This window comes from Metopolophium dirhodum, chromosome 2 (assembly GCF_019925205.1).
Source record: "Metopolophium dirhodum isolate CAU chromosome 2, ASM1992520v1, whole genome shotgun sequence".
Classification (NCBI taxonomy): domain Eukaryota; kingdom Metazoa; phylum Arthropoda; class Insecta; order Hemiptera; family Aphididae; genus Metopolophium; species Metopolophium dirhodum.
The window spans coordinates 28,273,686-28,393,092 of NC_083561.1; the positions used below are offsets into that span (position 1 = coordinate 28,273,686).

The 119,407-nt window shown below is 29.2% G+C and overlaps 2 protein-coding genes, 1 long non-coding RNA gene and 1 other non-coding gene across 4 annotated transcripts; 3 read left to right on the forward strand and 1 right to left on the reverse strand.

The window, feature by feature from the left end:
• Positions 1-17,870: 17,870 nt before the first annotated feature.
• LOC132939984 (5S ribosomal RNA) lies at positions 17,871-17,993 on the reverse strand. Its single transcript, XR_009664038.1, has one exon. It is a non-coding gene; the product is annotated as a 5S ribosomal RNA (ribosomal RNA).
• A 3,558-nt stretch (positions 17,994-21,551) lies between these two features.
• Positions 21,552-26,026, forward strand: LOC132938389 (uncharacterized). Its single transcript, XR_009663908.1, has 3 exons — positions 21,552-21,696; positions 24,134-24,261; positions 25,904-26,026. It is a non-coding gene; the product is annotated as an uncharacterized LOC132938389 (long non-coding RNA).
• An 8,981-nt stretch (positions 26,027-35,007) lies between these two features.
• Positions 35,008-38,699, forward strand: LOC132938862 (uncharacterized). Its single transcript, XM_061005861.1, has 3 exons — positions 35,008-35,404; positions 37,457-37,630; positions 38,428-38,699. Exons 1-3 carry the CDS (start codon positions 35,008-35,010, stop codon positions 38,697-38,699), a joined length of 843 nt encoding a protein of 280 aa, XP_060861844.1.
• Positions 38,700-47,290: 8,591 nt separating this feature from the next.
• On the forward strand, positions 47,291-114,827 carry LOC132939237 (thrombospondin type-1 domain-containing protein 4). Its single transcript, XM_061006311.1, has 19 exons — positions 47,291-47,568; positions 56,870-56,960; positions 64,598-64,776; positions 66,812-66,914; positions 69,823-69,922; positions 70,465-70,604; positions 103,821-104,028; positions 105,956-106,122; positions 106,228-106,357; positions 106,942-107,014; positions 107,145-107,296; positions 109,286-109,421; positions 109,542-109,776; positions 110,787-110,963; positions 112,120-112,284; positions 112,526-112,705; positions 112,795-112,942; positions 113,561-113,641; positions 113,731-114,827. Exons 1-19 carry the CDS (start codon positions 47,531-47,533, stop codon positions 113,847-113,849), a joined length of 2,622 nt encoding a protein of 873 aa, XP_060862294.1. The 5' UTR covers positions 47,291-47,530; the 3' UTR covers positions 113,850-114,827.
• Positions 114,828-119,407: the final 4,580 nt, after the last annotated feature.

Consider the following 119,407-nt stretch of genomic DNA (forward strand, 5'->3'; position numbering starts at 1 on the left):
ATATATGCCGGTCCATATGAGTTTAATGGATGGAATATGAATATGTGTTTAATATATTATAATAATATGCCTTCTACCATTAAAATATAATTATTAATTTTTGTTTTTATAATTATTATTGTTATTTGTTTTATTGTCCAGATGCTGTTAAATCAATTAAACGATTGAATAATGAATCATCGACCGATGAAATTGAAAAATACATTAAGTATTATCTCATTCAAGCACCCATTCAACATAAAAAAGAAAAAAGAAATGTTTCATTGAATATGAATATCATTTAATTTTGTAATTATTATGTACAATATAATATAGCTAGGCTAGGTTTGCCTTTTAGTTATATCATATTTCAACTATATATACTATTATATTATATTCTAAATAAATGTATAGGTACATTATGTTTTACTATTATTATATTGTTATAGGGCCTAACAATATATGTTGAATATGTAATACATTAAATATTTTGAATATTTTTGAAATAATAAAGATAAATTTTATGCAATTATTAAGTTTACATTTTAATTATTAAATATTCTATTAATTAATTGTATAAAAATTGCTGTAAATATACCTATATAATTATTTTTTAGAATATTTTAGTTAAAAACCGACAATCTGCTCAATATTCGACAAACATTTATCGGAGGTGAAAAAAGTTATATGTACGGTTGATTGGTGTTAAAAGAATATCTATTCAATATTAAACAATATTAAGGAATGTTTAAAGAGTACTTAACGAACCTTGACGATTAAAGGTTTTTTAAACCTTTAAGTATATATACTTATTTCATATTGAGTTCCATGTCATTTCATATTTATAGTGTGTTAAATAAACATTAATTTAGTTGATATCCAATTGGTTGGCAATACTTATTCAGGGTTAAACATTGACTTGCCTACTTTGATTTTATGTTTATTTAATATTTGCATGCTATGTGGGTAGCTATCTACGATCATTTGACTTAAAGTTACACCAAAAACTAAAATCGATTTTGATAAAACGTGATATTATTGGTAGGTTAAATTTCTATTTTATAATAGATCAATAGCCAATAGATTACCTATAAATCACATTTTTTTATTTAAATCCCGGTAGTCGAGTTTTGGACAAGTACCTACATAGGTAACTTATAATAATTCATATTGTAATTTAATAAGCTACCAAAAAAATATAACTTCTCAAACACTGTGTCTAGAGGAACTGGTGGGATAATGCATTTGAATAATAAATTGTCTATAAACTTGCGGACCAGTTTCGCATAGTTAAATTTGGCATGCGAACTATAACTGAAATAGATAACCAGAATAGGTACATTGCTGATCACAAAGTACTTTCTGTAAAAGTACATACGATTTAATATTTATCAATAGACTGTATAGATACTTAGTATAATATAAAGTTCTATGGATTTATCATAGTAAATAATATATTTTATAATATCTATGGCAATCGTCAATTGTCGACATTCGTCGGCGACGGTAAACAATTTTAATAATTTCAGTGAACAAATAAGTAATAAGCCATCGATATAGACCGACAGTTATGAGCCGTATACATTATAATGTAAGTTTTAACACAAACTCACACATTTCGTTATGATCAGGTATTCGGGTTATTTTCATAATATATTTTGATACTTTCAAGTTTCAGTTCAGAGTGAGATGAAGATGGATAAAGATAGTTTCTTCGGCGACGGCGGCATTCTAGCTAGGTTCCACCGGAAGAGTCGCTGCTTACGCGTAAGTTTGTTTTCATATTATTACTATTTTACATTTACTTTTTAGGCTTAAATTAAATATTTATTGCCACGGACAATCTGTTAACTGGGTTACGTAGCAGCATTTATAAGTTTAATCCCAGAAGCGCAATGTATAAAATGTATAAAACCTAATCCGTGTGGCCGCGTGACATAAAATAGGAATTATTCTTGTTTTTTTAAATAATTTTTTCGAAAAATATATGTACCATGTATAGCTCATACAATTATGAATTTACAGTTGATAGAAATGCGGATGTTTTACTTCATAAATATTTTTTTATTGAAATCGTGTAAATAATTTGAACAAAACAATCAGGTAGGTAACATAACCTACTCATCACTAGTATACATTTTTTTATATTACGTGTAAAATCACCAACACAAGGTGCAGACTGAATTTAAAAAATTAATAACATAAAATTAAATATAAAATAATGTTGCAGTAGAAGCTGGAAACTGTAGTTTATTCTAATTTATAATCCAATTAATGTAACCGAGAATGCAACTATTAAATTCATCATTGAATTCAGAGATCACTTTGGGATAAATGCCAAACGTATAAATGTAAATGTAAATTAAAAATAATTAAAAAACATTTTGTGAAAGAAACAAGATTACTGCTAATATTTAAGTTTTAATTATTATTAACAAATAAATACAAATAATAGATATTTTAATAGCTTTTTACTATTAACATATTCAGTGTAAATATAGTTTCTGATCAACTTACCAATAAATAAGTACCTTCTATAAAATAATTATTCATATCAAATAATCCTAACAAATAATGCAAGGATTCTCATAAATTGATCTGACAGCAGCCTTAAAACACCAAAAATATATTTACTCAGACCACAAGAAAAAATAATTGAAAATATTAAAAAAATAAAGAACACATCATTATAAAATTAATACAGTCATAGATCCGCTCAGAATCTAAAATTATAGACTTAGAGTTTTAGAAATCTAGTTGGTATTATGGTATTTGATGAATTTACTGTATACGTTTATGGCTTTATGTTAACTCTAAAATCCAGTAATCACATTTTTATTTAATATTTCATAAAATACAATATACTCTTATAAAAAAATTCTTGTGCTTCTGATATCTATTCACCACCTTAATCAATAATTAAATTGATAAACTAAAATAATAATTTAAATAATACCTATATCATATTATTATAATTCAAATTCAAAATTATAAATTATTTTGGTTTTATTGTCATATCAAATTTAAATAAACAAATTGGTCCTTAACACGGAAGTCTTTGATATAAAAAGTTGCATTATATTATATCCGTGGATTCATCATATTGACGTACCTAGTATAATATCTATATCATTTATTTATTTATCTGTGGCAAATCTCAAAGTCGTTGCAGAAGATACAGTCGATTAAAAATTCTAAAATTTCAATAAGCAAAGAAAATATGAGCAAAAAACTTACTGCGTTTCGTATAATTTTATTTTTCATAAATTACAATATTCTAAGTTCTGTAATCTGGAGCGTTTCCTCATGGGCGCAGTTCACACACGTCACGGATTCCGCCGAAAGAGTCGATAATTAAAGTAAGTTTGTTTTTATATTCTTTTGGGGCTTAAATTTACTTTTAAGACTTAAAATAAATATTTAATGTCACGAAAAATGTGCTATCCAAGTGTTGTATGCGCATATTTTAGTTCCGAACCAGAAATGTATAAAATACGCGAGATATAAACGTCGTCGTCGTTTTTCCAGTCCCTGTTCGTAGAATAATTATAATTAATAGGAGCTTACCTATATAAGGTACTTAATATATATATGTTCTGGTTTAATTTATAGAAATATATGTTATAGCTTATAACTGATAATAGTCATAAGATACAATTTTAATTAATAACTGGTAATTTTTTTTCCAAATACAACGTTATAACTTTGTAAGTTATAGGTAACTATTAATTTAGTGTCACATACTTAACTTCTATTGTTCACCTAATATCTATATTCTATATCATAGGGATTAGGGCCGTATAACCATGCACACATAAAAGTAATATTCACGGAATGGTCAACTGCAGCCTATCCTGCCGTGTGCGCACTTATGAATAATGTATCTACTCATATACTTGTATAGGTATATAAATATACCTATATATAAATAGTGTAATACTACATACACGAATGTGTTACCTTTTATGTCCCTAAAAGTTCAACAGTTATTATTAAATTAATTTATTTTTTACATATAGGTAGGTTACATTACAAAAAAAACACGAATTTTGTTTTTTAGGTTAGTGTTTTTTTGTTATTTTGTTATTTAGGTAATACATATTAATTAATAGGTATCTCTTAAATTCTTTTTATTATTTTATTTGAAACATTATTTTTAAGTATTGGGATCAATAAAACTATTTTTATATAATTACTATTTTATATCAATTAGAATTTGTTAATAAACCAAGTAATAAATAAATGGTTACCAAGTAAAAAAACCGTTATCTATATTGTAAATTTGAATTCAATTTACCGCATAGAAAAAAATAAATGTTTTTTTGAAGATAATGTAAAAATATCCATCATCCATCGGTTAGGACCATATATATATATTTTCTATGATTAGGACGGTTAGGTTATAATTATAAATAATCTATGGCAAATGACAATCGTCTGAGACGAATAGCGATTCCAATACGTACTCACATATTTCGTTCCATTCTGGTTATTAAACTAGGTGCCTATTTTTATAAATGTCATTAATCTCAATACTTCCAGACTGAACTTTTGGATCGGAGATATGAAGACGCGCGCGGCATTTTCCTTGGCGGAGATGCACAGCTCTGACACTAGACAATATTATACACTCGAAGGGAACGCGTTTCGCCGGAAGAATAAATAATTACGTAAGTTTTGTCCTTCTACTCTGTTGACGCGGTAGACTTAATGTAAATATTTATTGTCAGGCAAACTTATATACTCGCTAGCCGTAGAGTAGTTTTTAAAATCCAGTTGTTAAAGGTGTACAAAAATAAGGATATTATGAAAAATACCTTAAATTATAATACTTTGCCTACAACTGTTAATTTATTGTTATAGTAGAATAATTTTTAAAATTTGAAATCAATGATTAGGCAATGCTTTTATAAGTAGGAATAAGGCAGGTTTTTATACCTACCTAATAAAATAAGAAAATAGGTACATAATGATTAATGTTATTTAATATGATTTGTAAGTACATAGCAGATTATACCTATCACTTGGTGACGATTATTTTTGTCTTATACGTTCTTCGTAATTCCGTTCCGTCACGATAGTTTTAGTTTTCATTAAATGTGAAACATACATTTTCTACGCATACGGGATACGGGTATTAAACATTTGGGTTTTAAGAGAACACCTCAAACGTACGTTTTATTTTGGGGGTTTGACGGGATATACTTATAGGAAATTTTCTTAAATTTTCACATTTCACTATTTGATATTATGATATTATTTGTACCTAGGTTAAGTTTCTGTTTTAGAATCGAGCGATAGGTTACCTAGGTATATCACATTCTTTAATTTAAATTCTGGTAGTCGAGTATTGGACAAGTGAAAATTTTCAAACTGGGAATAATATTAAATCATAAGCAGATTGAAATGTGTTAACGTTTCAGTGCTTCGAAGACTAAGTTTCGTAGCAGATTTCGATTCCGTCACGGGGTATGTATTTTCTTATTTCTCAGTAGGTTTTTTTTATTATAGTTAATTGATCAGGGGATGTATTGCCCGAAATTTTTCAATATTTGTATTGTAACTATACCGGTATAACACTATTCGGGCTATCAATAAAGTCGTGTTCAAAATTAGAAAATTGGTGAGGTATGATATTTTTTTAAGCAATTCTTTCGAGTAGGGAATTCGCTCAATGATATTTAAATATTTTCACCGATAATCAAGTACGATGACTTGTAGGTAACTAGAGACTGGGTGAATAGGAATTAGGTAGTGTGTAATATGGCGAAGATAAGGAAATGGGTCAACAGGATTTCAGAATGTTTGGTGTATGAAAGGGAAAGATGAAAAAGAAATGTAAGGTTAGGGTAGGTAAGTGGAGTGAGGGTAGCAGATACGAGAATAATAAGTAAGGTGTTAAGGTACAAAAGAGGATAGAATAAGAAATTAATTAATTAAGGGTAGTGTAGGGAGTGTACATATTGTGGTGAAAACAAGAGAGAATCGGTTTAGGTGGTTCGGTCACAGTTTGATAAGAGATAGTGAGAGTGGCTATAGAAGTTAGTTAATTTAGGTGGGAAATGAGGGGCGAGAAGACTGAAGAAGAGATGGATAGACAGAATACCTATCATATGGAGGTGTGGAATGAGAGTGGCTGAACCTGTATATAGCTGTGAGAGACGGGGGAAGAAAAAGTGTAAAGGTAGAATATAACTATAGTTATGTTAACAATGCCGAATACGTAGGATAAGATCTTGAATTGCAAAGACCACTAGCTTGCAACTAACCATAGGTTTACCTAACTAACCTTCTTATGACTCATTAGTACACTTTGAATAAAAAGATCCTGAGGTTGCCGAACTTAAGTGTTTGATTATCAAGTTGATCCTCTAATTGTTGACACCATGGATAGTCCACGCCTATGTTAAATACATTTGAGGCCGCGTTCCCGGAGGGGAAGGCAATTGAGGCTCCTTTATATTGATAGTCGATACTCGATATGAGTATACTTTATTTGGCCTCAATTGTTCCCCTCGAAGGACGAAGACCGCTGATATTATGTCCTATCCATATCTCTATTATCTATGATGGAGCCATACCCAGCTCACTCGTGTTGCTGGTGGGGATGTCAGCGCACTATTTGTTTTCCATCTTTGACCCACGCGTAGCATACCAAATGTACGATTAAGAAAACACTAAAATGATTGTGCGTGGGTCGGAGAGAGAAATAAATGGTGCGCTAAAAATCTGACATCCTCTTAAGTGTTAAATATTTGCCTGCATGTATGCACTAAAAACAGGCAAATATATGCACTGAAATATTCAAAAATATTAAAAATAATAAAATATTCAAAAAAATACTGAATGAAAACGTTTTTATTAAAATTTTTTTAAATTAATAAATAATAATTCAAATTGGTTTACAAAAAAAATTCTTTATTTACACACTTGGTAGGTAGGTAACGGATGAACCGAAAATATAAAAACATTTTAAGAAAATAAGCATAAATACGAAGAAATCATGAAAACATGCAATTATATTAACTAACCAGAAAAAAACGCATATTGGTAACGGTGTTGTAATAATAGGGATCTCCCCAAAAAAATACGTACTAAGAGTTCAAACAAATCATAAAAGCCAACTGTAATAAAATAAATTGTAGTAAGTAGGTAACTATCAAAAAAAAAAACTAAAAAAAATCATACTTGAAATATATGTATAATATACGTATATTGTAATAAACGTTCAAATGTTTACTATATAGTACATTATAAAAAATTAACTTAAGTTCAATATAATACATTATAACAGGTGTTCAAATAAACATTTCATACCACAAATTTTGTTAATTCACACAGTCTCTCTTCAATTTTAAATTTTTCTTCAAATTATCTACAAAACATAGTTTAGTAAATTGGAAGACTTGATTAAGTATTTAATCATTTATCTAAAAGAGATGTGCCGGGTCGCCACATTACTATATCGAGGGGCCATGGTGCAAGTGTCGTCCATAAATATCATAACATATATTATATTAGTTACAAACTCTTGAATTAAGAGTTATGTTTGAGAATTTAATTAATTTCCTAAAAGGAAATGCCTCAAGGTTGCCTTAGTAGATCGAGGGACCGTTGTTAAAGTGCCGTCCACCAATAAAGTACCGGGAAAAAAACGAAGAATTCAAATATAGAAGGTACTTATATCATATACTTTTATCAAAGTATGATTGTGTTAGTCACAGTCTTGTAAATGATATTGTCTTATGTTTTCCCAATCTAATTATACAAAATACTGAAAATTAATGAAATCACAAATATTAGTACAATAGAGAGACTGTGCATTGATTTACAAATTTGTCTTAAATTTACTTTTTGCATAGAGAATATGAAGGTGGGCTGGGCTCTTAATATCAGAGTATGGGGGACAGGTCTGGGATTTCATATTATCATTAATAGAGACGCGTTAATCGCTTTTATGTGCTTCAAATTGTTTACACGAGTGAGCTGGGTATGGCTCCATCATAGATAATATAGATATAACATAATGGATAGGACATAATAGTCTTACCAGCGGTCTTCGAGGGGAACTAAGGTGTCAACAATCTAAGGATCGACTTGATAGTCAATCACTTATAAGTTCGGCAACCTGCAACTCAGGAACTTTTTATTCAAAGAGTCCTAATGTAATTAGTCATAAGAAGGTAGATTGGTAAACCTAAGATTAGTTGAAGCTATGGTGATGATAGACGACTACAATCACTAGTCGAGAGCTTTGCGATGATCTTTTCCTACTAACTATAAAGGTATTCGATATTGTAAACATAACAATGAAAGAAAATATTTAAATATTATTAATTTGGTTATGTTAGGTTAGGTTAGGATAGGACAGTAAATTAGACGTTAACTAATTATTATAGTTTTTAACACGGTCTTAAAGACTGTCAGCTAGAGTTGTACCAGTATAGTTATTAAAAACTTAAATACAGCCAACATTAAATAATGATATTTTTAACACAACAAATTATAAAATGTATTTTAAAATATAACAAAATATAATTTTTTTAGGATTTTATAAGGTTTTCAATACTTATGAGTTTGTTATTTAATATTGACTGTAGACCCAGCCAAACACAATATTATTTTAAATTAAACATTATTTTATGTCCTTCATAAATTACAATCACATAATAGAGTCCGTGCAGGACCTTTTTCTGAATTAATTTTTTTGTATCCTTTATAAATTACATTCGTTTTTATACATTTTCTAATACATATATTACGGTGATACACCTCTGATCATAATAACTGTTCGTATTATTATAATGTAAACAATAACTAGTTTTTGGATTGTAGTTAATATGTATTGCAGTATTTAGCTTCCAGTGTATTCTTTTGTTTAAGTGTTATTTCACACAGATTTCTCAAACAATTTTTTTTCCAATTCATTGAACTCTAGTAGATTTTTTTTGTATAAAAATTTTTCAAGATTAATTTGAATTTGAATTGAATTTTTTTTTTAGTACTGTAACTCTAGTTGAATATTTTGTATTGACTTGAAAATTGATAACTTGGTGCCCCATGAATAATAATTCTTTAATGAACTAAATATTTTGAATAGTTTTATCTAATTTTTTTTCCAAATTTAATTTTGTTTTCTAAAATCGATTTGCTTGCGGGCGCCAACACCTCCCTTCAATTTTTTTTTTAGTACTGTAACTCTAGTTGAATATTTTGTGTTGACTTGAAAATTGATAACTTGGTGCCCCATGAATAATCATTCTTTAATGAACTAAATATTTTGAATAGTTTTTTCTAAAGTTTTTTCAAATTTATTTTTTGTTTTCCAAAATCGATTTGCCTGCGGGCGCCAACACCTCCTCTCAATTTTTTTTTTATGATTTTAACTCTAGCCAAATTGTTTAAACATTGAAAATCTGGTACCATTTGAGTAATTCTTTAATGAACTTAATATTTTGAATAGTTTTTTTTAAATTTTTTTCAAAATTTTTTTTTGTTTTCTAAAATGCTTTTGCCTGCGGGCGCCCACACCCACCTTCAATTTTTTTTTTTGTTATGTGACCAGTTGAATTTTTTGTATAGTCTGTAATATGTATTCCTACAATAATATTTTTTTTTGTTTTCTAAAACGCTTTTGCCTGCGGGCGCCAACACCCTCCTTCAATTTTTTTTTAGTTATGTGACTAGTTGAATTTTTTGTATAGACTTTGTAATGTGTATTCCTACAATAATATTTTTAAAAAAATTTTTTTTTGTTTTCTAAAATGCATTTGCCTGCGGGCGCCAACACCTCCTCTCAATTTTTTTTTTATGATTTTAACTCTAGCCAAATTGTTTAAACATTGAAAATCTGGTACCATTTGAGTAATTCTTTAATGAACTTAATATTTTGAATAGTTTTTTTTAAATTTTTTTCAAAATTTTTTTTTGTTTTCTAAAATGCTTTTGCCTGCGGGCGCCCACACCCACCTTCAATTTTTTTTTTTGTTATGTGACCAGTTGAATTTTTTGTATAGTCTGTAATATGTATTCCTACAATAATATTTTTTTTTGTTTTCTAAAACGCTTTTGCCTGCGGGCGCCAACACCCTCTTTCAATTTTTATTTTTGTTATGTAACTCTAGTTGAATTTTTTGTATATACTTTTTGAACATTGATAACCTGGTGCACTTTGAATAATAATCCATCATCAATGAACTAAATATTTTGAATGGTTTTTTTCTGTTTATGATTCTGGACATTTCAGTTTGAAGTTTTTAATTTCAATTTTTTTTCGTTTTCTAAAATGCTTTTGCCTGCGGGCACCAACACCCTCCTTCAATTTTTTTTTTTAGTCATGTGACTAGTTGAATTTTTTGTATAGACTTTGTAATGTGTATTCCTACAATAATATTTTTTAAAAAATTTTTTTTTGTTTTCTAAAATGCATTTGCCTGCGGGCGCCAACACCCTCTTTCAATTTTTATTTTTGTTATGTAACTCTAGTTGAATTTTTTGTATATACTTTTTGAACATTGATAACCTGGTGCACTTTGAATAATAATCCATCATCAATGAACTAAATATTTTGAATGGTTTTTTTCTGTTTATGATTCTGGACATTTTAGTTTGAATTTTTTAATTTCAATTTTTTTTCGTTTTCTAAAATGCTTTTGCCTGCGGGCACCAACACCCTCCTTCAATTTTTTTTTTTAGTCATGTGACTAGTTGAATTTTTTGTATAGACTTTGTAATGTGTATTCCTACAATAATATTTTTTTTAAATTTTTTTTTGCTTTCTAAAATGCATTTGTCTACTGGCAACCACATCTTCTTTTCAATTTTTTTTTATGAGTTTATCTTTAAGTAATGAAATTGTATACATTTTTTAAACATTGGCAACCTGGCGCTCTATGAAAAATCCTTCTTTATTGAACTAAATATTTTGAATAGTTTTTTCTAAATTTTTTTGAAAATATTTTTTGTTTTCTAAAATTGATTTGCCCGCGGGCGCCAACACCTTCTTTCAATTTTTTTTTTGTTATGTAACTCTAGTTGAATTTCTTGTATTTACTTTTTGAACATTGATAACCTGGTGCAATTTGAATAATAATCCATCATTAATGAACTAAATATTTTGAATAGTTTTTTCTAAATTTTTTTGAAAATATTTTTTGTTTTCTAAAATCGATTTGTCCGCGGGCGCCAACACCTCCCTTCATTTTTTTTTTTATGATTTTAACTCTAGCCAAATTTTTTAAACATTGACAGTCTGTTACCTTTTGAATAATTCTTTAATGAACTAAATATTTTGAATAGTTTTTTCTGTTTAAGATTCTGGGCATTTTAGTTTGTACTATGTAATGTGTATTCATACGTTAAATTTTTTGTATTGACTTGAAATTGATAACTTGGTGCCCCATGAATAATCATTCTTTAATGAACTTAATATTTTGAATAGTTTTTTCTAAATTTTTTTCCAAATTTCTTTTTGTTTTCTAAAATGCTTTTGCCTGCGGGCGCCAACACCCTCCTTCAATTTTTTTTTAGTTATGTGACTAGTTGAATTTTTTGTATAGACTTTGTAATGTGTATTCCTACAATAATATTTTTTTAAAAATTTTTTTTTGTTTTCTAAAATGCATTTGCCTGCGGGCGCCAACACCCTCTTTCAATTTTTATTTTTGTTATGTAACTCTAGTTGAATTTTTTGTATATACTTTTTGAACATTGATAACCTGGTGCACTTTGAATAATAATCCATCATCAATGAACTAAATATTTTGAATAGTTTTTTTTAAATTTTTTTCCAAATTTTTTTTTGTTTTCTAAAATGCTTTTGCCTGCGGGCGCCCACACCCACCTTCAATTTTTTTTTTTGTTATGTGACCAGTTGAATTTTTTGTATAGTTTTTGTAATATGTATTCCTACAATAATATTTTTTTTTGTTTTCTAAAACGCTTTTGCCTGCGGGCGCCAACACCCTTCTTCAATTTTTTTTTAGTTATGTGACTAGTTGAATTTTTTGTATAGACTTTGTAATGTGTATTCCTACAATAATATTTTTAAAAAAATTTTTTTTTGTTTTCTAAAATGCATTTGCCTGCGGGCGCCAACACCCTCTTTCAATTTTTATTTTTGTTATGTAACTCTAGTTGAATTTTTTGTATATACTTTTTGAACATTGATAACCTGGTGCACTTTGAATAATAATCCATCATCAATGAACTAAATATTTTGAATGGTTTTTTTCTGTTTATGATTCTGGACATTTCAGTTTGAAGTTTTTAATTTCAATTTTTTTTCGTTTTCTAAAATGCTTTTGCCTGCGGGCACCAACACCCTCCTTCAATTTTTTTTTTTAGTCATGTGACTAGTTGAATTTTTTGTATAGACTTTGTAATGTGTATTCCTACAATAATATTTTTTAAAAAATTTTTTTTTGTTTTCTAAAATGCATTTGCCTGCGGGCGCCAACACCCTCTTTCAATTTTTATTTTTGTTATGTAACTCTAGTTGAATTTTTTGTATATACTTTTTGAACATTGATAACCTGGTGCACTTTGAATAATAATCCATCATCAATGAACTAAATATTTTGAATGGTTTTTTTCTGTTTATGATTCTGGACATTTTAGTTTGAATTTTTTAATTTCAATTTTTTTTCGTTTTCTAAAATGCTTTTGCCTGCGGGCACCAACACCCTCCTTCAATTTTTTTTTTTAGTCATGTGACTAGTTGAATTTTTTGTATAGACTTTGTAATGTGTATTCCTACAATAATATTTTTTTTAAATTTTTTTTTGCTTTCTAAAATGCATTTGTCTACTGGCAACCACATCTTCTTTTCAATTTTTTTTTATGAGTTTATCTTTAAGTAATGAAATTGTATACATTTTTTAAACATTGGCAACCTGGCGCTCTATGAAAAATCCTTCTTTATTGAACTAAATATTTTGAATAGTTTTTTCTAAATTTTTTTGAAAATATTTTTTGTTTTCTAAAATTGATTTGCCCGCGGGCGCCAACACCTTCTTTCAATTTTTTTTTTGTTATGTAACTCTAGTTGAATTTCTTGTATTTACTTTTTGAACATTGATAACCTGGTGCAATTTGAATAATAATCCATCATTAATGAACTAAATATTTTGAATAGTTTTTTCTAAATTTTTTTGAAAATATTTTTTGTTTTCTAAAATCGATTTGTCCGCGGGCGCCAACACCTCCCTTCATTTTTTTTTTTATGATTTTAACTCTAGCCAAATTTTTTAAACATTGACAGTCTGTTACCTTTTGAATAATTCTTTAATGAACTAAATATTTTGAATAGTTTTTTCTGTTTAAGATTCTGGGCATTTTAGTTTGTACTATGTAATGTGTATTCATACGTTAAATTTTTTGTATTGACTTGAAATTGATAACTTGGTGCCCCATGAATAATCATTCTTTAATGAACTTAATATTTTGAATAGTTTTTTCTAAATTTTTTTCCAAATTTCTTTTTGTTTTCTAAAATGCTTTTGCCTGCGGGCGCCAACACCCTCCTTCAATTTTTTTTTAGTTATGTGACTAGTTGAATTTTTTGTATAGACTTTGTAATGTGTATTCCTACAATAATATTTTTTTAAAAATTTTTTTTTGTTTTCTAAAATGCATTTGCCTGCGGGCGCCAACACCCTCTTTCAATTTTTATTTTTGTTATGTAACTCTAGTTGAATTTTTTGTATATACTTTTTGAACATTGATAACCTGGTGCACTTTGAATAATAATCCATCATCAATGAACTAAATATTTTGAATAGTTTTTTTTAAATTTTTTTCCAAATTTTTTTTTGTTTTCTAAAATGCTTTTGCCTGCGGGCGCCCACACCCACCTTCAATTTTTTTTTTTGTTATGTGACCAGTTGAATTTTTTGTATAGTTTTTGTAATATGTATTCCTACAATAATATTTTTTTTTGTTTTCTAAAACGCTTTTGCCTGCGGGCGCCAACACCCTTCTTCAATTTTTTTTTAGTTATGTGACTAGTTGAATTTTTTGTATAGACTTTGTAATGTGTATTCCTACAATAATATTTTTAAAAAAATTTTTTTTTGTTTTCTAAAATGCATTTGCCTGCGGGCGCCAACACCCTCTTTCAATTTTTATTTTTGTTATGTAACTCTAGTTGAATTTTTTGTATATACTTTTTGAACATTGATAACCTGGTGCACTTTGAATAATAATCCATCATCAATGAACTAAATATTTTGAATGGTTTTTTTCTGTTTATGATTCTGGACATTTCAGTTTGAAGTTTTTAATTTCAATTTTTTTTCGTTTTCTAAAATGCTTTTGCCTGCGGGCACCAACACCCTCCTTCAATTTTTTTTTTTAGTCATGTGACTAGTTGAATTTTTTGTATAGACTTTGTAATGTGTATTCCTACAATAATATTTTTTAAAAAATTTTTTTTTGTTTTCTAAAATGCATTTGCCTGCGGGCGCCAACACCCTCTTTCAATTTTTATTTTTGTTATGTAACTCTAGTTGAATTTTTTGTATATACTTTTTGAACATTGATAACCTGGTGCACTTTGAATAATAATCCATCATCAATGAACTAAATATTTTGAATAGTTTTTTCTAAATTTTTTTGAAAATATTTTTTTTTTTCTAAAATCGATTTGCCCGCGGGCGCCAACACCTCCCTTCATTTTTTTTTTTATGATTTTAACTCTAGCCAAATTTTTTAAACATTGACAGTCTGTTACCTTTTGAATAATTCTTTAATGAACTAAATATTTTGAATAGTTTTTTCTGTTTAAGATTCTGGGCATTTTAGTTTGTACTATGTAATGTGTATTCATACGTTTAATTTTTTGTTTTGACTTGAAATTGATAACTTGGTGCCCCATGAATAATTATTCTTTAATGAACTTAATATTTTGAATAGTTTTTTCTAAATTTTTTTCCAAATTTTTTTTTTGTTTTCTAAAATGCTTTTGCCTGCGGGCGCCCACACCCACCTTCAATTTTTTTTTTGTTATGTGACTACTTGAATTTTTTGTATAGACTTTGTAATATGTATTCCTACAATAAAAGTTTTTTCTAAATTTTTTTCCAAATTTTTTTTTGTTTTCTAAACTGCATTTGCCTGCGGGCGCCAACACCCTCCTTCAATTTTTTTTTTATTTATGTGATTTTATTTAGTACAGTATGTCTGATCCTAGTTCGAATTTTGTGATTTTATTTATATTATGTAATTTTAAGGATTTTTTTTTATCTTAAAATTAATTATGCATAGATATTTTTTTTTATAGAAACACAATTTTGTGTGTTAATTTATAATATGAAGTCGAATATGAAGTATTAGTTGGTGTTTTGGTAATTTGGCTGAAGCCAATAGTGTCAATTAATTTTTATGTTCTCATATACTTTTGTAGTTTTGTACATTAATACTCAATATATTTATTCTATATTTTTATAAATCTTTATTAAATCTAATAGACAAACGTATAAATGTATAATATATACTTCAACATTTTACACTTAGTATCTAACCAAATAAAATATTATTATTTTTCCAAATATGTTGTGTTTATGAATGTTTCCAATACTATTATTATGTATTATGCATACAGCAGTATTATTATTATTATTATGAACCTTTTACATAAAAAATAAATAATACACAAATACTGCCAAATATGTTTAGGTAGTTATTTATTATTTTGTAAGATATCATTAAGATTAAAGATCATTTAGATAGTCTTTACATTTGTAATTGGTAATTACCGAATAAACCTTGAACAAATTACCTAACAAAAAAAATTATTTATACAAGCATTTTTTTTGTCATTTAGTACAACATTGAAGTATTTATAATAAAAAAGGTATGCTAGTGGATGTCGCTCTGCTGTACAGTAGGTTACAAGTGGATCACTGTATAATGGATGGGATTAAATTTGAATTCAATGATATAATATCATTGTGTAAGGAAAACAATTCTGAGTGGAGCTGGTATGTCAGTCTAGGTTTAAGACATATTATATAGGTACTTATCTATAGTATTAAAAAAAATAATTGACCTGTAATAAATTCCAAATTAATCATATCACAATATCCATTAGGTACTTATAACGCGTTATACATCAAGAAAAAACCGTGATACTATCATAGATTTAATATATTAGTATACTTTAGAAGTTTCAAGTACCCACGAATAATATTATACAATCTCAACAAAATAACCGAAAAAATATTCTAAGTTTTTTCTTAACTCAAAATAATTTGCTAATTTTCGTGATTTTTCATTATTTTGTCAATTTTTGAACTTTAAATGCTTAACCACCAACAATATTCACTTTCTAATCGAACAAGATACTGAAGTTGAAAATCGAAGCATTATTTTGACTACTTATTGTGTACATAGACAAAAAAAAATTTAAAAAAAACACATCATTTTAAAATCAATAAGTACATTCATTGTTCCACTCAGAATCTAAAAACTAAATTATCAGTTTGTTTTATCTTATTTTTCTATTTTACAAAAATAATAGCTTTAATAAATTCAAAACATGACATGGTGTCTGTAATAGTCAGTGTCAATGTTTGTTTTATTGTAATGACCAATTAATTAAATAATACCATTGAATATGAATTATGAACTTAATTTTAAAAAATATGAACAATAATTGTAAAAAACTTAAAACACTCACAAAAAACATATGAGGGACCCTCAACTTTTTTTTCTTCCAGTAATAAGAACTAATGTTACACTTTGTATTAAATGTTCAATGTTTTTGACAAAGCAAAAGTTTTTATCAACAATTATTAAAAAACAACAAAAAAATTCGAAAATTTAAAATTTCTAAAGTTCTCAAAAAGAGTTAAAATATTTTGAAAATTATTCCATGCATAGAAATTGCTAATATAAACATATTTTGGTGAACAGTTCAAGATATACGGTTATTGGTTTTTTAATTTAAAAAAAATAAGAGAATAGATTTTGTCGAAAACTTGGTTACTTATTAATTAAAACTATTAAAACTAGTACGGAGAATATGTTACTTTTTGACACTACAAACTACCAACTAGAAAAGATATTAAAGTTGAAAATCTTAGTATTTTTACTGCTCCGAAATATGACGACAGACCACAAAATAAAGTCCAATCAGTCTAAAATTAATTTTTATGCCTCATAAAAATTATCAGTGTTTAAACTTATTTAAATATTGGTGTTAAATTAAAATAATAATATTCAAAAGTAAGCGTTTAATTTAACTTGTGGTTAAATTATTTTTGTCTATATATTTAAAATAGATTCTATTTTAGATTCTGAGCGAAGCGATGAATGTATTGATTTTACAATGTGTGTTTTTTAATTTTTTAAATTTTTTTTTGTGCCTGTCATCGATTCGAGTTATCGAGATTTCACTGCATATGCAAAGAGCAAAGGCAAACGACGACTAAATTGAGTATTGATACATAAAATCGAATGGCATTTATTTTGACATACAAAACGTTCATAGCGATAACAAAAAAATAATATAATGACTTGTAAAGGTGCGTAAGGTATACAATTAATACATAATACATTAATCAATAATAACAGGCATATTATATTCTATATGATTACGTTTCAGTACAGAATAAGACAAGTAGGTATAATTAGTGAAAGTAGGTATATTAATTGGCTAGAATGCTTTGGCGAACTAAACAAAATTAAATGAAGAAAGTTATGAATTGTTAATGATTGTAAACGCGATGGACATTATTTATATTGACAAAACAAGGATGTAGGGACTAAGGGAATTTGGAGTGAATGGCACGTAAGTTTAAATCATTTGTATGAACTGAAATCGACAAATTTTACTTAAATTTTTTTCTTTTAATAAATAAAGAAATAAAGTTTATAAAAAAAGCAAAAAAAGTCAACGGCACGTAGTGTTCCCAAGCGGTCACCCATCCAAGTACTAACTAACTACGCCCGACGTTGCTTAACTTCAGTGATCGGACGAGAACTGGTGTATTCAACGTGGTATGGTCGTTGGCGAATGTAAGTTGAAAAATTATAATATTTAAATAAACTATCTAACAAAATGTTATTCATGTTTTTATATTATATTACAATAATATAAGTTAATTATAAGTAAATAATGGATTATTAGGTTTAAAATATGATTCTAATATGTTCTATAAAATCCAAAAATATTCTCTTAATAATCCTTAAACTATAGTAATATATAATATATTGCTTTACTGCTCTAGTTATATGCTCTTTTTCTTCAAATAGTATAAATATATATTATAATATCAATAACTGAATTACCAGTCATAACAGTGCCGCAACAACCGCAGGGGCAGCCGGGGCAATGCCCCTGTAGAGGGCTGCTCATCGTTGGCTCAAGGGGCCCCGACGGCGCACAGCATCTACTTTAAATTTTTAAATAATTGCATTGTAATCTAATGTTTAAATCAAATAAAATATATTAAATAAAAATATCTATTTTTATAATTTATCATGCTATCTAATTTGTTGTCGAAGAACAAGGGGCCCCTATTTATCCATAATAATACCTATATTTATCTTTAAAATTATATTTTTATAGTGTTTTATTGTTTTATTGTTATTGAGTTACTTATATGTGTAGAAAGCTTTAATTAATATTTATAATAAAAAAAAGAACACTAAAAGTGTAGTTATATTTTAATAACAATACACTGGTCAGTGGGCCTTCACATACAATTTTTTAGGTTTTTAAAAAAAAAATCACCATCATTATTTATTTTTGTATAGGTAACCTATAAACAAATATTGTATACATATACCTCAGGGTCCAATACATTGACTTTGTCCGTGTCCCGAGAATCCTAATTGTTTTACTGGCCGTAGACAGGGCCGTATATACTTAACCAAAACTCGTTTGTCAGAATTTAAATAAGAAGGGAGGTCAATTAAAAAAAAAAAAATTTGGAAGTGACTCTGCTGAACAGTAGGGTACAAGTGGGTGACTGTTATGGATAGTGTTACATTTGAATTCAATGATATAATATCATTGTATACGAAAAACGATTCCAAGTGGGGACGATTTGACAGCCTAGGATATTGTATACTATACTTATATTGATATTATTAAATATTATTAATACCGTAGCCGGTTAAGTTGAGTTATTATTATTTGTTTATTATCATATTTGTATATAATATAATACATTTTAGACGTTTCAATTACCCACGAATAATATTTTTAAAATAGGTATATAAATTACAAGTTACAACGAATTATGAACGATATTTCAAAAATTAATTGCCGAAAATCATTAGTTCTTAACTGAAAACGACAGAGAGTCTGAATTTGGCGGTCAATCTTATTTTTAAGTTATATTATAGCTAATTGAACTTTTTGGTATTTTCATATAATATCCGGTGTTGTCACTCGCACACTGCGCTTGCTCGAACAATTAAAATCAAAAACATCCCTCGACTTGTTATGTAAATCCACCATGGGTGGGTGTCAGAATTATTTTTGCATCATCAATTTTAAAACGTTGATTTACCTAGATTAAAAAAAAAATTAATTTGTTATACTTAAGCTCGGTAAACTTTAAGCGTTGTACGGGTGCGTAAAACACCGAAAATCGTGAACTTCGTAAGGCTGTACCATAAATACCAATAGCTTCCCGGTAGTAGAGTTTTGGACAAGTACCTACATAGGTAACTTATAATAATTCTGAATTCATATTGTAAATTAATTAGGTACCAAAAAAATATAACTTCTCAAACACTGTGTCTATTGACACTGCGGGGAGAATGTATTAGAATGTCTATAAACTTACGGACCAGTTCAGGCGCGGACTGGTAAAATAGGGCACGGGATACTACACAATTTAAAGGACAAATAACATAAATTGTTGGGGCGAATTTAATACATGTAGATTATTTATAAAATATTAATATATTTTATTTTGTTTTGAAAAAATATTGAATATACGTTAAACACGTAAATAAGTACCAAGTTACAAAAAACTTTCAATCAAAGTTGTACAATATTATAGATTACTAGTAATCGTAAGTTGGTAACAATCTGTTGTTCATTAGGTGTCTAGAGTCTTTAAATATATAATAAATAATATTAGGCAAATATATTTTAGGGCAAGGGATGCTGTAGCATCCCAGCATCCCAGCCAGTCCGCGCCTGGACCAGTTTGTATAGTTAAATTTGGCATGCGAACTATAATTGAAATAGAAAACCAGAATAGGTGCATTGCAGATGACAAAGATTTCTGTAAAAGAACATACGATTTATAAATATACCGTATAGGTACTGATAATACTGATAGTATTAGATAATACTATAATATATAAGTTCTATGGATTTATCATAATAAACAATATATTTTATAATATCTATGGCAATCGTCAATTGTCGAAATTCGTCGGCGACGGTTAACAATTCTAATAATTTAAGCAAATACTATTGTATTATAAATATAATATATTGTATATTTTGATTTCAGTGAACAAAAAAACAATAAGCCACTAATATAAACAGACAGTTCGTTAAACCGTACATATTATAATGTAAGTTTTAATAAAAACTCGCAAATTTCATTATGATCAGGTTATTTTCATAAAGTATTTCGATACTCTCAAGTTTCGGTTCATCGGAGTGAGATGATTAGATGGAGATGGATGAAGATGGCTGTTTCTTCGGCGATGGCGGCACTCTAGCTACGTTTCACCGGAAGAGTAGATGTTTACGAGTAAGTTTGTTTTCATATTATTACCTACTATTTTACATTTACTTTTTAGACTTAAATTAGGCGTAAAATAGGAATTATTCTTGTTTTTTTAAATAATTTTTTCGAAAAATATATGTAACATGTATAGCTCATACAATTATGAATTTATAGTTAATAGAAATGCGGATGTTTATACTTCATAGATATTTTTTTATTGAAATCGTGTAAATAATTTGATTAAACAATCAGGTACCTACTCATCACTAGTATCAATTTTATTATATTACGTGTAAAATCACCGACACAAGGTGCAGACTGAATTTAAAAAATTAAAAACATAAAACAATGTTGTAGTAGAAGCTGGAAACTGTAGTTTTTATAATCCATATAATGTAACTATTAAATTGAATCATTGAATTATTATTCAGAGATAACTTTGGGATAAATGCCAAACGTATAAAATAAATGTAAATTAAATTAAAAATAATTAAAAAACATTTTGTGAAAGGAACAAGATTACTGCTAATATTTAAGTCTTAATTATTATTAACAAATAAATACAAATAATAGATATTTTAATAGCTTTTTACTATTAACATTCAGTGTAAATATGGTTTCTGATCGACTTACCTATATGTAATAAAATAATTATTCATATCAAATAATATCAAATAATCCTAACAATTTAATGCAAGGGTTCTCATAAATTGATCTTACAGCAGCCTTAAAACACCAAAAATACATTTGTACATCATTTACAAAATTTTAGTTCCCTATTATGGTGTAGGTACTAATACAAACAATAAATTGCTACCTAGTATAATATCTATCATTTATTTATTTATCTATGGCAAATCTCAGAGTCGTTGCAGAAGACACATTCGACTAAAAATTCTAAAATTTCAATAAGCAAAGAAGATATTCTAAGTTCTGGCTGTATTCTGGAGCGTTTCCTCATGGGCGTCGCAATTCACACACGTCACGGATTCCGCCGAAGGAGTCGATAATTAAAGTAAGTTTGTTTTTATATTCTTTTGGGGCTTAAATTTACTTTTAAGACTTAAAACAAATATTTAATGTTACGAAAAATGTGCTATCCAAGTGTTGTAGGCGCATATTTTAGTTCCGGACTAGAAATGTATAAAATACGCGAGATATAAACGTCGTCGTCGTTTTTCCAGTCCCTGTTCGTAGAATAATTATAATTAATAGGTGCATACCTTTATAGGGTACTCAATATATATAAATATATATATATGTTCTGGTTTAATTTATAGAAATATATGTTATAGCTTATAACTGATAATAGTCATAAGATACAATTTTAATTAATAACTGGTAATTTTTTTTTCCAAATAAACGTTATTATAAGTTATAGGTAACTATTAATTTAGTGTCACATACTTAACTTCTATTGTTCACCTAATATCTATATTCTATATCATAGGGATTAGGGCCGTATAACCATGCACACATAAAAGTAATATTCACGGAATGGTCAACTGCAGCCTATCCTGCCGTGTGCGCACTTATGAATAATGTATCTACTATTCTACTCATATACTTGTATAGGTATATAAATATACCTATATAAATAGTGTAATACTACATACACGAATGTGTTACCTATTATGTCCCTAAAAGTTCAATAGTTATTATTATATTTATTTATTTTTTACATATAGGTAGGTACATTACAAGACTAATTAAAATCACATTTATTTTTATTTTTTCGAACACAATGTTTCAAAAATTATTAATTAATATATAATTTATTGGTATAGTATTAAATTAATTAATGAAATAAAACAAACACACCTACTATAATTATTAGTAATAATAATATATCTATGTATAAATTATTAAAATACAAAACGACAAACGAAAAACGATTTTGAGCAAAGACATCGTTAACTAATAAATAATATTGAGATTAAAGTAATTTATTTTACTATTAGACATTAGCACCTACAATAGTAGGTTAAAGTCATTTTTGCCCAAATAATAACATTTGAAAGTGTCATCGTGTCTATAAATTGTAATAATATACTCTAAAAGTTTCATAAATCCGCGAATACTTACTATTTTTAAATTACAACAAAATAACTAAAATCGTTATTTTTGGTTTTAATATGTAATTTCGTCCAAATTTTAACTTATAATATCTGTAAAAAGTAACTGTGTTTATAATAGATTATTTAGATTTTTCGGTTACAATATGAACCAGGAGCGGACTGGGCCGGCGGAATACTGGGAACTTTCCCGGTTGGCCGCTACTCAAAAATGATTTGTTATTGCTATATATTTATAATTATTATTAATATAGAAGATCGGTATAAATCGGTAGAAAATCGGTATAAATATTAATTATAAATATTTTTTATTTTCATACCATGACGCGTGTGTGAAAAATTGTTTATATTAAGTGTTTAAGATGTTAGATTTCGGTTCGGCTGATAGTGCACCTCTCTCACTCTTCAGCATCAATGCATCAGAAATTATTATTTATAATTAGGCCACGGATTTAAATATAAACTGCATTTTCTGAATTTTCTAAACATTGCTTTCCAAGCAAAGAATTCGTTTCATATATTATCAACGAATTGAAAAATGAAATTAGAACATTTATATGGGTTGAAGTCAATATTATAAAAACTTATTAAAAAAAAATTAAATACAATTAAATAAAGGTAATTTTTTTAAATTATATTTATATTTTTTTACGTACCGATTATGCTCGATACTATAACTTCGGTCTTCAGTTATAGAAAACAACACTTGCCAATATGGAATTACTGTCGAAGTTTTTTATTTTAAAATATTAAATAGCATCTGATTGACTGATGTCCTATAATGAAACTCAAAATATAACTTATTCACTACCTATACACCTATCTAAATTATATTTTATATTCGTTTAAATTGGACTTTTAATTTTTCTGGACATTTTATTAAGCTACGAATTTATTTAGTTATTTTGTTATTTAGGTAATACATATTAATTAATAGGTATTTCTTAAATTTTTTTTATTATTTTATTCGAAACATTATTTTTAAATATTGGGATCAATAAAACTATTTTTATTCAATTACTATTTTATATCAATTAGAATTTTTTAATAAACCAAGTAATAAATGAATGGTTACCAAGTAAAAAAAACCGTTATCTATATTATAAAGTTGAATTCAATTTACCGCATTTGCGTCTAGTAGAAACAAATAAATGTTTTTTTGAAGATAATGTAAAAATATCCATCATCCATCGGTTAGGACCATATATATATTTTCTATGATTAGAACGGTGAGGTTATAATTATAAATAATCTATGGCAAATGACAATCGTCTGAGACGAACAGCGATTCCAATACGTACTCACATATTTCGTTCCATTCTGGTTATTAAACTAGGTGCCTATTTTTATAAATGTCATTAATCTCAATACTTCCAGACTGAACTTTTGGATCGGAGATATGAAGACGCGCGCTGCATTTTCCTTGGCGGAGATGCACAGCTCTGACACTAGACATTATTATACACTCGAAGGGAACGCGTTTCGCCGGAAGAATAAATAATTACGTAAGTTTTGTCCTCCTACTCTGTTGAAGCGGTAGACTTAATGTAAATATTGATTGTCAGACAAACTTATATACCAGCTAGACGTAGAGTAGTCTTTAAAATCCAGTTGTTATAGGTGTACAAAAATTAGGATATTATGAAAAATACCTTAAATTATAATACTTTGCCTACAACTGTTAATTTATTGTTATAGTAGAATAATTTTTAAAATTTTAAATCAATGATTAGGTAATGCTTTTATAAGTAGGAAGGTAGGTTTTTATGCCTACCTAACAAAATAAGAAAATACATAATGATTAATGTTATTTAATATGATTTGTAAGTACATAGCACTATAGCAGATTATACCTATCACTTGGTGACGATTATTTTTGTCTTATACGTTCTTCGTAATTCAGTTCCGTCACGATAGTTTTAGTTTTCGTTAAATGTGAAACATACATTTTCTATGGATACGGGATACGGGCATTAAATATTTGGGGTTTAAGATAACACCTCAAACGTACGTTTTTTTGGGGGGGTTTTACGGGATATACCTAAGGGAAATTTTCTTCAAATTTTCACATTTCACTATTTGATATTGTGATATTATTTGTGCCTAGGTTAAGTATCTGTTTTAGAATCTATCGATAGGTTACCTAGGTATATCACATTCTTTAATTTTAATTCTGGTAGTCGAGTATTGGACAAGTACCTACGTAATTTATAATTCGTATCGTAATTTAATTACTAAAAAAATATATTTTCCCCAACAGTGTCACCGGCAGGAGAATACATTATAGAATGTCTATAAACTTGTGGTCTAGTATATGGTTAAAATTGGCATGCGACCAACAACTGGGGGCTTGTTCTGGAATGATCTAATAAGGTTCATCTCATTATTTGAATTAAATTAATTTTTAACCGATTGTTGTGTTAATCAATTTTTTAATTTATTTCATTCAACACACTCGTCTCAGTTTTCTAGTACCTCTAGAATTCTCACAAAATTCATATCGATCATCTCACAGCTTTCATATTCAAAACCAAAAAAATATGTATTTTTATCTTATTTCAATCTTTTTCATCGAACACCACGTCACTGTATACTAGATAAGTTTCAATTAGCGAGATTTAGAGAGAGATGGAGATGGAGCGAGATGTAGACGGATGAAGATAGCTGTTTCTTCGACGACAGCGTGTGCTGCAGTACAGCTAGGTTTCACTGGAAGAGTCGATGTTTATGCATAAGTTTGTTTTTATATTATTTTGGTCTTACATTTACTTTTTAGACTTGAATTAAATATTTATTGTCGCGGAAATTCTGTTAACTAAGTAACGTAGAAGCATATACGTTTACTACTGCCTACCAAAGGCGCAATGTATAATAATAATAAATTATACGCCAGTCTGAACAATCCAAACGCTGTCTTACTCGTAGTCGAGTTCTAGTTGATAACTGACCTGTGAATAAATGTAATTTTTGTTAGGTATAAAAATAAAACTAATAAATCTTTGAATACAACATTTAAACATACAAACTCTGTGTAATACAAATTAATATTAGGTATTTATTGGTAGGTTTATATAATACCTGTAGACTGTAACTAGGTCATTAGAATATTGTAGAACATTTTACTGCATAAGATGCGTGTTATTTCAGAAATGGTATTCGTCAGTGAACATTTTCAAACTGGGAATAATATATCATAAGCAGATTGAAATGTGTGAACGTTTCAGTGTTTTGAAGACTAAGTTTCGTAGCAGATTTCGATTCCGTCACGGGGTATGTATTTTCTTATTTCTCAGTAGGTTTTTTTTATTATAGTTAATTGATCAGGGGATGTATTGCCCGAAATTTTTCAATATTTGTATTGTAACTATACCGGTATAACACTATTCGGGCTATCAATAAAGTCGTGTTCAAAATTAGAAAATTGGTGAGGTATGATATTTTTTTAAGCAATTCTTTCGAGTAGGGAATTCGCTCAATGATATTTAAATATTTTCACCGATAATCAAGTACGATGACTTGTAGGTAACTAGAGACTGGGTGAATAGGAATTAGGTAGTGTGTAATATGGCGAAGATAAGGAAATGGGTCAACAGGATTTCAGAATGTTTGGTGTATGAAAGGGAAAGATGAAAAAGAAATGTAAGGTTAGGGTAGGTAAGTGGAGTGAGGGTAGCAGATACGAGAATAATAAGTAAGGTGTTAAGGTACAAAAGAGGATAGAATAAGAAATTAATTAATTAAGGGTAGTGTAGGGAGTGTACATATTGTGGTGAAAACAAGAGAGAATCGGTTTAGGTGGTTCGGTCACAGTTTGATAAGAGATAGTGAGAGTGGCTATAGAAGTTAGTTAATTTAGGTGGGAAATGAGGGGCGAGAAGACTGAAGAAGAGATGGATAGACAGAATACCTATCATATGGAGGTGTGGAATGAGAGTGGCTGAACCTGTATATAGCTGTGAGAGACGGGGGAAGAAAAAGTGTAAAGGTAGAATATAACTATAGTTATGTTAACAATGCCGAATACGTAGGATAAGATCTTGAATTGCAAAGACCACTAGCTTGCAACTAACCATAGGTTTACCTAACTAACCTTCTTATGACTCATTAGTACACTTTGAATAAAAAGATCCTGAGGTTGCCGAACTTAAGTGTTTGATTATCAAGTTGATCCTCTAATTGTTGACACCATGGATAGTCCACGCCTATGTTAAATACATTTGAGGCCGCGTTCCCGGAGGGGAAGGCAATTGAGGCTCCTTTATATTGATAGTCGATACTCGATATGAGTATACTTTATTTGGCCTCAATTGTTCCCCTCGAAGGACGAAGACCGCTGATATTATGTCCTATCCATATCTCTATTATCTATGATGGAGCCATACCCAGCTCACTCGTGTTGCTGGTGGGGATGTCAGCGCACTATTTGTTTTCCATCTTTGACCCACGCGTAGCATACCAAATGTACGATTAAGAAAACACTAAAATGATTGTGCGTGGGTCGGAGAGAGAAATAAATGGTGCGCTAAAAATCTGACATCCTCTTAAGTGTTAAATATTTGCCTGCATGTATGCACTAAAAACAGGCAAATATATGCACTGAAATATTCAAAAATATTAAAAATAATAAAATATTCAAAAAAATACTGAATGAAAACGTTTTTATTAAAATTTTTTTAAATTAATAAATAATAATTCAAATTGGTTTACAAAAAAAATTCTTTATTTACACACTTGGTAGGTAGGTAACGGATGAACCGAAAATATAAAAACATTTTAAGAAAATAAGCATAAATACGAAGAAATCATGAAAACATGCAATTATATTAACTAACCAGAAAAAAACGCATATTGGTAACGGTGTTGTAATAATAGGGATCTCCCCAAAAAAATACGTACTAAGAGTTCAAACAAATCATAAAAGCCATCTGTAATAAAATAAATTGTAGTAAGTAGGTAACTATCAAAAAAAAAAACTAAAAAAAATCATACTTGAAATATATGTATAATATACGTATATTGTAATAAACGTTCAAATGTTTACTATAGTACATTATAAAAAATTAACTTAAGTTCAATATAATACATTATAACAGGTGTTCAAATAAACATTTCATACCACAAATTTTGTTAATTCACACAGTCTCTCTTCAATTTTAAATTTTTCTTCAAATTATCTACAAAACATAGTTTAGTAAATTGGAAGACTTGATTAAGTATTTAATCATTTATCTAAAAGAGATGTGCCGGGTCGCCACATTACTATATCGAGGGGCCATGGTGCAAGTGTCGTCCATAAATATCATAACATATATTATATTAGTTACAAACTCTTGAATTAAGAGTTATGTTTGAGAATTTAATTAATTTCCTAAAAGGAAATGCCTCAAGGTTGCCTTAGTAGATCGAGGGACCGTTGTTAAAGTGCCGTCCACCAATAAAGTACCGGGAAAAAAACGAAGAATTCAAATATAGAAGGTACTTATATCATATACTTTTATCAAAGTATGATTGTGTTAGTCACAGTCTTGTAAATGATATTGTCTTATGTTTTCCCAATCTAATTATACAAAATACTGAAAATTAATGAAATCACAAATATTAGTACAATAGAGAGACTGTGCATTGATTTACAAATTTGTCTTAAATTTACTTTTTGCATAGAGAATATGAAGGTGGGCTGGGCTCTTAATATCAGAGTATGGGGGACAGGTCTGGGATTTCATATTATCATTAATAGAGACGCGTTAATCGCTTTTATGTGCTTCAAATTGTTTACACGAGTGAGCTGGGTATGGCTCCATCATAGATAATATAGATATAACATAATGGATAGGACATAATAGTCTTACAAGCGGTCTTCGAGGGGAACTAAGGTGTCAACAATCTAAGGATCGACTTGATAGTCAATCACTTATAAGTTCGGCAACCTGCAACTCAGGAACTTTTTATTCAAAGTGTCCTAATGTAATTAGTCATAAGAAGGTAGATTGGTAAACCTAAGATTAGTTGAAGCTATGGTGATGATAGACGACTACAATCACTAGTCGAGAGCTTTGCGATGATCTTTTTCTACTAACTATAAAGGTATTCGATATTGTAAACATAACAATGAAAGAAAATATTTAAATATTATTAATTTGGTTATGTTAGGTTAGGTTAGGATAGGACAGTAAAGTAGACGTTAACTAATTATTATAGTTTTTAACACGGTCTTAAAGACTGTCAGCTAGAGTCGTACCAGTATAGTTATTAAAAACTTAAATACAGCCAACATTAAATAATGATTTTTTTAACACAACAAATTATAAAATGTATTTAAAAATATAACAAAATATAATTTTTTTAGGATTTTATAAGGTTTTCAATACTTATGAGCTTTTGTAAATAGAAAATGTATAAAATCAATAGTTTTAATTTAATATATAGTTTTGTGTTTTATTATCCTACTGTCAAAGAATTCTCAGGGTTTTCTTTCCACATTTTTTTACATTGTACTATATCAAATTTTTTTCCGCACATATTTACAAAGACTAAAACAGATATCCAGGCCAGCCAAACACAATATTATTTTAAATTAAACATTATTTTGTGTCCTTCATAAATTACAATCACATAATAGAGTCCGTGCAGGACCTTTTTCTGAATTAATTTTTTTGTATCCTTTATAAATTACATTCGTTTTTATACATTTTCTAATACATATATTATGGTGTTACACCTCTGATCATAATAACTGTTCGTATTATTATAATGTAAACAATACCTAGTTTTTGGATTGTAGTTAATACGTATTGCAGTATTTAGCTTCCAGCGTATTCTTTTGTTTAGTGTTATTTCACACAGATTTCTCAAACAATTTTTTTTTCAATTCATTGAACTCTAGTAGATTTTTTTGTATAAATATTTTTCAAGATTAACCGGCTATACCTGGGAGTACGCTGAGTACCCGTGTACTCCTAATGCGTGTTCCTACAGTCAAATTTTTTCCAAATTTTTTTTCTGTTTTCTAGAATTGATTTGCCTGCGGGCGCCAACACCTCCCTTCAATTTTTTTTTTATGATTTTAACTCTAGCCAAATTTTTTAAACATTGACAATCTGGTACCCTTTGAATAATTCTTTAATGAACTAAATATTTTGAATAGTTTTTTCTGTTTAAGTTTCTGGGCATTTTAGTTTGTACTATGTAATGTGTATTCATACGTTAAATTTTTTGTAGTGACTTGTAAATTGATAACTTGGTGCCCCATGAATAATAATTCTTTAATGAACTAAATATTTTGAATAGTTTTATCTAATTTTTTTTCCAAATTTAATTTTGTTTTCTAAAATCTATTTGCCTGCGGGCGCCAACCCCTCCCTTCAATTTTTTTTTTTAGTACTGTAACTCTAGTTAAATATTTTGTATTGACTTGAGAATTGATAACTTGGTGCCCCATGAATAATCATTCTTTAATGAACCTAATATTTTGAATAGTTTTTTCTAAATTTTTTTGCAAATTTTTTTTTTGTTTTCTAAAATCGATTTGCCTGCGGGCGCCAACACCTCCCTTCAATTTTTTTTTTATGATTTTAACTCTAGCCAAATTTTTTAAACATTGACAATCTGGTCTGGTACCCTTTGAATAATTCTTTAATGAACTCAATATTTTGAATAGTTTTTTCTGTTTAAGATTTGGTTAGGACAATTTAGTTTGAACTTCGTAATGTGTGTTTCTACTGTAAATTTTTTTCAAAATTTTTTTTTTGTTTTTTAAAATCTATTTGCCTGCGGGCGCCAACCCCTCCCTTCAATTTTTTTTTTTAGTACTGTAACTCTAGTTAAATATTTTGTATTGACTTGAAAATTGATAACTTGGTGCCCTATGAATAATCATTCTTTAATGAACTAAATATTTTGAATAGTTTTTTCTAAATATTTTTGAAAATTTTTTTTTTGTTTTCTAAAATCGATTTGCCTGCGGGCGCCAACACCTCCCTTCATTTTTTTTTTATGATTTCAACTCTAGCCAAATTTTTTAAACATTGACAGTCTGTTACCCTTTGAATAATTCTTTAATGAACTAAATATTTTGAATAGTTTTTTCTGTTTAAGTTTCTGGGCATTTTAGTTTGTACTATGTAATGTGTATTCAAACGTTAAATTTTTTGTAGTGACTTGTAAATTGATAACTTGGTGCCCCATGAATAATCAGTCTTCAATGAACTAAATATTTTGAATAGTTTTTTCTAAATTTCTTTCTAAATTTTTTTTTGTTTATTAAAATCGATTTGCCTGCGGGCGCCAACACCTCTCTTCAATTTTTTTTTTTTGATTTTAACTCTAGCCAAATTTTTTAAACATTGAAAATCTGGTACCCTTTGAGTAATTCTTTAATGAACTAAATATTTTGAATAGTTTTTTCTGTTTAAGATTCCGGTTATTTTAGTTTGTACTTTGTAATGAGTATTCATACAGTAAAATCTATTTGCCTGCGGGTGCCAACCCCTCGATTCAATTTTTTTTTTTTTATTACTGTAACTCTAGTTGAATCTTTTGTATTGACTTTAAAATTGATAACTTGGTGCCCTATGAATAATCATTCTTTTATGAACTTAATATTTTGAATAGTTTTTTCTAAATTTTTTTCCAAATTTTTTTTTTGTTTTCTAAAATCGATTTGCCTGCGGGCGCCAACACCTCCCTTCATTTTTTTTTTATGATTTCAACTCTAGCCAAATTTTTTAAACATTGACAGTCTGTTACCCTTTGAATAATTCTTTAATGAACTAAATATTTTGAATAGTTTTTTCTGTTTAAGTTTCTGGGCATTTTAGTTTGTACTATGTAATGTGTATTCAAACGTTAAATTTTTTGTAGTGACTTGTAAATTGATAACTTGGTGCCCCATGAATAATCAGTCTTCAATGAACTAAATATTTTGAATAGTTTTTTCTGTTTAAGTTTCTGGGCATTTTAGTTTGTACTATGTAATGTGTATTCAAACGTTAAATTTTTTGTAGTGACTTGTAAATTGATAACTTGGTGCCCCATGAATAATCAGTCTTCAATGAACTAAATATTTTGAATAGTTTTTTCTAAATTTCTTTCTAAATTTTTTTTTGTTTATTAAAATCGATTTGCCTGCGGGCGCCAACACCTCTCTTCAATTTTTTTTTTTTGATTTTAACTCTAGCCAAATTTTTTAAACATTGAAAATCTGGTACCCTTTGAGTAATTCTTTAATGAACTAAATATTTTGAATAGTTTTTTCTGTTTAAGATTCCGGGCATTTTAGTTTGTACTTTGTAATGAGTATTCATACAGTAAAATCTATTTGCCTGCGGGCGCCAACCCCTCGATTCAATTTTTTTTTTTTTATTACTGTAACTCTAGTTGAATCTTTTGTATTGACTTTAAAATTGATAACTTGGTGCCCTATGAATAATCATTCTTTTATGAACTTAATATTTTGAATAGTTTTTTTAAATTTTTTTCCAAATTTTTTTTTTGTTTTCTAAAATCGATTTGCCTGCGGGCGCCAACACCTCCCTTCATTTTTTTTTTATGATTTCAACTCTAGCCAAATTTTTTAAACATTGACAGTCTGTTACCCTTTGAATAATTCTTTAATGAACTAAATATTTTGAATAGTTTTTTCTGTTTAAGTTTCTGGGCATTTTAGTTTGTACTATGTAATGTGTATTCAAACGTTAAATTTTTTGTAGTGACTTGTAAATTGATAACTTGGTGCCCCATGAATAATCAGTCTTCAATGAACTAAATATTTTGAATAGTTTTTTCTAAATTTCTTTCTAAATTTTTTTTTGTTTATTAAAATCGATTTGCCTGCGGGCGCCAACACCTCTCTTCAATTTTTTTTTTTTGATTTTAACTCTAGCCAAATTTTTTAAACATTGAAAATCTGGTACCCTTTGAGTAATTCTTTAATGAACTAAATATTTTGAATAGTTTTTTCTGTTTAAGATTCCGGGCATTTTAGTTTGTACTTTGTAATGAGTATTCATACAGTAAAATCTATTTGCCTGCGGGCGCCAACCCCTCGATTCAATTTTTTTTTTTTTATTACTGTAACTCTAGTTGAATCTTTTGTATTGACTTTAAAATTGATAACTTGGTGCCCTATGAATAATCATTCTTTTATGAACTTAATATTTTGAATAGTTTTTTCTAAATTTTTTTCCAAATTTTTTTTTTGTTTTCTAAAATCGATTTGCCTGCGGGCGCCACTTCCTCCCTTCAATTTTTTTTTTAGTACTGTAACTCTAGCCAAATTTTTTAAACATTGACAGTCTGTTACCCTTTGAATAATTCTTTAATGAACTAAATATTTTGAATAGTTTTTTCTGTTTAAGTTTCTGGGCATTTTAGTTTGTACTTTGTAATGAGTATTCTTTGTAAAATGCTTTTGCCTGCGGGTGCCAACACCCTCCTTCGATTTAGGTTAGGTTAGGTTTTGAATTTTAGTTTGAAGTTTTTAATTTCAATTTTTTTTCGTTTTCTAAAATGCTTTTGCCTGCGGGCGCCCACACCCACCTTAGGTTAGGTTTTTTTTTGGTATGTGACTAGTTGAATTTTTTGTATAGACTTTGTAATGTGTATTCCTACAATAATATTTTTTTTTTAAATTTTTTTTTGTTTTCTAAAATGCTTTTGCCTGCGGGCGCCAACACCCTCTTTCAATTTTTTTTTGTTATGTGACTAGTTGAATTTTTTGTATAGACTTTGTAATGTGTATTCCTACAATAATATTTTTTTCCAAATTTTTTTTTTGTTTTCTTAAATCGATTTGCCTGCGGGTGCCAACACCTTCATTTTTTTTTTTTATTTTAACTCTAGCCAAATTTTTTAAACATTGACAATCTGTTACCCTTTGAATAATTCTTTAATGAACTTAATATTTTGAATAGTTTTTTTTAAATTTGTTTCCAAATTTTTTTTTTGTTTTCTAAAATCTATTTGCCTGCGGGCGCCAACCCCTCCCTTCAATTTTTTTTTTTTAGTACTGTAACTCTAGTTGATTATTTTGTATTGACTTGAAAATTTATAACTTGGTGCCCCATGAATAATCATTCTTTAATGAACTAAATATTTTGAATAGTTTTTTCTGGTTAAGATTCTGGGCATTTTAGTATGTACTTTGTAATGAGTATTCATACAGTAAAATCTTTTTGCCTGCGGGCGCCAAAACCTCCCTTCAATTTTTTTTTTATGTTTTCAACTCTAGCCAAATTATTTAAACATTGTCAATCTGGTACCCTTTGAAGAATTCTTTAATGAACTAAATATTTTGAATAGTTTTTTCTGTTTAAGATTTGGTTAGGACATTTTAGTTTGAACTTCGTAATGTGTGTTTCTACTGTAAATTTTTTTCCAATTTTTTTTTTTTGTTTTCTAAAATCGATTTGCCTGCGGGCGCCAACACCTCCCTTCAATTTTTTTTTTATGTTTTTAACTCTAGCCAAATTATTTAAACATTGTTAATCTGGTACCCTTTGAAGAATTCTTCAATGAACTTGTTGGAATTATAAACAAAACACCCTATATAATGTAGTGTATAAGTAATATATTCACACTGTAGTTCATCAGACGCTGACTATACATTTTTATATACTACAGCATATTATATGTCCTGCGTAGTGTAGCCGGGTATACATAGTTAGTCGTTGATTTATATTACGCCTCGTAACACTATTGTACATCGTATCATTATACTTATTATTATATTATATATATCTGATTATATTATTATTTACCTTTTAACTTCTGTATATCTGTGTACTTCAACAGGTTATGGGCCCAGAGTAAGGTCTTTATAATAAAGTCGTGAATAATTAGTAAAATAATAATTGATTAACGAATTGCGTGTTTTTTGTGTACAGACAGTGTACAGCAATAATAATTCGCGAAGTAAGTGCAGTGTAGTGTGCGTGCGTTTCTTAGTGTGCAGATAGTGTACATCTCCGTTTTGTTTAAATATGGAAAACGAACAATATAAAATCAACAAACTCAAAGATGCATCAAATTGGGACATGTGGAAATTTCAAATTAAGGTTATCATGAATGCAGCTGAAATATTTGATGTAGTAACAGGAAAATCAAAGAAACCAATTTTAGCAGAAATCGGTAATGAAACTGAAGATGAAGCGAGAAAAAGGCATAGTGTTGATTTTTCAATATGGAAAAGGGCAGATAATAAGGCTCAAAAATGTATCGTCACTTCGCTAGATGAACAACCTCTACAATACATTATGAACTGTGACACAGCAAATGGTATGTGGAACAAATTACTTAGTGTGTACGAACAGATGTCGGACACAAGCATAACAATAGTACAACAAAAATTCTATCGTTATACAATGGATCCTAAGGACAATATAGCCGGTCATATTTCGAAACTAGAAAATCTAAGTAGACAACTAAAACAATTGGGAGAACCTATCTCAGAATCAATGTTGATTACAAAAATTTTGATGACATTACCTGATAGCTATAGGCACTTCTACAGTGCATGGGACTCAATGAATAGTACAAATAGAACGCTAGAACAGTTAACCACTCGATTGATGGTGGAAGAAACACGACAAGTGCAAGGACAGGAGGTCCGTAATGATGGTGCTGAAAGTATTGCTTTGACTGCAAACAAAGGCAAGTATATTAAAAGTCAAAAATACGGGAACAAAAATGATAATACAAAACCAGGAAAATGCAACCACTGTAAAAAACCAGGACACTGGAAAAGGGACTGCAGGATATTCAAAAGGGAACAAGAAGAAAAGAAATCAACTTCCGGTTTGGCGCTTATTGGTGTACAAAGAAAAATTGAAGAAATCGACGACTCAGACAAATGGTATGTGGACTCAGGTGCGAGCGACCACATGACAAATCGGAAAGAGTGGTTCGTCGATTATAAAAATTTTGATGTGCATTCGCCTGTACGTATTGGAGATGGTAAGCACATTATGGCAGTCAGAAAAGGTAACATAAATATTCATACTTATGTTAACAATAAGTGGATAAAAGGCTACTTAAAAAATGTTTTATATGTACCTGATATAAAAGTAAATTTATTTTCTTGTGGGGCATGCCTTGATAAAGGAATTACAATGGTGACAGACAGTAAAGGTTGTACATTTAAAATGGATAATCGTGTAATTGCAGTCGGTGTTCGTGAGAATAAATTGTTTTCAATGCTAATCAAAACAGATATTTCACAGGAAATTGGACACTGTGCTAACGTTGCAGTTAAGAAATTAACATTAGAACACTGGCACAAAATACTATGTCATCAGAATGTCAAACATGTCCGTGAGTATTTAAAACACAATCAAATACAATTTACAGATATACAAGGACAGTTATTCTGTGAACCATGCATCTATGGCAAACAGCATAAGGAGACGTTCACTCAGAGCGAAACAATAACTATTGAACCAGGGCAAATAATACACAGCGACGTATGTGGACCCATGGAAGAGAATTCATTAGGAGGTAAAAGATATTTCATTATTTTTAAAGATGATTATTCTAAATATACTTATGTTTATTTTATGAAACATAAATCTGAGGTTAAAGATAAACTTAATTGTTTTCTGAGTATGGTTAAAACTCAAACTAAAAATATTATTAAAACTATTAGAAGTGACTGTGGATTAGAATATAAGAATTCTGAAGTTCAATCAATTCTAAATATTTTTGGAATAAAGCATGAAACAAGTGTACCTTATACTCCTGAACAAAATGGAAGAGCTGAACGTTCAATGAGGACTATTTGTGAGGCAGCCAGAACAATGATCTATGCCAAGAATTTTCCAAAATCACTGTGGGCAGAAGCAGTCAATACAGTAGTGTTCTCATTCAATTATACTGGTAATTCAGGGAAAGTATGTAAAACTCCATATGAGTTATGGTTTGATAAACTTCCTAAAATAGAAAAGTTCGTAGAATTTGGAATAAATGCATATAGTTTAGTTCCAAAACAACGACGAAAGAAGTGGGATGCAAAAAGTCGAAAAGGATACTTTGTTGGATATTCAGAAACTTCAAAAGGGTATCGTATTTGGTATAAAGAAAATAACGAGGTGTCACTTAGTAGAGACGTTATTTTCAAGGATAAAAGTGTTGTAAATGACCAACGTGTAGAATGTTCTAATAATTTAAATGATAGTAATAACATTGATGTTCTTAGGTTACACAAAGATGGCTCTTTAGAACACAGCAATACATCAGAAGGAGATGAAGTCATGGAAAATAAATTTGGGTCAATAAGTGTAGATGACAATGAAAAACAAGAACATGAACAAGAAAATGGATCAAATGTCAACGTGTACAACTTGCGAGACAGAAGTAATATTAAGAAACCATTACGTTATGATAATTCAGCCTTTTTCGTAGTCGAATCCGATCCAGTGAATTTCAAGGAAGCGGTGGAGTCACAAAATTCAGAAAAATGGATAGAAGCCATGAACAATGAAATGGAATCTCTTGAACAAAACGGAACATGGTCGCTCGTAAGTTTACCTAAGGACAGAACTATTGTAAATTGTGGTTGGGTGTATAAAACAAAATATAATGTTCATGGACGTGTTGATCGATACAAGGCTAGGCTAGTAGCAAAAGGGTATAGTCAAATGTTCGGTATTGATTTTAATGAAACCTTTAGTCCTGTAGTAAAGTTCGATTCAATTCGGTCTATATTAGCTATATCAGCAGCAGAACAATTACAACTTCGACAATTTGACGTTCAAACAGCCTTTCTATATGGAGATTTGGACGAAGAAATTTACATGAGACAACCAGAAGGGTTCAACGATGGTACCGAAATGGTGTGCAGACTTCAACGCAGTTTATATGGCCTAAAGCAGTCACCACGATGTTGGAACATAAAGTTCAAAGCATTTCTTCTTAACTTTAATCTATTAGAAACAAAAGCAGATCCCTGTGTTTTTGTTAATAGAGAAAATAACAAAGTATTAATCGTCGCTATATTTGTTGATGATGGTCTAGTTGCAGCTACATTGAGTCAGGATGTATATGCATTAATTGAATATTTGAGACAACATTTCAATATTACCGAAGGAGAATTGAATCAATTTTTAGGTACAGAAATTGAGCGAAAATCTGATGGATCAATTGTAATGCACCAAGGGTTGTATTGTAAAAGAGTATTGGAGAAGTTCAATATGACTGAAGCAAAATCAGTTCAAATACCAGCAGACCCTCAACATTCATTAGATGACAAGCAACAAAATACTAATTTACTAGTAAAGTCCCATATCGTGAAGCAGTCGGAAGCTTATTATATCTCAGTCAGATTACAAGACCGGACATAACTTTTTCAGTAAATCTAGTTAGTAGATACATCGAGGATCCAAAGGAACAACACTGGACAGCAGTGAAACGAATTTTAAAATATTTAAAGGGAACTATTAATTTTGGATTGGTATTTAGTTCTAGACAAAAACTCATGTTAAAAGGATACAGTGATGCTGACTATGCAGGTGACTTGGATACAAGAAGATCAACATCAGGGTCAGTATTTACATTAGGATCTGGAAGTATAGCATGGAGTTCACGTCGTCAACAGTGTGTTAGCCTTAGCACAACTGAATCAGAGTACATAGCTTTAAGTCAAGCAGTACAAGAATTAACTTGGTTAAAATTGTTTTTAGGTAAATTGCTGGACCAGCCAAAAACGGTGCCAACAATGTATGGAGACAATCAAAGTGCGATTAAACTCGTAAAAAATCCAGAGTTTCATAGAAGAACGAAGCACATAGATGTTCGCTACCACTATATAAGAGAAAAGTTCAATGAGGGATTGTTTTCATTGGAGTACATATCCAGCAAGGAGCAGATTGCGGACATTATGACAAAACCAACTCCACGAACGCGGTTCAATGAGCTAAGGGAGATGTTAGGAGTTATAAATATTGATGTATAAGGGTATATTGTTTAAGGGAAAGTGTTGGAATTATAAACAAAACACCCTATATAATGTAGTGTATAAGTAATATATTCACACTGTAGTTCATCAGACGCTGACTATACATTTTTATATACTACAGCATATTATATGTCCTGCGTAGTGTAGCCGGGTATACATAGTTAGTCGTTGATTTATATTACGCCTCGTAACACTATTGTACATCGTATCATTATACTTATTATTATATTATATATATCCGATTATATTATTATTTACCTTTTAACTTCTGTATATCTGTGTACTTCAACAGAACTAAATATTTTGAATAGTTTTTTCCGTTTAAGATTTGGTGAGGACATTTTAGTTTGAACTTCGTAATGTGTGTTTCTACTGTAAATTTTTTTCCAAATTTTTTTTTTGTTTTCTTAAATCTATTTGCCTGTTGGCGGCTCCAACACCTCTCTTCAATTTTTTTTTTATGATTTTAACTCCAGCCAAATTTTTTAAACATTGACAATCTGGTGTCCCATGAATAATCATTCTTTAATGAACTAAATATTTTGAATAGTTTTTTCTGTTTAAGATCTAGCCATTTTAGTTTGTACTTTGTAATGTGGATTCCTACAGTTAAATTTTTTCAAAATTTTTTTTTGGTTTCCTAAAATGCATTTGCCTGCAGGGGCCAACACCCTCCTTTAATTTTTTTTTTATGATTTTACCTCTAGCTTAATTTTTTAAACATTGACAACCGGGCACCCTTGAATAATCCTTATATTTAATGAACTAAATATTTTAAATGGTTTTTTTCTTTAAGATTCTAGGCATTTTAGTTTGTACTTTTTAATGCGTATTTCTGCAGTTGCCTTTATAAATATTGAATATTAAATATTGATTTTGAAGTTTTTTTGAATTATTCAATAATATTTGAATATGGAAATAGATATTTTTCATAGAATACCTACATAAAATAATTTTTATATTGGTATCGCCATTCGTATAATTAGTAGGGAATGTTGGTACAGTTGGTTGGGTTTTTTAGTTTTTTAATACATGATAAATTCAAAAATGTGTTTAAAATTTAAATTATTCAAAAATTAATTTGGCGGGAAATTTTCGTTTGTCAATCTTAATGTCGATACTTTTTTGAGAATATAAATTTGATTTCAAGGCTTGGCTGCGTTGAATCTTAAAGACTTCAAGTCGATAAGACTAATATTGATGAAGTTAGCATTTCAAGTATTTTTAAAAAAACTATAAATCTAAAGTTCAATTTTTGGAACTCAGATCAGCTATGATAAATTCTCATTAAGTACCTACTTGAGCAAAAGTATTCAAATACTTTTTAATCACTTGAATACGCGTATTTTACATACTTTTCAAAACAGGTATCCGTATTCGAATACTCTAAAAAATTATTTTTTCTAGTAAGTATTATATTAATTGTTAAACTAACATTCTAATAGATTATAGATTTAAATAATAATTTAACAACTGTATTCCAGAATACAGAATATAATATAAAAGTACAAAATTCCTAATAGTTTTCGAAAGAGCAGGGAAAAAGAAAAGAAAAATTAAGAAAAAACGGGAATTTTTATGCAATTTTCACTGGTTGTTTATATTAGCATCTTTATATACACGATAACATTTTCAAAAAATGTTGATTTATTTTAAATTGTTTACGGACATTTTCAGTTTTTTTTTCCTATGAATGTCAATAAAATTTTATTTGTTGGGTAAAAAAAGCTTGAAATCTTAATACAAGGATCTTAATATTATATTGTTATAATGACATTTGAAAAATATTAAAAATCCATAGCTACATTTTTTTTTTTTATATGCATTTAAAGTTCGAATTTTAACAAAAGGTGTACAAATCTAAGATTTTAAAATGTAATACAAGCTTTCTTATAAGGTTATCTACCTTTATCAAAAAAAAAAAAATGTGTATAAGAAAGTCTCATTAAATTTTTATGATCGTTTAAAGTTTAAATTTGTACAACATTGGATATTTTCTCCGTCTCTCGATTTCTGAAGTAGTGATTTTCTTATTTTGTTGTTATTCAAAAACGAATAACTGTATAGATACTTCAATTTATATCATATATTTATTTTATCAATTCCTATACTATTGATACAATTTTCAAAATATTTTGACTTGTTTACGGACAGTAAATTAGAATTTCAATTTTAGATTCTGAGCGAAGCGATGAATGTATTGATTCTACAATGATGTGTGTTTTTTTTTTTATTTTTTTTTTTATTTTTGTGTCTGTCATCACCTTTTAGGACAGTAAAAGTGCTTGGATTTTCTTCAATAGTAACTTTTCTGATAGAAAAGTGAATCTAGTTGGTACTTTGGGGGGTCAAAAGTAAAAATTTCCCAGTAGTTTTCACAAGCGACGTGAAAAACAAAAGAAAAATTAAGGAAAAACGGGAATTTTTACGCAAAATCTGTTTTCGAGAAAATCGATTTTGGTTTTTGGTGTAACTCTAAAACAAATGACCGTAGGGACATGAAATTTTGACTGAATGTTTATATTAGCATTTTCTATACACCATAAAATTTTGAAAATATTTTGACTCTTTTTGAGCTGTTTACGGCCATTGTCAGTTTTCAATTTTTTTAGTTTTTTTTTCTATAAATATCAATAAAATTTTATCTGTTGAGTAAAAAAGCTTGAAAATTTAATAGAAGGCTCCTAGTTTATTGTTTCAAAGGCAGATGAAAAAAATTAAAAATCCTTAGTCACAGTTTTTAATTATAAGCATTTAAAGTTCAAATTTTGACAAAATACGGGAAAATCACGAAAAATAGCAAATTATTTTGATGAGAATTCATAAAAATTTTTCTTTTTAAATCTAAGATTTGAAAATGTAATATAAGATTACTCATAAGTTTGTCTACCTTTATCAAAAAAAAAATGTCTAGAAGAAACTTAAATTAAATTTTTATGAGCGTCTGAAATTTATATTTTTACAACATTTGATATTTACTCGATTTCTCATGTAACAATTTTCTTATTTTATTGTAATTAAAAAATGAATGACTCTAGATACTTGAAAATTTCACTGAATGTTTATATTAGCATTTTATATACACCATAAAATGTTGAAAATATTTTGACTCTTTTTGAGCTGTTTACGGACATTGTCAGTTTTCAATTTTTTTAGTTTTTTTTTCTATAAATATCAATAAATTTTTATTTATTGGGTAAAAAAGCGTGAAAATTTAATATTAGACTCCTGATATATCGTTTTAATAGCAGTTGAAAAATATTAAAAATACATATGCACAATTTTTTTTTATAAGCATTTAAAGTTCAAATTTTGACAACATTTATCAAATTTATAATTTATTAATTATTTTGTGGTTAAAAATTTATAAAATGTTTAACTTTTATGGCTAAGGATTGAAAATGTAAAACAAGGCTCCACGTTAATAGGTTATATATAAATTACTTTATTCACAATAATATCATCAAATATACTTGGTAATATCATAGGGTGACTGACCGTTTTCGCTCAGAATCGTTTTTCTTATACAATGATATTATATCATTGAATTCAAATTTAACACCATCCATTACAGTGACCCACTTGTAACCTACTGTACAGCAGAGCGACATCCACTTATCCACCTTTTTTTTTTAGTTTTTTTTTCTATAAATATCAATACAATTTTATTTGTTAGGCCAAAAAGCGTCAAAATGTAATACGAGGCTTAATATATTGCTTAAACAGCAGATGAAAAATATGAAAAATACATAGGCACAGTTTTTTTTTATAAGCACTTAAAGTTCAATTTTCGGCAACATTTATCAAATTTAAAGAATAAAAATTAATTTGTACTTCAAAATTTATAAAATGTTCAACTTTTATATAGCTAATAGGATTGAAAATTTACAATAAGTTTCCACGTATATAGGAACCAAAAAATCTAAATAATATAAAAACGCAGTTTTTTTATAGTTATTTTATGTTCAAATTCGGAAGAAATTACATATTAAATAACCCAGAATAACAGTTTTAGTTATTTTGTTGTAATTTTTAGATTCCGAGCGGAGCGAGGAAGCTATAATATAGTTTTACAATGGTGTTTATTATTTTTTTTTTTTACTTGTATACAAAATTTCTACCAGAAGGAGTGCTTCGATTTCAACATACATACAGTACGCATCACGAAAACGTGCGGATGACCGCCGCGCGCCCAGTGGCAATTTCTCGTTGGTGGTGGCCAAACTGTTTCGCGCCAAATATACAATTTAAAACTCGTATTTTTATATTAATAAATTATGTGTATGTATTTAATGATATTAAAGTCAACAAAAGACAGGGACATTTTTAAAGGTGCAGGTTAGTTGTTTTTTTCAAAACGTATAGTACCCGTCGCGCCAGTGGCGCGCACCTGTGATGGATCAAATATTGAGGCCCACTGGTTTACTGAAAAACAGACACACGGCGCGCTGCGGTCATCCGCACGTTTTCGTGATGCGTACTGTAGTATCTTATCTTTTAGCAAATTGGATCAAGATGGTACTTTAGAGAGGTAATTTTTCGATTTTCTCAATGGTTATTTAATGCCACGGGAAAACCCACCGACAAATTATGAAAAACCGCTAAAAACTTTTAGTTAGATTTTAATTTCTAACGCTTTGTCTATCACCATAGAAACGAATAAAAAATAATAATCTATACTTCTATACTAATATTATAAAGAGGAAAGATTTGATTGTTTGTTGGGGATAAACTCCGAAACTACTGAACCGATTTCGAAAATTCTTTCACCAATACAAAGCCACATTCTTTGTGAGTGTCATAGGCTAATTTAAAAAGAGAAGTGATCACCCTCGGTAGGTGCTCAAACAGGAATTTTGAGATTTACGATAGACATTTTTGTTTTTTAATGGTTGCTATGGGTTATTTATATAGATAAAAATAATTGTATAGACGTTATTGTTGTTTTTGGCCATGCCACCAGGTGTGTACTTAAGAGGCCATAACTCCGGAACCACTTATCCCACAGCGTACAAACTTCACAGAAACCATCTACATATCAATCTTAATATGCACTGAAATTTTTATCGAAATCGGTTTGGTGCATCTTGAGTTATAAAATTTATTCAAAACACTTATTTTTATATATATAGATTATAATATCAATAGTATTATACTATTATTTAGTATAATTATTACTATTAATTAATAAATAAATATATTCAATGATAATCTATTTATACAAAAATGGAGCGTGAAAAATGTACGTTACCTCATCAATCGAGAACGGCTGGTCCGATTTGGCTCAAATTTTTTTTTAAATTATTCTTCTATAAACCAATAGCGACCTTTATATAAACAAACACTTCCACCGTAAATCTCAAAATTCCTGTTTGAGCACTTCCCCAGGCTTCTATAAATTTGTAGTAGCGTGGTGTTATGATATAGCCTATAGCCTTCCTCGATGAATGGACAGCAAAAAAATAATTTTTCATTTCAAACCAGTAGTTCCTGAGATTAGCACGTTCAAACAAACAAACTCTACAGCTTTATATATTAAAGTATAGATATATAAATTAATGTTTTTTTGTAGATTAGACCTCTGGGAAGAAGACAGGCTAATTTAAAAATGGTTAAATTTGGTTTTCTTTTATTCATCTGATATTAGTACGGTTAGGTTAGGTTAAGATTTTGTATTAATTGATTATATTAATCCACCATAGGTGGAATACGACAAACTTGGTATAACTTTGATACTTTAGAGTTGAATCATATACACTTACGTACAAACAGCACGGGGTCCACGATCTACCGCAGATAGATTGCCTACCTGATAATATACTGCTGCGAATCAGAATTTTTATTCCGGGTAACGGAGAAGTTAAGATAAATTTTGAACACCATACACCGAATATTACAAACGAATTGAACAAAGTTTGAGTCATATAGAGCTGGTACATTTAACGGGCAACGAAGTGCACGGGATCAGCTAGTATTATAATATAGCTGTCCTCCTGGCAATGCTTATTGCTATTGCTAGATTTTATTATTATTATTAATTATTTATTATTTATTATTTATTTATCTGAAATTAAATATATCTTCAAAATTTGAGGGATCTGTCCTGATGGTGATTGGTGGTAGAAGGCTACCTTATATAATATAATATTACCTTATATATATATTATTATTATCTACCTTATTTAATATTGAAAATTTGAAACTACTGAGCTAAACAAACTTATAGTGGGCAACGGGTGAAAAATTAGCGAAAAATAAATTATATACTATACCAAGGGCGGCGAGCGCCCATCAATTAGAACCTAGGATATGACAATAATATCATAAAAATAAATCTCAGAACCACCTTATACAGAATATTCTGTGTAAGAACCTACGAAATTGCTTTTATTAAATAATAGAAAATATACATACAATTTAGACAAACGATGTACCTATGTAATAGCTAGGTCATGTAGGTAGTATAATATCATTAGTAAAAATAGTTTATTATTTACAATTAAAAACATTTCTATCAGGTCACATTTGTAATTTCAACCCCTTGATAATGGGCGCCCTTGTACTATACCGATCAAAAAATAGACACCTTAAGTTTTTTTTGAAATCTGTTTGTTCATATATGTACCTATTATTATGCAAATTAAATTTAAATGTTAATTTTATTTGAAATCGATTTAAATATTAATTTTATTTGAAATTGATTTAAATTATTACGTAAGTACCTACCTACTGTAATAATTTAAATAATCGATTTTTTTTATTGCAATTCAAATGTATGTATATTTCGTATTGAATTCGTATTATTATAGAGATTAAATTATAATGTATAAACAAAGTTATTGACTCGGGAAAATTTACATAATATACCCTTCAGGTAGAGAACTAAAGTAGAACCGGGAGAGTTTACAAGTAACCGTCAGGTAGATTTGAAGTAGATTCGAGAGAATTTACCATCGGGACTTCGGGAGAGCTTACAGGTCATTAAAATCGGGAGAGTTTATACAATCGCCCGCACTACAAATACCAATACAGCACAGGCTAACTTTACTTTATTACTTAGTAATAATATTTATTTAAAGTTGGTATTTTAACTTTGCTTCTCAAAATAATTTATATTTTGAAATCTCTTTAACTTTATGCTCGGTTTAATTTTTATAGGATAACTTCCCTAACATATTTGAAGGTTGAAAACTTTTAAATAGGTATTGAAAATACGTTTTGAGAACTTATAATTACGTATTTTCAATACCTATTTAAAAGTTCCTTACTCAAATACTCTACAATACACTGTAGCTGGTAGGTTGTAGGTAGAATTATTATGGGTAAGTACCCTTTATGGGTACCTATGATTACGCGTATGTGCTTTGTCTGATACAACGTTTTTGGTATTCTATCGTAAAAATTCGACAATAACTGTGCTTAGGTTAACTGCTATACCTAGGCAATATACCGTGTGTCAAAATTATTATTATTAAACTAATTAACTATTTACTATTGACTCTGATAATGAGTTCCATAATACCTAATATAAAAATAGCTAATGACATTTTAATAGTTATAGGTAGATAACAAAACTAGAAACATCAATGCTCATTATTATTTTAATAGATGGGTACTTAATTATAATTCTGATGGAAACAAAAATACACTTCTTCTTTTTTGGTTTCAGCCAATTAAGACCATATGCATTTTCATAATGTGTAATAATAAAATAAGATAAATAGTAAATAGTTAATTAGTTTAATAATAATAATTTTGATTGTTTGTTTTATGGTGTTTAGAATAAAAAAATAAGTACATACAGTTAGAAAAAAAAATTAATTAAATTACATTTTTAATTTTTTTTAATTCTACTTAGCTCTAGTTTAGTCAATTTTGGGTTTAAGACACAAGTTGATACATCAAAATGGCTTGAAAAAAATCGATGAACCCGAATATGGTATTTAAATTACAGGTTGCCATTTAAAAAAATGTAAGTTTTATTGCGCATGCGCAAGATACACGAGTTAAAAACATTGTAAGTCATAGAAATTTACGATCCATTAGTCTAGTTTAATGTCCCGCAAACAGAATTGAAAAATTTTTACATGGTAATGAGTGGTAAAGTGGCCCCTGTTTTTTGGGACACACGGTATATTATATTATACACCGCGGTTGTGCTCTTATACAGTGAACTATCGTTTCATATTGTTTTTTTTTTCGCAGCTATCGAATCCGTCGGGGCACAAAAAATTTAAATTTCGATTAGGCATACTCTCGTCGATTCTCAGCTAAATAGTCATAAACTATTTTAAATGATGTAATGATATAATATTATATAAGTACCTGCCTATAAATTGCAGTCAGTTTTTTTCGTCGTGTCCGAGAGACCGAAACGCATACAAACTTGCACACGTACAAACGCGGGCACACCGCACACACACACACTGCCTATATACATATTATTATACGATAAACCCAAACACACACACACACACACACCCAAACGCACACCAAGACACACACACCCAAACATACACGCACGCACACAGTCGAAAAAAGATGAGCGGCCGCCTATGTACACATTTTGTAGAGCGGTCGGTTTCAGTTTTGGTCTTGGCGTTGCACGTGCCGGGCCTTATCACCGCCGTCATGTCGGCGAATGGACACGTGCCTTCATCCGATCGTGGTTTTCTCCGACGACATTAATCATCGTTATATTTCGCGGGGAGTTCGGTTACTTTTTTTTTTTTTTTTTAATTTTTGGTTTTTATTTTTCGTATTTGTTCGGAAATTCTCTGTTGACGGAACGATATTCATTATAATTACAGTTGCGTCGAAACGAAAACATGGCTTATTTACTGTCGACATGCTGCGGGTGCTTTTGGTAAGTTGTATCATCACCTAAATGCAATAAAAATATTGTGAGAGTTTAAATTATGGTTTGTTTATTATTTTCTGTTCCGATATCACGGATGGATGGGAAAATCGTTAATAAATAATAATTATTAACGGCAAAAGTACAAAACGTATTTTTACGCACGATACGTATAAAATATACAATACGAGATAGTAATATATACATATAGGAATGCCTATACTTACTAGAGAATAAGTACCTATAATAATATATTCTTGAAGGTTTTCAATTGTTTAAAGTGTTATAATTATAAAAACAAATACTGTTTTTTTCCGTTTTCTGCCTATCTATCTAGTCTCTACTAATTCATTAGTTTTATCGTATATGTTTAACCATCATAATTTATAATCTATCCTAGTATATCCTACAATATTATATAATATTATGATACATTTTTTTATAATGGAGTGGTTTTAACATTCCAAGTATTACATTTCAATTTATTTTTTATATATATATTGAACAATTTAACAATTCTTTTGTGATATAAAATCTTTCATTCAAATAGAAGTTATAATATAATAACATATGATATAATATCTTAATATTTTCATATTTATTTTTTAATATTATTTTTACCGTTCTTAAAGTTCTTTTCGGTTTTTAAATTTTTTAAATTAGAAAATAGATAGTTAGTAAGATAGTTGACATTTTATATTTTTCCATTCATTACCTACCTAATATTTGGTACCTTCTAAATATGAACAAAAATATTTCAATTGTCAATATCAACTTCTTAGATTGGTGACTTTAATTTTATACATTCTTCAATTATTATAAACAACAAATTAAAATTTTTTTTTTTGTGTTTAAGTAAATTAATTTTAATTAATTAATTTATAAAACAGTTCTTGATTAAGGTTGAGATGTTTTTTTTAACTATACACATATACTATTGTTAATTTAATATTATTTTGATTTACACCTTTAAATTTAAGTTTGATCGTTTAATAAATATGATATTATAATATTGTAAATATTTGATAACATTATAATACTTAAATGAATTTGTTAGTAAATTTTAAGAAGATTAACACAATGGGTATCATTTATAATAATAGTTTGTTCATGAATATAGGTAATGATTTAAAAACCAAAATATTCAAACATTTCTGTTACCTATAGTAAATTTTGTTATTTAACATTTTTCTTTTTAATGTTAATATTATAATCACCACTCATCTGTGTATTTATTACACCGTTATACTTTTTTTTGCAATAATTTTGAGAATTTAAATTTTTTAAATAAACCATTATCATTGGTCGTAAACGATCATCGTAATTTGTTACAACTAATTTTGTATTACCTATAATATTTGATGTAGCCTAACGACTAAAGATAATATTTAGGTATACTCTGATTTTTTGGCTCCTGTTTAAACGTTTAAAACAGACATGAATAATAACCGTTGCCACCGCATCGAAAAATTTCTTTTGTGAACGGTGCGGAGTTATTAAATCGTCCTAAAATAACGGGAACTAAATCTATTTGCGTGTTTCTGGTGAATTATTTTTAACATAATTACAATGATTAAACTTTGCAAATTTGGTCGAAATACCTCGCTAATAATAATTATTATAATACTGGTTGTGTAAATGAGCGAATAAAAACATAAAGGATAACGGTTGTTTTAAAATTATTTTTTATATTTTTTTATACTAATTGATATGTCGGTCAGAATCAATTAAAAACAAAATTAATAACAAATCGAATAAACTAATTTAAAATAGCTACGTTTTACCGTTCAAAGGGTCGTATCGTCAGCAATGTTTGTACCTATGTACACGATATGAACATTTGTTGGCGCTGCGCCATAGTTAAATGTTCAATCTATATCGGCATATATAGTTATATAGTTAATGTAGTGAATTCGGCTGAAACATGCTGTGAAAGTATATAGTAATATGTACCTAGCGCAATTTCACGGTCAACTGGAATTCGGTAAAAATATTGAACAATATCGTTTTAATCGGTGTCCCTTGTCCTGTATGTTAATTAGAATTAAAAAAAAAATATAAAACGGTTATTTATGTGTAGCGGTGATGTAGGTAAACAGTGACCCAAATGCACGTCATATGTATAGGTACATCGTATACTCGTGCACACAAATGTATACACATTTAGTGCGTCTGCTTAGCACCCAAACGGATTTCCGCAAAACACGCCCAGCGGTTTATGTTGGTGGAAATTAAATTCGAATTTATTGCACACCCATTTTCATTATTTAAACAAACAGAACGTCGTCAGTGTATTGTTGGGTTCTTTGTCTTATTGTGTAATAATAAGAAACAATATGAAAAAAAAAAAAAACATACCCTCGCGAACACTTATTATTTGGTCGTAAGCATTTATAGTTATGTTTATGTTTAGCGTTATTGTATAATAGGGAAAATGAATAAATCCCTGCTGCAATGCGCACTCTCGAATATATTCGGGGACATACCGATTTTCATCGTTTAGTGTTACCGGAAGCCATTTTTTTTTTTCAATTTCATAAATTCGACAACTGTACCTATAATGTTGTATTATAATATATGTATATTACACGCACGTATAATAAATAATGATCCTACTTGAGCATATATAATTAATGATTTGTCGGAGGGAACGCGGATTAGTGTAGGTTAAATCTTTTTTTCGTTTGTTCGATGAAAACCCGAACACAGATTTTGTCCAATTGAATATTATTATTAACGTTTCTATTGTTCGGAACGGAATAAATTTGTGTATGATTATTTTCGTTTACGCAGGGACTGAAGGGTTCGTAGAACAGAATAAGGGTCTTTCAGAATTCATAAACCTAAAAACAAAATTACATTTACATTTACATTTCCATTTCCCTTTATAGTACTATATACATACAGTAAACTAATAACACTATTTCGAGTTTTCTATAATTTGTGTGTTGGCGAAAAACGATAATGACAGGCGTTTAAGACTTATATTACACTGTATAGTATAGTATAATAATAATTAGAGTCTATATTAGGTAGAAAATCGCAATCAATATGAAACAAAAGACTTACAAAAAGAAATGGGAATAAAAATATATATATTTAGTATATTTCCTTTTACTAATCATTTCGTAGCGCATTCCGATGTCCATATATTACACTTGTAACGAGATTTAATCATGTCTGACGGACTGACGGCTAACGAAGGAAGATTTCGGTCTGTTCGCTATAATTTATTGTATTGTAGAAAACATTGTTGGACACTGTAAATATACAGTAGACACGCTAACACCATCAAACGCGTTATATATTGGTTTATATGATATAATAGAATTATTATTTTAACAAGGGGAAACTACGCACTATTGCAAAAAAAGCTTTACACCGAAGAGGGAATATGAACGTTCAGAATGACCATAAGACGCTTGTCACTGTTAGTTTAAGTCCACGTCCTTCAATTTATCCTTTAATGTCGAAACGATTGGCTAACCCGTAGATATGCCCATTCATTCTATAGTTGTATAAAAATAATATAATTGAGGTTAAATCGTAAATTATGAATTTATTGTTTTTCAAATGTTTGTGTTCAAAAAACCATTAGATACGGTACCAGCTATACCAGACCTAATATAAGGTGTCATATCGTGATAATTTATAAAGTTAAATGCCTATACGTATATAGCCTATTCATCACATCGATTCAAGGTTAATCTATTTAATTCCTATTTAAAATATCCTTTATTAAAAGAACTATAGTGAATACCTACGAGGATTTAAAGTTAGAATGAAATATGGGACAATAACAAATACGAACATGTTAGCAATATCAGCTATTCATGTTATCTTCTGTATAGAGTTTATATTTTGTTTTATTCGTCTAAAATAAAATAATTTGCAATTACATGTTACATAGTATATCATTACTTACTTCATAGTTTTCATAAATAATTTATTCACATAGGCATAACATTTTTTTTTTAGTATTTTTATGGATTTAATTTGATATCCATTGGACAACGTCAATTATTATAATAAATTATACCTTATGTTCTTTATATTCCATTAATTTATTATAATCTACATAGTATATTATAATAACTTTTATTTTCACGTAAACATATATCATATTATATTACAATAATTTATGGTAATAATATTGGATGACTCCAAAAGTGAAATTCTCGTAAACGAAAAAAATTGGATATAGGTTCATTAGGAAATCGTTTGTTCAACTTAAACACTTGTGTCCACAGTTTTATCTTATAATAATTTGTCCATCATTAGATAGGTATCAAATAATAATAATAGCCAATTACCTATCTAACACAATATAAACACTGCATACTAGTGCATAGTGTTTGTTATATGTTTCTGACCCGTAGCCGTGAACGAGATGTAATTTTTATTGAACCATTTATTTTATTGAACTACGGTTCAATAATGGATGTATTTTTACTGTTCATACTTTATACTTATACAACAGTTTTCAAAATGTTGGTACCAGAGTGGGCCCGTCTGGATTCTTAATTGCATTAAATTTCAGTGTTAATCAAATAAAACCACCTGTGCCCTGTGGTATAATATAATAGGTAATATATCAGACCGTTGGGTTTTAGGATTTTTATAAAATCCCGTGTTCAGGTGATCAATAAAATTAAAGAACGTATAAAGTTTTGTTTTTTTTTTTTTTTTTTAAACAAAAATTTGTAAGATACACTAGGTAGTAAAAAAAATTGATAGTGAATTAAATTATTATATTACTTTTTTTTTTAACCTAGGGGGTAATGTAGATTTAATTTTAAGTCTAAATGTTTATAAAATCCATCAACAAATGACAAGCCTATATAATAATAATATGCGGTTAATAAAGTTCTTCGCTGCATTTCTAATTACTAAATTTTGAAAACTTCTCTCTGATAAGAATTCACTCTATAATTTCCCATAAAATAATATTACTCGCAATCTTAAATCAGTATCTTTATTTTAACGAATTTATGTTTATACTACGTTTGGTAGGTCAAAATATACGTGTTTTAAGACTTTATGTTGTAATAATTGCTTATTGTTGATGTGCGAAGTACAACATCGTACATCGATGTTGTGTAATATTGGCACTCGTCACGTTTTCATTGATGTTTCCATGTAGATCTTTACGTGATATAGGAAACAACAAAGTATTAGATAATTACTATACACATTGCCTCTTAAAATCTAAAATAGTGTAGTACTAGAGAATATATTTAATGCGTTTGTATCAAGTTACGACATTTTAAACGTCTAGTTTTAAAGAACTTCTTTAAATATTTACATTTGCCCGTAAGGATTTTAGTGAGAATTATTTTATAGGTCTTAAAAGGACGTAGACAAAATTTATAGTTTTATAATGTATATATATAACCGCATTCAATTGATAACATCACGTTTACTTTATTTCTTAAAATCATAATATTAAGCATTTGGTTTTAGTATTTTACACGATAGACTATACCTATTACCTATTATAGATACGTTAAGGTTTTTTTTTGTTTGATCAATATTGTTTTAGAAATTTTAAAATATAATACATAAAAAAGAATCAATTATCCATGGCAAATAATTTAAATTAGAAAATTGAAATCTGAAAAATTAATATTATATTAGTATAGAGGTACCTATATTGTACCTATACCGGCTATACCTATATTGTTTATACAATATATAAAACGAAATAAAAAGTTTCCCTTTTAAACTAAAGCATATAATTTTTTGAATGAGAAGTTGGTATAATATTAATTTAAACATTCAAGATATTACTTTACTATGATTTTACTACCTAACCGAGAATAAAATAAAATATTAATTCCTGGTTGCATAAACGATCACTAAACATTTAACAAATCAATAGTGACCTAATGGTCTCTAAAACATGATTTTGTGGCCTGCGAATGGGCCATTAAATTCGAGTGAACCATTAAATAAATATATTTTTTATGCATATTTGCTAAAAGTATAGAATATTATTATTATAGATTAAAATAAGTTATATTATTATTATAGATTAAAAAAAGTTTTATTTTTATATAAGTATATATAAATATATTTATATATTATATAAAAAAATGAGTTTATTTGATTATTTAAACGTAAAATAAAGCGAATGAGAAAAATAAAATATTTACCATCTTATCATATTATTATAGTCATCTAATTGTATACGGTAAATTTGCTCGCCACACTTCTCTGAACACATGATATAAATGATTTCGCATCTTATCCATATTGTATGTAAAGTTGTATAATAAGAATATATTATGATACTAATAAGAGTGTTCGCACAATTTTCAATATAATAATATGTTACCATGTTGGTATAAGTTATTCTGAGTACATAGTCGACCATATAAAAATAATAAGTATATAGAGATTAGTGTCACTCACTATCTATATTTACATAATATTCAAAACTTAATTCAATATATCTTTCAAAGGGTTCTTGAGCCAAGGGCTTACGACGAAATTCTAATTTTAGACAGAATAAATATGTAATGCATACAATATATTATTATGTATAGTTTATATAATCTATAGTCTATACCCATATTCGTCTACATACATATTGAGTAATTTGGTGGCATTCGCTTATCCTAACGTGTTGTATAAACCGGATATTGTTTAACCGTTTAATAATGTGTATCGTAAGTGTTGTTTTAACTTAGTCGTACTTACAAATTGATAAAATTATAGATTTACATTAGAAAGTTGTGTTAAATTCAGTATTGAACACTGGTTAATCTATTTAACTATAGGCAGGTGCATTTTATTGAGATTGGATTATTATTATTGATTACTCGTTGTTGCCAGCAAATAAAAAATGTATATTCCTATTATTATTAAACTTCAGTTGGTAGGTACCTGCAGTACATGCTTTATAGTTTAGAAGTAAGTATAACAGTTATGTAGGTAACTATTTAAAATATAACTTGTCAGGGAAATTAAGTCAAATATAATAATATGTAGATCTTTTATATAGGTTGTACCTAAGACACTTATTATTTATCATCACGACTTTGATTAATAGTAATATATATATATATAATAGATACCTATGTCCTATATATACACGAGTATGCATATGATTCTATATTACTCAAAATTCCAATCGTAACTTAGCGGCTGACACTGTGTTGTTATTTGATCTAATATTATAGTTAGTCAAATTTCAGTCCAAGCGCCACTTATCGACCTCGGATAATGATATGGTTCACACGGGATAGATGGGTGTACCAAACTTAATACGTTTGATTTTTTACCTTCTATAGTAGTATATAATATAACAATATATGTAATACACAGGTATACTGATTTCTGTAAACATAAGCTAAAGATTTAAGATTGTAATATATGTATAGTTATATCTCACGCGTTTGTTATAATATTTGTAATTTTATTGTAACAAGTTATTATTGTAACCTTTATAACATCGTTTATTACTTTTAACACAGATTAAGCAGACGTTATAGTAATTATTATTTATTACGCACGTAACATATATATAGGTAAGTGAAGTATGGGACGTTATATATTCAAAAGAAGTGTATCAATATATGTGTAGTTCTATAACTTGCGTGTAACGTGTATGTTTTTAAATACACTGGTCTGTATACATACACGAACAGTTATTAATTTGCATAAATTATATATATTATATGTGTCTCAAAACTATTGTGAAAGATTATTATTCTTTTTTCTACTAATAAGTACTCATATATAATATTATACCTATAATACATATTTAACTAACTTCGTTTAAAATATGAAATGCATTAACAATACGTTCGTAACATTAATATTCAATATTAAACTGTAGCCGATATGCTATATTATGGAGACTTATAGTTTTTTATACTGTCTAGACGACTAGCTTAAACTAAAATGTTGAATTAAATTATGAACGTATACTATTTAAATTATTTGAATGTTTTAAAAAAATATATTTTAAAGTTGAGAAAGACTTTATTGTGCTGTTCAATAGTGGTTCCCAAACTGTGGTCCACGGAGCCCTAGTGCTCTACGAGTGTTCTAAGGGCTCCACGGATGTAACATAATATGTTGTCTTAAGACTATTTTGTCGATTAATATTATTTTACTATAGTTTATTTTATGATATTACTCTTTTACTATAGTCAAAATTGTAAATGGTATTAAAAAAATCTATCATTTTATCTTAAACCAATACGGAATTATTGGTTAGTCTATGATTACAATTTGTAAGTTATAGCATATCCACCTATTATAGTGTTATGAGTTTTCTAGCTTTGAAATAATGTTATTGCCTATAAATAAAATAATATAATTTAAATCTGAATGTTACTAATGTCTTGGATAATAAATATTGTTCGGGTTCCGACTATATGCAATGTTTGACAGGACTAGGTTGTTAATAACTGGACAAGTAGCAGTTGAAAATATATCTAAAAGATACGCTTGCAACCCGGAGAAGTATAGCATGTGGGCGTCGGGGCATAAGACGGACGCCTTCATATCTTTTTTTCTCAAAATGCCAGTGGCCAAAATAAAATATAAATCGTACAAATCAAAAATGTTTACTTCGCGTGTGAATCGACAATTGTAATATTTTCAGCATATATAGTGTCGGAAACAGTGGGCGTTTTGACGGTCTTTATTATTCTATCCACTTCCACTTTTTTTATTTTTCCATGCCTGTTGCATAATTAATATAATGTTTACGTTACATTCAAAATATATATCTTGATGAGATGCATTCTCGTATTATGATAAAGTGTCGAAATAAATTATATAATTTATTATAATTCCGTGTAAAAATAGTAAATGTTATAGACAAATTGAAGTGCCAACAGTTTTGAATGTCTTGAACTCACGCATGTCTCTAACATTGATGTACAAATATGCGTACCTACATGAAATAAACACCGCGGTTTATGAATTTCATTGTCGATTAAGTACACCTTAAAGGTTTTTTTTTTTATTAAGAATCCCAATGCGTAAAGAGTACGACATATATTTTTTAATGAAATAATATAATAAATATTATAATGTAGGTGCGTACGCTTAAATATTTTGGTAACATTTTTCAAAGAAAATATATTTATTTATATTTTGTGTACTTGAGTAGGTAATAACAATTTTTTGTTTTTTTTTTTAACATAAGGTCCACTACGATTTATTTGTACCCCAACTACGCATTAGCTCTTAATAGCCTATATATATTATAACTTTTTTATAGTTGTTTTAGTTATTTCAAAATAGATTGCTTTTGTTATTTTTTATTAATTGTTACATTATTTTTTTGCAGGCTATTAATAATATCGTTAATCTCGACTCAAGCTCATAATCCAGGATTTACCCATTCTAAAAGAAATTCAAACCAGTCAGGATTAATTGCTGTAAGTAATTACTAAACATTCGCTTAAAACATTTGAGATTTATGTAGAACGAGAAAAAGTGTTAGAAGGTTACATAAAAGCAGATGGATTACATTTATAATTTATTGATTTATGCATTGATGATCTTTTAGTCCCGCCAAGTTAGTACTTGTATTATAATAATAAAATATATGTGTAGGTATAAATTGTTTTTCATTTAGGTACATTATAATAGCCTTTACAATATTTAAGGCGGTACCTATTTGATTTTGCTGAATAATCTGGTGTTGTTCAAAAATTACTATACAAATATAATTGTACAGAATATTATAATTTTAGATTACATTTACATCGGATACATGTTTTAGCTCATGTTGTTTAAGTTTATTTTTATACAATAAATCCCGAATAATAATTATCTATTGCAAATTATGGAGTATCTACGTATATTAGGTAGGTATTAGGTATATAATATATATAATATTATACCTAGGTAGGTATCGTCTATAAAATATGCTTTGTATGGTATGATTGTTATGTTTTTACAGTTTTATGATATACAGAACATAATATCTATGTGTTCAATATAAGCACTACACATATACGTGATTCACTACATGTCTACATAAGACAATCAAATTAGGGGGAGTCGTTTTAGAATGTTGTGATATTGTATTCGAAATTACATGTTTATGATTTTCTACTACTCGTAATATACCTACTACGGCTTCATCTATAATAAACTTAGTAAATAACTAAAAAAATAATTAACCACCTCAACGGGTGTGTAGTGTTGATTGAGAAAAGAAATACTTATGCAATATTTACCTATGGAGCTCACACAACGTGAGCAAATGGATTGTCAAACCAGTGATAACTTCTTCTTGGAATTAAAACTGCTCATTAGAAAGTCATTGCACTTGAAATATCTTTCACCCGCTTAAGATAAATAGGCAATTGAAGTAAATAATGCACTAAAATTATAGGCGACGTCTACGACGAACGACCTTGGATATTCTAGAAAGCTTTATTTCTATTTATCAATAATTTTTCGTTAAGGTATTTTTTTTCACCCATTCAAGGGACATGCGCATATAATTAAACATGTCTTGATACTGCTATAATAAAACTATTTAAGTAACTTTGTTTGATACACTTATTGCGAATATTTAAAATTTAAATAGGTACTACAAATTGTCTGTATTTAAATTAAATTTTAATACCTAATAATAATTATTTATTTACGGAAAAAATATTCCAATTAGATTTTTTATGTATGTTTTATAGTACAAAATATTCATAAGTTATAAACCATTCCTAACTATATATATACCTACAATAATTTGTAGCAATTAAAAATACAATAAATACAAAAATACAAATGTTTGTATAACTGTAGAAATATATAATTTATTTAAAAATCGCTTTAAAAACATAACACGACTGTAAACTAAAATTATAGCGTGATTTTTTTTCGTCGGATACGATCGCGAAATTTGTTATTTGTTGAACTGTCGTCACAAAGAAATATTTCCACGAATCCCAATGGATACTTAGAAATATCACACTTCCATATAGGCGAAGGTTAGAGTCTGCTCAGACTGTTGAACTATACCTATAAATTATAATATAATATAGACTAAACATAACAACTAGGATTTATTTATTTTTTCATAATTATTACTATCAATAATAATTATTGATTGATGTGAATTCATTCAAATGTTTTCTTATTTGACCACAACCGTGGCACTTATTACCTAAACTGAAACCGCTGAAACATTTCACTAAAATATACTGATTGATTACCCATTAAAATAAATAATGTCGTAGCTGATCGCATGGGACATTTATCGTATATAATATGTAGGTACCTACTATAATTGTAGTAATACACGTATAGGTATACCTAGGTGGTCAAACGGCTTTTTTAAACGTGGTCATGTTTGAACGATCGAATTCGTAAACAATCGGTCTTCATTTTCAGTAGCCTAGAATAACCCCGTCAAAGACATTATAATAATATTATGTAGGTATATCATTATGAGTTTCGTATAAGCAGCGGCGCAGCGCGTATTATGCAAATGAACCATCGCGGCTACTTGTTTTTTTTTTTTTTTATATAATATAACTTCGTGTTTTGGTCCGCATTCAATTCAATTTGTCACGGATTTTTCGCATTTTATTAGTTTCATAAACGATTAATGTCCAAACAGTAGTGTAATCGCGACGGACACGCGAACTGCAGCTATACGATTAAAGTGTCACGGACTATCCGTACGTTTTCGCTTCGTACACTCGGTCGCCGAGTAATATATTATGACGGACGCTGGGAATATAATATTAATAATTAATATCGTGAGCGTTTTATTATCGTTATAATATTTTCACGCGCTCGTCATTATACCTACGACGTGTTTCGGAAACGAGAAGAAAACGTATCTATGTAAATATAATATACAATAATAGTATAATACGATTGGAAATAAAATGTGTGCACACCGCGTGCACCACACGATATTTGTTTACGTTTCTCGTATTTTGAGTCGTCCGGATGATTTATGCCCCGGTGGAAAGCTAATTTAACCGTCGCCGTCGTCGTCAGCACCGCGGTTCGCGGCGCGGGGGTCGGTTACCGCAACAGGACCGCGGTTACAGGTTTCGCGCTGCGGGCGTATGGGTTTTATTTTATTTTTTAATAATTTCTTCATTACCGTCAGTTATTAAGATTTCCTTGCACGTGGGTTGCCGCTCGTTGTCATGACGATTCCGTCTCGATAACGCTCTTCGGATAAGTCCATTGAGTTAGTTGCAATCATGAACTAAGAAGGAACTACTTAGTTCATGGTTGTAATAACGTTTTGATGCTGCATCGTCCACGGAGGTCGGAGATATCATTCGGACAACCGGCGTGTAGCCCAGGCCCGCTCTCTCGCGGGGCACATAAGACGGAAACGAAGGCAAGCAAAGGAGTGACCGCTGGCGATCATATCGTTTCTTAAAAATCATTTTAATTCGTTAGGTATAATCGAAAAACCGATCGTGATTATTCCGTTGATGTTTTAATAATTCAATTTAAGGATTCTCCTCTTTGAACTAATTTTGAATATGAATAATAATTAATCGTAGCATTTTGACGATTTGATAATATAATATGTATAACAGAAACATAAAAAATAAATTATATACCTATCATTTTATACCGTCATATTATTATACATATTATATATAAAACTCCTGTTGCTAATATGTAGTAGATTCTTCCTACTCTTATGCTAATCTAATTAGGTATATTTTTTTACATCTATAGTTCTACTACATACATGATTTCATATACAACTACCATGATAAATTCGTAATATTATGTATATTTCCGTGTGGATTTAAGGTTTTTTTTCGTGTTTTTTTAGAATATGTATACATAATTTTACATATTTGTGTACACAAAGAAAAATGTATGATTGAAATGACTTTATATAGTCTCGAAGTCTTGAATTTTCGCATATTTTTTTTTACACTGGTTACACCTAATTTAGTTGATTACCTATCAAAAGATCACAAATCGCGATAAATTTCATAATTTTTTTATTTAAATTATTATATAATATTATGAATTCGTGTACTCACACTGCGTGTTTCAATATTCTCAGATATAATGAGTTTTAAAGAATATGTTTCATATACAACAGTGTCATAAATTAATCTACCAGTTACCACCTAACACATTTACACGTTGCATGCTTATGTATAGTGATGAATAATAAATAAATTATTGATTCAAATCTTATTTTCTCAACACCCCGATAAAATTATTTACTATAAATCAAGTAGGTATCTAAAAATACATCTATGTGAATATATTTTTAGTTTTGTTTAATTTAAAAGTTCAAGGAAAGTTTATTTGTTGTCCGCTCGTTTTTGTAGTATCGAGTTATTTATAAGAATATAATCTTGAGTTTTGCGGTATTATAGGTAGGTGTATTCTTGGCCAAACGGAATTCGGTTTATTATAGAGTACCTAATACAGTTCAAATGATCTGACTCGGCGAGATGGTCGTGTATCGAGAGCGTATTACTCAGTTATTTGGGCGGAATAATTTCGTATTAAAAGGTTGGACCGGATCCAATGTTGTTTTTTGTCCCTATTATATTTTGTCAATCCAGTGAGCCATGACTGGTAGTTTGTCAATGTTGACAGGTCCGCTTATGATTCCATTTATAACAGAGCATTTTTTCTTTTTAATTTATCAAATTTCACTTCACCGGCGACACATCTATTTTCGATACAATTAAAAAAAAACATACTTCGCTTACACACGAAGGGTGTGTCATAGACTCATAGCGTGGTTATTGACGTTTTTATAACGTATGCAAATTTTTATTTAATTTTTGGACCAGTCTAAAATTCGAAAAAAAACAGTGTTAACATTTACATATTATTATATTATATATACTTATTGATTCGTGTACTCTTCAAATACGTTCATTCTATTGAAAACAACGTGTTAAAAAATACATTATTTTTTTAATAAGTGTTAAAATTTTAAACGCGCAATCAGATTTAACTTTGACAATTGCGTTTTAATGACACTTATTGGTAGTATAAAATTTACATCAGCATGTAACATATTATTCAAAAAATTATTTCAATTTTACTAACAACTCTTTATAAAAACAAGACTGTTATCGGTTTATCATATCTATATAATACGCATTTACTATTTTATTTTAACCGTCAAATGTAAGAGGACCCTATATATACATTATACACGCATTCGTTGTCTCTGTCACATAAAATACTAAATTTATGGTGGTTCCGCATATTTTCCAATATAGTTTTGTTGTTTTCAATAGATAAACAGATAGTATTTCAATATGTATAACTTAAACTCGTTTTAAAATTAAAATATTTAAAAAAATATCCGACGAGAGAGCATGTATAGTATTATTATCTTCATATAAGTTTGATAAAAGGTAAATTTATCTTAAAATTTAAAATAACACAACTCTATTGTAAATGTGGAACGTAAATTGAGTACCTGTTATGTACCTTTTGTATTCGAACTGTAAGAAGACAAAGATAACAGCCCTCTAAAAGTATAATGTCTTAAAATGTATTCTTCTATAAGAATACAAAACTTTTTTATCATCCTGATTACTAACATTAAAAATTGTTCAAGGTGATCACTGATCAGTATGCAAAAGTACCTACACACAATATTTATAATTATAAGTTTTAGGAAATTTTTTAAAAATAGCATTTAAAATGTCCATTCTAAACAAATTGCAATCGCGCTTTATTCGCATATCAACGATGGCGCCTAGACCTCGACTATGGATCGACCTACCTATATATTGAAATCTATCAAACCGGCGTTTAAAATCATAATACCTATATATTATAGTGGCACACTATTCCTCCCACCACGAGGTTTTTGTCGCCGAATTCATTGTTTTTATTCGATCATTGTGCGTTTGTGGCCATTGTTCTCCAATTTTGGTACTCGACAAAAAGCATCATCCCGATTGTGTTTTATACGTTTTCAATATTTCATTCATCATATCATTTGCGAGATCCGTGTACTGCAGGAAGTGTTCAGAATGCTAATATAGTATATAATATTATAAGATGTCGCGCCGTTGATCGTTGACCCGTAACCGAATCCGCCTAATGACACATACAAGTATACAACACTGGCACATTATAATAAATAATAATATTATACATTTATACAACATATTATGCGCTGCACTCTTATTAATTCGCCTTTTCGGTCTCTCGTCCTATAACTGCTGTTATATTAAGTCTGAGTGGTTTGACGCGTGTACCTATGTGGTGTTTGCACGAGTTCCTTTTTACATAATATCTTATCATCGCGTGCATTCTTTCTGCACGGTTTGAACGACGTAGTGTTTCGACAAGACGTATTATATATTATATTAATATGTACGAAAAATAAAAACGACATATTTAAATAATATAAGGTTTGCATAACATTATAATAATATATTATAATGTGCATTATCATACTATATAGTAATATGATTATTACGAGCGGTGTACCTATATAATATAATATATAATAAAATTATTATTGTATTTACCGCCGCCGTCTTCCTGGAGTAGTTGCAGGCAGGCGCCCATCGGCGACGACGAGGTACCTTGTTCGTTAGGGGACAGATCGGTGGACCGTGAGCCGTCGTGTCCGTGCGCATTAATAAACATAAACGCCCACACCCGATGTTCACATTGTTTATATTATTATAAATATATGTGTGTATATATGTCCTCGTGTGCTCATAGGACTCGTGTACGAGCGTTAATAGGTATTCGGTTGATTGGAACTAATCAATATTGTCTAGTTGTGCGTATGTATTATTATTATGTTAAAGTTTTAACGCGGAGGAAGAGAAAAAAATTAAAAGTCTTATTATTTTATATTTTATTCCCAGTATATTTATTGGAATAAAACCACCCATCTAAATGTAAACAGTATATATATCGTTTACGCGCACTTACCGCGTGCGCTCGGTCAATAGTTTAATTGGTTTTTGAATGATTTCAATTAGGCGCAGAGACGTAAGACGATGACTATATTACACAACGCAACGGTGTACATAGGTATAGATAATAGAACATTAACGAGAAAAGTGGTGTTGATGTTTGTTTTCCCTTTTGTTTTTAAATCGTATACAGTACTATTATAATACACCTTATAGGCAACCATCGTGTACACTATACTCGGTTTTGAAGTGTATATACTTTGTCTTATAAATAACCAAAAAACAATAGGTATATCTATTTAGAAATTTTTTTGTTAATATTAACTAACACATATTTAAAAACTATTATGTATAAATGGATATTAATAATAAATAACAAACATATTAGGTATTCTCATATTTTACAACTTCAATGTTTATATTATATTATAATATACATATAAGTAAATTATTTTTTTTTTATAAATAAGTTACCTAAGTCCTAAATACTTTGATCAATATTTTATTTATTTAATCTTGTAAGGTTATTTGTTTTTAACTTCATGATTAATCAAATAACATTGTTTATATTTAATATATATTTATTTAATTGGTTTCAAAAATGGTTTAATGAAATTAGTTAATAAATATAAATAATAAAATTTTTTCTCATTTAAAAAAATATAAGTCATTTGGTATTAACATACATTGTACATTATTATGAATCTAATAATAAATATAAGAATATTATAACTATAAATTAATGTTACAAAATTACATAATCAATTTCACTAAGTAATAAGTTCCGTTGTATTTAGATCCGTACAGATCTACGTAAGTCAGAAATATGTTTTAAAATTATGCATTTTAAAATTATTTTACTAACTATTAACTATAAACTTAACTACTATTAAAAATTTGATCATGATTTATTTTAAACAAAAATAATAATAATACTGTCAGCAAGTTATTTTATCGAAGCAAGTTTCACATTTTTAGTCATTAGTTTAAAAACTTTATTCTATAACCATGTATCCATTTAAATGTACTCCGTATTATGTAAATACATATCTGAAAATCTCACCCAACTGTAAGCTGGTGCCAAGGATTTCTTTAAATAAAATTAAAAAAAACATTTTATATTAACAATTTTTAAAATAAAATATGTTTTATAGATTTTTGGTAACGACAATGTCACTGGTTTTAATATGAATTCTACATGGAAAACAAATGATACGAAAGATTGGGGAGAATGGTCTCCGTGGTCACCGTGGACTCCTTGTTCTACATCATGTGGCCTAGGCGTCACTAAACAAACGAGGCAATGCATTCGAAAATCAACTGATATACAAAGGTAATATTGTAAAAATTCTACATAATATACCAATATATATACTGCAGTACCTAATAATAAAGTAGTAGTTGTTTTATTTTATTTGATTACATAGAATACACGTAATTTAAGAGTAATATTGTAGGTAGTAAAATGTATACTGTAAAATATAAATATATATTATGTGTGCCTATTATTGTTTTTAATATTGCAGTAATATTATTGATTTGGGTTGAATATTAAGATAATTTCGACGAAAACATCATATTAAAGCTAACTGATAAGACGCAGGATATTTAAATATTTTTGTAAATATCCTTAAATTAGAATGAATCCAATAATACGACTCGATTTATTTTATCACTCATTATAATACATGGATGGATAAATAAAAGGGGATGGATACAAATAGTGGTCATTTCGTGCCAGTGGACTTAAGTATATACACATGATGTATAATATTATCTCCATACACGTATATATAATACGATTGTTAGCATAATATGCTATCGGAATTTTAAAGGTGTTTTTATATGTTTACACGACGTACAGATAAGTACCTACATAGGTCATTGAATGTCGTCTATACTAATTTTAATTTATGTTTACATTTTTCCGGCACTTTATATGGCATTTAGATTGTAATAACATGGCGATCCACCTCCTTAATTGATCGTTTAGGTGCCGGTTCGAAAATAATAAACCATTGCCTGGAACCTAACATTACTGTCATTAATACGCGTGTATATCACGTCACGTGATACACCCTATTTATGCCTATATGCCGGGTAATACTTATAAAGCCCGCCTTATTGTTTTTTCCCTTCGTTCTATTTTCGTAGTGTAAAACCATATTATACGATTTTACGTTTAAATACGGCGGCCACTTAAAAAAGTGATTCCACATCCGACCGGTCGGCGTTATCCGAGTATTGACCTTCCAGAGTAGCTCAGTGATATCGTTATTAAAAAGAAAAAATACACTCCCCACAAAATTTCAAATTAGTTTTATAGTGTATATGCAAATGTAGCATATAATATAATAATGACTAGGAAAAAAACTATATAACTTTTTCAAACATTTTATACGACACACACAACAACTATATACAAGTTTAAAAAGTCCTTATTTAATTCATGTATCCACCCCAAGTCAATCTGTAAATGCATTTTGTTATAATATATTTTATAAACCAAGGGATCTTGTCTGTCAGGCGCCAACGCCATGTCATGAGATATTATACATTTTTTTTATTGAAATCGAACCCGTCGGAACTCGATTGAATATAATATTTTTTTGTATTTTGTCGATATGTTGTATACAGGCGCAGTTTAGGAAATGTTCTGGAGTGGATGTACTTAGCATATATTATAGTTAGCAAAAACACTTACAAATATTTTTCTGCAAATGTTTTTTCAAGTATGAAGAAGTCTTACATTTAATACTTTTAAAAAATCGATTCAAAAATATATAGCTCTTTGTTCGATTTCTTCAATAATTTTTCTAAAGTTTAAATGTCAAGAAATTTAATGATAACATGTATTTCAAGTCGTCGGATTTATTATTATATTTTTAACCAAAGGTATAATTTTTTAGTTACTTGTTAAAAATCACAATTCATACATTATTTGTTTTATAATTTGTACTTACAATATTTTTAGTATTAATTTGTACGCGTGCAGTGTTGCACACACATATATACCTATATATTTTTTTTTTTGGTTTTCTTTCATTTTAAGTTGAAGTCTGTAGATAAAATGTTAATGTAAATTAAACTTAGTGTTTGAGGTATAACTAAACAATATTCGTAATACAATCTATTCAATTGTATTCATGGACAATATAATATATATTTATAAATATAAAATTGTTTTTATATTTTTGAGCAACACAGTTTTAACGTTCAGTTTGAAACATTTTTTTGTAAGAATATTTATTCAATTTACAACTTTATTTAGCTTACAAGTTTTGTAACTTTCTTAAAACAAACAGCTACATAATATTATTCATGTTATATATTTTAATGTATTGTTATTTTTTGATCAACTCATATAGGAACGTTTTTTACAAGAGACAACGTTTGAAACGAGTGTCTGACGCGGACAACAAATGCAGAGGGCAAACAGAGGAAACTAGATACCACGTTTGTAATAAACAGGTGAGCCGAAAGCGGTCAATCATATATAATAATATTTATATCCAAGTTCTTATCTCTCTTATTAAATTAATAACTGGGTGCTTCGTGATGCGGTCTTGTATACACAGAGTTACGACTCCTACGAGTTGATTGTAATTATCGGAGAGGCGAAAAAATGCGAGTATAATATATTTACAAATAATTATATGGTAACAATGCAATGTGGTTGTTGACTTTCAATAAGTACCTCGATAACCTTTACAATCACCACCGGCTTGTTACCGTATCGTCCGTATCAATAAAGTATTTGTCTCGTATATAATAAACACGTTCGGTGCATCCACGCGGGCAACACAATAAATCAAAATATTTTCGTGTGTTTATATTGACCCGAGGTGAAACAGTAGGAGGGCTTTAATCACTGGAAAAAAAATATGAGCTTAGGATATTGGTCAGAATGACTGGACATTGTTGATGCTCTGTTCGTGTGCTGCAGTTCACACAACACAGCGGATCCAGTCGGGGTGCCAAAACTGCATCTTCTGAATCGTTGACACCAACGAGATGTAACGCAGAGATAAATAGTTCAGCTATTTGGACTTATAATTCGATTTATCATTATCCTATTTAAAACAATTGTATTGTTTTTTATTTCAATTTATTGAGTTCTAACCGTTCATAGTATACATTAGTACCTATACACAATAATATATATTTATTATATAAGTAGGATATTTATAGGATAGTATATATATATTAGATATTTATATATTATTATAATAATAATATTATCTAAATATCATAAACGTATCATGAATTTATGACTAGTTCAATAATTTGTACATTGTATATGAAATATTTTCATTGAAATAAAAATCATGAAATTACACTTTTTCATAAATAAATTAAATAAAATACTATGTGAAAGAAAATAAAAGGTCAGTTAAGAATCTGACCCTTTCTCAACTACTATTGAAATGAAACAAAAAATAAAGCACCTAGTTTATAGCTAAAGAAAACACTATTTGACATTTAGAACTTGGAAGGTACCACGTATTGTATACCTACGTAAGTATAGTCATGCGTCTACATTATAATATTATAGACTATCATCTATTTCACACATGTGGTTTAAATTTGTCTTATAATATTATTTTATTTAGATATAAATTAATTTGATAAAAACATATTAGTTGTGGCACACACACTATATATATATATAGGTAAGAATATATGTATATACTATTATTTGCATAGGTACCAATGCAAATATAAGGTATGGTTGATTTTTTTGTTAAATAATGATATATTTGCGTAGAACTTGCGTTAAAAAATGAGTTATTATTATACTATTCACTATTACTATTTACTTCACCATTTTAAAATTAATATAAACACGAATGACCATATATACCTTGAGAGTTACCGTAGAATGGGTTTCGTGACAGTATAACACGAATAAATACGGTTCTTTTTTTTTCTCGTACCCATAGTTACCTACTTACAGCTTCTTTTAGGTGCATCAGCATCCGATGAACATATTTCAAACGCATCACGGACTTTCTTAAAAAAAAAACGCATTAATATTATCTTTAAGACATACCACGGTACTGATGCGGTAAACCCGCCGCAAGCAGTATAATATGTACATTTCCAGCGCTGTTCGCCTGTTCATCATTTAATAATGCTTAATATCAATGTCCCGTTCGGTCCTGTTGACGGGATTTTGTAAGTTGTATGCGTCGTGCGACCCTCTCTGCTTGGTGTTTGACACACGCCAATCTTTATCACGTCCAATAGTATAGGAAATTCAATAATACGTATATTAATAAAAAGCCGTCTTGTGTGAAATTGAAAAATTCAAACACAAGAGGTTCACATGCCGACAAAAACGATGTACGCCCGACAATCATATAATATGGGGGACCGTAAACTCGACCGTGTATAGTGTATACATTGGCGGCAGATATAGATTATGATAATAATAATAATACAATATATTATAATAATGCACAGTTGGTTTTAAATGGTTTCAACACGTGTGATCAAACTTTTAAGTGAACGCGGTAAACCATAATAATATTGTACGTACGTAAATTATTTTAAATTGTACAAACACAATGTGCGTATTAGCTCCGGAGAACGTGTGCGAGCGGAGGTACACACACGAAAAAAATTGCGATCCCGTGCGGTAAAGATAGGTTAGGTAGGTTACGCGTGTTGGCGGCGAAGATAAACGGATGATCGTATTTGAAAAAAAAACCACTCACGAGCAGACAGACACGCGTGTTTAACTGGGTTGTCATTTCACAACGGGCATTTATAGAAGGACGTAGGTACTTATAGAATGTATAATATAATGTGCATGCTAGCGGGAGACAATGTGGTTGACAATTAGGTTGTTTTCAATGCAATCCATTGAATATAATATTTCAGCTTGCCTGAAAACATTTTGTCTCATCCGACTATTTTTCATTTTCTCCCTACAAAATTACGTATATATAGGTACATATTGCAGCTGCCGTCTGCTCGTAGAAAAACATATTATTATTACGGCTCATAGCACTGAATGCCACTATTGGTCTTAAATTTGTAACTAACAGATAAACTGCATTTTTGAAGTTCACGTAAAAATAAGAGCCAGTGGGTTTATCTAAATGTACACATATAGAGTACCTACACGAAAAACGGCTCACGGCCGTTGTGACTCGTGGTGGATCAGTTACGACGATTTATTGGCTGGATATAAAATGTATTATACTGATGCTGGATTTGATATAAGACATAGGACATTATTGGTAACTCTTTTTAAATAAGAAATACGAATAATATGATGGTTAGCCTATGTTTTTGAATATTCGTATATTGTATTCAACTATTTAACTGCCAGAAATCCCGTGCTAACATATGTAACCAAATTTTTTTTCAGGTATGCTTAAAGAATTCCGATTTTCGGGAAACTCAATGTTCGTCGTTCAACGAAAAGCTATTCAACGGTCAAAAATACACATGGTCAGCATACTATCAAGGTTAGTATTTAAGGTATTTTTTATATTGTTTTTATCATGATTAGCTCCCATCATATTTAACAATAAATTCTATGTTTAAAATCAACTATAAATTAATTATGACGTATTAAAACAAAAATAAAATATCAGTTTTTAATAATAATAATTATTGTGAACCTAAAATGAGTTATTTGGTTAATAGTCAATAAATATAAGGTATGCGATGTAAAAACAACAAAAGCTAATAGTATTATCAAAAAAAAATCAAGACTGACCTTTGACGCTTCTATAATAATAATATTATCTCTTTTTTTGATAGATTACATAATTATTTGCAAATTAAATTTGTTAGAGTCCTATTTAATATTGTTGAAATTGATTTTATGGTTTTATAAATATTAAATTATAAAATCTCTTACAACTCTTTTGATACCTACTCTATTTATTTAAATATAAAGGTAGGTATTAAATATAAAAAGGCACCAATCTTATATTATTTTATGAAAATCGTAATATTTTATAGTAATATATAGTTATGTACATATTGGATTTTAATGTTTTAGCTACAAATCAATGTGCATTAAATTGTCGAGCAATAGGATATCGTTTCTATGCCACCCTAAAACCGAAGGTAACAGATGGCACATCTTGCAATGGAACAGACTATTCAAGACCTTTCATATGTGTGGAAGGACAGTGTAAGGTGAGTGAATACTGATTTATTTGTTAGATAATATTGCGGTAAAAAAACTCAATAACAAGAGAGATAAAATATGTTTACATTAATGGCAGTGACATACGCTTTTATAAAGTAAGATAAAAGTAAGACGGTGACAATAAAAATAAAAATACAGAAGAATGGCCGGATATGTCAGTTTATTACAAAGAAAAAGAAGTGTCCTCATTGGAAAATCTTAATAAATGGATAATGGAAGTATTAAAAAGATTGTTAGAAGTGGATATACAATATAGGAATACGAAAATAGCAATGTTTCTAGCATAGGCGCATAGAGTTTGGGATTTGGGGGGTGGCTAAAGCTCTATTTTTATAATATTGAATAAGCTTAAAACAAAATGTAGGAAATGTTTGAGGGGTCCATGGACATTTTTGGAGGGGGGCTTAGCCCCTAAATCCCCCCTATTTGCGCCTATGGTTTCTAGTATAACGTATTGGAACCATAGGATGCAGAATTCTGCAAGAAGAAACGAATCAAAGGAGTTGGAAATGAGCTTGGGGAGAAATAGACTGCATTTGGCTGAGAGGAATACATATTGTGTACTTTTTTTTATTAATTAGTAGGTAATGACTAATAAATATACAAATAATATACTATTAATTATACAAATTGCATATATCACCAATATTGAATATTCTAGGTTGAAGTTTGGCTTTTGAGTATAAAGTTAAGTTATAATTTTAATTGTATTTGAGGTACCATATTAATTTTATTTATAAAATACATCAATTACTTCAAGTAGGAAACACATATCTAATTTGTTATTTTAGCTGTAACTTGTAAGTATAGTTATTATGAGTCAATCAGTAGAAAGATAATTTAGATTTAAACTATAAAGTAATTACCAATCTGTTGGATACCACAACGGTATCAACTATAGCTGGTACAGCATACAATATATTTTTTTATCAAGCCATCATAAAATTAACTAAACTCCCGCGAGAATGCTTTTTTCAGTGATTAGTGAAACTGTCGTAATTTTTTTTTTTTACTATTAATCAACTGGAATATTATAATATTACTCGTGAGTCGTGGAGCGTACATATTAAGCTATAGTCGGTATTTTCCGGATCGTTTGTAGACTATATTTACCGGATTGTACACACATTAATGCGCGTATAGTGCGTACCATCTCGAGTGGCGGTGTTTTGGATATTATTATGTTATTATACGTAAGGAAAATAAGGTGTCTAGTATATATTTTCCCTCCGGGATACGAAACACCTTTTCACCCCAGAGAACGTGCTGGGAATCATTTAATTTATAGACGATGACTGAGCAACTAATTACCCCGGTACCGCCTACAAATCATCAGATTAGTTCTGATTATGTCTCAGTCGTGGACCACAAAAGCTTTTGCGCATGACTGAGTTATTTTCATACTGTTTATTAGTCACTTCTAATGTTGTAAATGTTTTATATTATATAATATTCCGAAGAAATTAGAATACATGGTAGGTATTGGTTTCTCTTATATTTTCGTATACAATTCCACAGGATTTTTTGTTTTTATAATATTTAATATCTATTAAATATTATTCGTGAATAATTGGATTCGTTATATAATAATTACGTATAATATCTACTATGAAATTTAAGAAAACTTGTATTTAAAAACAGTTCAATTATTTAATGTTTATGTATAGCTTTTAATAAGCTGTTTGTTGCAAGTACCTCAATCAAATCATATAATATTCGGTAAATATGTATTTAAAGTATTCATATGCGTGGCTCTACTAACTGACTTGAGTGGTTTACAGAATAAAAGCATATTATAGCTATAAAAATATTAATAATTTTGGAAGATATTTTTTTTACGGCTTATTATAGATCTTAATAAATTATTAAGCCATAAACTTGATCATACTTGAGTTTTAGTTTAGTAAACCAGTTGAGCAAATACTTTTATTATTATATTTAAAAAAATATTATGAGGTCATTGAAAACTTGAAAAAAAACTGGATTAGTTTTCATCATTTATGGGTTTTATGATAGTCGTGGTGCTTTTCAACCAGATCAAAACAAAATTAACGTCTATTATTGACAATAAATGACGAGAGAAATATTTTTAAAATGCTTTATAGTAAACGGTCGATCGACAACCGGCTTGTAAATAATAGCGTATAGTATAACGTTTTTAATGATCCATAGTTACATAGGTGTGAACATGGAACCGCGTAATTACATACAGCTACGCGTATACCTACTTTTGGGCGGTTTCCTCGACTAGCTCTCTCGTTTCTGTTGTCCTTTACAAAATAATATTATGAGCTAACCGAAGCAATAGCAGCTATTATATATTTTAAATATAGATTTTTTTCTATCACGAAACGACGCCGTTTAAAGGTATTTTCATATTTTATCTAATGTGCAATGCACTTTTACTATACAGTATACACTAGTCGTCGTTCTTTGATTAAAACGTTCGTTCGAAAGTGGATTAAATAATAATATTATGTAGCCGTAGCGCCACAGACAGTAGTAGTTCCGCAACACATGTTGCACGTGTGTGTAGTGCTGACTGAATTTCGGAAGGAGTATAGTGTTGGAGATTATCATAATAACTATAATGACACGAAATATCTATTTCGTTACATTTTAATCATAATTTATAATGATGTTTACTTGCACAAAGATACGTGTTCAAAATACTTTGGCTGTTCGTAAACGTGCACACTTGTGGTGAAAACAACGACTCGAGATTATTTTTGAAAGACGTAAGCCTTAAGTTATTTCGTCGATTATTCTATGCTAATATTTAATGACTTGAGGTGATCGTATAAAAATTTAATTTCAAGGATCAGTTAACATAAATAATAGTATTACTTCTCTCTGTAATTCCATATAAGAGGTATGCAACTTGTCTTGTGCATGCATACTTATTTCAAAACAAAATTGTGTACTCTACTGGAATATGATGTTTATAAACAAGTCACTAAACAGTGAGGACCAGTAGCTTATACGAGTGTAATGTATTATTATCAAACGGGAGGAAACAGCGCAGAGGGCTGTAAACAAATTATTCATTTGTCTAGAAATTAATCAATCTATAGAGGTACATTTGTCATATTATACACACATTATCATAATACGAAACCTATCACGTGCGGTTGCATAATTTATTTTATAAACTGAGTTGCCGAGTCCTCAGCTATTTAACACCGTTCAGGATTAAAATGGACGAATCGAATGAGGAAATACCATCTGTGTTTTGTTGCGTGGCAAAAATGACATGTCGAGCCTCTTAAGTAGGCATAAAGCACACGTTGTATATCACAATTATTAGTTGCATATACCTAGGTAATACGCACCGGTGGATTAAAATAGTAACATATTTACATTTTATACATGGGCATATTTTTGTTTTTTTTTTTTACATAGGTTTATTACAATATGTAGTACGTCATACATTTTATAAAATATGTAAATCGTGGTTCACCACGCAACCGTGTTGGTGTTCACGTATAAACTACTTATATTTAGCCGATTCTTGTAAGTCTTGTGACAAACGTAAATGACGACGAACAACAATATCACGTAGCCAATAATCAATAACGTTCGGGTTGCATATAAATCAAATAAATCATGCTCGTCGGCTGTCATCGATGTTTCCAGGTAGTCCGTGTGATTCTGTAATGGTTGAAAGTCTTCGTTATATAGTGGACTTTCGTCTAAAATTATTGACATGGAAACAACGCGACGAGTCAAGAAAAATGGTATAATATTCAATACGAATATGAAAAACATTTTTCACTGAAAAATCTGTAGACAGCAGTAGTTGTTAACACTCGTATTATTATTATTTGTTTTTAATTTTCATATATTATAATATTATTAAGTATGTTCGCTTTTAGGGTTGCTACGGTAATATAATTACTTAATTTTTCAATGTTCATATCCAATTAGGTATTTATTTATTATCACATGGTTAAACATAATATGTTATTCTAATAAATAATTGTATGCAACTATTACTTGGATAGGTAGGTACTATTATAATATTATGTTAATTAAAAACAAAATTGTCGTTAACATTTTTCAATTCACTTGTTGTCATTGTAAAAACAATATCGTCAAGTTTAAATCTTAAACTGAATAGTTTTGTATTCAATAATGTGTAAGTAATTGATTTTGATTATGTTGCTAGAAATATTTTAATAAAATGGTAAATCATTTTTTATTTATCAATCACGCTTTTCATAATAACGTCTTATTTTGAATAATATTTATAAGTACCCGTAGTAATCGTAAACAATGTCGTTTATGGAAGAATTAATTAAGACGTATAAGTCAGTAATAATGCAAACACACTGTACTATACAGTGGAGGCAGTTTAATATATTTAAAATAAATGCAAATATTGTGTGTAATATGACTTTCTATAATTTTATTGAAGTTTCTAAAATTATTACTTCGGGCAAAGAAAGATTGCAGATAAAATAGCCGAGTTATTTTCATCTAATAAAAAATATTTATCATACTTTTATTAGATGTCTGGAAGGCAATATTGTTCATATTATATTTTTTTAATCTTTACTATCTTTTTTTATTTTAGATTCAGAGTGTAGCGCAGCACATATTTTGTTTTTATTAATGATTTTCGTATGGACATATTTTTGGATAGTGAATAAACTTAAATATACGATGGATTCTTGAAGTATTTTTTCTCATAGATATGTTATTTTATCTTGGAGTCATTTCGAAGAGATTATTTTTTCAAAATATAATCATTAAATTGAATACGCATTTGACGGAACTTAGATTTTTGAAACAGACGTGTTGGTAAGCTGAAAATAAAATATATGTTATGTAGGTACCTACATTTTTTTTGACTTACTGTGATCATATTATTTTTGCATTCTGGCATGCTTCCAGTAGTACCCATCGATCATAACAAAGGAGTGTCAGTAAATGATTGATATTGCTTAATTTATAAGTTAGCCTCGTATAGAATAAGAAGAGTAAAACTCACGACGATGCGAAATAATTATAGGTCGCGTTTTTTCAGCGGTATTTGATCCGTTGATGAGACCTATTGTTAGATTATAATGTAAAACATTGCGTATCACACATATTATTATGCGTAGGTTAAGTTACAATAAAATATATATTATATTTTATGACGTACCTATATATTATGTATATAATATATTAATTATGAATTGTAAAATGCGATCGCCAATGTGTACGATACTTTATTATACTATATTAGTTTACATATTATTATATTATGGGTGTGTTTATTTATGAATAGGTCGTTGAATCGTTTTGAAATAATTAAGTGAAACATAATAGGTCTCTAACTCTCCTACTTAAATAACATTGATAAAAATCTAACTAGTACACAGTTATAAATTATAATATGTTTTGAGTGAAATTTATTTAACATTTTACGGTTTTACATTGTATTATATTATCTATGTATAAGTTGTACTCGAGTTAGATTTCTAAAAGTGATCTTGTTTTGATAATTTGTTTTTGATTGTCTTAAGTTTAAAGTTTAGTTAAATATGATAACTGATAAGTACATTCTGTGGATATGCGTGTTCGATCGGTACAGGTAATATTTTGTAGCTTGACAAATATTGCATTATTGTCACATTTGTAGTTTGTACTATTTCTCATTAACTCTTTATGTGTTGATAACCAATTTTTGTATTCCCTATTCGTAGGCCGTTTTGAGTGATACATATTATTATTAGGTACCTACTTAATTTGATGGGACTTAAATATTTTATTCTTATAGACTTTTTAATTAATTGAGTCCTATATTATATTAACCGTACGAGTCACATTTGAAGACTACAATAATATTATAATATTTAAATATATTTTAACAGCAAAATATATGCGTATATAATATACACAGGTAAGTATTTCAAGATTTCAGTAGGTAGCCGATACGTATAATGTATTGTGAATAATAATTTATTGTTATTGCATTTTACATGTTTTGATCCTTCGAGTTTATTTTGTTGTTTAATTTGAAAATTAATATTATTTTTAATAAATTATATGATCTTTAAAGTGTCGATGCTGGTTGATGGTTCTCAGAATGTCAATAATGCTGTATTAAAAATTAAAATATCAAGGTGTTTATTTTTTAAAATGTTATTAGCTTTAAATATTTTTTTACCTATAGTGGAATAACTCTGAAGTCTGAATACTATCAGAATACATTAGAAATAATCATAACCGTATTGTGTTATCCAATAAATAATAATGTATGATTCAAAAAGTTATTTAAATAATACAAATACGATAGTATTATTATCAGTATTGATATTTTTGAAATTAATAAGGCCTCGATTTGAATATTGCTAAATATAACAAATTATTGGCAATGCCTACTTTTTTTATGATAATCATTACCTATATAGTTGCTTGTACGTGTATAATATTTTTTATTAAGAGATTAACCACGGTATATTTATAATTCTAAAGGAAAATATTGTTGTCGAATATAATTTATTAGCATATATGTAGATCCGTATCTTATTTTTATTTTTTATACAGATTTCAGTTTAAATATATTCAATGTAAAAAAAAAAAAAATGTTTAATATTTCTCTCGATCACCACCAATCATAATCACCATCATCGGATCTATGTAATGTTCTGTTTTCTGTACCTCGTGGTTATTTAATTATTCCAAAGCTGTAAAAAAATGAAATATATATAGCTATAAGTATAGGTAATATAATATAATATAATAAATAATCGTTTTTCGAATACCTAAAAAAAAAAAAAATAAAACAATAATAATCTGGTAAAACACCGTTTTATAAACGTTAATGTTCACGAACACAAAGGCTATTATTCGCAGTTATTGTTTTTTCTCAATATATAGTCATATAAGTATACACATTACATATTGCTCATCTGTCGCTCGGTAAAGATTATATATTATTCTAACGGGCAACGATTTGCACGGCTAAGCATGCGTTCTTATTATTACAACGACCGCGACGGCCCGCAAAGTAATATTTGTTTAAACGTTTTTGGAAATATTTGTTTAAGATAATTTTAAGTCATTGTGAAAAAAAATACATTTTTCACGGTTTCTTATCTTTTTAATTTTTTTACTCTTTTAAACGACAGTATTATTGTTATACCTACCTACCTATTTTTAATTGCATATTCTGAGAATTTAAATATATACAGAGCGGAGCCGACGGAAAAAAAATTATGTTTAGATAAGCTGCAGAAGATACTTACTTATTTTTGAAGTTGGAACAAATTTATTTGCATATTTTATTAGCCAATTACCTATTATACCTTGCCAATTTATTTTTAAAAATTTACGTCAGCCACACGGTGGCCATCTATATTGTTCATAAACACGACGCAATAAGTCTGTTCATAAAGTTGTGGCGAACAGCTTGAGCTCTGTTGTCGAGCAGATCGCCCTAGGCTTTTCAGGTATGTATATCTCACCCTCTGCACTTTGTTGGGGGTTCGTTTTGTACAAAGGTGGGAGCCAAGTGGTTTATTAATTGGCCAATAAAATATGCAAATAAAATTGTTTCAATTTAAAAAATAACCGAGTAGATACTGCTTAGTGCTTGCTTATATACAGAAATTCTCCGTTTTACATGGGCCATCCCATATATAAAAGTAGAATTTCAATCGACTAGTTAATTACTTACATAGGTGATAGGTATTAACATTTTAGATGAGATGAGTATACTAATAATAATAGTGGAATAGCATTTTACGGAGTTCCTGCTCAGCTGTGCTAATTTAAATCTGCTCTTCTATAAGCTTTAAATAACTGTTCGAAGTTCGATTTTTATAATATATTATTATTGGAATACTCAGAAAAATATTTTGCTTAGGAATATTAAATTGAAAATGTATCTTACAATTCAAAAAAGTAAAATGAATGACGACAAAAAATATAAAAAATATAAATTTTTAAAAAATAGTTTTGGAGTTTGTCTTAAAAAAAAATATTTTCACAAATGTTTATAGTACGTTTTGAGATAATGAGTGTTTACTGTCAAAATAATAACCATCTATACAATACTACCACACCGCGAAAAAATAACCCTGCTAAAATAAACCTCAGTAAATATAACCCATGTGAAAAAAAAAACGGGAATTTGGTCCGCTGTATATTATAGGTGTGAAAATATGAAATTAGTTTTTTGTTTATATATTATTGACATTTTCATACAAATTTATTATGTCTAAAAATATTATGAAATTTGTTTTTATTTATAATATAATATTATTCACAATTGAACAAACAAAATGTATTATGAATTTATGACTAACAGTTTGTTCTTAAACCATATAGACAGTACTATATTGATAATCATTGAAATCTCGTTAATATTTGTTATGTACACTATAATTGTTGAGTTACGTATATTATTTTAGGGTTATTTTTTCACGAGGTTATTTTCGCGGGGTCTAAACTGATGCGGCTATTTTGTTTTCGGGGATTACCTATTTATTAGAGGATTCCAATTTGTTTGTACATAGTTTTGTCGATATTCTTTAGCGTCGGAGGATTTCGCGCCATCGTTAACGCAATCAGCTGCTGGACATATAAGTACTGCGTATATCGTAGCACAATATTGCAAATCCTATAATAGTCGTTTCACTATTCTATACAGCTGTGATGTACGTAGATGATATCGTTATTGTGTTGTACTGTACTCCAATGTACCTATCGATTTGCGTCCGGTTCAATAGCGCGGAAACGTTATTGAACGCACTTTTATAGAGCGGCTGTTTGCGTTCCCATTATAACCACCGTATATTATAATAATATATAATATATATATATACATTGGGCAATGGATAAACACGCGCGATCGTAACCTCATGCGAACCGGTCGCGTTTTAAATGGTTTTAATATCCGGAAAACTAGGCGTGCACACTTTTTAGAACGGTTCGGGGAAAAAAAAATAAATACCTCATTGTAGTATTGACTATCGAGACCATCAGCCGGAGACCATCAGCCGTGCAATTCGTATATACCGCACATAGGCACACAATATATATTATATGCCTTCCGTTATGCGCGCGCACCTGCAGCCGGCTTGTATTCGGGATTTTGTCTAGGGGTCACTGCGGCCACAAACTGTTTTTCGACCTTTTCAAATCTTCGTTTTCTACTCCCCCCTCGCAACACACCAGAGAAAAAAAATTCAAAATAATGATGTATATAGAGGATATTTTTCATTACAGTATACTGCAGTGGTTGTCTGTTACTTAAGCTTTCGTCATTTCACATATTTTGATGTACACGTTATAGCTTATATTATAATAGTTCCCGTAATCGTACCTATTTAAGTTTTTAAGAATTATACGGTAAGCGAATATTATAAGAGACTTTACCATATTACAGGTACTTCTGTAATTCAAATCGAATTATATAAAAATTATACTATGTTTACTTTTATAAATCAGGTGCCAGGAAGTCTATCTTTAATCATACAGGTCAAATATATAGGTATAGGTAGTTTAATATTGAAGCGGTAGTAATACAATAATTTATGTAAGTACCTACAACCTACTTATACAATATGTAGTGTTATCTCGGGTTACAATAAGTATCTTGTCTTTCAGTCTTCGGATATAGTCTTGATAAATGTCTATATTATGACTCTTTGATTATAATTTATCTTTATCAATTTGTATCTTAATTCATCGATAATAATAAATTATAAATTTAAAATTCTATTGAGACAGCCCAGGTCTACTGATTTTTTTCAACAGGCCTAGTCTCCCAAACCTTTCCTTCCACCATTACTGTTCGTAATTCTATCGTTACTCTCATTCTTTTATATAATATATAAAATTACTACAGACTTATTTAATATTTAATTAGGGGGGGGGGGGGGGGGTGTATAGATGTTTACACATAAAATATTATATATTATGATATATTGTGTATCGCGTATAGCAGCATTTATTTATCATATAATATTATGCATTTTATTAAAGCATTTTACATGCGAGAAATGAATTTTCTATACCTGCCTTTCAAAAGAAATCATATATAATACTGTACGACTTATTTCAAAACAAAATACTCGGATGATTGACATGCATAATATTATGTTAGTTATGACCGTATGGAAATGCAAAACAAAGTGGACACATTAATAACGTTTAACATAATCCAGTCCAAAAAATACACATAGGAACCCACTGCTTCGAATGTCACGAGATCAGTGTCTATCGTACTTAACGGCGGATTTGGTGTACGCCGAACACATTTTTTCGAGGATTAATCCTCCCGAACACACGCACATACCAATGGTACTTTACGTTTCTACGGATCGTTCTCAACACACATACTGCACACTGTCAATGCGTGTTCCGAGACGAAAATCCTATAACATTTCGGTCGTTGTATATATCGCACGCTGTACGAAAAAAACAAAAAACAAAAAGCAAAAAATCTTATCACCACCGATCGTAATTGGTACCCCGGAACGAAATGGCTTCCAGACTAGTAGTGTTTTTTCAATCCCCACCCAGATGATATTATCTCCGAAGAAATTAAGATATCGCGGGCGATCGGTTTTCGTGTGCTAGTCAGTTAATAGAGCTATTAAGTTGGGCCCGGCGGCGGTGAAAAACATTTCGTCGGACATGTAAAATTACATATTTTCGCGCGATAATGATTTTGACTTTTCGTCGATATTGGTAGGTACTGTTCTCATAAACCCGCGGTGTATCGAACATTGTCCGTAGCTTATCCTCGATCTTTTTTCACATTTTTTTATACTCGCCGGAATATCGGGTGTCTTAAAAATGTTAACTCATATTATGTTAATTCCTTTGTTTTTCAGTTAATGCGCGCGGTACATACTATTATTATAATTATTTCATTGTAATGCATTTTTCTTCAATATAAGTGACCCAAAACGATATCGTGTATGGAATTCATAATTTAACATACCTACTTGAATATGGAAATTAGTATAATAAATTGTTATTGATTATTATGTACAGGGTGATTATTTTAACTTAGTACCTACTCTCGTATAAATCATACATGTTTTTTTATTATTGAAAATATTGTTTTTATACAAGGATCGAAGAACACTTCATATAGTCTATAACGCTATGTTTATTTACGACAAATCTAATTTTTCTGTCTGGAACTTTACCTTTTTTACTTTTTTTTATAAGATCTATATTTTTAACTAAAATGTAATAAAATAAGTAATAACATACGGTTTATCTCGTTGTGAATGGTTAGACATTACAGTTTTGTTGTCATAAAAATTCAAAAATGTATTACGACATCACATGAGCCTTTTGAAGCAGTTCCACTCACAGATAAAATACATAACATTAAATAAAATAAAAAAACGTAATAATATCGTAAAACCAATGGGTATACATTCTTTATTTATTTGCTCACAATATAAAATACAATACACCGAATCCTGTTGGTTGGGACACGTGGCAAAATAATGACAAGTTAATTTTGTGATGTGCTTTTTACATTTGTGACATTTATCCGTAAATTCCGTATTGCCGTATAATAATATACCTACCATGTACATGTGAATAGTATTTATTAAACGCTTCTGTGATAACGACTGTGTAGAGTAAACTGTTGATAGTGATTGTTCTCGTTCTTTCATAATCCGACATTATTTTGGGGATATATTAAGCTCCGTTTCGCCAGCACTGCCACTTTCGAATTTTTATACCAAAAGTTGACAGTATTATGTACTTTTTTATGTACAATTTTGTACGATGGAGCTGATATATTCTATTAATATAGTAATGTAAATAATAATATCATACATATGTAATATTTTAATATGCATTTAAGGATTTCGACGAACAAGTGGTGTTGTGTTTAGAAGTTATACATCTTTACTTCTACAAAATGGTGGCCACAGACTATATTATTATAATACTATGTATACAACCAGAATGCCAAAAATTGCAAACGAATTGGTATGTTTTGTAACTTGTAATTTGTATCATATTATATGCCATATAAATTATATAATATACTAATTGTATACAGGCACCATGAATTATATTCTATATGCTGTATGATAATATAATATATATATATATATACATTTTAACATATTCAACTTATAAGAAGGTGTGTTATCACATCAATTTATTTTAAATTAGTAGTTTTAAAAATGGAATCAACATCTTAGGATTATTTCATATCTAAGGCGTGCAGGTGTTATAGATAATAGTTGTTCTCTATTAATTCATCTAGTTAGCGGTATAGGTACATAATAACATAATATTATTAAATATTCATGTTTCAAACTATGCGTTTTATTCAAAATTATTTTTACAGAAAAAAAGAATATACGGAAGATTATGATATTATTATTATAATAAACAATAATATTTGTATTAAAAATTAATATCTGCAGTTCATGAAAAAAACATTTAAATAATTATTTATATATTAATAATAATGGTTATATTATATTTATAGATATTATACTCTTATTGAAGTTGTTTACCCTATTCTTGGGTTTATTTATGAAAGAAGGTTTAAAATGATTTAATAGGAAACCATTATAAAGGAAACCCAATAAATTATTTTGTTAATTAATGTTTTGATGGCCTACTTGTTGCGTTCCATTTAAATATTGGTGGATAAGTAGCGTCCGGGGTAAATTTCTTCCACGAAAAAGGCATACTATTTTATACTAACTACCAAGTATAATATTCTAATTTATAGTTAATTTGGACTATAGTTGCGTCAGGTATATTAATTTAATGTCATCTTCTTACATTTTAGTGTAGTATATTTGCGTTAAAAATAATTAATCAAAAATCGTTAAAAATCGACCAAAAATAAAAACTCAATATTAGGTACTTAGTACATTGAAAATATTAGTATCGTATATTTGATATAAATTTTATGTATCGTAATTATTTATACTCTAATACAAACGAGCTGGACCCTCTAAATAACAAATACCCCCTAACAGCGGAAAAAAATCAGCGACCGAGAGTTTCCGGTATTTAGAGGTTTCAGTGTTGCACTGTTTATCATGTAAAAGAAGAAATTGACTGATTGGCATATCTGTACAGTGTACAACAGTGATACCTACCTCAAACTACTGCAGGGTCTAGAAATTCGAAATTGTACACAGAGACTTTTTATATTATACAGACAAACACTAAGAAGGGATTTTCCAAACAAAACGATGCAAACTACAATGTTAGTATTTTTGTCATGAGTTTGCTCTGGAACCACTTAGCCAATCGCCAAGCATCTTGTTTTAGATTTATGGAACACACTATGGAACAGGGTTTAAGCATAGTTTCATAGACCCAACTCTTGTCCTCGGAAATGAAAACGATGAAATAGGAATACAGCTATCATACGTATGCCCGATTTTCACAGCGACTTCTTAAAAAAAATGTTCTACAGAACCGACGACTTGACCGTGTTAAAAATGTTTATTGTTAATTTTCCCATCTTAGGTAAACCAAAACTGGTTTACTCTCGAAGTAATTTTACCAACACTCAAACCGAAGTACACCGAACGCCATATTTTATATTATATTTTAATTTGTTTCCCGGACGATGTCTGATAACACATCTGCAGCTAGTTATTCTACATAAAATATATTATTATAAGTATATTGTGATATTTAATAGATATTAGAAACTAAAAAGTATGAAATTATATTGTATGAGCATTGATTAGGAAAAAATAATAAATAGATAATATACAAAAACTAACAGTATTATGAAACGTTTGATCCCTATATTATATTATCTACATTTATACATATTTAAACTATTATAGGATTTTACATACATTTAAATTAATAAGTCGATATCAAATACGTTGTAAAATATTAATAATGTGAATAATCAAGTCTTTTATTAGTATTGCTTTCTCACAAGGTAGAAATTTCACTGTTGTTGGACTGTGTTTTGTGGCGCCAATACCTACTACAAACGGCACGACAATAGATAATTTACTATATATGTGGTTGAAATCAATTTCCATAAACAATTCAAAACTCTACTTCTACATAGGTAGTAGGTACACAGATAGTACACTTGAATGAAATAGTATAATGGTTCATGGGTGTTATTATGAAGATTGACTGGTTTTAGTTTTTATACAGTAGTTGAGTACCTACCTAGTTGAGTAGTCGAGTAGAGAGAATTTTTCGAAGTCAAAACGTGTTTGCATCATATACATTCGATAAATAATAATATATTGCTCATTTTTATGGCTAATTGATCTTTCAAGACCATGTAAATTGATAACTCCTACATTTCAGAATAATGTATATTTAGATCATTGGTTTATTTGAAATAGCTGATGTCATGCATTTTTTTCTAAAATAAGTTAGACTATACAGTAAACAATTGAATGATGTAACGCACTAATACGTATATTATAACAGTCAATGTCAGCCAAAATATACAGCTAACTTACATAGTTATACGCTCACCTATTTGTATATTTATACTCATTATCCATCTGTACATATCGTGCATTCGGAGACATTATTTATTATTATATTTATCAACAAGAAAAGTACCTATACAGCTATATGACAATGGCTATACAGCTTAACAGCTATATATATATATAACTTTACACCATACATCGTTGATTTTGATAAATATAGTAATCCAAAGGCATAGACTATAATATGCAGTACCCCTTCATGTCTATGAATCGAATGTAAAATTAAATATAATTATTACCTACTGTTAAAACCAAATTGTACCTATCTATATTATGCGAGTTTATATCTATGTAGTATTAATGTAATTCATAACTCACAATTTTTATTTGTAAACTGCACTGCACTTACGAGTCACCGATAAAACTATTAAAATAAATTGGATAAAAGTCATTATTTTAAATTTTTATGTGTTTTAATATTGTATGCTACTCAATCCATGAAATAACATTGTTTAAAAATACGCGCATGTACCTTCCTCTACATCGTATAATAGAGACCATTTGGAATTTAACAGCATACAACGCGCGTTCTTTATACACCTACCTAGTACCTATATAGCATTGTTAATTATTATCACCATTCGACTATTTACTATAATAATAATATATGCACTTGTAGACTTCAATAGTAATATTATATACCATAAAAGTGCAATAAAGTAGATGAATATTTTATTGGCGTGGTCTATTTTCAAATGATTTTTTTCATCTTCTGACGTCATGGCTTTTGGGCGGCAAAAATGAATATAATAATATAGTAAACCAATTTTTGCGTGGGCCAAGACGCCGTTCTATTTTCATTATCCAAAACCAGACCTAGTGTATTTATTAACCCACCAAATAGCTGCGGTATATATAATATTATTTATCCAATCTGTTTTGTATACGATTTATTACGGAGCTGATCATTTTTTTTACTTCACGGTCATCGGTTAAAAATGCGTACGATATAAGCCGCGCCACTGTATTGACGGTACGAGAATAAATTCAATCGAGTTTATACTTTATACATGGATGTATCGTCGTTCACGGGAACGAACCTTCTATATGTGTAAAATTTATGGTTTTGATGTTTTGAATTTTTGATATCCCTGGATTCTCAGAAGACAATTAGCTATTCACTGATGCTGCAATGTGCTATATGCATCGTAGAATTAATGAAAAAGAATAAATAAATTCTCCTATGTGGTACCTATACAATAAATCGTTATAAATCGCTAATGAAATAACTCCTACATGTGATTTATTTATTTAAAACGTTTTCAGTGTATCCTGAAAACTAAACTTTTTTCACACATAGGACGTTTGGTCCCGTGGACAACTGTATGCTATTTTTATTCGACATTAACAATATTTACTATATAATTTAACGCACCGCATACCTGCTGTTCGTCAACTCGAAATACTCAAAAGTCGTGAGTACACACAGTTTTCGGAAAACTGTCCGGCGCGAAATCTGCACGCGGCCGTCTAACGATCTGCGCGGTAAACACTTATACAAAAAATAATTTAATAACCTTTACCGGTGCGGTCAGAGTCCTTATAATGGCGCAGCCGGCATGAGGTATAACCACTAGATAATAATCGATATCGTCGTTCGGTGGCCGTAATAATAATTATTATTAACATTTACAATGTGGATTAAAATACAATATAATACTCGACCGTGTAATTGACAGGCCTCGTCATGATACTCGTTATCCTCATCGCATCTACCCCGGGCCATTCATTGCCAATGGTCCAGTGCGCGTGACGTCACAACCTAAATATATTATTATTATTATTATTATTATAATAAATAGCTACGATAATAATAATAATAATATTATAGTGTAAGTATAGTGGTTATTATTTATTCGGCGCTCACATGTAATTACCGCGTACCTGTTGAGTATATAGTGTTGACATCTTCGTGCGTGGAAAATATATTATAATTTTTCGATCGCGAAACCGCAGCCTTGATTATCGTTTTAAAAATGTGGACTAACACTCTTATAATAATATTATTATATCGGTTGTGCAAGTAGTATTCCAAATTCAATGTTATCGCGGTGCTCTGTTCGATCTCGTTAATTATTTAATAAAACGTTACATTCATTTTATCTAAATAATCTTGAAAAATATCTCAAACAAGACGTTTTGCTTTCAGTTTTGATAAACAATACCTAACTTATTCTATACCTTTATTTCCCTAGCGTATATAGAGGTACCTACCGGTTTTGTTATGTACCCTATAAGATATTAAATCTGGAACAATATCTATTGTGTTTAAGATTAAATACAGAGGAAATATAATTTAATGTTTTTTTATCGTTATCAATATTTATATTTTATGTTTGCAGAGTTATATACACTATTTTTATGTTTTTTACTTACTGTTTTTAGAGAGTAATTGAATTGCTGAAAACAATTTAATATTTAGCTAGAAATTCGAACATGAACCCACGGATGTAATAATAAACAAAACAACTTGAGAGAAGCTCGTTAAAATTCGCGTCTGATGATTTTTCTCAAAAACCGTATGTTTACTTATATTTCTTCAACATCCTATACGCGGAGAAATTATTAAATATAACCAAAATATACCCAGACTTTCAGACTTGAGTTCTTAAGGTGTTCCATAAAAACGTTGTTGATCATTCATTCTATCCCAAAAAACTTAACCGTAAAACCAATGCATTCCCTAGTTCAGTTAAATCACTTGAACCGCGTGTGTTTACTACATACACGATTTGGTTCAAACAAATTTAAATTTCATTACACAACGCAGATATTTTCCATTATAAATAATTATTATTGTGGAGCCCTAATAATAATCACGTCCTACATATTATATAGTGTAATACTTATTAACTTAATGATGATGGAGCTGAAAAAAACCGTTTTCATTGAAGCGTCAATGCGTAGGCAGTTGTGAATGCTGTGATCAAAATTATTTCGTGTTTATGCATGTATTATGTATTAATGCGTATTTATATATAATATTAATACATATTATTTTGTATGACTTAAATTGAAGATGACTTTCTCAGCTTGTCTATTTTACAATGGCTTATAAATTACTTAAGCCATCATAGCAGTAGTGATTATATAGTGTTCTATAAAGTTTTAATTATATACCTGAGTAGTTTGTTTAAAATTCATTTCGAACTAGTATTAATTTTTTACTAAAAACATAACGTAAAAAAAACGATTAACTAAAACTTGAGTTATTTATGGTTAGCTATTAGTTTTATTAATTAGAAATGCATTTTAAGTTACATTAATTTTGAACACTAAATGGCCAATGTAACCAAATTTAGACAAAATCTAATTGTTCCATTTTAGAAAGTACATACATAATGTGTTATAATATTATGTACATTATAAGATAACTTTAAGTAATTATACTATGGGTCATGGGTGTAAATGTAGTAGTAATAACTAGTAATGATGGTTTAAATATTATTGAGCTAATATATTTTGTTCTTATTTTCATAATCTTAAGTCTTATTCAAATGAAAACTTTTATTTTATTTCACTTTTTACATTTTAATAATAATAATATATTCTTTATAACGAAAATAAATTACAATTACAGTTTTTTTCATATATGTGTATATAATATATTATATACTTACATTATCAGTAATTTATATATAACAAAAATAATAATTCAAATAATTTTAAAAATAAAAGAACAAATACGTATCAATATCATGCATTAAAATATCTATATTTATAAAATAAAAAACAAAGTGAAATAAAAACGAGATATTAATTAAGATTTTAGTACCCAATTTGTTATGTATTTCTTAAAACATTTGCCATCAAAATATTTAAATATTTACCAAAAAAATTAAAATTATTCATTGTTACCTCCGGACATTAAAATATTGGATGGAGGATTTCGCATATAATCTGTAGTTAAATGTTCTGTGTAAGATAAGATCGGTTTATTGGATCTATTTTAAAATTTATATTTTGCAGTAATTCCGGACATTTAATCATATTATTTAATAATTTAAATAACATTTTTTATTTAATTTCCATAAATCGTTGTGTTAGCGACTGTATATTAAAACAACGGATTGTAAGTTGTGATATTGTAATCATAATGGGGTGTTCTGCAAACAAAACATTAATAACATAAAAGTTAAAAATCTGATAAATATTTTACAACTTGGTTACGACCAGAAATGAAGGAATAAAACCAAAAAAGAAGCGGTTCGGAAAATCCCTAAATTTTAAGTTCATTAATTAATAATTTATGATTAATCCTATCAAAGGCTTTTTCCATATCGGTATAAATGACATCAGTTTGAGTTTGATTTTCAAATGAATCCAAGATTGCGTATTTAAATATACATACATTTGTTAATGTTGATCTATTTTGCCTAAATTCGTGTTGGTAATTTGATAATAATTTATAACATAATATCCTACGATCGTTTTGTAAAAAACGTATTCGTACCTATATATATATATATATAGAATATAATTATTTTATTAATGATTTAAAATATTGAAATATACATACTATCATTGTATATAGTATTATTTAATAGGTATATTATATTCTGCCTCGCAGAAAAAAACTAATTTTATACGCTTACGTTAATTTAAGAATTTACTATTTACATAAAGCAAATCGACGAATTGTTATTTTTAATTTATTCGGTTTCCTACTTTACGAATATTTGTATTGGTTTGTTAACAAAATTAGCTTCCGATGCTTTTAAAAAAAAAATTTTCACCTGAACGCAACACGCATGCGCACCGCGACGTAGATAGATTTAAGGGGCACGCAGCGGTCTATCAATGGGATTCTGTAAACAGTACGCGGTTCGATGCTCGCGTGAGTGTTACCGTCGGTAATAATTTATGCAAACAAACATACGAATTTAATCATATACGAGAATTCAAAGTGGTATAAAGTTTTACTTTTCATAATATTATTATTTTACGTAACAAATTGGCCACAATGTATTATTTATATTGTAAGTGAAACTTAAATATTTTAAACAGGCACTATCGTATACAGGCATGTCTCGATTCCCATAAACTTATCATCATAAAAATGATCGCAAGTAAATATAGCTAGGTCGGCTTAGAGTTAAATAATAAAAAAAAATAATATATTTACTGTTCATAATTCATATGGATTTATTATGATGGCTGTATAAATTCCGTACTGAAAACGAAATATACATAACATTTTTATTACACATCCATATTTTTATAACTTGGTATATTGTGTAGTTAACAGTCATGTAAACGGGTATGTATTCATTTTTGTTTTGTATTTTTTTTATTTTACTTTTCATTTGATACTATCAATGCCCATTGGCCAGCTTATGTTCGTAAAATATAATATGATTAGGTACACGTACACCTAATAGTACAGTTTACACCAACAATAAGAAAAATGTTTTATGGTAAGGTAGTTATACATTTTCTAGCTTTGTCTTATGTATTTACAAATTTATAATATTACTCAAGTTGTACCTAGTGACATATTATTATTGATGATAAAATTATTGTCTATACTTCAATAGTCATACGTTTTAGGAAACGATATTTTTATTAAATGAATCATGTAAATTGTGTAAGTAATAGCTCAAAGTATTTTTACAACTATTTTAATATACCTACTTAAACGAAATGTTTTGGTCATAAATTGAAATTTGAATTATGCGTACCTATAAATATTTTTTTAGTATGTATTACTCTTTAATAGTTTATTCGTTTACATGCTGAATTAATAAATTAAAAATATTATAGAATGAAGGTACTACTCGTAAAATAGAGAAAAGGTTAAAAATTCGATTTTCTACAAGTATAACTTTTATGTTATTTAAATATCTACCTCATTTTGTTTTTTCGATACAACATTGATATAAGTTTCACAATATTTTACATTTTTCATGGTTTATATTATTGATATTTGCGTTAAATATAGATTATATATTCTATAATTTAATAAAAATGGAGGTTTAAAAATTAAAACAAAAATATGATTTTCGTTGTCTAAAAAATAAAAATTGTACAATATTTTAAGAGGATTGCATTATTCTTAAATTATTTTGACTTATCTATAATTTAATTTTTAAAAATACTTTTTTATACCATAGCATAATAATTGAGAAAAAAAAATCAAACACTACGCTAAAATTTGTTGTTGAAGCGATTTGATCAATAAAAAAAATAAAATTTATTTATCAGTACCTACCAATAATATCTATAATTTAATTTCAAATCATACAATTACAATACATTTGGAAAATATTGTCGTAAATCGTCATTATATGTAGGTATATCATATTACATTAATATTATAGTTTCCTGGAAAGTCATAATGAAAATATTAATTATTAGTTAAAAATAATATTTTCGTTCGAATTTCAATTGTGTCAACCACTATTTCATACGTTTTTATGATTGATTAGATAAAACCTCGAGGTACACGTTTTCCATCAAAACAAGCAATTATCATTTTTTTCTAAAAAATTGGATGCATGCCTTCTTATACTAATGACTTTATGTTGGCTTTTAGTTTAAAATGGCTTGTATATCTTTATAGATTAAATATTTTTATTTTTATCCAGTTCTAAAAACTATATTATGGTTAGTTTCTCGATATTTTATTTTAACTAATAAACTGCTAAATTATTATCATTATGTTTGAGGATATAGTTTATTTTTATAAACTCGAATATGCTATGACGATTTGAGTTATAAATTATTACTTTAACGGTATAATATGTTTATTTTTATTATTACTCGAATATTGTGCAATGTGTCATAATCATATTATTATATTGTATTGGCATCGGTCGTAACGCTGCAAGGTTCAACCAGAGAACTTAGCAGATGATATGTATGCTATTTGGCTGTACATATAGTAAAATCGGAATAAATTCAATAGATCAATAAAAATCGCACCATGCATTATAATAAGCTAAGAATTCCTTTCCCCCATAAACATTTATACACAAACGTCTATATACAGTGCACAAAGTCCGCGCCCGTGACGTTATGATTTATTATTTACGAATCGTAAATCACACAACGGTTATGCCCTTTTCATCCGGACAGCCGTGACACGGAGTAGCGCCCGGCGCTCATACCTTATAAATTATAATATTATACTACGTCCATCACTGGTGTCCAATAAAATTATAGAGCAGACAACCATACGACTTCGACGACGCTATTTAATGTTTATCTTTCTAATAACTATATTATAATTAGTATTCTCTCGGTCCGGACGTATTCTTCTTACCAACATCATAATAATAATCAATGCCGGTTATTCTTTAATATTTTCATTACAAATTCGTAAATTTCCTTTTTATGATAAAAAATGCGAACGGCGTGCATCGTTGCAGCGCTATATCGGCCCACATAAATGTAGTAATTTGATATTTTCTACGTCCGCTGAAACAGCCTATCGCGTATGCCGATGAGAATTTAAGTTAAACCGCTTTTAGATGAACGATGACGTTTTATGTGAGACGTATGTCTCTCTCTCTCTCTCTCTCTCTCGTACAGGTGCCGATCGATAAAATAATGATGACAGTAGCACGTTATTTTTTAACGTTTAGTTGATTTGCGCACGGCCAGTTTGTTACGAAAAATGTATTATTATTATTATTCGTGCCCATAAAAATATGGTACACCCCCTAGATATTAACTCGATTGTATAGGATCTCGACGATCGAGGAGTTTGTCGACGATTACAATATGAGGCGAAAAATGGACTTCATCGGTATTGGATTTCCCGTGTTCCTGTTGGCCATCGCAGTAAGTCTTTACAATCATATAATAAACTATTAAATAACGTATATAACACTAAAACAATTGAATATCACACATAAGTCCGGAAAAATATAATATAATATTGTAATAAATGTTTCCATTTTTTTTTTCATTTTCATGTCATAATAACTTTATATCATATAATTGTATACCTGAATATGTCTATTTAATATAACCAGTCAAGTATAAATGACTAGGTGTATTTTTGATTTCGCGACTTTTCTCCGGAAAAAAATACTGCACTCTGTGTGATTTTGGGGTCTGAGCGTGTAGCATTTGTGTACCTCAATTCACGGGCAAGTCATTGGTGTTGGTGTACCTATCGCTTTGTAGACAAATCCGACCGAGATGGGTAGCCTGCGGTGGGTTGGAATACATTAAATGTTTGGTGACTTGGTGTATTTCGGCTTGAGTGTAAATAATAATAATGTAATAATAATAATGTTTCATAAGCAAATAAATTTGAGTAAGTTTTTAGATCCAGTGGTTTAGGGATGTGAGTTGTTATATCAGTCACTGGTGGTCAGTCAGATTCTTATTTTATATATACCTATAAATTATAATATCATACAGATTATTATGCGTATGATGAATAATTGTTATCTACTCGTCATTATATTTATATGAATAATTGTTATTTACTCGTCATTATATTTATACACAATAAAAACTATTTTAGTAGCATTTTTTAAAATTTTTTCACCTAAATTAAATTTTGTTCAAGTCTCAATTTATAACAATACTGCATACTGTTTTAATATTAAAATATAATTATTACGGTGGTTAATTTTACCGGAACATTTTTTTTCCGAGAAGATGATTTTATGTTAATTATATTGAACCTAAAATATATTAAAAAAAAAAAACATTTATTTTTTCCTATTAAAATAGGTCATTTACTTGTTTAAACATAGACAGTATATATGTACCTATTTAATTTAGCATTGCCTGTTGGATTGTTGTACCTATATAATCGTCACACCGTAAAGCGCAATTACTAAGAACAAACGTTTAAAGAATAACGGACCTTGTTATACGGTTGATTACATTAAATAAAATAAATGTTATACATCATCATGCTATTTTATGATGCTGGACATCATTTTAGTTTTTCCACATGTAGTTAGGTACTTAGGTATTATAATTTTAAACACAATAAGTATTTTAATGTGCCGTTTTCTATGCTATTTGTCATTTTTAAGCGTTTCCGGTAAATAAAAACATTTAAATTGGATATATTTCGATGTGTTTGTGTAATCGCGAGTTCGGTGGCGTATTTGTATGCATGTTTTAGTATACATAGTTTATAATATAATAATATATGTGTCGAGGTTTTAGCTTTTTTTTTTGTGACATTGAAATATGTAATACTCCCACACGTCCGGGTACTATTTGGTGAAATGTAAACAACATAAAATGATCTTAAGGTATTATGTTTGAGTGGTTTGACAAATTTTTAAATTTTTTAAGAAGGAAAATAAAATATAGCTTCCCGCCGAAACCAATAAATCTGTCAGCGACTTACAACGGGATTAATAGCGTTTGGTTCGGCGGTACCGTCCAATGACGAGGTCGTTGTACAATATATAAACAACCTGAACATTTTGTACCACCATTTTTTAGTGTTATTATCCAATTATTATTACTTTTTGGACCAATAAATGTTATTCAGTCAAATAACAATAATTTTGAAAATACGATAATAGTCTTTTGGTGCAGTAACATTGTATATATGTGTCTAAAAGGAGATTCATATTTTTTACGTTTTTTTTTATTATATTGTATTGGTATAATAGGTACATAATAAAGTTTTACTTTCTCAAATTTGAGATAAGTATTTTATTTCTCAAGATTTTGAATACGACACACCCTTTCACTATACAATGTACATACACTTAACCTATACATGTTGACTTTATCGTTGATATTTTCGATTATTTGAATTTTGGAATCAATTCAAAATGTTTAACGAGAATTAAGTTTCTTTTAAATGCATAGGTAAGTTAGCGATATTTATAAAATCGATGCACTAAAAAAAAATGTCTACATTTCACGTAACATTTGTAAAAAAAATTTAAAATGGTCAACGTAATGATCGTGATTGAAAGTTTGTAACACATATGTATACGATCAGTTTATAACAATTATCGTTGCATTGTATACAATGATATCGCGATGACTCTGCATAATGGTATATAGTAGATATAGTAATGAATTCGACATATTTTGTACATATTAAATTTGAGATTTTTAGTTCGATTTCCCCGAATAGAACAACTAATGGAAGGCGTATAAAAAATAACATAATAATCGGTATGAACCCCGAGGAGAATTGAAGCGTCTGAAAGCGAATGACGATGGATTTCGATGAAACAATATCGATAATTAATACAATTTTATACAATACCTATAAAACAAATAACTTACAATTTTCGGACGGCGGTTCGAAAAAACGAAGACAATCCGAACACTCGATGACAACGATGTAGATTTCCCAAAAAGAGGGAAACGCGGTGGCGGCGTCCGCCTATATTATATTATATTATATATTAGCCGTATATTTCGCCGATTAAAACTGTGAGGCGGCGACGGTTCCCGGTTTTTCAAGTATCCTCTGAACGGTCTCTTTATATATGTTATGTCAGTCAGTACATTATTATAAATTATAATAAAATATAATATATAAATATACGCATCATGCAAACGTTGTGCAACAGCCACTACTAAAGTGCTCAACGCTCTCGGACCACGCCGAGTGCGTGTCACTTTGTGCGAACACACATGGGTCGGAATGGGGCCTGCAGATCGACTGCACAGTTCGAACGGTGTAAAAAAAAAAAAATTTAAATGAATAAAATATACAAATATGATTTGACAAAGTTCGAGGAATGTCCGTTGAAAAATCGTGTGTCGGAGAAACCAATTCCCATGTTAATAACGATAATATATTATATTATATATACATAATACGGAGTGTCAACATAATAAATAAGAAGGCGTATATATAATGAACTTCGCTTATTACACGCGGACCCTGCAGTTAACGAGTGTTCAGTAGTATGTATATATAGCGTACCATACATAATATTATGCTATAATGTAGTGGTCGAGTGCATTTCGGATGATGAAACGCAATAATAATAATAATAATAATTCGTTATCGGCACAAACTTCCCATAATATTGTATACTCTAATGGTCGCGACCGCTCGAAATGCATTAAAAAAAAAGAAAAAGAAATATTAGGCATTTCGGGAAAAGTTTTAAATTATCAACTAAAATAAAATACAATATATAATAGAGTATAGAGTTGTATTTTATAGTCCAAAAATCTATTAGACGGACGCCACTGAGACGTAAAATGTGAATAAGAAACTGTTAGAAAATAATACGATAAATGTTGCGGTAACAATATACTGCATATAATAAAATATATAATAATATATCGGTACGCTACACGCCGGGAAAATATTATACGTATTTATTGTCTTTCGATTGACATTGCACGAACAATGTATATATACCTACAATAAACATCGCAGCCGAAATAAAAAATATATAAAGTTCAGATAAAAAAACCACCATTGTATATTCTATGATATACATCACACACGCATTGATATACATAACATCGTGTGTGATGTGTATAGGCTGCGGCGAACGACCTATGTAGGGATTACTAAATAAGATGCGATATACGCACGCCGGTCAGACTGATTCTTGGCAAACTCGGCCTAATCCCCGAGGATCGCGAACATTTATTTTTTATATTTTTCGGGCGCATTCGTTGTTATACGCGTTTACGCATTTGACGGGATCAAACATTATAATTAACTTCCGCTGAGAAAATATGACAAACGTAAGCGTTAAAATAAAACATCTGCCAAAAAATTCCACGAGTTCTATCTTAGGGGCACGGTTAAAAATGACTAGCTGGAACTTTTTCCAGCGTTATAATCTCGAGAATTAATAATAACGTATACATCGATGCAAGTTGCAGGCATAAACAATATTATTCATTGACCGCATCGACTGGATCGACGGATTTATAATAACAAATTTAGTGTAAGTTGAACACTTTATATTATACATTTTTGATATAATATAATATTTTTTTTCTTCGCTGCAGTATATGTACACGCTTTTAAACGATATATATATATAGGTGTTACCTAGATATTAATAATATAGGTATGATATTATACAGAATAGATCGATATCTATGACATGCCATTTGTTTTTTATTATATTGAGAGTAGGTAAATTTGATTTTTTATCGCCTGCATGCAAACGCGCAAGCGTACAAATCAGACTGCCGTTGAAAATATTTTCAACTGATTTTAATTATCTAATTTAAGTCTGATTCTATGTAAAATGTATATAATATGCCTTATTGGTATATTGTTATAATTTTAGTTTTTAAAATATTCAAATTTAACAAACATAGTCTTAAATAGTTTTAGTAACGCGTTATAACTTATATTTGTCTAAGGTATCGACCTAAATAATGTTTTTAAAATTTGTATCAGAAAGACATAAGAGAAATAATTGTTACCTATTAACATTTTTAATTTAATATGTAGGTATCTACCTATATATTCATAAAATTAACACGATAATATACATTTTTTTTTAAATTGCTTCAAGCCATTTAAGTTGTACTAAAAAACGATCACAAATTCACAACCATTTTGCTTGGTTTATTATTGAGTACAACTATAATAAAATTAAAGGACATATTTAATGCATATGATGTAGGTTGTACAAAAAAAAGGTATTAGCTATTAAGTTTAATTATGATAATAATTATGATGTCGTAATTAAATAAAATATTATATGGTCGATCTGAAATACTTAAAAATATTAATACTATTTACTAGATACTTATATATTATATACTTTCGCATAGGTATTAAATTTTTTGCAGTACTTTTACTTATGAACTAAAACATAAATTATAACTATATAATTACTTAATTTTATTATAAATTCCAATTTCCTTTCATTATGACTTATGATAATATTTATTTATTTTTTGTAAAAACTTATAATTCTTAATATATCAATTTCGTTTAAAACTATTTTATCACAGTTTGGTATAAGTTGACATTTCGAGTCAACATATTTTATTGTATGTAAGTTATTCACATAAAACATTTACAGTGGTATTGAAAATTATTTTACCACAAAATACAATATAATCCGAGGAAAAATGAATATACGATGTAGGTATAGAAAATAGAATATAAAAAATAAATACCCAATTAATGTTTTTAGGCGAGTCTGGGGAAATTTTCTCATTTTAAATTCGGATATATAACGATATCGTTATAATTATTTTTTAATTTTCACGTCGGGAATAATATGCTTCTCGTATATTATGATAATAATATATGAATGAGAAAAAAGCCGGTAAATTCTTCGCAAGTGAAACCGGGCTCGTTGACCCGCGCGCCCGCCACCGAATTAATTATGATCGTTGGCAGTCGTTCGGCGCTTCCAAACCCTCCACCACCTCCACCACGGTATATCAGATCCGACCGTGCCTGGTAAGGTGCCCAGCGATCGCGTGGTTCGGGGGCGGATATATTTTCGTAAGTCGATAATAATGATTTATTATTTATATTATTATTACGATTGTGCGCGGGGGAGATCGAGAGAGAGAAATCGCGTAACCTTGACGCGGTGGTCCATTGAGACGTCGGTCGGTACACAGTAGTATATAGTACCTACTGTTGTCCGATTAGCTTTAGTTTTACTATATGTTGGCGCATAAATTATGCAATTTTTAAAAACAACAAACGAAACAAAATCTCGTTGATAGTATCTACCTAATAGTTAACGATAAATCGCAAAAAACTGGACGGTACTTTATATAATTATACGTAGTAGGTATACTCACGAGTATTAATAGAATAATGTGATATTGATCTTAAGTGCTGGGTCGATTAACTCTGCAGAATATTATTGTCTCGGAGCATCCAGTATAAGGAAGTAAAATAATATTTGATGTGTGATCGTGACGTGCTGAATAAAGTGATGTACGAAGGTGTAAAGTACTAGAGTCGATGTGACCATATATTATTATTATGTGAGTTCCCTGTCCACTATAATTGCAGGATATAAATTACTAATATAGTAATATTATAATTGAAGTTGTCAGTTCGAAAAAAAATTAATAGAACTTATCGTGTATTATGAATTTCTCGGAACCTTTTCGGACTTTTCGTCGAAATGATTGTTCAATAACTCGCGATCAGCATCCAATCAAATTATTAGTCGCGTAACATATAGTTATGCACAAACGCGGTTACCATAGACAAAACGACGATACGTCTTAGCCGGATTCACAGCTGCGTCGAGTGTCGTGTCGTGTCGATAAGATCGTATTGTGATTGGATATATTACTTTTTTGGTACCATGTACTAACCAAGTTTCAACCGAGTATACCAAAAATTGACCACAGCTCAACTTTTCAACCATATTGGTTACCAGTCGTAACCATATAATAACCAAGCCCTCGTACGACACGACACACGACGTAGCCGTGAATGCGCCTTTATAATATCGTAACCGCATAGTAACCACGGTCAAAACCCACACCGCATTCTCGTGTTCTATAACTACAATTTCGACGTCGAATTCGACAGCGAACCCTGGGCCAAAAAAACAGTATAATATATTATGTTTTACGGTGACTATATATAATACTAATAATGTAGATATTATTATACTATTTTTGAGTGTAACTATTATGCCTTCCGTTTGTAATATTTTGGGTATATAATATGGGTATTGGGTGCATGTAGTTGTATATATTATATGTCGCTAGTCGACGTTTTCGTCGAAAATTCTGGCTGTTGTGCCTAATGGAGGCGGCCTTTTGTCGCGGGTATTTTCCGTACCTGCCTATACCTACTCGGCAAATTGGAATGGGAAAGGATTGCAAAGGATATTATACGGGCGAGTATATAGGAGGAAACACGACCGTTCGTAAATGCGCGCGTGCCCGTTTCGATATTTATCGCCGTTATTATTAATGTTATTATTAATACTGTGATTTTTTTTCCTCACGCACCCGACTCATTTCCGACAAAGTTTTTAAGTATATCCGGACATTTTAGGGATTGTCCTCCAACCTACCTACCTACCTACAGCCAAGTACGATAATATAACGCGTAGGTCCGAATGGGAAAGGATTGTAAGGGATATTATACGGGCGAGTATAATATAGGAGGAGACACGACGGTTCGTAAATGTGCGAGGGCCCGTTACGATTTATTGCTGTTTTCGATACTGTCATTTTTTTCTTACGTACCCGACTCATTTCCGACAAAGTTTTTAAGTATCCGAACATTTTAAGGATTGTCATCCCAACCACCGCGTCTTACGATGCCGTCACCTATTAGCCGTCCGCATGGATCCCTTACGGTGCGGTTATAAATTATAATAGGTATACAATACGATTGAGCACGTATTAAAGTATAATACAACTTCATATAATAATATAATAGGCCGCCCATGCGTACTTTACCAAGAGCTGAAATAACCGCGTGTTATGTCGATCTAATAATAACACACAACACTACGCTAATGTGTCGTTAAAGTTTTAAAGGCGTCGTCGAAGTCGGACGAATCACGAACGTACGCAATGCGTGACTGCGCGATATACCGTCTAGTTTGTTTTTAAAAATTTAAAACATAAGTACACTGCGCACTTGCGTCCGTGGTCCGTCTCAACATACCAATAATAAAATGGTTATAATGATATTCTGTGGACAGTATTTGAAATATATGGAAAATCATCACCGTCGGATAATATAATAATAAATAAAATTATATATCTTTAATTTTAATAATAGCGCATATCGTTTAGAATGTAATTCAATCTCGAATATCGGAGACATTTTTAAAATAACATGATATTGAACTACATTCCTTGTCACTCTATTAATACGATGTAAAGACGTATATTTAAACGAAAATTATTATTGCTGATGGTGTTGATAGTTGAGTATACCTTGTGAATTAATCGAAAATCTTAAATTCGTTTGTAAATAGATTGAAATATTACTGATCGAATTATGAACATGATCGAATATCATATCTGGCATTTAATTTGTGCTCGTGTCTGGTTAACGTTCAAATGCAAATTTTTTTTACACACTGCAACTTTTTAAAGATTAAATTTTTGTTTAGTTATAGAAATATATTACTGGTGGTTGTATATATTGTACAAACGTACTGAATATTGGTTTTCGAATAATTTATTTTCAAATTAGATTTCTCTATGGACGTCTATTATCTATACGTATATACCAAATTTAATATTGTCAGGCCTGCCTCTAGGCAAAAACATTACACTTTGTGTGCGCTTGTTTTTACCTTCTTATTAAACAGTAATCCAAACGTAATTACAAGGTATTGTCGATTTAATTTAAAATTTGTACTCAAAGCAGTTTTATTTGATTACATAAACATGGAGGTCATTAAACAGATTAAACTGTCGGATTTGAGAAAATCTATTGGTCGTTTATACTTTCATGTATAGGTATTGAAATATATTAATTTAAATTATGTTTAATTTTTCATTTATAAACAATAATTTTAACTATACTGAAATTAATGCAGATGGTTCATTAATTATTTTACTACGTTTTATATTTTCTCCGAAAAATGTACCTACATTTATTATTATAAACTTTTTTACTCTTTTAAAAATAATTTGTTCAAATTAAAAATACCATTGTTTTCATATTAATTATGAGTTTTAAATTTTACTCGATAATTAAAACCATGTGCATAAATACCACGATAGAGGATGATAGTTTTGATTTGTTTTTGTGATGTATATAAATTATATATTTTTTTAATTGATTATAAACGTAGAAATTAATTAATTTCGAGAGACGCCTCATATAATATTTATATTTATATAATATTTAATACTAAATTATATAACAAAGTATTAACTGATATTTTTCACAAAAACAATGTTTTTTTAACGATGTAATGTTATACTGAAAAGGCAACAAATCGCGCGAAAAATATATTATGTATGTTACCTACCTTTATACATTATTATTATTTTACGTACAATTATGGTATTACCTGCACAGTCCGACGGCATTGTGAAATAATCCTGCAACAACAATATTATTATTTTAATATTTAATTGAGTAGTAAATTGTCAAGCGCCAACGATAACTGGAAATATTAATTATATAATATATTTTATCAACGTGCAGGAACCGGCACGCGGTACCAATATATTATGTACAAGTACCTACCATATACCGCGATGGATAAAAATAATAATAATAATAATAATAATGCGATATCGTACCCATGATGACGTATATATAAGTATGTATACCGGATCGACTCGCGGTCGGAGTCCCGGTGAGAAGTATTTCGATACTCGGCGGATTACCGATCGCCCGGAATCCGTGCAAGGGGAAAAGAAATGATGGAATAATAAAAAAAAAAATAAACAATAATAATAAAATGATATGATATTATTGTACACAATATATAATAATAATATGAATAATACGATGTGTGTACGAACGATGTTTATCGCACACGGACACGCGAACGCGGCTCCCCCGGTGATTTATGTTGTCTAAGCGCCGCCGTCGTATAATATTAAACTGTTGGGACCGCAACGGTAGTTGATTGGAATCTCATCTCTGCACAGCACATCACAATATATTATTATTATTATTATTATCATCATCATACACCCCGCTCGCGCGTTTGAGATAATTGATTTTTCAACGTTGACGTCTAAATCGCATCCGCGACGCCATCGTGATGCGCGCGCGTATTAGGTAGGTATATATAGGTAATATATAATATTATACCTAGGTAGGTAGACAGACAGACAGGTAGGTTGGTACTTTGGTAGGTATACCTAAAGCCGGAGAGTGCCGGGCATCGCTATGTATACATAATAATATATACTTGGAGCCACGACGTGCGTGAGATTATAAAATATAATAGACGCGTACGAAAGCGCCACGTTATTACATTGTAATTTTTCAGGATTTATCGGGTCGACGGCGTTTGTGCGTACAATAATTGTTTTCTAATATTGTTATTTATGTCTGCGTGTACGTGTGCAATGTCCATATTCGTCTCCGAGGCCGTAACGTAGTTGTTTGATCACTGTCGGTTGCAGTGATATTATTATTCTATATTTTATAATGATCTCGCGTTCCCGGATAATTTATTGGCGTTTTCAATTTTTATAAATTTTAGATTCATTTTCGAGCAAAGAATAAACTACCAACGTTTGTTCACTGTACGATCGCTACGCATACGATACAATGATAAAATATTATAATCATAGGTGCAAATAGCGTTCGAGATTTAAGAGAGAGCTTGAAAAAAAAACTAGGATATGTTTAGGAGGTTATTGAAATTTTTTTTTGGGGGGGGGGGGGGGGCTTAGCCCTCATTTACACCTATGATTACAATATTGTGTAAAATAGGCAATATTACTTAGTATTTACTCTTATTGCTCACAGAGTAATAATACAATATGTATACCTATTTAATGGGTACATATTACTATAACATATACTACGTTCAAACAGGACAAATTACTAATTAGACATCATGGCATGTATTTTATAGAATATCCATATTCATTATTAATTTTTGGAATTTAACGTGTTCTCAGTAGTACTTATACACATTAAAACAATAAACATGCATAAGCCGCGCCACGTGCACATGATTCGCGTAGATTCATAAAGTTATGTACAAATGTGCGTGTTATACAACATATGCCCCCCCCCCCACATTAAATACAAATATTTAAAACAAATGTCTTAACTTGTTTTCTATTATAAAATACAAGTGATGAGGATTATTTTTATAATTATTATTTAATTGATCGATTTGTGTTTTTTAGGTGGTCAGTTGTGATGGTTCAATAGGTGGACCACTAAAGAGATTTGACGGTTGCGGTGTATGTGGTGGTGACAATAGCACGTGTCGTTTAATTTCTGGTATTTTCACTAGACCCGACATGCCAACAGGATACAATTTAATTACCAGATTACCAAAATCTGCTTGTAACATCACCATTACCGAACTTAAACCATCTGCTAATAACATAGGTACCTAAAATATACCTATACGTACATAATGAAAATAGTCATTTATTATAATAAATAATTATTGCAACAAAAGTTGGTTATTACTTATTATATACTAATAACAATAACTAAAACTAAATTATTCATCTACCTATACATAATAAATGATGTGTTCAGTTTTAATTCAATGATAAATCTTTGAATACGAAAAACGATTCTTAGCGTATTATATTACTATTTTATGATATTTATATATTTATTGTAATACAATACGGTAGCTAGGTTGAATTAAATTTTACCAAAAACATTGCATCTATTTTATTATTAATATTTGATTATTATATTAGTTTATAATATATTTTATGTTACATAATATTATTATTGATATTTATTTTTGAGTCAATACAGACTTGCCGTAGAACGGTAGAATAGGTTCGTATAGTATAAATATTAAATAGGTAGTTAAAAGCATAAAATTAATCTAAATATTTTGAAATTTTAAAAAATCTTTGTAGTTATAAAATATAATAATATACGTATAAGCGTTTAAAATCCCCACAAAAAAATATTTTTAATTGCAACAAAATATCTAAAATCGTTTATTAAATATACCTTTCTATAATTTCAGCCAAATTTTAACTTATAATGTCTAACAAATAAAAACTGTGTTATTTAGATTTTTTGATTCCAGTATTAATTAAGCTAACAATACAAATTAAACATTTAATAGATTTTTAAAGACAAAATAATTTCCAAACTTTCGTAATTTAAACGAATTTTGTCAACATTTAAACTACAAATATATAAAAATCGTAATTATGTTTCATTAATATTTTTAAATGGTTATAATGACAACTGATAAGAAACCTTGTACTACTTTACCTACTTATTAAATTTTCAAACTTTTTGACCGATCGAAAATATTTAGAAAAAAAATTAAAAAAAATTTAAAATGTCAATGTCTATAATTATTAAAATATTTTGAAAATTACACATTATACAAAAAATGCTAATATAAACATTTGATAAAAATGTCAAGTATCTGTATACAGCTATTCATTTTTTATTTAAGAAAATCATTTTCGTTCCAGGTAAGGTCGTAGAAATGAATGAAATTTCTGCAATGATCAATAACGTTATAATTTGCAATATATCGATTAACATAATATTATAATCAAACTAGCTGATCCCGTGCACTTCGTTACCCGTTAAATGTACAAACTGTATATGACTCAAACTTGTTCAATGCTTTATTTAATATTCGGTGTATCTAGATTCATCTTAACTTTTCTGTTGCCCGGAATAAAAATTCTTATTCGCAGAAATATATTATCAGGTAGGCAATCTATCTGCGGTAGATCGCGGACCCCGTGCTGTAAGTGTATGATTTAACTCTAAAGTATCAAAGTTATACCAAGTTTGTCGTTTTTGCTTAATTCTACCTACGGTGGATTAACCACCGATACATATAACATCAAAACACAGCGTACAAAAAAATTAAATGCATTGAATGAATACACTGATTTTACGGCAACCAATAATTATTATTATAATAGCTTTAAAACCCATGGCAACCATTTATAAACAAAAATTTCCACCGCAAATCTCTAAATCCCCGTTTGAGCACATCCTTCGGTTGGTCCTAGGGGGATGATTTGAGAATCTAAACCATCCGAGGCGTCACCCAAACGCATACAAAAAAATTCATTCAAACCGGTCCGGCCGTTCTCGAGTTTTAGCGAGACTAACGAACAGCAATTCATTTATATATATATATATATATATAGATTAGGTTATATATACTTATATGTTTAATTTGAAGTTTATAGCACGCTTCATTATGATTACTGTAAAAGGTATAACTCAGGCATTACATATCATCATAATACTGTATTTCTAACACAAGCTGCAATAATTTACATTGTACACTACCGATCTATACTTGCAGCGTTGAAACATACTGTCGGGCTTTACATTTTGAATGGAAATCGGACGAATAGTTGGCCAGGAGACTACGAAGGAGCGGGTACGGTATTCACGTATCGGAAAGAAAACGGTAATTTGGGCGAATCCATATTTGCCACGGGGCCGCTATCAGAGTCCGTAGACCTCATTGTAATTACAACATATTATTATATAATATAATTCGCACGTTTATATTTTAATTATTGATTATTATTTTGACGCCGTCGCTCGATTTGCGACTTGTCTGGTTTGCAGTTGGTGTTCAGGTACACGAATCCCGGTATCAAGTACGAATACAAACTGCCACTGGACGCCCCTGCGCAGGACGAGTCGATCACGCCGCCGTTGATCAGACACCATTCGCACATGCAGACATATTATCCAGGTTGGTGCATTTTTGTTATTTCATTTAAAATACGACTCATCCGATTTTAGTAGGCCATTAATTTAAATCTGATAAATCATTCCGAAACGCCCTGCATCGTACTTGTACAATATATTATATTATACTGCACGGTGAGAGATATATAACAATGATTTACTGCGGAGTCGTGTCGACTCGCTCTATGTTTGTATATTATACCATAGAAATAACCTTAGATCATATATACGCTATACAGTATAATAATATGATCTAAAGGTATAACAAAAAACGAACGTTATCAAAATGTGGTTACCCCAACACCACGAGTAGGACACTTATATAGGACAACTATTAATTATTTAAAACCCAAAATAGTATAACGTTAAGCAATTACACAAAACGTCGTAAAAAATGATCAAAAACAACTGTACGGTTTACGTTTGTATTTTAAGCGAATCTATTTTGTGCAATACCCCCTGCAGCGGGGTGGCAGAAGTAACGTTGAACACAACAGCTAGTTTTTGCTCCAGTTTAATATCATGTCGTTATCTATCTCGGTGTATTAAATTAATATTTTTTTTATACATCGACGGGTTTCGTTGCAGGAAACTATTTGCTGGTTGGCGACGAAGCGTACGCGACGGATAAAAGGTTGGAACTCGACAACGAAGACAAGACGTAAGTTATAATACATATAATATGTTATTATGTACTATGTATAATATATTGTAATAGGGTTATTTTGAAACAATGCGCTGCGCGATGTTACGACCGATGTTGGTATAGCTAGGAATATTTTATTTCGCAGGAAATTCAACCAGGACCAACCGCACGGGGCACCGTCGGAGTATCAAGGATTCATTGGCGACGAAGCAGCAAAACCGCGTAACAAAGGCAGGAAAAAGAAATTTATATGGAAATTGACCGGCTATTCAGAATGTACAAAGACTTGTGGCGGAGGTAATAAACCATTAATTTGCATATAATTTAATTATAACACGCGTTATCTACTTACTCGTATTAGTTATGTCATATTGTTACGAGCACCTACTATTTTCTATTTAAAATTATTTTTTTTTCAATAAATTTCAAATAACGAGTTTGTGTAGAAACTAGAAAACATCTTTAACAGTTTAACACACTACATAATATACAGCGTACCCATTCGTATTTTAACTCTTCAACTTTAGGTAGAATATTATAATATACAATTTATTTGAGACTAAAATACGAAGATACTTATTAGTTATTTATACAACTTATATAGGTAGTTTATATACCAATGGTTCTAAGTATATCAAAGTAAAAAGTAAGATATTTTGTTATTGAAAAAATAATTTTATCATATTTATTTTTATTTTATTGCTTTGCTCTAGTAAATTTACATAAAATAACATGTACCATACTATAATTAATAGCTTATATAATAATATATACGAGATGTTGGATTTATAATTTTAATAAAATAAAAATATAGAAACGCAAATTGTCCTAAAAATGTTCTTCAGACTTCAGTGACTTTAGCTTACAGTGGCGTGTAACATAGGGTCCAAGTGTTGCTCAGGCAACACCTTAAATATAGGTGGGTGGGTGGGTATTGATAGAAGAAAAATAGGAAATTTTATAGGTCGGTATAACAGTATTATGAGGGGTAAGTCACCTAAAATTATTTGAGCAACACCAATTTTTTTTATGATACACGCCACTGTTAGCTTATGAAGGTAGAGTGCTAGTATTATTAATGTTAAGATTTATAGTATTTGGTATTTACGTAAACCATCGTAAATAACAATGACTGAAATTCTTTATAGTGTTGCGAATATTATATATTATCCTTTAAAACGTTAATATAGTATACGCTATACCGTATATACCTAATAATAATTTGTATTGTTTTTATGTTTGGATAAAAAAACTAACTGGCGAGAATTGTTTATTAATTAGTAGGTAGTATATACTACTATATAGTATACTTTTTAAATATTTTAACTGAATTGTAACACGTTTTGTGGTCACAAACAACATCAATAAATGCAAAAAGATCCGGATAATAGCATAATTTATCATCCACATTATAATAATATTGTTGTCAAATTGTAAAAACAAATAGATATATAGTGGCTAGGTGTGGCGTGGTGGTTGCATTCAGTCACGAAACGTGTTCTGAGTGCAAGCACTGGCCAGTGTCACTAGTTCCCGGGTGGGTGACCACCCGAATTTTTGGATACAAATCCTTGCCGTACATACACAGTACACAGTGCAACCCTACAATAATAGCTAAATGGCCGTCAGTTGCCGGGCTTAAGACCAATAAAAAATTAAATTTAAAAAATTAAAATTAAAAACTAATAGATGTATGTTATAATTGTTTATCACTTTTATTTTTAACATATTTACACATTTTCTTCAATCATAATTCATATTTTATTTTAATTTTATACTGCATATACTATAGTAGGTAGGACACTTCCAAAATACAGCAAAATCGTTCAAAATACCAGACACTCTCGGTCGCTGGATTTTGTCCACTATTCGGAGGTGTCCGCTATTCAGAGAGTTTGGTTTGTAGAACATTTGTAGTTTGTCCCCCCAAAAAACGTCTTTTATATTTGAAGTTCCAATAATTAGAGGTGACGGTTAGGGGAGGTTTCCTTATTACTGTTGTTACTGACCGTGTTGGCGCATTTGTAGAAATAAGTTTGCAGTACCCTTATCTGTTTTACATAACTACCTAACATAATTCTATTATAATAAATTAAACATATTGTGTTGCATATAGTGCATACGAATTTTAACTTAATTCAAACGTAGGTACATAATATAACGTACCTATACTTTTCGTTTATGTATAAGGGTTATTTTTTTACCGATTATTTCATGTCTTTACCCTGAACTCTGAATATCTATATTACCCATATCTAACGATGCTGACCAACTCGTTTTCCGCAGGGTATCAGACGTCCACGATGGTGTGTATCAAAGAACACAACCAGCAGCAGCAAATCGTCGCGGACAAACGGTGCCACGGGCTGGAGAAACCACAACCTCAGGTGCTCAGATGCAACGTGAAACCATGCGAGGCGCAGTAAGTACGCTGTAAAATAATACTAGGACCTTGGAGATGGAGTTACTTACGAATACTTTAATGTTACGATAATATACATAATAATATAATACCTATTATTTTTTTATTATCCTATTATAGGTGGTCGATCACCGACTGGAGCCCTTGCTCGGTTGGTTGCGGCTTGGGTGTCCAGACCCGGGAGATGGCGTGCAGGCAGCAAATCAATCCCACGCTGACGATGAACGTGGACGAGTCGGCTTGTCCGTCGCCCATGCCAGCCAACGTCATCCTGTCCAAAGCCTGTCAAAGGCCACCTTGTGATTCCACCCAATCCGACGGGACCTCGCATTGGATCGCTGGCACTTGGTCCAAAGTTAGTGTTTTGACAACGTCCCCAAAGACCCAAACTCTAGTTCTTTTCAATATCCATGGAATTAAGAGTAGTTGTATATGGTCTGGGTGGGTGGTCGATTTGTGGTTTTCGTTGACTAACGCGTTATCGAAGAAAACTGTTTAGATTTTTTTAACTTTTAATTTAATTTAACACTACGATAGAGGTCAATGGTACACGAACGAACGTAACAAATGTAAATATATTTTTATAACAGTATACTATAGATATATAATAAATATATATATGTACTATAACTTAAAACGTATATATGTACCTTATAGGGTTTAGAACAAAAATCATGATCTGAACAAACGGCAATATTAAACGTACTTAAACATATGTATATAAGTATTAAAATATATTATATACAAACCAAGGTAGTCGATGTCTAATAATAGTGGTTTTTGTACGTGAAATTACAAACATTTTAGTTTTAAGTATGTTAATAATGAAGTAGGTACCTATTGATCGAGATCTATAATATTGATCCTTGAAGTAAATTTCTGTGGGAAAAATGCTGGGTAATAGCTGATTTTATTGATAGTCAAATCACGTACTATATAAGGATTGTACTATAATATAATAAATTAAAATTATATACGTCCATATCGTTAAATCGACCATCTAAAATATGTAAGCCAAGAGTACTTCGAAGAACGTATAGTCTGCCATTGCATTCAAACTAAACTCTCCTGCATCTTATAAATTAATTGATCGATATATACTATAATACTGCATTATACATTTATACTGTTGTTGAGACGTTAGGTATAAATTTGGATCAATAAGGGACGAAGAATCGATCTCCACGGTGGGGGGATGGTTTAGGCGCTCTCTGTAAATACGCCAATGCAGGTCGGAAATGGTCGTTTTCGAAACACACAATAAAAATATTATTGTACCACATCGTTCTACATCTACGGGCACGGGGTTATAATACATCGTGATCTCGCGATACGACGAACTAATCTGCTGGTTTTGTTTTTCAGTGTTCCACGACTTGCGGCACCGGCATCAAGTCAAGGTCGGTAAGCTGTTCGTCGGCCAACGAAACCGAATGCAAACCCAACGAGAAACCGCCGCATCAGACCACCTGTGACACGGGCCCGTGTGCGATGGCCCTTTCCAACGCCGTTGGTTCGTGGATTCTATCGGATTGGTCGCAGGTATCACAATATTATTATAATAAGCTATTTACAAAATATACAGACTAAAATAAATAATATTATACCTTACTATTATGTGATATCATAAGCGTGCGTAAGGGGTAGTCATGGTAGGCACTTGACTACTCTGCGAACTTTCCCCCCTCAATATTCAATTATATTATGATGGTCGATAATTTTATTTTTATTTATAAAATACTTTTTACCACGGTAAATGTAGTTAAATGAGGTTACCCCATACAAATTAGTTTTTATAACTTACACTTGAATAAAAATATAGTATATATGTATGTGTGTGTGTGTTAAATGTTAATGTGTTGTGCATGGCTACCCTAGTACCCTGCCATAAATGTCTTATATTTATGTGTAATATACATAATTATTATAGGTATAACAGATAAAATAATTTATAAGTAATAACCCTTTTAAGTGTCAATTCTTAATGATTTTAATGCTTAGATACCTGCCTACGTCTTAACTGTACTAAAATAACTTATATATTGGTGTATACAATTTATATAACATTTTCTTGATCAATATTTGGTTTTGAAAAATATTGAAACATTCTTTTTTTTTGTTATTTTGGTTTTCCACTTTATTGTAGGTACTTTTTTAAATTGTAACCTGTATTTAAATTTCAAAGCGTTATACAAAATACTTCTCTGAAAACGTTGAAGTTATTTAAAATTCATGGAATATTTTAAATTCCGAAAATTTTCTTGCATTACTTCCGCTAATCTAAACTTAAAATATTCATAAATATTAAAGTATTGTCCATAATAATTATATGCGATATTGATCGTATTCACATTTTATTAAAAATAAAAAAAAACAAAACTAGCTAATAAAATATAACACAAAAAAACATCGTTGTACCTATACATTTCATCGTTCATCCGTGATCTTTTATAATTTATTGAGATATGCATAACGCATAGATATAATATATTATATGTAATTGAATTGCCAAAAGTCTCCGCCAATGATGAAACTTTAATGTATAGATTTTTGGTAAAATCGTATTTTTTTTAAGCCAACAAAGCTTGAAAAAGATCATTTTTATGTTATTTTATAATAAATAAGTTATAATGATACTATTTATTGTACAATAAATCTTAAATACATACGTGATAATAATATTACGTATTTATTTCAGTGTTCAGAAACATGTGGCACAGGTACGCAAACTAGAAAGGTTTATTGTTCACTAGGAATTGATCGTGAGAACGCATGTGATCAATCAATAAAACCAGAGGCGAGCAGAGCTTGTCTGAGTGACAAAGATTGTAGTGGACTTTGGTTTACAGGACCTTGGTCGCAAGTAAGATTTTAACATTATATTATTTAATGATTTGATCCAGTATTTAAATAATAATTTGTTTCTTGTTTATAAGTTTTTGTTGATAATATTTTAGTTTAAAAAAGTCGCCCTAGTGTTATGCGTAAATGTTTTTCTCACATACAGATTATTTATTTTTAATATGATAAAACAAATTTCTTGGGACATGCAAATAACATAATATTGTATAATAATAAAAATTAAAACATTAAAATTTGTATAGTGTTCTGAAATGTGTGGTTGGGGTAATCAAACAAGAACTTCGGTTTGTATGTCTTACGATCAAAGAGAATGGAAAGTTGTTCCCCAGAGCCAGTGTTCCGGCAAAGAAAAGCCGACCATGACCATGTCGTGTTTCACCGAAAACTGCGCTTCTAATTGGTTCACTTCGGAGTGGCTACCGGTACAGTAGAGTTTATACGGATTTGACTGCCGATGAAAAATTGAAAGAGGATGTCTTAAAATATGTTATTATTATTATTGTACTTTTAGTGCTCGAGATCGTGCGACTTGGGTGTTCAGAAACGAGACGTCAAGTGTCTCAATGAAGTATTGAAACCATCATTGGAATGTGATGAATCGAACAAACCACCGGCCAGACGGTCTTGTAACTTAAGTCAATGCGTCAATAGTTATTCAGGTAACTATATAATCGTATAATATCATATAGGCGTGTGCACAGGGTTTTGAACACCCCGTGACCTACTGTGACTATTTGTACGACTTTTATTCATTCTGGGGGTTTGTACATTGTTTAATGTTTAAGCTACAAAATACATAGTAAAAATGATCCTCCCAGGAGGATGAGTTATGAACAAATTTAGATAATCATTTAAATAAAACAACCACTAATGTCCTATACTCTAATAGTGACATAACTCATCACTGCAGCCGTTCAATGTTTGAGATCGATTGATAGATCGTGATAATATAAATTTTTGTTCCAAGGCGTGTGTTTCTACTTTTACCTATAGAAAATTAAACCAATTCTAGTTAAAAGTTATTAAAAATTTGATTTTAAGTTGAGTAATGTAACGATTTTATTTAATAAATTAATATACTTATAGGTGTATTACCTACCATTTTATTATTTTTTATTTATAACTATAATAAAATATAATAAATTATACCTAAGTATTTTTTAAATAATAATCTATTTGTTAAAGCATATAAAAATGTTTTTAACTACATATAGTTAACTATAGTTATACATTTCAGACAAATGGAAATTAAATTCTTAATTAAATATCATTTTCAGCACAAGTAACAAGTGAAGAGAGCCGAACCGAAAGAGAGAACAAGCCAACATCTACCAGTACTCAACAACCGTCGGATCAATGTTAGATTGTTTTTTCTATATCTGAAATCGAGATGATAGTGTATGCTTAAACCATATAAATTCATAATATTTTTAATCCATGTTTACAGATGATCCCAATTGTGTTGACCTTCAACTCAGAAATTGTAATTTCGTCGCCCAAGCCAGACTGTGCTCTTACAAGTATTATAAAATTTCATGTTGCAACTCTTGTCGAAACAAAACGTAAATCAATCACAGTCAGAACACACCTACATATTATTTGATTTTCATTTTTAGACATCATCAAGACCGCTAGTTAATAATAATATTTAATATTAGATCAATGTACTTAGGTAACTATTTTATAGCACAATATTTCTGTACCTATTATTTAAAAATTTACAATTATGTACCTAGGCAATATGGTTAAAAAATTGTAATTTATCAGCAAACATGTCATATTATTATATGTACCGACAAAATTCGTGTATAAACAATGAATATTTTGATAAAGTATTTATCGTGTAAGTATTAAATGTAAAAATGTAAATGTACTAATAAGGTATTAAAAATATTACATTTAATGTCAAGCAATCGAGTGCGTCAAGAATCTCTAAAAATCAACGAGATTAGTATTAATCTAAAATATTTGAATGTGTTTTTATTATTATTATTAATTTATCTTGGATTAAAATGTATTTATGTATACAATTCTAAAAAAAAACACACACACAGAATTTATTTACAATTTTGGTATAAATGAAAAAACTATTTAAATCTTAATTCAATTTATTAATTTTAGTACGATTAAAGTAGGTAGGTAACAATCTTATAATTCATTATTAGTAGAATATATTATTTATGTGTATATTGTGTCTTTAATGTGCAGCATAGTATTATGATTATGTGTGTTACACTATTTGAATTTAATTATTTTACCTATATAAGACGTGTAATATAATAAAATAGGAAAACACATATTTTTTATTGTTCCTATTCGATTATCTAATAAATTAAATGTAATTTTTTTAAATTATTTAATAACTACTGTTATGTTTATTTTAAGTTACTTATTATAATTTATAATATTATACTGTATAGGTACTATAAAATATAATATACGACAGCTTATTTTAGTTTGCTTGAATCAGATTTAGATTTAATAAGTTTTATGAAATTATTGTTTTCCAGTATTTCTTTAGTAAATGTATCAATATAATAATATGAACTACAAATTTATAAAATATAATATACTATACCTACATAGTCTAGTCGATTTAATTTTTTTAATTAGCTTTAAAAGTCATAATGATATAACACAGATGATATCTGTTTTTATAGTCTACTAAAACTGAAGAACTATATTATATTTCCAGACGAAACGCGTGCAAAAAACACATTATCTCAAACATGTCAACGTAACGTGTTTAAAGTAACCCCCGACCTTATATTTTATAACCATATATTATTAAATTTTATTTTTTATTGCTGTACTGGCCGAAGCCCAACGAAACAAGAATAGATAAATATATATATTATGAAGTGAACAATTTACAATTATTAGCCCATTATTAAGGCACCCGGTGACGATGCCATTTTTTCTCAAAAATACACTCTGCGTGAATAACGATACCGCCTTGTAGATCAACCAAATTTCGTAATTTTTTTTTTTAATTGCTAGAGGTAAATATTTTACAGTCCGCATCAGCCATCAATCTTTGTTTTTCAATAATTTATTCTCAAACTTTATAATGTGTCTAAAAAATATAAAAGATAAAAAGCATTTTTTTTACAAATTTTTCTTTAAAATATAAAATACAAAATCAGAGATCAATGCAGGCTGTAGGAAGTCTTCTTCTTTCAGATAAAAAAATAGTCATCAAAATCCGACAATTATTCTACAATGTTTGAGAGTTATTCCCGTAAAGTCAATATTTTTCGATATAATACACCCTATCAACCCCCCCCCCCCCCTAAATAGGTATCGGGTAGTAGATTAGTGGAAAATTATTATAATTGAGGTGACAACTAAAATATAAAATTTAATTTTCAAATTTTATAGAATTGTGGAAAATTTGAAAAACTGGCAACGGGACCCTTAAAATTAAAAATAACAATATTTACACTAAAAAAAAAAAAGAAAACCATTGGTCAGGGGGGGGATCAATCTCATCTGCCAGAAGTATTTTTCCAAAAGTTTAAATTAACAGCTTGTCTTTGATCTGGCAGAGAAGTCAGGCTGGGTAAGTTAACGATTTTTTTAACTCGTTAAGTTCAGTTATTTAAAAATAATAAAGTTAAGTTAAGACCCCATGGACCCCCTGATTCTGCTAACCAAAAACTCAATTTGGTCAATACTCAATAGGCTCGATTCAGATTTTAGGGTACACAAATCTATTAAATTACGTACCTACCATATACCTTACATCTGCTTTAGATTTTGTGTAGCAAATCTCAACTTTCGAAATTGGTTTGGTTTTTACTTTGGGTTTATTGAATTGTTTACTTTTTTTAATTAATGATTTCCACAATTCCATATACGGTTCCTCATTCCTCTTAAGTATGTTCGATTTTAATGTATGTACACAACTTACTATTGCCTAAAGAATATATTAGCAATTCATAATATATAATAAATGTGTTTGTAAAGAGTTCAACATAGACAATTTTCTATGGGTGTGCTACCGGTCGTGTAAATGTGTAATGTGTGCGTAGTAAGTGATCATTATTGTGAGTGACTTTGTATAAAATAAATATCCGAGCGCTCCCGCACATTCATGTAAATAATAATAATACATTACACAAATATAAATTATTTTGTTTTTTTTTGGTCAAAAGTATTAATAATGCTTATAAGCTAGATAAATTTTTGAATGTTTGAATTTTAATTCTGTAAAAAGATCTTACTTAGGTACTTGATTAGTCTATGATCGATCGAGGGTTCTAGTACTAAAATCTAAAATATTATAAATGTTTAAAAAGAACAGTTAATAGAATAAACAACAATTTCCGCGCAATTTTCAGAAATAATATCCGATCACCCAAAGCCCCGCGCTGTTGTCTCGCTTTTTGGTCTCCATTACTAAGTTTTTATATCGGTATCCAATCCCTTTATGTCTAAATCTAAATTTTCGTTTTATATCGTACAAAATAATCGTACCGATAAATGAGTAAGAGCAATGGATAGAGAATGACGTCGCTTATGCCCTAATTACAAAAAGTAGATTTCATAAAAAGTGTCGCTTATGCCCTTTTACATTGTCACCATCGAATTATGATTTATAATATTTTATTTATTTTTCATCGTCATGGAAATTTCGTATCGTTCGGCGTTGTAATCTCCGTAAAGAAATTTCACTTCAAAAAGCCACATTAGTGATTTGACTAGAAAATAAACCGTTTGAGTAAACAAATTGAATTTTCGTTCAGCTTTGTTTTTGGCTATGCGACACTACCGCTCACAATATGTGATTTTTTTTATTTATTTTCCATTTGTTATGTCAACATAAGAATTCTTGCGCCGCAAACAGTGTAGTTACTGTGACATATCTTACGTATTAAAATTGCCTATACACGACGCCTTTATATACATTTTTATAATATTATTATTGTGAAAGAGTAGAACATTTAATTTTTAATAATCTACATGAAAAAAGAAAAATCTGCTATACTGATTCCATTTTTTTAAATTCTTAAATCTAAGACTATTTATTACACAATAAATGCGTTTTAATTATAATTCCTAATGTTTATTTAGATATTATATTATTATACTTGTAAGGAAATGTATAATACAATAAATTAATATACAGTCCAGGAATTAATTCCGACAAATCTATAGTATAATCACAAAATGTCAAAATAAATTGATTTCTACACTAAAATGTTAATATTCGATAATACTATAATTTATAAAATATAAATAATCCAGAAAGTAAAAAAACTTAAGAATTATAATTGGTAGAAAAAGTCAATAAGTAATACTTGGATACTAAAAAAACGTGATATTTTGGTGAAAAAATGTAATATATAATAATATACATTATACGTAGTAAACATAAATATATTTGGTTTTTTTAATGATAAAAATATAAAATATGAGTTTGTATAAAATGCGTATAGAAAATATGGCAGGTACTCTATTAATAATTTCACGAGCTTATTAAAAATGTTTTGTACTACGTTAAATATTGTATTTTTAAACAAAGATTAAATTATCATATTATAATGCGTTTTTGACATTTAAACAGGGCAGTTGAGCCCGTAGCTAAACATTTAAATATTTAATCCATCTTTAAATACGCATTAGAATATTCATCCTACGTACATTTTTCATCAAAATATTCTTTAAATATACGAATAGGATAATTTTTAATGAACATTTATTTATATATATTATGTGCTGAATATCAGATAAATTAATGTAAATTCATATTTAAGATATTAACGTACTGAGTAAAAATATTTCTTATTATAGTATTCTTGGAGAACTTATTATTTACATTTTTTTATGTACCTGTGAACATTACGGAAAATCCAGTTACTTAGATTAACCTTATCAACTCACAATTAATAATGTCATTAATATCTTTACTTTGTTAGTGGAGGTGGAATTGTAGTAGGCACCTAGTGCCAACTTCAATTTATTATTAATTTATCATACACCCAACATCAAACACATTAAAAATATTGTTTCAATTCATGGTTAACATTCGCAAATGGAAGTGCTCTGTTTATTTCAATTATCCACATGGTTACTCATAGTGCTCATATTTCGATTTTAATTATTGGTGTTATTAATTATTTACAATGCGTTCACAGATAACAACAAGTCATCCTAATTTCAATCAACATTTAAATGACTGTTTGAACGTAAAATACAAAAATGTCATCAGTAAAAATCGTAAGAGGTAGGTACCTATTAAATATTATAGTTTATAAATTATCTTATTATAATGATTAAGAATATTTAAAAAAATTTTTACGTGAAATAAAGATCTTTGAAATTATTGATATTATCGAATTATGACTAAGTATAGGTCCTATACCTGTAGGTATTGTAGTAGGACATAAGATATTATAAACATTAAATTATTTAAATAACGAGAACAATTTTAAAGAACACAAAATATATTGAACATAATATTTTTATGTCAAACTTTGTTGGTTTGTACATACGCTTATAGCCAACATTAGTATTTAGTATTTAAGAAATATTAGTAATGAAAATTGATGAACATTTAATTATTTAAATTAGCATCAACTAGTTTTGTGAATATAATAATTATAATATATAGATACATTTGACATAAAATTATGTTCAATTATATACATGCAGATTAAGATAAGCTTGAAAATTATGTTGATATGAACTCGACACTTATAACTTGTAAGTTATAAGTTATATTATAATACATCTTTCCATGTATCGTTATAATTTGCCTTTAAAGCTGCCCTTTAGATATGACCTTAACAAGTCATCGTAACTAGATTTTACTAAAATAGGAAAACTGGAAAACTCACCATTGTTATAGTACTGAACCGTGTTATTGCGGTTGATCCGTAGGTCCGGTTCACATCCTCTATCTGTGCACCAGTGTCATAGATTTCCTGTTTTCTTTTTTCAGTCAATCGAAATGAAACATTTCCGATCATTATTTATTTCCTATAACATTATAATTTATTACATAGAATTCGTAATGCCGTTTCATTCAAAGAGGCAATCCCAGGTTTACCTAAATCAACATAAATATAATATAATAAATAATAATATAATATATGTATCTACCGCGCTACCGTGTACAA

Coding starts and splice junctions, on each gene's coding strand:
- LOC132939237 (XM_061006311.1), top strand. CDS start 47,531: ATGGCTTATTTACTGTCGACATGCTGCGGGTGCTTTTG. Junction 47,569..56,869: donor ACATGCTGCGGGTGCTTTTG/GTAAGTTGTATC, acceptor ATTTTTTTGCAG/GCTATTAATAATATCGTTAA. Junction 107,015..107,144: donor CTCGACAACGAAGACAAGAC/GTAAGTTATAAT, acceptor TTTATTTCGCAG/GAAATTCAACCAGGACCAAC.
- LOC132938862 (XM_061005861.1), top strand. CDS start 35,008: ATGAACTGTGACACAGCAAATGGTATGTGGAACAAATTACTTAGTGTG. Junction 35,405..37,456: donor TGCTTTGACTGCAAACAAAG/GCAAGTATATTA, acceptor GGTCTATATTAG/CTATATCAGCAGCAGAACAA. Junction 37,631..38,427: donor CCTAAAGCAGTCACCACGAT/GTTGGAACATAA, acceptor AATTGTTTTTAG/GTAAATTGCTGGACCAGCCA.